At 40.9% G+C, this 126,140-nt stretch overlaps 2 protein-coding genes across 23 annotated transcripts in view; one reads left to right on the top strand and one right to left on the bottom strand.

Annotated features, from left to right (window-relative positions):
* The first annotated feature begins 13,532 nt into the window (after positions 1-13,532).
* On the top strand, positions 13,533-81,571 carry LOC132377731 (uncharacterized). Of its 16 annotated transcripts, none has more exons than XR_009506738.1 (6): positions 13,533-13,775; positions 55,906-55,976; positions 69,929-70,065; positions 71,727-71,887; positions 72,442-77,291; positions 80,088-81,571. XR_009506738.1 is itself a non-coding variant. In XM_059944017.1 (5 exons), exons 2-5 carry the CDS (start codon positions 55,907-55,909, stop codon positions 80,113-80,115), a joined length of 291 nt encoding a protein of 96 aa, XP_059800000.1. In that variant the 5' UTR covers positions 13,533-13,775; position 55,906; the 3' UTR covers positions 80,116-81,571. The 16 variants fall into 16 exon arrangements, 2 of the variants coding, with proteins under 2 accessions (XP_059800000.1, XP_059799999.1); XR_009506735.1 differs by having other exon boundaries at positions 71,727-72,156; XR_009506743.1 differs by adding an exon at positions 43,727-43,929 and having other exon boundaries at positions 55,906-55,972; positions 71,727-77,291.
* Positions 81,572-119,731: 38,160 nt separating this feature from the next.
* Positions 119,732-126,140, bottom strand: part of LOC132377732 (protein rolling stone-like) — an 18,346-nt gene continuing 11,937 nt past the window's right edge. For 4 of the 7 annotated variants that reach the window (XM_059944021.1, XM_059944022.1, XM_059944023.1 and 1 more), the window contains one exon: positions 119,732-124,472. In XM_059944021.1, coding sequence (XP_059800004.1) covers positions 123,928-124,472 — 545 coding nt within the window. In that variant the 3' untranslated portion in view covers positions 119,732-123,927. The remainder of the gene's footprint in view (positions 124,473-126,140) is intronic. The other 3 variants (XM_059944024.1, XM_059944025.1, XM_059944026.1) reach the window with 1 other exon arrangement.

Here is a 126,140-nt window from a genome sequence, read left to right as displayed (position 1 = left end):
CCTTGATGGTAGCAATGAGATGAGGGTATGACCCGGGTGATGCGTGTCCTTTATGATGGACACCGCCTTTTTGAGGCATCACTCCTTGATAATGTCCTGGATACTACGGAGGCTAGTGCCCACAATGAAGCTGACTAATTTTACAACTCTCTGCAGCTTACTTTGATCCTGTGCAGTAGCCCCCTCCCCTCACCACACACGTTTCCAATGTTGAGGTTTTATGAAATTCCGACTGAATAATCAATCATTAACGTGTTGAACATTAGAACAACTAACATCATATCTACAGCTCTGTTTGAATGCATACTGGGTTACACACATAACCAATTAAAAACCCTAAAGCCTTTTTCTTTTCCTCTGGGTAAAATGACCTAACATACAAAATAATTTTCACTCTGCAGTAAACCAACACACACTTGAAAACTGAGCAAGTTTGAATCAACATCAGAATCAGATTTATTGCCACTGACATATGTTGCCAAAGCATTGTTTTGTGGCAGCAGTAGAGCGGAAAACTTTTAAAAAATTACTGTAAGTTACAACATATTGTAAATAGTTAGTTAAACAAATAGAGCAAGAGAGGAATAGCAATTATTCAAAAATATGATGACAGATGGGAAGAAGCTGTTCCTGAAACGTCGAATACTTCTGTGGGAGGAGCCACAGGAGCAGTCTGCAAGAGGCGTGTCCAGACAGGTATACGTAGTTCACCACATACTCCTTCACACATTTACTCGGCAGAAGAGAGAAGTGCACGTATAATTATCTGGGGCTTACTAGACTTTTTCCTGGTGAACTTCATGGACAAGTAATAAGTGAACATAACAAGTTCATGAAACTCAAGGGATGACAAAGCATCAGATGCCTTCTTTTATGTTCATGGAAGAGCAGCTAGAACTATTCAGTAGTGGTTTGAAGTTCATGGTAATATTTCACATACAAAAACTAAATGGAAGTACCTCGGGGCACCGTTTCCGATTTACAAATTCAGGCCTAGTGTTTCAAATCACTAATGAAATAAGTTTCCATGGCTATTAACCTCAAGAAAAACAGTCAACATTTTTTCATTTTTCATGATGAAACAAACGCCTTATCCTAAACAGAAATCAATAACCACATGGAAAAACATGCCACCAACTGTAAATCCCATCAGTTCTGCCATTTTGTTTACTACTTCTTTTGATTTTGCAAGCTATCTCAAAATAATTTTATATAATATTCATACAGAAATTGTGATCATTTAAAATAAAAATTAACTTGTCTCCACTTTTCTGAGGATCTGATTTATTTCAGAGCTACTGCATCCTGATGAATAGCCTGAATTTCTTTCAGAGGATACTGGAAAAAAATAACTAAAACTTTTTTCAATTTGTCACATATGCCAAATCACTTTGAAAAGTGCAGCCAGTGAAGAAAACAAAGAGAAAACAGCAAATATGAAATCAGACATAAATATATATGAAAGGCTTATTCAGAAAGTCAAAAGGCATGGGATCCAGGGAAGTTTGGCCAGGTGGATTCAGAATTGGCTTGCCTGCAGAAGGCAGAGGGTTGTGGTGGAGGGAGTACATTCAGATTGGAGGGTTGTGACTAGTGGTGTCCCACAAGGATCTGTTCTGGGACCTCTACTTTTCGTTATTTTTATTAATGACCAGGATGTGGGATAGAAGGGTGGGTTGCAAGTTTGCAGACGACACAAAGGTTGGTGGTGTTGTGCAGAGTGTTGAGGATTGTCGCAGATTGCAGAGAGACATTGATAGGATGCAGAAGTGGGCTGAGAAGTGGCAGATGGAGTTCAACCCGGAGAAGTGTGAGGTAGTACATTTTGGAAGGACAAACTCCAAGGCATAGTATAAAGTAAATGGCAGGATACTTGGTAGTGTTGAGGAGCAGAGGGATCTGGAGGTACATGTCCACAGATCCCTGAAAGTTGCCTCACAGGTAGATAGGGTAGTTAAAAAAGCTTATGGGGTGTTAGGTTTCATAAGTCGAGGGATAGAGTTTAAGAGTCGCGAAGTAATGATGCAGCTCTATAAAACTCTGGTTAGGCCACACTTGGAGTACTGTGTCCAGTTCTGGTTGCCTCACTTTGGGAAGGATGTGGAAGCATTGGAAAGGGTACAGAGGAGATTTACCAGGATGCTGCCTGGTTTAGAGAGTATGCATTATGATCAGAGATTAAGGGAGCTAGGGCTTTACTCTTTGGAGAGAAGGAGGATGAGAGGGGACATGATAGAGGTGTACAAGATATTAAGAGGAATAGATAGAGTGGATAGCCAGTGCCTCTTCCCAGGGCACCACTGCTCAGTACAAGAGGACATGGCTTTAAGGTAAGGGAAGGGAAGTTCAAGGGGGATATTAGAGGAAGGTTTTTTTTACTCAGAGAGTGGTTGGTGCGTGGAATGCACTGCCTGAGTCATTGGTGGAGGCAGATACACTAGTGAAATTTAAGAGACTACTAGACAGGTACATGGAGGAATTTAAGGTGGGGGATTATATGGGAGGCAGGGTTTGAGGGTCGGCACAACATTGTGGACCGAAGGGCCTGTAATGCGCTGTACTATTCTATGTTCTATGTCCTATAGCTAGGGTAGGTAGCTAGTGGATTTTTCTCATGGTAGAGGTGCCTAACATTACAGGGAATTTTATGGTTTTAAGGACACCTGATTGGTAAAGCCTTCCCTACAAACTGCTAAAGTGCTACACCTGCCCATTCACCACTTCCCTCACATTCATTCAGGGCCCCACACTGTCCTTCCAGGTGAGGCAACACCACTCCTGCCAATCTGCTGGGGTCACCCTATTGCATCGGGTGCTCTCGATGTGGCCTCCTCTACTCTGCTGAGATTCTTTGTCGAGCACCTCCACTCCATCCACCAGAAATAGAACTTCCTGGTGGATAAGCATTTTAATTCTGATTCCCATTCCCATTCCGACATGTCGCTCCATGTCAGGGTGGAGGAGCAACACTTTATATTTCGTGTGGATAGCCTCCAGCCTGATGGCACGTATATTGATTTTTCCTTCTGGTAAAAGAATGTTTCACTCACCCACCCCTATTCTTCTGATCCCCACTTTGGCCTCTTACCACTTCTTACCTGCCTATCACTTCTCCCTGGGTCCACTTCTCCTTCCCTTTCTCGGATGGTCCACTCTCCTCTCCTATCAGATTCCTTCTTCTTTCTCTTTCTCACCTACCTGGCTTCGCCTATCATCTTCTAGCTATCCACCTTCCCACACCACCCCCCACCATTTTATTCTGATATCTTCCCCCTTCCTTCTCAGTTTGAAGAAGGGTGTCGGCCTGAAACGTTGAATGTTTATTCCTCTCCATAGATGGTGCCTGACCTGCTGAGCTCCTCCAGTATTTTCTGTTCATTGCTTTGGATTTCCAGCATCTGCTGACTTGCTCGTGTTTAAAGTTCTCAAGCGTTGGTATCAAGAATGAGTTGCCAGAAGAGGTGATGGGAACAGAAAAGGTGACAGCACTTTAAGAGTTATCTGGACAGATAAGTGAATAAGCAAGGCACAGAGGGATATAAAATCAAAGCAAGTGGGCAGGATGAGTAAGAATAGGCACAGAGGTTGGAAAAGAAAAAGTGGGTCAAACTCATGACTGTTTAATGTTTAACAAAAAATAAAATGTTGAAATAAAGTTAAATTTTCCAGCATGTGCAGGCTAATTTGTGGACAGCCTAATTTACCACTCTTGAACTGCTGAATGACAAACTGGCAAATAACTGAGAAATAAAATTAACTTAACATGCAAACCTCAAATGGACTGAAAACTTTAACAGCAAACAAATTATGGTGACATCAAAAAGATAGTCCTTACTGATAATTCATACCAAGCAGAGGTTTTTGCAGACCTTGGTAACTTCTTCCAGTTCGTCCATGGAACTGCTTATTCTTCTTTTCTCATATGTCTTTTTTCTTTTCAAGGAGGCAGGGGTCCTGTTGGAGTCCATGATCTACAGCTGTAGCTCAAACCGTGGTTTTCCATCGGCGGTAGGTTCTCATTCTTGGACCTGCCGTGCAGCCGGGTGTTTTGATCTCTCCAGGTGCAGCCTGGAAGATGTATGCCTTTGGGGTGCAGTCCCTGGATGACCTGGTTCCTCACTGATGTTGCCGGCTGAAGCGTTGCAGGAGATTGAAACACCAAGACAGCAGGCAGTGTGCGCTGCTGTTAGATGGCCCCTGCGCTCGAGTGATCTCTTCCTCTCTCTCTCTCTCTCTCGATGGAGAGTGAGACTCTGTCGGTCCTCAAGTCGGGGCACTCAGACAAGTGACGTGGCGGGTTGTAACATCAAAAGGCTCTCCCGCTTTCATTTGTTGCAGGAGGGATATCTCTCTCCCTCGCTGGTGAGAGAGAACCTGTCTGAGATGTCGAAGTGTTGGGTTGGATATTGGCTTTTTGATGGACTCTAGGTCACGGTCTCTTAGGGGGCTTTGTAATTGGTTGTATGGGGGGGGATGGGGCCAGTGCTTTTGGTGGAGCAAATGTGAGGAGGGGAAGGGTTGACACTTTTGCTGTTGCCTGTGAGTGGCAGGGAGAGGGGGCTTTGGGGTTCTAACATTTCTCTCATTCGGTTTTTCTCCCTGTTTCATGGATGTCTGCGAAGAATAAGAATTTCAGGCTGCATACTGAAACCATTGAAAATTAAACTAGAATTAAAGATTTTCATTTTTGTAAACATTCCAAGAAATTGATATGAAGAAGTAAATATATGTTGTATCAGCTCACATCATTTATGTTGCAGCACAGTGGGCCGAAGGGCCTGTATTGTGCTGTAGGTTTTCTATGTTCTATGTTCTACCATTCAGTCCATTAGATGCATGTCAGCTGCCAGTAATGCATCACATCTATCTGTTTCTCTTTCCTTTTCTACTGTAGTTCCACAGCATGTGCTGTCTCACATACCCATCCATTTATCGTTGTCACTTTCCTACACTAAGTAGTAGTCTATTGTAGTAGTTGACCAATTAATCTACCGGTACAGCTTTGGAATGTGGGAGGAAACCAGAGCGCCAGGTGGAAACCATATCGTCAGAAGGAGAATGCACAACCTGTCCAATTCCTGTCAAGGTCCCTGGAATCGTCTCCTAAGATCATCAAGCACAATAAAAGGAAATAGGTTATATTTCAAGCCAAGATTAAAAAATGGTGCCTCTTTTTAGAAGTATAAACTCGAGAGATTCTATAGATGCTGGGAATCCAGACTAGCACACACAAAATTCAGGAGGAAAGCAGCAGGTCAGGCAGCTTTTATGGAGTAGAGAGAACAGTCGACATTTTGGGCTGAGACACTTCATCAGGACTGGAAAGGAGGAGGAAGAAGCCAGAATAAGAAGGTGGGGAGTGGGGGAAGCTTAGCTGTGAGATCAGCAGTAACAAAACTTAACAGGAAGGGTCTTTCTCTCTCATATCACCCTTACAAGTTGAATAACTGACTACATTTGGGAAACTGCAGATTCAATGTTTATTGATAATGGAATCCCCGTAGTAAAAATAACAAATATGAACTCAATCAAAGACAATGAATATCAAGAAAAGGTTCTGGGCTTTGACAGAGTCAAATTCTGGACAAGATGAGAAGTTGTAGATCAGAAGTTATGTGGTATTTATCCCAAATCATTCAAAAACCAAGGGAATGATTTCTGAGAAAGCACAAAGAATGGTTTGAGTTGCTGCTGAAACATTCAAATTCTCAGAATCACATATGTATATCATTACTTGACACTCTTTTATATTTCCTGAGAAATGTATGGTTTGTTTCTTTTTTATTGCCTGTGGTACTTTTAGTGATTTGTGCATCTGTACCCTCAATCCCTTGTCTCTTCTATCACATTTAGACTTTTTACTACCCAATGAGAATGAGAAACAAGAAAATGGTTACCAAACAAACAGATATTGATCACAATCCCAAAGGATAATGCCAACTGCTTATTCCTAGTGCCTCTCAAGTTAAATATCAATGTATTTCATGAACATGATAGTCATTTTGAAACACTGCCACTTTCAATATGATTAGTGGAATGGACTGTAAATGCTCAAGAGATTCAATATATTGAAAATACAATAAATAAGAGCTCTACAAATCTTGCATTTTTAACAAACCATCATCCAAAGTGATCATCTATTAAATATATAAAAAGATACAACTATATTTCAGTTGGATGTTGAAGGCTTTACAGAAAATATGCTGGTTTATTAACCATAAACATATCGTAGCCAAGCTTAATTGAGGACAGCCAATGACATTTAGGTGCTATTTTATTGCAAACCATACCAGCATCCACAAAAATAGACAAGCTCATAATAACATCAATTTTCTTTAAATTTCTCTGGCTTCATTAGCACCTTTAGTATCAGGATCAGCATCAGGTTTAATATCACTGCAATAAGTTGTGGAATTTATCATTCGGTAGCAATACACTGCAATACATAATAATAAAAACTGTAAATCACAGTAAGTGTGTGTACGCATGTGTGTGTGTGTGTGTGTGTGTGTGTATATATATATATATATATATATATATATACAGAGAGAGAGAGAGAGAGAGAGAGAGAGAGAGAGAGAGCACAAAGAGAGAAAAACCGTGGTGAGGTCATCTTCATGGATTCAATATCCATTCAGAAATCCAATGGCAGAGGAGAAGAAGCTGTTCCTGAATTGTTGAGTGTGAGCCCTCAGGGTCCTGTATCTCTTTCCTGATAGCAGCAATGAGTAGAGGGCATGCCCTGGATAGTGCTCGTGGAGCTGACTGAGTTTACAACTTTCTGCAGCTTATTTCCATTCAGTGCAATCATCCTCCCATATCTGACGATGATGTAGTCAATTAGAACACTCCTCACAGTACATTTGTGGAAATTTTTGAATATCTTGGGTGACATACCAAATCTCCTCAAACTTCTAAAGAAATAGAGCCACTGTCATGCCTTCTTTGTTGGACCCAGGATAGATAGATACATGGATATGAATATAAATAGATAGTTAGACAGATAGATAGATAGAAAGAGAGAGGGGAGAGAGAAAGCGAGAGAGGGAGGGGAAGAGCAGGAGAAGGGGAGAGGGGGAGAGAGAGACCCATCATGTCCAGGACAATGATACCCATCTGTGTGAATCCCATTTACCAGTACTGGGTCCTTAGCCTTCTGTGCCTTGGCAATTCAATTGCTTGGCTTGATACTTTTAAAATCTAATCAAGAAATAAAATTCATCACACCCAGCTCATTACCTTCTGGGACAATAGTGTATCCAAAGAGCTCACTTTCATAATACTTGAACATTCCTTAGATGTGTTGGAAACTACTGTTTATTTTAATATGCAAACATGAGAAAATCTGCAGATGCTGGAAATTCAAGCAACACACACAAAATGCTGGTGGAACATTTATTTTAATACTTTTTATAAGACATTAGATGAATTAATGTAAGACTAAAGTCACAGTTTAATCTTAATTTGTATTTTTTTAACAAACTCATGTCTCTTTCACATTATGTGGTGGTTCATCCCCACTTACTGGCAGAAGGCAGTATAGCATCTATTTTTCACTTCTCATTGCCCGCGTATTAGCACATTACCCACATGATGTAATTGTGCAACCATTGATTGGTTTGTTCTTATCTAAAGAGTTTGTTATCTGGGTTTTAAAGGTGATGAATTTTTCAGAGATGCCATCTTTTTCTTCTTTTCTTTAACTTCTCCTTGCCTTCTCCAACTTTGTTTTTCATTGAATCTCTGCTTTGCTTCTCAGCTCTTCACTTAGTTCGTTTAGTATTTGTAAGTTCGCTTAAATTTTAAAATGAACAAGAACTAAGAATTAAAACTCCTTATACCATTCTGGAACCCCAGAAGAATCCAAAGAGTCAGAAAGATAACAGAGATCCAACAGATGTCTGGAATGAGTCATCAAAATATTGCCATTTTTGTAAATTTCAAAGCTGTCCAATCATTAAAAAAATGCTCTCTTTGTAACGGAATAAAAAGATTAAGTAAGTCTTCATGGATTGTTCAGAAATCTGATGCTAGTTCTACTGGCGAAGGCTCAATAGTGGTCTAGGCACCATCCCGAGCTCTCCATTCCTCTTTGAAGAAGTGCCATGTGCTGGTTTATCAGATAGAAATTTATTTTAAAGACAGCACCTCCTGTGCACTGCAAGAGATTGAAAACCTCTTCTTCGAACGTACTTTGAACTTGTTGAGTCTACAACTTTAAATTCCAGCATTGTCCAGAGAGAAGAGTGGACTACAATTAAAGCACTTCCAAACTTCAAGTACACTGGGAACCTTTTACCTCGTTTGATGATTGTAATCTATAGAGTGTACAGCAATAGAGCACAGGAAGATCATTCAACCCACCATGACTGTGTCAACCATGACACTAATGCAAACTAATCCCATCTGCCTGCACATGGTCTAAATCCTCCCATCCTCGCTGTTTATATGCCTGTCTAAATTCCTCTGAATGTTGCTATCTTATCTGCTTCCACCACCTCGTCTGTCAATGGGTTCCAAGTGTAGGATAATGCAATGTACAACTCACAACCACTGACAATGAGCTGGGATTCACTTTAAAAGCTGGTCTGATGTAATGAGATGCAATTATGTGAATTTTTCTACTGTGCATTACGTTCTGTATTTGGTTAAGTGAGTTGTTATGGTTTCCCTTAAACAAAAAATGCCTCTGCCATTTCATTTACAAAATCCTACACAAACATCTACCATAATGTGTCAAATAAAATCTTGCCTTCAAACCTCCTTAAAACCTCCCTGCTCACTTAAATGTAAACCCTCTATTAATTGACATTTCTACAGAACCTTTCCTTCCACTCCCAAAATATTGAGGTAGCTTAGTGAAGTAGCTAAAGTTGTATTTGATCACTGGCCTTGCAACTTAAAACTAGGACATCATAACATTAACACAATAACAACATCTGAGGTAAAGAAGATGGTTGAAGAAAGCTGATACAAAGTCTAAGGGAACAAGAGAGAATGGGTAAACAATACGCAGTTGAAGCATAATGTGAAGCTTCCATTATTGGCTCTAGGATCACAAAGTTCAAAGTAAGCGTATTATCAAAGTGCATCTATGTCACCATATACAACCCTGAGATTTATTTTCCTGCAGGCATACTCAGCAAATCTATAGACTAGTAACTATAAACAGGATCAATGGAAGATCAACCAGAGAGCAGAAGACAACAAACTGTGCAAATACAAATAAAAATAAATAGAAATAAATCTCAAGAACATGAGATAATGAGATAAAGATTCCTTAAAATGAGATCATTGGTTGTGGGAACATATCAATGAAGGGGCAAATGTGAGTAGTTATCCCCTTTTTATCCAAGAGCCTAATTATTGAGGGGTACTAACTGTTCATGAACCTGGCAGTGCGAGCTCTGAAGTTCTTGTACTAACTAATGACTGCAGAGAGAAGAGAGCATGACTTGGGTGGCGGAGATCTTTGCTGATGGATGCCACTTTTCTTTGATAGCCTTTCATGTAAAAGTGCTCGAAGGTTGGGAGGGTTTTACCCTTGACGTACTGGTCTGAACCCATTACCTTTTGTAGGATTTCTTGTTCAAAGGCATTGATGGTTCCATACCAGGCCATGATGCAGCAAATCAATATACTTTCCGCGACACATCTTAGAAGTTGGTCAGAGTTCCGAATCTCTGCAAACTCCTAAGGAAGTAGAGACACTGCCGTGCTTTCTTTGCAATTGCACTTTTGGCCTGAGACCAGTACCAGTCCTGGAAATAGTTAACACTCAGGAATTCAAAGTTGCTAACCCTCTCCACCTCTGATCCTCCAATGAGGACTGGCTTAAAACTAAATGTTTTAGCAACAAGGTTCCTATGATCAAGAAGGAACACAGTCTTTCTGCATAAGATATCACCAATGAAAAGAAGTGCTGCAGTCAGTGAAGTCAATTCCTCATCTACAGGAAATTGTCTATCATTGGAATCATTAATTGTGCATCTCCCAAAAGATTCTGGGGTGTATGGGATGTACAGGGAGGGGCAGCACCTGTCCATTCTGGGGCAGCTCACACACCTTTGGTCTCCACAGGACATTCAGCTCTCAAATGTGGCTCCGAGTAGCTGTTTGCATGTGACAGTGGTCACTCCTCAGTACACCACTTCAACAGGAAGGCTGAACTAGCTGAGGAGAGCCGGCAGACCTCGTGCCCCGGTGAGATAGGGACATGCCCATCCTAGCATGCAAAGTCAGCTCCGGTGGACTAGGTGGATGAGATCTACAGTGAGATCCAATAGCCAGGAAGGCGGCACTGCAATGCTGCATGGAGAGTGATGGGTGTGACAAAGCACAGCAGGAGTCATGGTCACCCAATGCAATGAAGTAAGATCCCAGTTTGTGATGCTCGTTCACACCACAGATCGAGAGAGTGGAACTGCCCCAGTGCAACAGCTTTTCCACTTTACAAGCTCTCCTGCTCAGGTTTCGTGTTGTGGTCAGGTATGATTTTCAAATATCCATTGGCTTCTGGGAACTGGCTCTTTCTGTAAAGCAAGCATGATGGCTTCACTTGGCTAGTTGCAGTTTAAACCTGCTTGTCAAGGTATTCATTCTGATAGTTGCATTTTGAGCTGCCATGCTTGAGGGAAGCCCAGCAACAATAATATAAAGCATTCTTTGAGTTCTCTTTTACAGCCCCAAGAACCATTGCTGTGATGCTGAGAGTCTTTTAGCCACTGGGTTTTGTCACCAGGCATTGAAAGTTGAGTGAAAAGTTTGTGTGCTTCAGTGTGAGTGATTCCCTCAGGAAGATCTGTTACCTCTGGAATTTGCACAACTCGAACAGAACAAGAAATACATAACACTCAGCAAAGATGGGTCAAAAGCTGTATTTCCAAATACCCATCTGTAAAACAACAGTTTCTTTGGACATTCAAGGTATAGTTCATTGTTCATGTTAATATCTGAAATCTCGGACTAAAGGGAGATTTCACAAAAGCAAATGTGCTAAATTCAATGGGGCTTTGGAAATAGAACAAATGACCTAATTAACACTACAGTGAATAAACCCCTCAGATCACACCTGAAAAATCTCATTCTTTTCAGAGCAGCCAGAATTTATGGAAAGATTATGAGCACATATTTTCCCTCATTCAAGGGAATTGAAATGCAACCTAATTGAAGTAACTCCTGAGTTTTCATGGTGTCACTTAATTCTCCTCATTTCCACATAATAATTTACTTAAAATACTAAAATAAACTAACACACAGAAAATGCTGGAGGAACTCAGCAGATCAGGCAGCATCTATGGAAAAATAAACTGTCACTGATCTTGGTACATGAAGACCGAGAAGGACGCTGCTGAGGTTCTGACACAGACAGACACGAAGAAGGCACGAGAATTTTTTGAAGCGTGTTTCTCTTCTGATAGCTCTCTAAACAGCATATAAAATTGGACTCCTAGGGGGCCAAAGAAACTCCTATGAAACATCTACGAACTCCTAGGGGGCCAAAGAAACATGAGCCAATAGAACTCAAAGGTCATCTGAAGGGGTAGCCAATCAGGACTGAGGCAAGCAAATTGGGGCCCAAATAAATGCAAGCACTCCCAGATAGCAACACCAACAACTGCGAACTGAGGATGTCTCCTCAACTGGTGATGAAATATCTGCAAGCTGATTGCCAAGCTTGTCAAACACTACAACATCAAAGAATAAACAGTCGGCATTTTGGGCTGAAGAAGGGTCTCAACCGGAAACATCAAGTGTTCATTCTTTTCCGTAGACGCTGGCTGTCCTGCTGAGTTCCTCCAGCACTTTTGATATGTTGTGTTGGATTTCCAGCATCTAGACTTCCTCGTGTTCAAAATAATTAAACTCAGGAAAGAAAAATGAGAATCTTTAACTTAACAAATGAACCAAGAAGTGTCACAGAGGAGATTAAGTAGTCAAGTTATAGCTGAACAGAAGAAGGTCAATGGCACTAACATTTTACAGAAAATTAATCATTATAGTTCATCCGGTTACAAGACTCCTCTTAAAGTTATTTGACCTGATTATTATTTCGCAATCGAAAAAGTCATTTTCAATGTACGAAGAGCAGAAAATAAAATGCAGCAATTATTGTAGGATGTTTCCCCACGGAGGAAATCAAGTTAAACTGAGCAGCTTTTACTGGTTTTTGGATTTCAGATTACAATTTAAAAATTTAACAAAGAGTTTGCAGTTCTGTGCAACTCTTAGGCACACATAGATAGCTAGGGTACCTATGACTTTTGCTCAGTACTGTACTTGTTGACATGGAACAGAGAACAAGTTTGTAAATCTGGTGGGAAGAAAGGCTGTTGTGAATAGAGAGGGTACATTGCCACAGGAGGAGTGTGGGACAGGTGGCAGAGAAGGTGTGCCAGGAGTAGGGGGGTTTCATGGGTGCGGACACACCCAGCTCTGAGACACCAGGCAAGATCATTTCATTCCAAATAATTGATTTATTGATCATTACAGAATGCCTCTCTGGTGCTTCCTGCCCCCTCCCCTCTCCCTTCCCCTTTTCCCAACCACGATTCCCTTCTCCTGAGCCTGGCAATTAACCTGCATACATTTCATCACTGTTTGAGGTGACATCCTCAGTGCATAGTTGTTGGTGTTTCTCTCTGGAAGTGTTGGCACTTCCACAGATCACCACTTCCCCCCACCCCCAGCCCCGATCCGCTTGCCTCGGTCCTGATTGGATACCCCTTCACTTGACCTTTGAATTCTATTGGCTTGTGTTTCTTTGGCACTTAAGGGTTCGTAGATGGCATCTATTTAGATATGCTTGGTTATGGAGTTAACCGAAGAGAATCATACTTCTAAAAATTCTTGTGCCTGCACCAGAACCTGGCGTCGTGGTGTCCCAGTTAAAGTGGGTGTCCTTCTCGGCCCTCATGGACCGAGATCAGCAACAGTTTATTCTTTTCCAAAGATGCTGATGCACCATCAATAATTCGCGGAGATGGGAGACAAACGATAGGCTTTTATTAGCTGCAAGAGACCATGATTAGTAGCAAGAGACCACCACACAGCATCCTGGAGACTGAGGGAGGAGCAGTGCCTCCAATCACCTTTATACAGGGGTCTGTGGGAGGAGCCACAGGAGCAGTCAGCAGAGGGGCGTGTCCAGACAGGTATATGTAGTTCACCACAGTTGCTGCCTGATCTGACGAGTTCCTCAAGCATTTTGTGTGTGCTAATTTATTTTAGCCTCTTAAGTAAATGTATTCATGTGGAGATGAGATCAGCAGCGGTGGATCAAGACTTGGTACTGCCAGTAATGTAAACTTGGCTCTGTTACTGCTGAATCTCCCATTCACACCCAGGTCTAAGTAACTTATTGTTGGCAACAAAAACTAAATTGCAATATCATGCTCTATTTTTAATGGTAATGAAGTAAGTTCACTGAATGAACACTGCGATTGAAAGGGTGTACTTATGAGATCCCAAATCAAAGTCCGTGATGGCAAATAAAAGCACATGATGTGAGAGGTAACACTTTGGCAGCTGGTTAAAAGGATGATGCACCATCAATAACTCACTCTGAGACATAAAGGCGAGATATCGGCTTTTATTGACTGGAAGAAGGAACCAGCAGTGAGTGACCACCATACTACAACCTGGAGACTGAGGCCGAGCATCAGGCCTCGATCGACTTTATACCGGGGTCTGTGGGAGGAGCCACAGGAGCAGTCAGCAGGGGGCGTGTCCAGACAGGCACACGTAGTTCACCACACAGGATAAAGAGAGTTGATGTAAGTAGGCCTTTTCCAGGTTGTCAAGATGTAGCAAGTGCAACAAAATGTGAAGAAGGCAGATGAGGGAGTTACAAGGGGTTAACTGAATGGATGATGAAGTAATAACTGGAGTGTAATGTAGGAAAATGTGAGTATTTTCAAAACAGTGAGAGATTGCAGTACTCCTGAGACACTGTATGTTCTGGATGTCCCAGTACGTAATCTGCAGAGGTAAAATGAAGGTAAGGAAATTAATTGGGAATGGTAATAGAATTGCATTTCATGAGAGTGTTTGATATGTGAGTTATGACCAAAGGAATAAGCGACTGGAGTCGCTCAGCACTTTAGCGCAAGGATGTGTGTCAAAAATCAAACTTACAGCAAGCAGTTAGCGAAAATAGTGAAAGCTGACAATACTTACAAAAAGCTACCTACCAGAAAACACAATAATAGCTCTGTACTTTGTCCAGCAGAACTCCCAGCTGCCCCTATCTCTCTCTCACTGAGGGTGATGAGCTTTTTATTCGGCACTAGGACCTACTACATTTAACTACCAACATAGTTAACTTAAGACTACACATCAATTAGAATATGATGCACCCTACAATGTAATTACAATCATATTATGAAATAGACAGAAGTGTCTGCCTTAAATACAGGATACAAACAACATATACACAAGTACACATCCCCATTACTGAAGAAATGGAACGTCCCACTGTGCATGGCGGGAAAAACACCATTAAGCCAACCCAAGTGCATCCGTTTGGTTCACGACCCATTATAAGAATATGCCGGGGAAGACATTGAAACACAACAGCAGAGTGAGAAGGCAATGTTTGCACACATGTGTAAGGAGTGAGTTTACTGAGTGCTCTCCGTCAGAGGGGGATCGAACATGGAAGCAGGGTGGCCGTGCCCTAGTGATATAGGGTAACGGTGAGACCACAACTGGAGTACAGTGTATCATCTGGAGGATGGTGTCTTGTTTTTTTTAGAAAACAAGAAATGCCCTAGCAGCTCAGAAGAAGTTCACTTGATTAACTATGAAAACAGAAAGCTTGTCTCACAAGGAAGGGTTGGACAGGTCACATTTATATTCACTCATTCCGAAAAGTAAGATAGGATATTTTGAAATGTACGAGATCCTGATGTGCAGAAGACCTTCCCTTTTGCAGGTGAAACTGGAAATAAGAGTCACTGTTTACAAATACAGCATCATTTCTCAAATGAAATTTCTCTCAGAAGGTCCTGAGGTTTTGGAACTCTACCTCAAGTGGCATTAGAAACAATCCTCAATTTTTTTTAAGGCCAAAAGACACTCGACAAACAATGGGATGGAAAGTTAGTGCAGTTAGACAGGACTGCAGAGTTGTGGGTATAGTGGCAGAGCAGGCTGAGGGGCTAAGTGTCTACTGCTGGGCCTAACTCATATGTTAATATATAAATATTTAAGACAGACTGAATTCTACTATCAAAATTTACCTATGTTTAGCCTTTTATGATTAATTCTCACATACCAATTGATTAACATGCCATAAACTTGACTAGTCTGGACACCAGAGTGTACAGCCTGTATGCTTTAAATTTTAAGAGAATTATATTTAAAAAAACAAAATAGTTGTACACTTTAAATACAAACACATTTAAAATACACTCAGGATGAATAAACAGCTCAGGTTTACTCCCAAAGCTTTCCCTATGAGTGGGTATAACTGCAAAGCAGCAGAGGTTTGTAATCAGACCTTTTCTTCTCCTAGATGAGCTGCCAGCCACGCCTCATGAGCCCCATCTGCATGAAGTGATTGGTTTGAAAGTGCCAGTGAAATTGCCTTTGCCCCTTCTCCTGTCAGTGGAAATGGTTCCACTGGGTTTTGTAACTAAGCCACATGTGAAGGCTGGGCTTGTTTGTCAGAGGTTATTTGAGGTGCACGCCATCGGGAGCATTTAGTAGCTAGTGGGAGCTTTTTTCCGCTACCACCCCTGGCCTTGACAACCTTAAGGAATCTTGCAATATGTTACCAAAAGAAAAATACTGCAGACACTGGAAATCTGAAATCAAAATTTGGATGAAAGGTTAACCACCTGAATACATTAACTCTGTGTCTCTCAAGACTGTTGTTTTCTGACCTATTGAGAATTTGCAATATTTTAATTCAGATTTCCAGCAATCTGCATTTCTGATTGTAGTTTTTACCATTCAAATCATACCAAAATTAGATAAAGAAAAAGTTGTTAAATAATTAAGGTAAATAAAATCCAATAGATAAAATTTATAACTCTTTACAATAAGGCTAAAATTGTGAACCACTCAATAGTATCCACCATTTTCAAACAACAGAACTCAATCATAAAAGTAAATATTAATTTAGCCACATGATGCCATGTTATATTAATATTTCAGTCACAAATTCTCAGCTTAATCACTGTTAACAGAGTTCCCCTTCTCCTGAGTCAATTCAACCTTTAACTTGGTGTGACAGAATATATAGAAACATAGAAAACCTATAGGCCCTTCGGCCCACAAAGTTGTGCCGAACATGTCCCTACCTTGGAAATCACTAGGCTTACCTATAGCCCTCTATTTTTCTAAGCTCCAAGTACCTATTCAAGAGTCTCTTAAAAGACCCTATCGTATCCACCTTCACCACCGTTGCCGGCAGCCCATTCCACGCACCCACCACTCTCTGTGTAAAAAACTTACCCATGACATCTCCTCTGTACCTACTCCCCAGCACCTTAAACCTGTGTCCTCGTGTGGCAACCATTTCAGCCCTGGGAAAAAGCCTCTGACTATCCACACAATCAATCCCTCTCATCATCTGATGCACCTCTATCAAGTCACCTCTCATCCTCCGTCGCTCGAAAGAGAAGAGGCCGAGTTCACTCAACCTATTCTCATAAGGCGTGCTCCCCAAGCCAGGCAACATCTTTTTTTAAATCTCCTCTGCACCCTTTCTATGGCTTCCACACCCTTCCCATTAAAATATAAATATAAATTTATATAAATAAATAAATACATAGCTATATATAAAAATCTATTACAACTAATACAAAATAAATTAAAAGGTTAATGTCTTAAAGTAGAAACAAGTCAACTTATAGGTTTGTACTTACTAGTTAGCATTAAGATCTAGAAATGTTGAAATTACCATTTAGTGAGCAAATGATTAGGTTCTGCAAATCTTTTGTCATATTTTGATGATAATTTTCATAAATTATCTCACTTTTTGTCCCACTGAGTGTCAAAAGGTTTTATGAATATTTGGATATTATGATGCACCACATCAGACTGTTTGCTCAGATGACAGAAAGAATCGGCACAGTAGCGTAATGATTAGCCCAATGCTTTACAGTACTACCACCCTGGGTTCATTTCCCACCAATGCCTGTAAGGAGTTTTTACGTTCTCCCCGTGACCACATGGGTTTTCTCCAGGTGCTCCAGTTTCCTCCCGCAGTCCAAAGACATACTGGTTGGTAGGTTAATTGGTCAGTGTAAATTGTCTCATGGATAGTCTAGTGCTAAATTGGGGAATTGCTGGGCAGTGTGACTCAAAGGGCCTATTCCACACTGTATCCCAATAAAATAAATAATAAATGAGTCAATGTGAAGTGTCTATATCGACTAAGAGCAAGATTTTAAGTGAAATCGGCTGTAACTGAGCAAAGCAAACAAAAGTTTTTTTTTTGCTTCCTGTTCATCTTCATAACTTCGACTGCATTAATAGGAACCGCAACACAAAAGACTGGGATAATAATTGGCAACCAAATCAGGAGGTTTTCTATATGCATATAACTTTTCCATCAGAAAAGTAACATTTTTAAAAAGAAACTTCCATTTTAAAAAAAACTGCTGGTTAAAAAACACTAAAGAAATGTTGACATATTGCAAATAATGGACAAGGAAAAATGGCAGTGGTGGTAGAAACATCATGAAGTTATGAGAAGATTAGCCACACAGGTCAATTCGTGAGTTGGAGCACCCCCATTTTTAACATATACAGTATCATTTGATGAAAGATACGCAAAAAAATTGGGGTAGATGGAAGGATGTGACAATCACTGACAAACATGCAACTCTCATTTGCTGCTGGTGAATGAGACTTTCCAGAAAGATACTTATAAATCGAGAGTGATGTACACGTAATGTTATTGCATCTTACTTCACTGCATTTGTGCCATTACTGTTAACAATATGCATTGGACCTGGATAATTCTTAAGTTTTCTCATTTTCTGACTGTTACTAATGACAAGAGCACAAATAAAATTCATTGATAATATCATAAAATTATTTGCAGTATTGAAAGTAAGCAGCAACAGAATCAGGGTTAATATAATTGGCATATGTCATGAAATTTGTTAACTTTGCAGCAGCAATACAATGAAACACATAAGAATAGAGAGGGGGAAAAACTGTGAATTACAGTAAGTATATATGTATTAAATGGTTAAATTCAAGAGGTAGTGCAATTTCTTTAGCCAGAAAGTGGTGAATCTGTGGAATTCTTTGCCACAGGCAACTTTGGAGTCCAAGTCTTTATGAATATTTAAGGCAGAGATTGTTAGATTATTGATTGGTCAGGGCATGAAGGGATATGCGGAGAAGGCAGGAGATTGAGGATGAGAGGAAAATTGGATCAGCCGTTACGAAATGGTGGAGCAGACTCAATGGGCCAAAAGGCCTAATCCGGTTCCAAATCTTATGGTTTTATAATCTTCAAAAAAAATGTCAGTGTCCATTCAGAAATTGGATGGCAGAGGGAAGAAGATGTTTCTGAAACACTGAGAGTGTGCCTCAGGCTTCTGTACCTCTTCCCTGATGGTAATAATAAGAAAAGGGCATGTCCTGGGTGATGGGGTCCTTAATGATAGGTGTTGCCTTTTTGAGGCACCGCTCCTCAAAGACGTCCTGGATACTACTAAGTGCTCTAATTAAGCAAATAATTTTATTTTAGCTCTCATAAAGCAAGTGAATCTTTCTACTTTCACTCCTGACAATATAATTTCAATGTTGAAGTTAACTTCATCACCTCTGACTCAATTAAAATCTAATATTCAATCTATTGTCATTCCCTTGGGATTCAAGAATTATACTGACACATTCAAGACCTGTAACCTCAGGAAGAAAAACCAAGAAGTTGCTTTAGAAATCAGCCCACAAAAACCAGACTTTAAAGCTAGTTTTATCTCATTTAAAAGGGGAGTGTGCAGTCATACATATCATTAAAAAACAGTGAACTAGTTCCTACTCCTTGCCTTCACCTCCTGAGAAATTGAGTCCTCCTCACAAAATGACCCAATTTACTTCACAAAGAAAATAATTGGCCAGAATTTGTTGATACCTTTGATATGGGACTCACTGAATTTTTCGTCTCACTTCTAAGTGCTCTAAACCAAGGAAGTCATAATGGGTTTGAGAATCCCATGAAGACTAAACAAAACTTACAGCTTTCTTATCCTGAATAGCATCAGTGAAGAAGTTAGGTTCCTTCAGCTCTGCACAGGATCAAACCTTTCCTCAAATTGAACACTCATAGAACCAAATCATATCTTACGCCAGTCATTCAGGGAGTGATCATCAAATTTAGTCAATCTCATCGCTCTTCCAAATATTCTTCACTGCAACTAGGCAACCACCCAGGTGTGTACAGGCTGACTTTTACAATACCATTTCACAGCTGTCACTTTGTACAGCTCATGACTTTGCTTACTAGGGCTCATCATTTTACTGGGCACCGTACAGATTTGAACAGATAATTACTGAACAACATTTGCAACTGGGCAGGCACAAAGATATTTCAAACTTTTGTTCCTTCTCTTGAACTACCCTCTCCCTTCCCACCCCATCAACTCAAGTCATTCAACCATTCACATGAATACAGATGCTCCTCTTGGGGCCAAGGTGCAAATCACAGTACATGCAGTCACATAAGTGGGAACTCTGTTTAAAATGTCACTGGTGAAGCAAGGCGACTTTTTGTCAGTAGTAAATAAAACTACTACCTAATTTATTAATCATACTTTTTTTTGGAAAATGATCACTGCAATTAATAGTCTGTAACTTCCTTTTTGGAGATGAGCTTTTGAACCACCTGTACGACTTGGCATTTTTGCAGTGTCAACTGAAGTCTCAAAGGTATGGAATGGTTGTGGCATGGCATGTACAGGCCTAATCAAGATGGCGGGGCCTGAGCCCGAGAGCAGTGCATGTGCCAATGTTTAGCCATTGCTGGATCAGACTTGGAGGCAATTTGATGCAGCAGAACACAGGAAAGTCAAGTGGAGGCAAGACAGAGATGAGGTGTCAGGGCCTGAGCCCAAGAGCAAGAAAAGACTTAAAGTCTGTTTGATTTAAGCACTGGGCCAGATTGAAAAGGTCAGGGCATTGGGGCCGGAAGTGAGGGATGGGCCAGTTCAACTTGCTGCTCCATGCGGTTTAATTGTCTCTGCGCTGAACTGAGGCTGTAGCCTGAAACTAACAGCCTACGGGATCGGCTGTAGTGGTGTCTGGCTTTGCAGCTGTGGACTCACTTCAGTTGTTTACTTGTTTATGTTGTTTGCATAATTTGCTTTATTTTCTCTACATTGGGTGTTTGATGGTCTTTTTTAATGGATTCTATTGGGTTTCTCTAAAAAGCCATCTCATTGGCACTTTGGAATCCAGCACTAACTTGATTTTCTCAATATACCCACATATTGAAGTCCCCCATGACTAATGTAACATTGCCCTTTAGCCACGCATTTTCTGTGTGGGACAGGTGGCAGAGAAGGAGTGTAAGGGCCAGGGCTGGCACAGGTGTAGACACACCCAGCCCTGAGACACCTGGCTAGGCCATTCGATTCCAAACAATTGGTTTGCTGATCATTACAGAATGACTCTTTGGTGCGTCCCACACCCCCCCCCCCCTCTTCCCCTTTTCCCAACCGTGATTTACCTCTCCCTGCCCCCTTCCCACTCTCAGTCCGCAATAGAGACCCTTATCAGAATCAGAGGTAACATCACTCGCATGTGTCATGAAATTTGTTTCTTTTTGCGGCAGCAATACAGTGCAATACATAAAATTACTACATTACTATGCAAAAGTCTGAGGCACCCCAGCTGTATCCTGTATCTGTGCCTAAGACTTTTGCACAGTACTGTAGTCTCCAAACAGAAACTACGATAAGTACGAACAAAACAGGCTACATCGGAAAACAGAATGCTTTTCCGCAGATTTTATTTTGTCTATGAGTGAAGAGTAAAGAATTTGGACAATTCAAATCACCAGCTTCTAACTCTCCTGCTGCAAAAATATTAGTTCACCACCTTCAGTGTGAAAATGTCACTGCAACAAACTACAATTGTATCAGCCGCTTTGATTGTGAAAGTGCACACTAGCGTAAATGGAAAGCTAGGGTCAGCTAAGCTTTATGAATTACATATGCATGCCCATTCTCTCCCTTTAAAACCTGCTTCACTTTAATTCTGCATTTGATACGCAAATATATATAGATGCCCAACAAAAGTTCATAACTGTACTTTAAAACAGTTGTCTCTTTAAACATTTTAAGACACACTGATAATGAATGTTGAAAATTTAGTTCATGTTGTCAGTAATTTTAAATGATATCGGTGCTAACATCCTAAAATGGAGGCATAAGACACAGATTTCTGCTTTTCAAATAATTGTGTTAAGAAATGGAAATTTATTCAATTTGACATTATTTTTCCCACTAATATAACTTTGCATTCTGCAATATATTCACAGGCAGAAACAGTTTCATTGGTGAAAAAATGTGAATTTGTAAATTGGTGAACCTAATCTGATAGAAGCTACAAAAAAAATTCTAATTTATATTTTTTTTCAATTTTCTTCCTGAATTACAGCAAATTGAACTCAAAATACAGCTTTTTACACCAAAAATACTGAAAATCTGAATAAAAATAGAAAACACTATAAACACTCAGCAAGGTCAAAAGAAATTCTATTTTTCCCTCCATAGATGTGCATGTTTCCAATATTTTGTGCTCTTACTGCAAAATACAGTATCTTTTATTGATTTTCATGTTCAAGATCAGCCTTCAATTGCAAGACTGAACAACTTCTGCTAAATCCACTACTTAATCTCAAGTTATTTCCCACTGGGTAGAAGCTCAGAGCACTCAAACCAATTCCACATTGCTTATGGAATCCTAGAGGTTGTCTCAGTTGCCAAAATGGAAATGTAAATATTTTATAGGTAGAACAAGTCCAGTTCTGCTTCAGCAAATGAAGACAAGTTGTTGTCTTAGACATGGAATGGAGACACAAGACTGCAGAAGGTGGTATCTGCAGTACAAGACTATCTGCCGGAGAAAATCAAGTCAAGCCATATCTGTGAAGTGGAAAGAAAGAAACTTTGATAATCCCTTTTTTACCCCTACAGATATTGCTTGACCCACTGAGATCCTCCAGCATTTTGTTCTTTCCTCATTACCTAGGAAACCAGTTTGCAGAATCAAACCACAGATGAGAAATACTCTACTTCTAAATCTACGGTGCATATATTGTTTGAATGATTAATAAATTTCATGTCACATGTCGATGATAATAAACCTGACTGTCATACCGATTCTGATTCTGATTTTTCTGCACATTGGGTGTTCGATGGTCTTCTCTTTTAATGAGTTCTTTTGGGTTTCTCTGTTTCGGGGCTTCCTGTTAAGAGCTGAGTCTTATGATTAGTATAATAGATACACACTTTGATAGTAAATGTACTTTGAACTTTAATCAGGACATCATTTTCAATTTGGAATACCAGTTTTAGTAAGTTATTGGTCGCGATCATTAATTATCCCCGTGTTCCCTTTTTAAGCACCAAGGACATTGTGAATTAATGATGGCCTAAAAAATGGAATTGGTGCAATGGGAATTATGTCTTTCGCATCCTCTTCTTCGGTCAATTCCCTCAGCAATGGAGTCTGCTGGGAAGCTGTCCTCAAATTTGTTTTAGTTTTCAAAGGGATAATGAACTTGAACATAAGGCATGCTTCCACTTTCAAACTAACAATCGAAGACTTCTGACACTCATTGTCATACACCTTTTCCACAGTGTGATGGGATTGTGATGTGACCCAACTGGAAAAAATATGATTAGTGCACTTAACATGAAGTTGAAAAAGCTAAGCATTAAATTAGCTATTACTGTACTGAAGTATATGAGAAAGACATTGTCAACCTCAGCAGCACACATTTTTTACCGTGAAAGTACTCCATTGTCAACAAAGTATTTGGGGCTTACTCAAGGTCATGAAAGGCATTAGCTTCTTGAATAAATATTGTCTTCTGTTTTTGAAGACACTGAAAGATGTCAAAAGACAGTTTTACAGCATCTAGCAGCCCTTCATGGCCACTCTTTGCGCACCGATAGACAATGAGAGCTTATGGACATGATTAGCGTGCAGCACAACAAGAGATGATGCCATACTCACTTCGTGAATGATGGCTCAGTGAAAAGTGGCAGCTGTTGACAATCGACAGTTTAATCAGGCTGTACCTACTCACTACTCTTTACTCTGCTTGTGTTAGGGCAGCGATGAAGGTATTCCATCTTTGCCCATACTATCACACACAGAAACAGAAAGTTTCTTCATTGCTGCTGTTGTATCTTTTTTTTTTACCAGTCAGGGTTGTTAGCCCTGAGCTGAATCCCCAAATCAGGAGGACCAGTGGACCACTCTTATTCTAGCTCTGACCTTTGACCTGTTTGGCATTGTTGACCCTACCAAGAGCCAAAGCATAAAGCCCTCACTCCAGCCAACATAGTTCTATAGATCATTGAGGCACACAAATCTCCAAACCCTTTTGGAGTTTAGTGAGACTTAAAAGACAGAAATTTGGCATAATATCAGAATAAGGACGTTGGCCACAATTGCCTGAAATAGGAAGAAATTATTCAGAGAACTCTAAATCTTTGAAGCTCTCAACTGCAGGGCTACTGTGCATATTCAATGCCATGACAGACAGATTTTTCAGCTGTGGGATATCAAGGAATAGGAGATGGGGTGTGAACTATTATCTTATCAAGTAGCAAGTTCAAGGGAATTCAGGACATGCTGCTGGATGGAATTATTTTATTGTTGGTATACAAAAACACAAACACACCTCAAAAAATTTTAAATATTTGGCCGTTATGTAAAAAAAAGTAAGTTTCATTGGGTTGGCATGAGGTGTGGCACATCCATGTGAGGATCAACAGAAACCTCTCTTCATCAAAAGTTGGGGAAATATGATTTACTGTTAAAATTCTGACACTAAGCTGTGCAAATGCATCCTCAGTTCAAAGTTCAAAGTACTTTTATTATCAACGTATCTACAGTTCGTAAAACCTTCAGATTCATTTTCTTACAGGCAGCCACAAAACAAAGAAACCCAATGGAACTCACCGAAACCAAAGTAAGACCGTCAAACCCCAATGTGCAGAAAGAAAAAAAAATCGTGCAGACAATAAACATAAATAAATAGCATTCAGAACTGAAGTTCCTGAAATTGAGTTCACAAAATGTCAGCTTTAATTCTGACTTGACTGGTTTTTGTGATTCTATTTCCTGAAAAACATACTTATTTGTCAAAGTTAGTTGTATTGATTGTCAATTGGTGCTATATTCTTTGTCTTCAAAGGAAACAGCTATTAATTCCTGCTTTTTACATTAAGGATTCTTTACCAATGCAAGGCATTGTCAGTTGTCCCATCTATTGCATTTGCAAAGACATATGCAATTAATTAAGGAGCATTCATTTAAACAATATTTTCAACGTAGGCAATTTCAATGTTATTTTGAACCAAGTGCTAAGTGCAATTATTATTATGCAGGCAAATATATCAGCCACTGTGTGCAAACCAATGGCTCAGGGGCAACCATGACCTGATCATCTCTTTCTTTTAAAATAAAAATGCTGTGGGTAGAAGGATAAATATTGACCAGAAGAACACCCTGCTTTTCTTCAATTAATGACACACTTACCTCCATTCCACCTGAGAAGGAGATAAAATAATAACAGTCCGATGTTTCTTCTCAGCAAGCGCAGCATTTACTCAGCATGACTCTGAGGTTCAGCTTTGAGAACCAGTTCAGGGTGGTAGGATGACTCTACAGTCTTCTGCATCAAAGTTAAGTGGTTCAATGGTTCAGTTTAATACCAGAGAGTGTATACAGTATACAACCTGAAATTCTTCACAGACATCCACAAAACAGAATGAATGTTAGAAAAATGTTAGAATCCCAAAGCCCCCACTCCCTCCTCCCAACTGTGGTATCCAAGGCAACATTTGCCTCTTTCTTTTAAACAGTACATACAGATAACCTTATATTGTTATAATGCCAAATATTACCGTTGTAGTTTTATGCTCATAGATGTTTAGAATAATAATTTTTTTAAAATATGTAAATAAAATTTTAACAGAGCAAACCACAATGTTTATATTAATATAATTCACCTCTCTCTGAAGATTCTCAACTTTGATTCCACTCGGCTCTTCTAATTATCATACATACTACCTGTCAACAAAATAATGTCTTTAATGATAATAACATTCAGTTCACAGATTCAATCCACTTCCATGAAAATAATTACACAGGACAACTAAAGTTTTGCCTCCTGAATATTTTTGTGTGTACCTTATGGATTTTGGGCTGCTAATCATGAAAATCACCATGAAATTTCCCTATCGTGCACCATTATTTTGAAATCACCTATATTTGTTTTTCTTTTTTTGTGTAATTTATTTTTTTATTGAAGTTCATCAAACAAACATTTCCATAAGATGTATTTCAGCCATTGTACATATACATCATATAATCATATATATCACAAATCTCCATAAAGTATTTATCTGGGGTATACACTTATAGAAAAGAGTGGAAAGAAAAAACAAGCAAAATTAAAGAACTATGTATAAGTAGGGAGTAATTTTTTTACAACAGATTTATTGATTTGTGAGAATAAAATCAGGCCTATGAGGCATTATGTAGTTAAACCATTTTTCCCAGTATGAATCAAATTGTTCCAGCTTATGATTAACAGATGCTGTTATCTTCTCCATTTTGTAAATGTCCATTGTAATTTCCATCCATGTATTTAAAGTATTGGAGGGGATATACAATGCTCTACAAGACATCTTTAAATGTGAAATACCCTTGGAGATTAAGACCATATATTTTGGATATATACCTCAAGAATGGTTGAAAAGAGATAAATATTTAATGAATATACTGTTGGTGGCTGGTAAAAAGACTCTTACTAGGAAATGGTCATCACAGGAGAGCCCAACTTTATATTTATTTTTTCAATTCACAATTCAAATCAGAACAACTGATGCCAAGGTCATCAATGACAGGCAATTTGAAGAACTCCTCGTGGGACTGGAGAAAACTACATGGAAAGCATTCAAGAATGCTGTTGAAAATGTTCTTGACAACTACAGAGCACCAAACTGCATGCAGATGGATGACAACATGCTTCAAGCATACAAACCCATAAAGCGCAGCACTTCACTGAAGTTTCATTTTCTGCGTTCCCATTTAGGCTTCTTCTCTGCAGATCTTGCCACTGTCAGTGACAAGCATGGTGAAAGATTTCACCAGGACATTGCAGTCATGGAGAAACGGTATCAGGGCAAGTGGAGTCCATAAATACTGGCTGATTATTGTTGGACACTTTAAGTAAGAAGCCTCAGACACTGAATACAAAGGAAAATCATCAACAAAACACTTTTAGCTTAGTCGAACTATTGCAAAGCTTCAGCACTGTTATGCGATTAAAGACATTATATTCAATAAAAGTTAGTTTCTTGTTTCTCCAAATTCCTATGTGATACAAGTCATCAGAAACTATATTTGTGTTTAGACTCAAGCATTCTATCATAAACCAAAAAAAAAACAATTCTGAGAAAGCAACTCTTCAGAAAAATTTGGTGTCCAGTATAAGTGAATTAAATCTAATACAGTTTTTTGAGGAAAGCAACAAGCAGTAAAACTCACTGTGCTATCTCGATGTGAAATTCTGCCTTAAAGATGCAAAAGTAAAGTACAAAAAGTATACCAATAAAGCTTCACATTGGTTTCCACTTTAGGAAATTTTCCCCTTCAAAATCAATGCAGGGACGAGGTAAACCATGCACGACTGTAATATAAAGTCCACTTAATGCATATCAGAGGAAACAAATTTCTGCTATTGCTGGCTGATGTACAACAAAGGTGTACCAAAATATTAAGAAAGCCCATAAATGATTGCTGCAAGGTAAATATTCAAAATTGAGAACAGTGCTGAAATTGTAAAAGAATTTGGGAGTTCAGTGAGATCCTCTCTCACTGCTCCCCACTCTGTGATCTCTGCTGCCCTCCAACTTTCCGACAATGTCTCACTCAGCCCTGCTACCACAACAACGTATCCTTTCCAAGATCTTGTCTTTGCTGCCGTCTTGGCCACAAGGCCTCCAGCTCTGTTTTCAGGTTTCTCGGTTTGGAATTCTCCTTCCGGTAAACAAATCCTTTCCCTCTCCCTTCCTCTATTCCCCACTCTGAATTTTTACTTCTTCACACATGCCTATTACTTACCCCAGTTCCCTTCCTCCTTCCCTTTCTCCTATTGTCCAGTGTCCTCTCCTATCAAATTCTCTCTTCTTCAGTCCTTTACCTTTCCTGCCCACTTGGCTTCACCTATCACCTTCTAGCTAGCCTCTTTCTCCTCCACCTACCTTTTTATTCTGGCGTCTTCCCCCTTCTTTCTTAGTCCTAAAAAAGCATCGTAGCCCAAAGTGTTGACTGTTATTTTTTTTTCACCAACGATGTTGCCTCAAGTCAAACAAAGCTTACTACAGCAGGTAATAGCCCCGTTTGTAAAAGACAGGCTTTAAAGTGGTGATATATTGTCAGATTTTCAAAATAATTCAGAATTAAATATGAAGTCTTGTTTAAAATGTACTTCATTAGTAACGTTTCCAAAACAATTTTTAATTTATTTTGTTTACCTAAAGATAAAAGTTGGTAACAGACCCTTTCAGCCAAACAAGCCCACACCACCCAATCACATCCATGTGAAAAATTAACCCACTATCCTGTATGTCTTTGGAATGTAGGAGGATACTGGAGCATCTGGAGGAAACTCACAGTCAAGGGGAGAACACAGAAGCCCCTTACAGACAGTGACGGCTTAAAACCAGGTTGCTGGCACTGTACCAGGAGTCATACTAACCACTGCACTACTGTGCTCCACAACCAAGCTTCCAAACTTAATTTCTGACACAATTATGCCACAAACATGAATATGCATGAATGCTTTGGAATTCATTTATTTAGAAGAGCAGCTTTAAAGCAAGAGATCTATAGAATGTATGGTCATTGGGAAAATATTACACACATTGTGCCTGCAATAAAAGACAAGCCAGATGACCTTCAATGAGCAAATGATACCAACACCATCAGTAATCAGAAGGTGACGTAAGTTACATAATAAACTATTTACTTCCCTCCCTTATGGTACACCACTCTTTGAGTAGCGAGGGAGGCAAAAGAGCTGAACTTATATGCACGTTAACCTGACTTCAGTGATTGGTAAGATTTTAGAGTCCATTATGAAGGATCAGATTTCAGGGTATCTGGGAAGGTATGGTTTTGTAGTGGTTAGCGCAATGCTTTAGTAGTGTCAACCTGAATTCAATTCCTGCCACTCACTGTAAGGAATTTGTACGTTCTCTCTGTGACCACATGGGTTCCTCCCAGCTGCTCTGATTTCCTTCCACAGTCCAAAGGCATAGTGTCTGGTAGGTTAATTGTAAATCGTCCCGTGATTAGGCTGGGATTAAGTCAGGGGATTGCTGGGCAGCGTGGTTTGAAGGCATGATTCCACGCTGTATCTCAATAAATAAATTGACAAACTGCTGTAATTCTTTGAGGAGATAATAAGAAGGATAGACAAAGGAGTAGAGGGATGTTGTTTAATTGCATTTAAAGAAGGCATTTGATAATGTGCTGCACATGAGGCTGCGACACAAGGTAGGAGCTCATACTACTGTAAAGCAGGGTTTCCAACCTCTTTACATGCCATGGCCTAATACCGTTAAGCAAGGGGTCCATGGACCCAGAGTGAGAACCTTTGCTGTAGTGGTACTAGCATGGATAGATTGGCTGACTGGCAAAAGGCAAAGAGTGGAAATGAAGGTGGCCTTCTCTGGTTGGCTGTCAATGACTCATGATGTCCTGCAGTGATTGGTGTTGGGTCTGCTATTTTTTACATTATATGTCAATGATCTGGATAACATACTGATGACTTTGTGGCTGTGTTTGCAACTGATACAAAGACAGGTAGAACGGGAAGTTAGTGTTAAGGAAGAAAGGAGTCTACAGAAGGATATGAACAGGTTGAGAGAATGGGCGTAGAAGTGACAAATGGAACACAGCATTGAGAAGTGTCTGGTCATGGACTTTGGTGGAAGGAATAAAGGTGTAGAATATATTATAAGTGGGAAGGGAATTAAAAAATCAGATGTGCAAAGGGATTTGTGAGTCCTAGTTTCCTCACAGTTAACTTGCAGGTTAAGTTGTTCGTAAGGAAGGCAAATACAATGTTAGCATTCATTTCAAGAGGAATAGAATATAAAAGCAAGAATATAATGATGAGGATTTACATATACATTTGGAGCATTGTGAACAGTTTTGGGCTCCTTATCTAAGAAAGGATGTGATGGCATTGGGGAGAGTCCAGAGGAGGTTCATGAGATAGATTCCAGGAATGAAAGGATTATCGTATGAGGAGCATTCGATGGTTCAGAATCTGGAATTTAGAAAGATGGGGGAGGGGTGTGGGGTGGATGTGGAAAAATCTACAGAGGGCACAGCCTCAGAATAGAAGGACGTCCCTTTAGAACAGAGATGAGAAGGAATTTCTTAAACCAGAGGATGGTGAATCTATGGAATTCATTGCAACAGATGGCTGTAAAGGCAAATTTATTAAGTATATTTAAAGTGGAGGTTATTAATAGGTTCATGATTGGTAGGAGTATCAAAGGTTACGGGGAGATAGCAAGAGAATGGGGTTGAGCAGGAACAATAAATCTGCCATGATTGAATATTGGGCCAGGATTGATGGACTGAATGGTCTTTTCTGCTACTATGTATTATGGTCTTATGCAAAAGATATATACAGAATGCCAAGCAAGTAAGAGGAAAGAGAACATGAAATTCAAGCTAGTCTATTACTCCATTCTGTACAGTGCTTGAATCCTGCACGCTTTTCAAATACCATAAAAAAGTCATATTTCCATCTATATAACTGATATAAAGACATTGCTATTTGTATGCAAGCCATAAATATTACAACTGCAAATCATTCACTTGTATTTCTTTTACTTTGAATATATTATCCAAGAACCATTTTAAGATCTTGGAAAATCTGAATAGGTTATTTTTATTGTTCATGCATTTTATTATTCACTTCTTCAAAGTCTTGACTAACCCATAAAGGAATGGGTGTTCCACAACATTTGTTCCGAGAACCAGCCCAATTGTTTGCATCCTTCAACCAATTCCCAAACCTTTTCTCTCTGACAAATTCTGGCAGCATGTGCATGGGAATTGTGAATGCAATTGAATCAAAATAAATAATGCATTTTCTTTATGTCATTTCAATATATTTTACAGCCCTGCCTCTGGAGCTCATCAATCCAAGTAGTTCTCAGGAGATCTGAACATCTAATGGCCTTGAATTCATTGCAAAGGTTGATAAATGCTATGCATAGCAGGAAAATTGAACTCGAATGCCAGTCAAACCATGCTACAGAGATGAAAATTGGTTTGGTATTTTCAAAAGTCAAGTTGTTTGTTTGTTCAATAGGGATAGACATTCAGAGTTTTAGGGGAATACTATAGCACATATCTCTCCACATTTTGCAGTGCATCAGGTGACAAACTTGCCGCTTCTTTAGCATTTGTAAATAAGGCCAAGTTGCTCGCTCAACCAGCGCAGAAAGAAAGCGTGCAAGGAGCTAGCCAGGTTCGAAACCGGGACCAATTGCCTTGAAGCCCATTGCTGTTGTCACTACAGCTTTGCTCGGCCAGCACATAGAAGGGCTTAGACGTATACCCTTTCCATTAAACAGTCATTGGACAGTTTCAAGTAATTGACGAAATTCAATATCAAATCTTTTCTTCATCTTTTATTTAAATCTATATTTTGACTGCTCCTAATGTTAAACACAATACATGCTGGGGAGGGGTCATCTGTAATTAATTTTCACAGACAAAGCTCAATTTAATTTGAATTACAAAGTTAATTCCGAATTCTATGGACTTCGTATTTACAGTACTGTCACTTCTCATAAAATGAATCTAATTATATGTCATATTGAATTGAATTCAAAAATTAGCATGATGACCCTTTGAATGATTCAATTTCTGAAAACTCTGTGAAACTCCCTTTCAAAGATATTGTGTCAAACCACAAAGGATATGAAATGCATAGAATACTGATGAAAATTGTTGACTTCTATTTTCGTTACAGTACAAGAGATTATATCCACCTCTTACCTTCATGCTAACCGCCAAGCCTTCGCTACTATCTTTTAAATACATTTTGTCTCTCAGATTGTGTAGATCAAACTTCTCCTAGAGAAGTCTGAGAGAAGTCTTAGGAGAAGCTTAGATATGTACGTGGATGGTAGGACTATGGAGGGCTATGGTCACAGTGCAGGTTGATGGGAGTAGGCAGTTTAAATGGTTTTGGCATGGACTAGATGGGCCAAAGGGCCGGTTGCTGTGCTGTACTTTTCCAGATGATCATCTACCAAGGTTCCACTAGTGTCGTTCTAACTGGTGAAGAAAAGGTTCAGTACTTTTGAATGAGTGCAGTAAAATTGACTATTTTCTCTCTCCTACAACTTACATTCACTCAAGTAACACACACAAAATGCTGGAGGAACTCAGCAGGTCAGGCAGCATCTGTGGAAATGAATAAACTCTTGACATTCCCAGATCCTAAAGGAAGGTTGCAGCTTGAAATATCAACTGTCTATTTACTTCCAAAGATGCTGCCTGACCTGCTGAGTTCCTCCAGCATTTTGTGTGTGTTGCTTTGGGTCTCCAGCACCTGCAGAATTTCTCATGTTTATGATTCATTCAAGTGCTGCATTTGGCAACCAGGGTAAAATTGCCACGCTATTGTGTAGAATGTATACAGAAATTGTCAAGATGTTCATTGTTGGGTTTCAGACCAAACATCAGAATGGGGAAGAAGTGTGATCCAAGTGACTTTGACCCAACTTTGAAGAGTATCTCAGAAACTACAGAACCCCTGGGATATTTTGCACACAATAGTCTCTGGAGTTTACAGACACGGGTGAAAAACTACAAACATCCAGTGAGCAGCAGTTCTGTGGATGAAAATATTTCGTTAATGAGAGAGGTCAGAGGAGAATGCCCAGACAAGTTCAAGCCGTCAGGAAGGCAGCAGTAATTCAAATAACCACATGTTACAACAGTGGTGAACAGAAGAGCATCTCTGTACGTGTAACATGTTGAACTTTGATGTGGATGGGCTACAGCAGTAGGGGACCACGTTGGCTCCCACTCCTGTACCAATAAATTAGCCAGAGTGTAGATGTTTCTGCTTCTATTCCTCACAATCCTTCCTTAAAAATCATGACATTAAAACTAGCCCAAACAGACTGTATGTGATACTAGAGGAAGTGAAAAATCAGGGTAATTTAATCATATTTTAAGTACAGTTGCAAACTTTGCAAAAGTTTCAACATTGGGCATTTTTTTTCCAGAAAAGCATCACCTTATTCCTCAAACTTCAAATTCTTGTCAGATTTGATTTGGTTATCCTAAATTGTCCGAAATCCATTTCTATGACTAACAGTCTCCAAAACCAACATACTAAGAAGTCTACAATAACACAGCAAATGTAACTGTCAGGCTTGTGAAGGATTCATTTTGCACACTGAAGCCAAAAGATTTTTGGAATGAACTCTTGTTTAATATCATTGGCATATGTCATGAAATTTGTTGACTTGGCAGCAGCACTACAATGCAATACATAAAATTAGAAAAAAATGGTTTGTAACAGTAAGAGTAATATATATAAAATCATGAAACACAGCACCACAGAGAATTGGACATCTTGTTCAACCAGAAACGTTTGACTTCACAATATAACAGGAAGATTTTCAGTTTCATGATATTTGTTTTTTCTCAAATTCATTGCAGAATAAGATGGTCAATAGTGTTTGGAATTTCCTGATTTACCTTTCAGACTACCAGAAACACCTCAAAGTGGGACTGAACCACTATTAGACAGTCAGCACTTGTGGCAGGAGTCACAACACAATGATAATTTTTTTTTCTAAAACTGCTTACAGCTTAAAAGGCTGGCGTTTAAATGTTCATTCCAAAATGGAATGAAAACTCTTTGTTAACCCACTTTCTCAGGCGACTGCAGTCTTGTAATGAAGATACTCCCTCCGTATTTTTTGATAGGGAATAGTGGCTGATTGGTAGCAGTCAGAGGGTAGTAGTGAATGACTGTTTTTCTGGATTGGAGGCCTGTGACAAGCATTTTGCAGAGGGCATCGGTGCTGGATCCACGATTGCATGTCATCTAAACCAACAATTTGGAAGAAAATGTAGTTGGCTTTATTAGTAAGTTTCCAGATGACACAGAAATTATTAACAGTGACAGTGATTCAAAGATTCAAAGTGCATTTTTTATTGAAGTGTGTATGTAGTGTATAACCCTGAAATTTGTCTCGGGGTTATGTAAGAGGTTATGTGACAGGGTTATGTTAGCTGAGCTGGGAAAGTAGGCAAGGATTGGCAAATGGAATTTAACTCAGACAAGTGTGAAGTGTTTCATTTTGGCAAGGTAAACCAGGATAGGACAGTCACATTGAATGACAGGGCCGGGAGAATAATGTAGAATAGAGAGATCTAGGGCTATAAAGTGTGGAGTCTGAATTGATAGTAAGGATATCGTTAAGCCGCAAAACGTGCAGAAAATGGTGTTGCTAGGACTGGAGAACTTAATAATAAGGAGAGATTGGATAGACTGGTGCATTCCTCGAGCAAAAGAGTCTGATGGGTCACTTTATAGAGGTGTATAGAATCATCAGGAGCATAGGTAAGGTTGTTAGTTACAGTATTTCTCCTCAGTGTAGGGGAGTCTAAAGGTTCAAAGTGAGAGGGGAAAAAAGTTAACAAATTTCACGACATACGCTGGTGATATTAAACCTGATTCTGATTCTGTTTCTGCTATTGAGTGTCACTATTCACCTGCTGGCTCTATTGATGGTGGTTTCTTATACAAGAAGACAATTCTTGAGATTTATTATTTTGCAGGATCAGCTGTGCAATAGAAATATCAGGCTGATATTCAGATTGCAATCAACCGTTTTTCAGATCCCTTCCTTTCCTGGGCTCCTGATTTAAAAATGTAGCTTACACTTCCTGGTAAAAAATTGTTTTTTTCCCTCTTCAAAAACTCAATGATCTGCTCCACATTTTCATCATCGTCTGTTTTTTACTAATTAGCATCTTCTGTCATGCTACAATAAGGAGAGACTCAAGTTATGACACTGAAATCTGCAAAGTTCAGGTAAAACAGTTTTGATCAAAACTCTCTCAAAAGTTCTTGATGTCTTCTGCAAAAGCATTAAATGGTTCCACCTTGTGGTAAAAATTCACATGACAATGAGCTACAATCATACTGCTATCCTGCATAAAATACTAAGAGATCCAGTTGAAGTAGGATTAATTGTACTTCCAATTAAACTATCAGGTGACTTGATTTTATTCCACTGAATTTTGAAATCAGGGCATCTTTAATGCTGAATGTCTTTTAATCACAAGCTATCAGCAACCTCTTGATGTTCACACATTGAAATAAGATAACCTGATAGTTTAGAGAATGCCACGGACTCTTCCTATGTCCACACCTGACTGGATAAATCCTTAACCAAAGCTTTTTCTCTTTGTTTTGACCCTCCATCCACACTAAAACAGCAGTTTCCTCCCTTGAAAACAGAGCTATTCTAAAATGTGTAAATTTGAAAATGCCGCTTGGGCAAGAGTAGTGTGGACGGGGTAAACGGAGATTTCTAAAATTGCTGGAATGACGTGCCCCACAGATAGTGGCTGCAGCATGGCATTTCATTGTTTTCTTGAATGCAACCCCCGCACAACCTACCAATTTCAGAACAGACGGCAATGAGACTGAAGCCAGAAGAGTTAGAAATACTTTGACCCATAACGTACTGAATAAACAAGTATACTTACTTTGCCCTGTTTTCTGTCCTTGCATGGATGAAGGTGGTTTACCTATTTATGCAAGTACTTTTCTGACAATAGATGTGTAACAGCCTAATGTAACATTGTATGGAAATACAAGATAACACCGATGCAGACATGTTTTATACATTTAACAAGGAGCTTTATTAATGCAACAGAGTTAGTCAGTTTTTCAATGTTCATCATCAGCCGGGTCTTACTCTCCATGAACTCCCTGTCGGTTGCCTCCATACGCTGAATTATTTGTTTTTTTTAGTTTTAAGTCCTCTTGCGCAAGAGCCAACAGCTGTCTGTCATTTGGCAATTCCCTTTTAAGTTTTTCTAGTCTGTAACTGCACAAACACGCACTTTCACTGCGAGATTCGACACCAAACATGTCGCTTGTTTTCTGCAGATGTATCCTGCGCATGCCTAGTAGGAGGAGATTCGCCGAAATACCTGTTTTAATGTGGGCGGAGGTATTTTCAAAAACGCTTGGTGTGGACGCTCTCGTTTTTACGCGAAACCAGCGTTTTCAAGACTATTCAGACTAGTGTGGACGTAGCCTCTGTCGTTTCTGTCTTGTTACAGTTTGTTTCCTCACTGTTTGCAAAAATATTTTTCCTGTATAGGTAACAAGTGATTTGCAGAGTTTTGATTTAACCTATTGACTATTAAGATGACATGTCCTTGTTGACAAGGCATTTTTTTAATATAACCAAATGGAAACCACCTCGGTCAACAAAGCATTTCATATTTCCTCACTTGCCACTACATTGACATATCCAGGTCACAGTGTTCCACTTACTTACGATTACTTCAAAACACACGGCAATTGAAGTTTTCCCGTCCCTTGTGAATTCAGCACAGGATGTAAGTGGGGAGGTTCAGGACTGGCCACTTTTCGAAATCTCAAGGACGTGGATTGTAAGCCTTCGGGGCCCTGTGGACGGGCTGATTCTATGCTGGTGTCACTGACTAAAGTGTCGCGGGCTAAAACTGAATATCGGGAGCAGTGGATCGGCTGTCGGAGGGGGAGAGTTGGCTGACGATTCTTGGGTTGGAGAACTTGGGAAAAAACAGAGGCATGGCAGACTTTATCATCGTAAATCAGCAAGTTGTTTTGTTATGTCTCCTCTCTTGCTGCGAAAGGGGACTCCTCTTTTACCTTTTATTAGGGAAAGAGAGAGTCTGTGGTACGTTGAATTGTCAGGTGAATGATTAGTTGTTGTGCTGCAGATCGTGGTCTTTTGGAGGGGCTGTGCTATTGCTTGCTTGGTGGGCGGAGGGCCCTAATGATTTTATTTGTGGAGGTGGGGGAGGGTCATTGCTTTGCTGCTGCTTGTGCATGGGGGGAGTAGAAGGGGGGGGTTGAGGTTCTAAGTTTTTTACTGTCACTCATTCTTTAGGGCACTCTTCTGTTTTCATGGATGTCTGCAAAGAACAAGAACTTCAGGAGCAAACACGAGGAAATCTGCAGATGTAATCCCAACCTCCCTATAAAACCTGCTGAACGTCTCCCCTTCCCCTGCCACCACTCTGCAATCCCCTCTCCCTCAGATCCCATCGTCAGCTTCTGGGCCCTCAGAGGCTCCATCTTCCTCTCACCCCAACCATCCCCTCTCCACCCACACCACCAGCCTCCCTCCCCCCTCTGATCCCATCTCTCATCCGTGCCGGTTCTTTACCATTCCCTCCGACCTTCAACTCTCTGAGGCAGAGCGCTCTGTCCTCAGTAAGGGCCTCAACTTTGTCCCCCTTCTCCCACACCTCAGCGAGTTCCGTGTACGCCATGACGCTGAACTCTTCTTCCGCCGGCTCCATCTCCGAGCTTACTTCTTTGACAAGGACTCTCCTACCCCCACCGATGACCCCTTCTCCCATCTTCAACCTTCCTCCTCTTCATGGACACCCCGCTCTGGTCTTCTGTCTGCTCTGGATCTCTTTATTGCTAATTGCTGACAGGACATCAACCGTCTCGACTTCATTACACCCTGTTCCAATTCCAACCTCACTCCTTCCGAACGCTCTGCTCTCCGCTCCCTCCGCACCAATCCCAACCTCACTATAGAACCCATTGACTTCTCTAACTTCTGTTAATGCCCCTCCTCCCCTGCTTACCCCATCCCTGACATATTTAGTTGTTCATTTTTTTTTCTCTGTCTCTGCCTATCACCCTGCCTGTTCTCTGTTTCCCTCTGGTGCTCCCCCCTCCCCTTTTTTTCTCCCAAGGCCTCCCATCTCATGATTCTTTCCCTTCTCCAGCTCTGTATCACTTTTGCCAATCACCTTTCCAGCTCTTAGCTTCATCCCACCCCCTCCGGTCTTCTCCTATCATTTCACATTTCCCCCTCCCCCCACTACTTTCAAATCTCTTACTATCTTTCCTTTCGGTTAGTCACTGACGAAGGGTCTCGGCCCGAAACGTCGACAGTGCTTCTCCTATAGATGCTGCCTGGACTGCTGTGTTCCAACAGCATTTTGTGTTGTTTTAAGAATTTCAGGATGTGTATTGCATCCGTTTCTCTGATATTAAATGAAACAATTGAACTATTGAAAATAGACACAATTAATAATTGTGAAAAAGGCAAAAAATGTGTCATAGAAGTGCATCGCATGTTATAAAAGCACCAACATAGAACCACCACCGAAATAACACGTGGCGGTATGCCTTCTTCGACATTAAGAAAGTGAGAACCATATTCAAAGGCAACTATCTCACAATCTGCGTTAGCACAGGGGCACCCAAAGGCTGTGTGCTTAGCTCCCTGCTTTACTCATTTTATGCTTATGACTGAGGCTAAGCACAGCTCCAATGCCATATTTAAGTTTGCTGACAACACCACTGTCAGTAGGCCGAATCAAAGGTGATGACGCATCAGCATATAGGAGGGAGGTTGGAAATCTGGCCGAGTGGCGCCATAACAATAACCTCTAACTCAATGTCAGCAAGACCAAAGAGCTGATTATTGACTTCAGGAAGAGGAAACCAGAGGACTTTTTCTGGAGATCAGGGGTGGAGAGGATCAGCAACATTAAATTCCTCAGTGCTATCATTTCAGAGGACCTGTTCTGTGCCCAGCACAATTACAAACAAAGCATGGCAGTGCCTCTATTTCCTTAGGAGTTTGCGAAGATGCGATACGTCATCTAAAACTGACAAACTTCAATAAATGTCTGGTGGAGAGTATATTGACTGATTGGATCACGGCCTGGTACAGTATATTATTATGGTAATTATTTCTTTCTTTGTTTTTTGTATTTGTACAGTTTGTTGTTTTTTGCACATTAGTTGTTAGTCGTCCTTCAGAGGGCAAACTTCCATCGACTCTGTTGTGTTTCTTCTATTTACTGTGAATGCCCCCAGGAAAATGAATTTTAGGGTTGTACATGGTGACATATATGTACTTTGATAATAAATTTACAAAAGGTACCTGGCAGATATATTTTTCTTTATTGAGTTATGTGTAAGTGAGAAAAAAGAAAACTTGATGAAATCTGTGTCCCTTGACACCTAAGCCACTGGTAGCAGAATTTTGGGTACCTCTTTTTACATTGTGCCCGGGTAACTGAAATACTGGTAGAATTAAGGAATCTTGCTTCATATCCTTGATTTAGAGAAGGCAAACTCTGTTGGCTTTGGTGGCCTGGGATACAAGATATTATTTTTTGAAGATAGAATTGGGCTTTCTGTGATATTTCTCATAATATAATATTTATAGAATATTATATATTATAATCTGTATAATATTTCTAGATCCTATTTCTGTTTGGTATTTGCTGAATTTTTGTGAAATTATAGATCAATAACTAACTAATGCATCGAGTTTCAAGCCTTAATGTGCACCAACTCTGTTTTCTCCTTCAGTCCCTTCAGCAATTTCATGAATTATTGCCTTTTCATAGGTCAGGCACCCCGCTTGTTTACAAAGCTGTTCCAAGTTGTTTTGTACGAGTGGAGCTCATGGTGACAAATAGTGAAGAATAATGACAAATGCTACTGGCGATGATTGTCTCAATGAGCAATATTAAATTGTGACAGTGTATTAATCATCTTGACTGAAGTTGATATGCCCAGCATGAATTATGGTAAAAACTAATTCTGAGATTATGTTTTACTGCACAATAATACCTTAGGGTTCAAAACACAAAAATACAACTGCAGATGCTGTGGATCAAAGAATTCGTACACAACGCTGGAAGAACTCAGCAGGTCAGGCAGCATCCGTGAGAAAAGAGTAGCCAACGTTTCGGGCTGAGACCCTTCATCCTGATGAATGATCTCGCCCCGAAACATTGGCTACTCTTTTCTCATGGATGCTGCCTGACCTGCTGAGTTCTTCCAGCGTTGTGTACGAATTCTTTAGGGTTGTTGGTTTTTATGGCATTAGACAAATTATTTATCATTGTCATTGTGCTCCATACAAATATTCTTTAATTCTTGTGTTTCACTTACAAAACTTGACACTTTAAAATCTATTTGCATTTATGTATGTATTTTTGCATTTGGTTCAGTCCTGACTACTTCAGATTATGAAGAATACCAAGAAACTAAGAGCTATTAAGATGAGATTTCATGAACAATTGTATCCATTTCAAAGATTCAAATTCCAAAGTACAGTTATTATCAAAGAATGTATAAATTATACAACATTAAGATTTGTTTGGCAAGAAACCCAAATGACCCCAAAATTAAAACCACATTTATAAACCACAAATACAATGCAGTTAAAAAATGAGACAACATTCTCCGGAATGATATCACGAAAAAGCACAAAACAGACCACACAAGAAAAACCACATAACGTTTGGTAATCCCCAATCCAGAGTCCGGAGAGGCTGCTGCGTATCGATATCACGCTACCATCTTAGCAAGTTCCCCGGAAAGGAACTACAAACCCATCAGACAAAACTAAGCTACAAGACCTACACAAAACCATATAGTTCCATACAGTTATAGTTAACATATAGTTTCAACAGTGCAGACAATACCATAATTGATAAAAGACTAACTGACAAAGACCACATAATTATAACACATAGTTTCAACAGTGCAAAGCAATACTGCAATCTGATAAAGAGCAGTCCATGGCATGGTTTAAAAGAAAGTCTCAAAGTCCCGACAGCCCATCATCTCACACAGACAGTAGAAGGAAGAAAAACTCTTCCTGCCATGAACCTCCAGCGCTGCAGCTTGCCGATACAGCACTTTGGGAGATCCGAGCGCAGCCAACTCCGAGTCCGTCCGAAAACTTCGAGCCTCCGACCAGCCCTCTGACACCAAGCACCAAGCACCACCTCTGCGGAGCGCTTCGACCCCAGCACTGGCCGCCAGGCAACAGGCAAAGCCGAGGATTCGGGGCCTTCCTCCTGGAGATTTTTCCGATCGCACAGTAGCAGCGGCAGCGAAACAGGCATTTCAAAAGTTTCACCAGATGTTCCTCCATGCTTCACACGTCCATCTTCATCAAATCAGGATTGTACACTGCCCCTACTTACAGATAACAGATATTCATTCCTGGAGCGGCCACTGCGCGCTGCGTCGCGCCACCGTCTTGGCTCCAGAGCCTATGCATAGACAAAAGGAAAAATACACAAATCATGAAAGCAATAGAAGCGAGCTACAACATTCCAAACCAAAATGAGTCTTCAGACCCGAAACCAAGAGCAGCCTGGATTAGGCCCAAAGCCTCAGTATCAGTTCATCATATTAGCAAAGACATCCCACCTCTCCCGGAAGTTCCGAGAGTCTCCTACATATTGATAGCGGCTCCCTGACGCCTGCAAGTTATATACAATATCCCGGAAACAGATTTTTTGAGAGGGAAAGGGAGAGGAAGAGGGAGAGGGAGAGTGAGAGTAAGCATCCTGATTGGTCTCTCTTTGTGCTAAGTAGGCCTATCAGTTCTCTCTGTGGGCGGGCTTTACAGTCGACCTCTCTCTCTCTTTCATTGTCCATCAGTTCAGTTTAGTGTCCTGCAGCGCCATGGCAGAGTGTTCCAAACAAAGAACATATAAAACATACCTCACCCCAGACTGCGCTAAAGTGTACCCCTGCCCAATAGGGGTCAAAAATAATGACAGTGTTGCTCGCTGCAACAGTGACTTTTCTATTGCTCATGGTGGGTTAAAATGTAAAAGTCATATTGAGGTGCGTTTAACAGGTATCATTCGTTCATTAGCATAGCTAACGTTATTTAAACTAGCTGGCTAGCTGCGAAGGAGCTACTCTGTTAATGTCCTACTCCCTGTACTACAGTGAGGCCAAACTCCTTGTAGACTTGTTTAAAGTTGTAATAGAATTAAAAAATGACTCCATGATAATATATAATATAATATAATAAAGTCCATAATTTAATGTCACATTCTCTGCATATACCCAACTTGGTGTACAGATTAGACAAAGTCACTAAACAAAGTATAACATATGCCCTTGGAGGTCGACCGAGGGGTGGGGGGATACGGGATTTCAGGAGGTAGGGGTGCTACCTCCCTGAAGTCGTTTTTTGCAGGATTGGATGTCTGTATCAGCAGGTACGGAGCACAGCAGCTAGGGAAGTCCTCATAGCTTCAGCACCAAGGAGAGAGGAGCGAACTTTGCAGGAGAGCAAACAAAATCGGCTCTCTCCTTCGATCCCAAAGCCCTGTCTTCCAGTATATCCGGGCCAGCATTTAAATTATCCAAACAGCATATTGTACTTTGCAGTTGGACCCAGCCACCACTTCAGTGAAATGCCCCGGGCCCGGATCCAGCCGCTCTCAGTTTCTCCAATTGGCTCAGTGCCCAGAGCGATCTAATCTCACACTCAGCCACGTGGCTGGGCACCAATTCTCCCCTCCAAATAGCGCACACCATCTATGTCGATTCTGCAAAGTACCAGCACAGTTCATCCCTCAAATTCACTTCGCCTTCTCTCACCTCCGCATTGCTTGTGGTGACAATACAACTACCATGCTGTTATGTGAGGAGTACTGGAACCTTGAACCAGTGACAATGAAGTTGCAATGATTTAATATTCAAGTTGGTCTTGTGCATCATTTGGAGGTGATCTTCATTAAATGCACTTAGTCTTTTCCAAACGATACTCTTTAAACAAAAACCTGATAGATCTCCACAGGAGATTTTAGCTCCCTTTATTGATTTAATTCAGTTAATTAAACTTTTTTTGTTTGATGTTGGATCTTTGAACAGCAATTGAAAAACTGGTGATCTGAATTTTGCATCATTTCTAACTATCACCTTTTGTGCTTTTCCATTGATGAAATTGATAGGATGGCAGATATCGATAAGCTGTGAGCACATGCCCTGTGGAACTCAACTGTTCATCACGCAAAGAACAAAGTACCCTGGGTTGTTTGAGCTGAAATCAGTCCCAACCTTCTGAAAGTAGTGCTACCCATTTTCTTCAGTCAGTAAAGATGTCCTGACTGTTTGAAGAAAGCATCATGTTTTAAATTAAGCCGTGCAAATTTATCTGAATGAGGAGGTGCACAGCTCCAGCGATCCAGGTTTGATCGTGACCTCGAGTTCTGTGTGAATTTTGCACATTCTTCCTGTAACTATGCAGGTTTCCGCCTGGCACTTTGGTTTACTCCACATCTGAAAGATATGCTGGTTGGTCTGTTAGCTCACTCTTGTAAATTACCTTTAATCTAGTTAAGTGGCAGGAGGACTGGGCATTGGCACTGTTGTGGGTAGCTTCTACATGTGAGAGAGAATGGTTTACAGGGACGTGGGGGAATGGTACTCATACAAATGTTCAGAGTTGGCATAGATTCCAGCCCGAAATGTCTACTGTACACTTTTCCATAGATACTGCCTGGCCTGCTGAGTTCCTCCAGCACTTTGTCTGTGTTGCTTGGATTTCCAGCATCGGCAGATTTATGATAGATCTGATGTACCAGGTTGCTACTTAATTTGTCATAAGAACATATAAATATAAAAAGACTCTAGATCAGGGATCTTTATAGTAAGAAACTGGATCGGAAAGGAACAGAGGGATAAAGGCCCAATGCAGGTAAATGGGATTAGCAAAGGTAGATATCACACGTGGCACGGATGAGTCGGTTTAAGACATCCTTTCTTGGTTTGAGACATCCTTTCTTGGTTTGAGCAGCTTTGTGACTCCTTAGCCCACTGTTCATGCATGAAATAAAATACAAAATAAATCAAAATTTTAGGATCATGGGAAATGTTAGGTTGAGCAACAAAACCGAGCTATTTAAAATACAGTTGAACTGAAAATTAAGCAGTCATTGTAACGCTGAATACTAAGATTTTATTATTATCCTCTGAGTCTGCTTGTTTGCTTGCTTTGGGGCCTGCAGTCAATGAACCACATAGCACTAGACTGAACTGGACTGAGCTGAAACCGAGCGTTCCTGGACTATTTCAATTACTTTGTACTTGATGTTATATATTAGGTGATTTTTGCTCTTTTTTTTGTTGTTTATGCAATTAGTTCTTTTCTCTGTGCTTTGTGGGCTTGATGTTTTTCTTTGAACAGGTTCCGTGGTTTTCCTTGTTTTGTAGCTGCCTGTGGGAAGATGAATCTCAGGGTTGTGTACTGCATGCATACTTTGATAATAAACGTACTTTGAATCTTTGAATCAGGGGTCGTGCCTTTAGCTGACGAGAATCTTCAAATTCTTCCCGTAAGACTTCTTTCCTTTTATTTTCTACGTCAAGCTTTGAATTCCTCCACATTGAAGCTTTGATGCATTCTAAATGTGAGTTGTTGACCATGGTGATAAACCGTGGAACTCTGAAGAAGGAGGGGGAGATTGGAAGGACAACATTTCCGGTGTGTGACGAGACTGAGGTTCAGGTGACCATTGGAGTGACTCATGGTTGATTCGGGAGGCTGGTGGAAACACATCTCTTTCAAGCCGGTAAAGTGCCCTGTAAAGTCACTTGTCTGATTAGGCATATCGCTTCCTAAAAGAAAATGAAAGGCACACAGCCAAAGTGAGTTATTGAGTTATTGTGTTTGAGGAGTGGTCTGATCCCTCTTTGAATTGTACAGCACAGAAATAGGCCCTGTCAGCCAAACTCATCTTTTCCTTCCATGAGGCCTATCTACACTAATTCTATTTGCATACACTAGTCCCACTTCCCTCTGTGCCTTTCCTCTCCAAATATTAGCCCAAACGTCTCTCAATGCTGTAATTATATCTACCTCTACCTCCTCCTCTGGCAGCTTGTTCCATATAATTACCACCTTCTGTGTGGAAAACTTAACCCCTCAGGTATCAGTTAAAATTCCCCCTCTCCTCTTAAGCCTTTGTGCTGGATGAAGACCCCGATGTCATTCCTATCTATCATCTCCATACAGTACTGTGCAAGGGTCTTAGGTGCATATGTATGGCTAGGGTGCCTAAGAGTTTTGCACAATACTGTATTTGTCAATGTGGAGCGGTGAGTGAGTTTGTAAATCTGACGGAAGCAAAGGATGATGGGAATGGTGAGGGAGGATCGCCGAGGGAGGGGTATGCAGCAGGTGGCAGAGGAGTGCCAGGGGCAGGGGAGGAGGGGTGGCATAGGTGCAGATACACACAGCCTTGCAATGGTTGAGAAGTAATAATAGTTCCTGAACATGGTGGTGTGAGTCCTGAGGCTCCTAGACCGTCTTCCTATTGGCAGTAGCGAGAAGAGAGCATGACTAGGGTGGTGGGGGTACCTGATGATGGATGCTGCTTTACTGCAACAATGCCCCCGTAAAGTTGTGCTCAATGTTGGGGTGGTCGAAGAAAGACGAGCGCGACAAGTCTGCAAAGGGTTTATCATGAAATACAGACCCCCCACTTTTTGCCTTCTCTGAATCAGCAGTCTGGTCCACCCTGTATATTGAGAAGCCTTCAGGTCTTATCGACATATCTGGCATGTGCCATGTCTCTGTGAAACTGGGAAGGCAGCAATCCCTCACTTCCCTCCAAAACAGCAATCTTGCCCTTAGGTCCTCAATCTTTTTGTCCAGTGACTGTACATTTGCTAACAAGATGCTAGGTAGAGGAAGTTTTATACCCTGAAGTTTCAGCCTGGCTTGGAGTCCTTCCCCGTCCATCTATTTTGGCCATGGTGATGTACCTTTGACTGCTTGAAGGTAATATACCTGTATGCTTGAGAGTAACGTCAGCCAAGTCCTTCAGAAGATTGTAAAATTGCTAGTTCATCAATAGTGCGTTAGCTTAAAGGGAAATTACAGGCTGCAGTTTACAGTGAGAGTACTTCAGAAATAGACTTAGAAGTCTTGTAAGTTTCCTACAACATGTCACCATGGTTCACCAGCTTCATTTTGCCTCAAGTTTAGAAGGGAGATAAATAAAAGAATCGTCTAGAAACAGGAGATGCTTTGTAAATCATTGACCGAAGAGGTAGCAGAGCTTAGCACCTTGATGACATTTACCAAAGTACAGGATGTGAACTTCAAGAGCCATAAAGAGTATTGATCTGGTCCAGGAAGGTGGGATGAGGCCAAGCTGATCTTTTCAAAACATTGTAGACAAAATGCATCTGCATTATGATTTTTTAATGATTGCATTTTAAGTATCTTATTCCATTTTATTTCAAGTATATGACTACAGTGGAGCCTGTAAAGGCATATGTTCTGCAAGGGCTGAGGGTCCTCGGAGCAAGAAAAATGTACTTTTGCACATTGTGTTAACAATTATTGTTCTCTGCTGCAAGGCTGAAAAAGTAGAGAACCATTTTGTATCTGATAATTATCTGAGGAATTATTCCCCTGACATCTCTTCTCTAGCACAATGAAAAGACCGTAAGACATAAGAGCAATATTAGGCCAATTGGCCAATTAAGTCTGCTCCACCATTCCATCATGGCTCATTTATTATCCTTCTTAGCCCCATTCTCTGCCTTCTCCCCATAAACTTTGATGCCTGACTGAACCAGAACCCATCAACTTCTGCTTTAAATACACCCAATGGCCTGATCACTGCAGCAGGCTGTGCCAACGAATTCCATAAATTCAACAACTTCTGGCTAAAAAACTTCTCCTCATCTCTGTTCTAAATGCACATCCCTCTATTCTCTCTATTCTGCGTCTGTGCCCTCTGGTCCTAGACTCCTCCACTTCCTCTCTGTCTGGGACTTTCAATATCCAATAGGGTTCAATAAGATTCCGACCCCCCATACACCCCCACCCCTGCTCTTCTAAACTCCAGCGAGTACAAGCTCTGATCATTGCTGACTTCTAATACTCAAGGACACAGCGCAAAATATATTATCTCTGCCTCCTTTCAGCAGTTCCTACTCACAAAAGTCCAAGGTTTTATAGCAGAGTTCTGAATCGTCACGGTGAATAATTGGCAGATAATTTTACTTACATTAAGCAATCCAAATAAAATGAATAGAGCAAAATAAAAAAATATCTTTCTTTATGCAAAGAATTAATATATGTTTGAAGAGGGTGTGTGTAACTTGTCTGGCACAGTACTGAACGGTGTTTGAACTAATCAGAGCAAAGTAATATGCACCTACTTTAAAAAGCAATCAATTCTCCCTTCCACAATATAGCATCATTGTTTTTGTATTTAGGTTAATTCAACTCCAGTTTTTAAAATAATTTCCTGTAAAACACGAATTGACACAGTGTCCATTATTTCATAAATAAGTGAAGGGCAATTTTCTAGAGTTTTAAAGGAAATCCAAGCAGGTTGGCATAATTGTTATATCCATTACTGAAAAGGAAGGGTAGCCTTGCCAATCAAAAACACGGATTGGATTCAGGTAGTTAATACATTAAAAAAATGCTGGTGCATTTAAAATTGGATTAGTAACAATAAAAGCTTTCAATAATACTCTATGGTGCAAAAGCTAAAAATAACAACACAAATAAGACATTATTGGAAAATAGGCTAATGTTTGGTCACATAAAGAGGAAGGGCTTTTAACCCTGAATACGCTGGAAATATAAGAAGAATATCCTGCTCCAAAATACAACTGTTGCTCAACTAAACTGCAGTTTGAAGAGACAATCAAGTGTTTTACCATGTGAATTCTTAACTTTAGTATTTATTGCTAACATCATTTCCTTACCTCAGACTCTTATGCTAAGCATTGCCACTGCCCAATTTTGCAACTGACCGGACACAACTTTGAACTAAGCTACAACCAATACATCCAGCAACGTGATCATCTATATCCACCTCCATATTATCCTTGCTTTAGCTCATGTGCTGCCTAAACCATATCCCTTGTCTTTTCATAGATTCAGAGCTGCCTGTAATACAGGTGGAAGAAACAGGTTCTAAGGGACAGAGAAAATGGGGAGAAATGTAGGATATTAAATGACAAGAAGTATGTTAATGCAAGATAAATGGGAGCAGCAATAAGACAAATGACAGAACTATCAATTCTTTTGACATATAATCACCCTGCATTCTTCCCAACCTTTAAATCTATCTTCCCTTTTCCTCCCTTGGTATCTTAAAACTGATCTTATCTCCAACCTTGCCCAGTTCTAATGAAAGGATCACTGACGTGAATCATTTTCTATTTTTATTTCAAATTTCAATCAACAACAATATTCCGTTTTGTACTGTAATAATCTGGAGTCCTGCCTTGGATCTAGAAGAGCGTTTGATGGCTCTAGGCCTGTATTTGCTGGAATTCAGAAGAAAGAGGGGTGACCTCATTGAACCCTATTGAATGGTGAAAGGCCTTGATAGAGTGGATATGGAGAGGATATTTCCTATGGTGGGAGAGTCTATGGGCAGAGGACACAGCCTCAGAATAGAGGGGCGTCCTTTTAGAACTGAGATGGGGAGGAATTATTTTAGCCAGAGAGTGGCGTATCTGCAAAATTCTTCATCACAAGCAGCTGTGGAGGCCAAGTCCTTATTTATACTTAAGGCAGAGGTTGATAGATTCTTGATTTGTCAGTGCATTAAGGGATACGGGGAGAAGATTTGTACTGAGAGGAAAACTGGATCTGCCATGATGAAATGGTGGAGAAGACTCGATGGGCCGGAAGGCCTAATTCTGCACTCCACAAACATGAGCTGAGCCAAGCCAAACTCCAAATCTCATTACAAACCACTCCACTGGTTGTATTAACATGAGCTGCCGATCTACATCAGCATAATTAAAAAATTCTCATCTTTGTTTTTAAATCTTTCCATGACTGTCTTTTCTCATCATTGCAAGCTCAAAATCTGCATCCTTCTAAGCACTTTGCATGGCTCTAGTGACTCATGTCTTTGCAAAACTACCAACAGCAGACTGGAGCTCTGTCAGAATGCCACACAATTTCTCTTCTCTTTCTAACTCCTCACTTTCAAAATGTCCCTCTCAACCATACTTCTCAATCACATCTCTGGTTAACTGGCCAATGACAGTGTTCTGTTGCTATGTATCAGATATTGTTTCATGAAATTGTGAACCATGTCTTGAGATACACGTGATGTGAGTGTTACATGTATAAGTGACATGTTTCTTTGCTGATGTAGTTGGTGCCCACAGATGAAGTACAAATTAACCATGATTAACAGAAATGATGGAACTGGCTGAAACAACAGAGCAGTCTAATCACACTATTTGCTTTCTTGGTCATCTTCAGTTAAAATAGTGTTCTTCAGTAATAAGTTCTGAGCCATTTCTTGACAAAAAAATAAAATGTAATTCTTAAGACAACAACATTTTTCCAAATACAGGTGGCCCCCGCTTTTCGAACATTCGCTTTACGACAGCTCACTGTTACGAAAGACCTACATTAGTACCTGTTTTCGCTAACCAAAGGGGATTTTCACTTCTATGACAAGAAGACGCCCGTTTTATACATGTGTTTACCCTGAGAAAGGCTACCATGTCCGTGAAGTCTTGTGTGGGCAGTTGTGTGCGCATGCGTGTACGTGTAGCCGCTCTTTCCCATTGGTTGGTTTGTGTGCCAAGGCCAGTGTCCGGTTTCAAGCACCTCAGCGGTATGAGAATAGAACGTGCAGGAGAGTTGGTCTTGGTCTCAATCCCCATGGTCTGCTTCAGACTCAGGTGGAGAACTATTGGAGACTTAAAAGGCCCTGCTTCTTGCACTCTTAGCTCAGTGTCTGTTACTTGAATATTTAGTTTTGTAGTATGTGTAACTTGAGGGAACTTAGATATTTGGTCAAATCTTTTACTGAATTGAATTGAATTTACTGTTTGTAAATAAATTATTAATATGCTTATTCGTAGTCAGTGTTTTTTATCTCACTCACCAAACCCGTGAACCTGCTTCCAGGTAACATACACCAGGTGGGGAGCAAGAGCTGAGTGATATTTAATCAGAAAATTAAAAGACAGATGGAAGCAAAGAGGGGAGAAAAGATGAGAAGCAGATGGAGCGAGGTGGGAAAGTGAAATGTGAAGGTTGTAGACAGGTGCAGGGACCTAAAGGCTGATAGTTTTTGGAATCTGATAAGTGAAAGAGGTGATAATGGGAGCCATTCAAGGGTGAATGGCATATCAACTGGTTCACCTTCCAACCCTATTCAGTCTACCAATTCCTTTGGAATACAGCCTCGACTCCTCCTCTTCCGAGTGGCCATGCACAATTTTGTCCAAAAAAAAGCGATCCTGCCAAAGATGCTTCTTGACCCTCTGGTGAATTGCTTGTAGCTCCAGATTCTAGCACCTGCCGTCTCCAGTGTCAAGACTTTCTTTAAAATCAACACTAACATTTCAGAACTACACAGATGAGCATATTGTTGGGCTTTGTTCTTTGATTGACTTAACTGATAGTGGTAGAAAAGCTGAAACTGAATGCAACGGATTTACATTTCAGACGCAAATTCTTCTACTCATTCCACAAAATATGATAGGAAAATGGAAGACAGAAAAAAAACAACCCTTTAGATGACTAGACTATTTCAGTCAAGTGCACCACGACAGAGACTGTTTTAAATAAATTTCACAGTTCAAATACATTTTTTTTTGTCGCCGTATACAAACCTGAGATTCATTTTCTTGCATCCAATCACAATAAATACCAGAAACACTATAGGATCAATGAAAGACCACACCTAACAGAACAAGCAACAAGCAAAGTGCAAAAAATCTGTGCAGATACAAAAAGAAAGAGAAAATAATAACAATAATAATAATAATAAATTATCACAAGTTCGTAATAAATTACCAATAATTTCAAGATGATAGATGATGAAAATACCAAGAGAAGTCAGAAACAATCAACACATTACAGGATCCTGCAGCAGTTTAACTTATACAGGCACAATCAGTTGGAACATACCATTCACCAAATTCTTGCTTTAAAATACAAACTCATAAAAGACACTATACCTTACTATAAATACAAACTTGATCTAATTTTAGAGTCAGAAAACTACAAATTATATAATGACATTTATTATTACAGAAAAGATCATCCATAATGTGTAGTAGCGTGTAGGTCTCCATTAGTCTCGATAGAGCATGGATTTGCACCTTGGAAAATTTCCAGGGCGCAAGCCTGGGCAAGGTTTTTTTTTATGGAAGACCGGCAGTTGCCCAAGCTGTAAGTCTCCCCGCTCCACACCACCAATGTTGTCCAAGGGAAGGGCATTAGGACCCATACAGCTTGGCACCGGTGTCGTCGCAGAGCAATGTGTGGTTAAGTGCCTTGCTCAGGACACACAGGCGGCCTCAGCCAAGGCTCGAACTAGCAACCTTCAGATAACTGGACAAACACCTTAACCACTTGGCCATGCACCAAAACAGTCCATAATAACCATCTTGGTACAATATTACAGGATAAATAAACATCTTACTTAATAGATATAGCCATTCCAAACATACATAACTTATGGAAATCAATAAGTAAAAACACCAGAAATATGCTGAATTTAAAGAGGAAATTGAATGACTATGGAACTTGAATGGGGTTTACATTGTCCCAATAGTAATATCTACAACTGCCATCATCCCAAAGTCACAATCGCATTAAACAATTAGGCCTCCACAGCAAAATCTATGTAAATCTTCAGAAAGCCACAATACTAAACGCCACAAGTCTGAAGCTTTCTGCAATTGAGAAATGAGTGCCCTTGGTTATGCTCATACCTCTGGTCTTACCAGCTTGAGTTGAGAATAAATAAATAAGTATTGAGAGTCATTGATCATGTAGATAGTCAGGGGCTCACCATTTGCTATGTGAGCAAATATCATAGCAAATTTGCTATGTCATCTTTCCTACAATAATGACTGTGAAACAACTACCAACTTTTACATACTGTCTGTCAGCCCTTCACTTCAGGTGGGAAACAACCCAACCGAGGCATCCACAGGGCATGAAGGCAATGAATCTTTCTGGATTGTGGATTGTGGATTTCTGGATTGTGCCATAGTCCATATAGACACAAAAATCCTCCTGCAGATGAAATACTGAAATGAGCTTGTCCAGGCAGTGAAGTTCAGAGACAGCTTGCGAAAGATATTGACAGAAATATCTGACATGGTAAATTATTAAGTTTCAATTTTCCTATTATTTCCAAAACTAAGTCAAAAAAAGATCACTTCACTAATACAAGGATAACGGCTCTAAACCAATAAATCTGTAATTCATGTAAAAATATAAAAATTCATGCGATTGATCTCCTCTTCTGGACTGACTAGGAAATCTGCTTTGACAGAAAAATCTACTCCTTCAGCCAATATCCAGTCTTAAGATCTGTAACTCAAGAGGCAATGATGTTTTCAGACTCATTTCTTAGCTCTTTTCCCTAAAGTTACCTTTCCTTTATGCCAGAAATGCCAGGTATACAAGCAATGATCCTGTTCCTTTCAAAGGGATAACTGAGCATGGTTAAGGGTTATTTTTCTTTTATGTTTTTAACTCAATTTGAGTAAATGTGAGGGATGTAGGGGGTGTCCAGGGAAGGATAACACCTCTGGTGAAGGGGCTTGACATGTTCATTCTGGGGCAGCCCACTTCACTTTGGTTCCCACCAGACACTCAGCTCTCCCCTGTGGCTCCAAGCAGCTATTTTCACGCGACAGCGGCCACATCCTGGTGCATCCCTTCGATAGGCAGACTAGACCAGGTGAGAGCAGCCAGCGGTCTCATTCCCCACTGAGATAGGGGCATACCCATCCCAGCACGCAAAGTCAGCTCTGGCGGACCAGGTGGAATAGATCTACAGTGAGAGCCAACGCCCAAGAAGGTGGTACTGCAGCGCTCTGTGAAGAGCAAAGTGCATGACAAGGCACAGAAGACTTCATGGTCGTCCATTGCAACCAAGGAAGACTCTTAGTTTGTGACACTTGTTTGACATGGACTTCTGAGGTCAAAAGAGTGGAAATGCCACCTTGTAATGGCTTTTCCACTTTAAAAACTCTCCCACATCCTGTCATCACCAGACACAATGGACAACCAGCCACCACAATAAGAGTGTATTTACATGTAAAAACATACTTTTAATTTAAACTGTTTTAAAGGTGCCAAAAATAAGAACTTCAAAACAAATTTTTAAAAACCTTTGAAAGCAGGGAGCTGTAAAAGGCATCAATGTAGTTATATCAAACAAGCTGGTAGCTGTGGATACAATTATAACATTGAAAAGACATTAAGTACATAGTTTTAGAGTGATATGCGTCAAATGGAGAGAAATGGGATGAGCATGGGTTGAGTTGGGTTGAAGAGTCATACAACACGGAAACAAGCTATGAGACAACAAGGTGGTGTTCAGTGGTGGGGTCTAAAGTTTCGTAGGTCACAATAGCTATTTGTGGCTAAATGCCACACAGGAAGACAACAGAACAGAGGCCACCAGTTCAGACCATCCTGTGGGTACCACAGCAATTAACAGGCTGTGCAAAAATTACCAAGGAGGCCTAATTCAGGTATCAGTGTTAGGTTCTGCTTGACTGCTCCCAGTGGTAAAGACTACAATTAGGACCTTAACAAAACAGCTATAAATGGTGTTGATTATATTTGTTAGAACTGACATTTTAAAGGCACATTACAGAAAGCAGAATTTGGCTGCAACACCAATGAAAAGACAACATTATACTTCCACAATGGTTTTCCAGTTTATGTCAAATTCTGGATTCCAATTGTTTTGAATCTTTTAAGATCAATGATACTTCCAGAAGGCATTCGATAGGGTGCCACTCAAGAGACTTATAAATAAGATATGGATGCATGAAGTCAGAGGAAGTGGATTGGCATGGATAATGGATTGGTAAACCAATAGAAGGCAGAGAGTTGGTGTAAATGGGTGTTTCTCTGGTTGGCAGTCAGTGGTGAGTGGGGTGCTGCAAGAGCTGGTGTTGGGCCCGCAGCTGTTTACCATTTACTTTGATGATTTGGAAGAGGGAACTGAGTGTAGCGTAGAAAAATTTGCTGATGACACTAAACTGTGTGGAAAAGTTAGATGTGGCCCTTGTGGCTAAAGGGATCAGGGGATATGGAGAGAAAGCAGGTACAGGGTTCTGAGTTGGATGATCAGCCATGATCATACTGAATGGCGGTGCAGGCCCGAAGGGCCGAATGGCCTACTCCTGCACCTATTTTTAATGTTTCTATGTTTCTAAAAGCAAATCGTACAGAGGACGTGGAGAGTCTGCAGAGGGATATAGATAGGTGAAGTAGAGAGTCTGGCAGATGGAATACAACGTCGGTAAAAGTGAGATCATGCACTTCTGAGCAGAATGGGAGCCATTTAAAAACAGCAAGTCTCATTGGATGTGAATTTTATTAGAGCCAATAAAGAGAAGTGAGGTTCAAGTGGAGTGACCATTGTTGGAGACGGACAAGGTTAGACTGGTCAGGCATCGGCTTTAGAGGCTGTGGCATGAAAAGACAGATGCTCTGAGTAAGTTTTTTTTTCTTTGTCTACTAGTGCATAGTGCGGTGAGAATGGATCCAGGGTTAGTGGTATGCTCTTCGCATCATATGTGAGAACCCTGGGAAAATGCCAGTTTCCCTGATAAATACATCTGCAAACAATGCATTCAGATGCAGCTCCTTAGAGACTGTGTTAAAGAACTGGTGATGCAGCTCGATAACCTTCAGCTCATACTGGTGAATGAGGAGATGATAGATAGAAATTACAGGGAGGTAGTCACTTTTAAACTGCGGAAGGCAGGTACCCAGACTACTATCAGGAGAGGAAAAGGGGATAGGCAGCCAATGTATAGAACCCTGTGGCTGTTTCCATCAATAATAAGCATACAGCTTTGGATACTGTTGGGCGGAGGTGGGGGGGGTGAGCAGTTAGTCTGACCTCAATGGTTGGGAAGATGCTGGAGTCCATTATTAACACCGAGGTTTTAGGGTATTTGGAGCCATATGATAAAATAGGCCAAAGTCAGCATGGTTTCTTGTCTGACAAACATGTTGGAATTATTTAAGAAATAACAAGCAGGGAAGACAAAGGAGAATTGGTTGATGTCACCTACTTGGATTTTCAGAAGGCCTTTGACAAGTTGCCACACATAATGGGGCTTAATAAGATGAGAACTCGTGATATTACATGAAAGATACTATCATGGATAGAACATTGGCTAATTGGCAGGAGGCAGAAAGTGGGAATAAAGGGGGTCTATTCTGGTTGGCTGCCAGTTACTAGTGTTTTCTGTTGGAACTGCTCCTTTTTTACATTAAATGGCAATATTATGAATGTCAGAATTGATGGCTTGTGTGGCCAAGCTTGCAGGTGATATGTAGATAGGTGGAGGGACACATATTGTTGAGGAAGCAGGGAGACTGCAGAAGGACTTAGACTGGGAAAATTGGCAAAGAAGTGGCTGATGGAGTACACTGTAGGGAAATGTATGGTCGTGCATTTTGGTAGAGGGAAAAAAAGGTGTAGGCTTTTTCCTAAATGGGGAGAAAATTCAAAAAAAGCGTTGTAAAGGGACTTGTGGAGAATTCTCTAAAGGTTAACTTACAGGTTGAAGTCTGTGGTAAGGAAGGCAAATGCAATGTTAGCATTCATTTCAAGAAGACGAGGCTATAAAAGCAAGGAAGCATTGCTAAGGATTTATAAGGCAATGATCAGACCGCACTTGGGAGTATTGTGAGCATTTTCGGGACCCTTATCTAAGAAAAAATGTGCTGACATTGGAAGATTATGAGAACAATTCTGGGAATGAACTGGTTAAATATGAGAACCATTTGATAGCTCTGGACCTATACTCACTAGAGTTTGAAAGAATGGTGGGCAGGACCTCATTGAAACCTATTGAATATTGAAAGGCCAAGATAGAGTGGATGTGGAGAGAATGTACCCTACAGTAGGACCGGAAGCCACAGCCTCAGAATAGAGGGGTATCCATCCATAACAAAAATGAGTAGAAATTTCTTTAGCTTTCTTTAGCCAAAAGTTGGTTAATCTGTGGAGTTCAGTGCCACAGACAGCTGTGGAGGCCAAGTTATTGGGTACATTTAAAGAGAAGATTGGTAGGTTTTTGATTTGATTAGTCAGGTTGTCAAAGTTTATGGTGAGAAGGCAGGAGAATATGGTTGAGAGGGATAATAAATCAGCCATGATGGAATGGCGTAGCAGTCTCGATGGGCCAAACAGACTAATTCTGCTCCTATGTCTCATGATTTATTAATTCCATTGAAAAATTCACACAAAGGAAGATGGATTAGAATTGAAAATCACTTCTTCTATCCACAAACAAAAAGAATGTTTAAATTTAGGGACATTTAAATGAAACTAGTATTAATTGTAGACGTCAAAAATATATCACCATGGAAATTTTAGTGTGGTATACACTGATGGAGAAGAAGAGCAATTTCAAAAATGACCACTAGTATGTTAAAAAAAAGTTACCTAATATTAACCATGAACAAAGTAATTACTTACGGCACCCAAATACGGAACTTGTTGTACAACACCTGTAACCTGTGCCCTCTTCCTCTTTAACAGAATGTCTACAAACAATGAGAAAGCTCCAGTTTCTTTACACTTCAAGAGAAATATGTTAGCTTCAGAAGTACGTAAGTATCCAATGAAATCCTAGGTAATCAGATATATACACAACAATCTTGTAATAAATAGAGAATATTGAAACAGGTCTCATACTTGTTTAAGTTTTGCAATGTGTAAATGACAAAATTAAAACAATTAACCATAATAAATTACCAACAAATGAATGATCCCTATAAGGAATATCCCACTTTCCATCTTCTGCTTCAACTTAATTTATCTGCTCCAAATCAAAGATGTAGCTTTGAGAATTTTTATGCAGAAAGTTTGGAGCTTAATTCAGAGAAAAATTCTCTCAATATTTTATTATAAATTGATCTATTTTATATAATTCTTTACTAAAGGATTCTATGTTGCATAAACATTGAGTAATGCAAATACATTTACAAAGGTGATCCACTACAAGAGTTCAACTAAAACAGTAGTGGACATAAAACGTATACCAGTCCACGAATGGATTTGTTAGAGGGAGTGCCAGTACTGTTCTGTTTTATTTTTCAACTGATAAGGTTGCATTTTAATTAACAACTACACATTTCCTCATTGATCAAACGATTAAACTGCAGTAACCTCCTTTAAACAAAGAAATCAGAGACATCTCGTATGACTAATCCAACAGTAACTCGTACAGTTTTGCAGAATCAGAGTCAAGTTTAATTTCACTGGCATAATCCCTGAAATGTGTTCGCTTTGTGACAGCTGTACAATGCAATACGTGATAATGTAGGGGAAAAACTGTGAATTACAGTAAGTTAAATTAAATAAGTGGTGCAAAAATAGAAATAAAAGGTAGTGAGGTAGTGTTCATGAGTTCAACGTCCATTCAGAATTGGTTGACAGAGGGGAAGAAGTTGTCCTGAATCACTGAGTGTGTGCCTTCAGGCTTCTGATGGCAACCATGAGAAGTGGCACATCTTGGGTGGTGGGGCTCCTTAGTGATAGACGCTGCCTTTCTGAGGCACCGCTCCCAGAAGGTGATTAGCAGTGCAATTGGATGTACCACTGTACTGTAGGTGAAGGGAGAACAGTTTTTATAGGAACTTGAGAAGAAACTTATTTTTAAACACAGAGGTTGATAGGAATGTGGAACGAGTTGGCAAAGAAAATGGTAGAGACAGCTATAACAGCAACATTTAAGAGGCACTTGAATTGGAAAGGTTTAGAAAATTATGGGACAAATGCTGGCTAGCTTGGACGGGCATCTTGGTTGACAGGCCTTTTTATGTGCTGTATGACTCTACAACTCTACTTCTCATTAAAGATCACGAACTTGAAAACTTCTTTCTCTTTTTCGGATATTGTCTAACCTACTGAGTACTTCAACTACCTCTGACTCCATTTTAAAATGACTTTCAAAATTAACTGGCCATGAAATACTACGTCTCTTTCTTTATATTCATACCATATTTCCTCCCAAAGAAGTACCGCCCCCGAATAAACACTACGGTATAATATTAAATAAAACTTTCCAGTCAAAGCTTAAAAAAAAGATTAAATATTTTTATATTGTAAATAGAAACATAGAAGAGTACAGCACAGGAAAAGGCCATTCAGCCCACAATGTTGTGCTAAAAAGCAAACCAAAACCACCCAAACACTAATCCATCCTACCGACACAATGTCCATATTCCTCCATCTTCCTTACAGCAATGTACCTATCAAAAGTTTTTTTAAAGCTTCTAATATTTTTGCCTCTACCACCATACCAGGCAGCACATTCCAGGCACCCATAACTCTGAGTAAAAAACATACCCTTTGAACATACCCCCCTCTCACCTGTAATGCATGCCCTCTGGTATTAGATATTTTAGCCCTGAGAAACAGCTATTACCTGTCCACTCTACCTATGCCTCTCATAATCTTGTAAACCTCTGTCAGATCTCTCCTCAGCCTCCACCACTCCAGGGAAAACATCCCAAGTTTGTCCAGCGTCTCATGATAGCACCAGGCAGCATCTTGGTAAACGTCTTCTGCACCTCCTCTAAAGCCTCAATGTCCTTCCCATAGTGGGGCAACTAGAAATGTATGCAATACTGCAGTTGTGGCTTGACTAGAGTTTTATAAAGTTGTAACATAATATGCTGACTTTTGAACTTCAATCCTACATATTAAAATGCCCAGAGCCCCTTAACTGGCTTCAGCATGCTTGAAAGTTAAACTATCTCCTGATATTTTAATGTCAATGTGCGCCAAAATAACTTCCACAATTCATATTAATAGAAATGTAATTGCAGGATAATTTTTTGATTGTAAGTCAGTCCAAAAAAAAAACAAATCACATTGATGAAATAAAATAATGAATTACTGATTCAGACCGATTTGGAAATCACAGTTTTTCACAAAAATATTTAAAGCATTTCATTATAGACCTCTGAGTTTTGTAAGCAATCCAAGTATGAAGCTGTATATTCATGTGATTTTTATAATAAAATTTGTTGAGTTATTTATAGCCCATAATAAAATACAACCGCTCTTTAATTGCTTTCCAGACGGCTAATTATTAAATATATTTAGTGCAAGCCACAATGGCAGGAGTTTAGATTATCACAGCATCTAACCATTTCAACTCACTATTTTTAAAAAAAGAAAGAAGCACTGTTGATGACCCAGTGAGTAGGAGGAATTAATCTCTATTCAAATACTGAATAAATTATGCAAATTATATGTTTCCATATTTTTGTCGTCTCACCTCTTTGCATTGAAAGGATCAAGAAATAGCTTTAGGGATTGATTGAAAGAGGATTAAAAAACATATGATATGGTGTAATTAAGTCCAAATGCCCTCACAAAACAGTCATTCAAGATTGGCTTTAAAGAGATCAAGAGGCATTCACTGAATGCATCTTGTTGCAATCGCCTTGAATGTTGCGGAATGCACATTGCTGTAATGCAACGTTATTCGCTGAACTTTACATTATGCTGAACTTCCCACTCAAAACACAACAAACGCTGCCTACAGTGCACAGAAGTAACTATCACTTATCTTTCTTTTAAGTCTTTAGAATGGAAGCGTTTTCCATTGATTCAAAAACCATTTAGAAGGGACTACCTTGCTCATTTCATTCATGGTTTTTAAGCAAGGACCTGAGGTTAACTTCTCCCCCTGGATCTTGGTCCTTTGACTTGCAGGTGTTATGTCTGGTTTTTCATATATGCAATTTTTTAACTTAATTTAATTTTTTAGCTCAGGGAGTAGCAGATGGTTATCTAATTTACCTGATAAAGAATGAGAGAATATGAACACCAGCTCACTACTTTTATTTTTGCACTACCTACCATTTGTATTTAGTTTAACTGTTTAATATATTTACTTACTGTAATTCACTTTTTTTTCAATAATTATGTATTGCATTGTGCTGCTACCACCAGTCAATAAATTTCATGACAACAAACACAAAATGCTGGAGCAAGCCAGGCAGTGTCTATGGAAAAGAGTAAACAGTTGACATTATGAGGCGAGACCCTTCCTCAGGACTTCATGATCCTTCACGAGTCCTTAGTTTCTCTAGCACCTTGTGTACGTTGCTTTGGCTTTCCAGCATTTACAGATTTTCTCATGTTTGAAATTTCATGACATATGCTGGTGATATTAAACCTGATTCTAAAGAGATTGGTTAAAAATCTAGATCTTGTTTATTGTTTCTGCCAAGGCGATCTGCTAATTAAAGGAAATTTACTTTTCTTGGATCAAAATTTACTCAGAGATACCATGACCCTGCTTATCCTTGTCCATACTGCGCCAACCGCCACCACTGGGCTATAAACGTGCAGGAGCAGTGTGTGGTTAAGTGCCTTGCTCAAGGACACACACGCTGCCTCGACTGAAGCTTGAACTAACAACCTTCAGATCACCAGCCCAAAGCCTTAACCACTTGGCCACGTGCCAACACTTGATCACAATTGATCATAATTAATTTACAAACACAAGAGATTCTACAGATGCTGGAAAATGAGTCAATGCATACAAATTGATGGAGGAATTCAGCAGGTTGGGTAACATCGATGGAGAGGAATAAGCGGTCAAGGTTTTGGCCTGAGATTGTTCATCAGGTCTCAACAGTATGGAATTAGTCCAAAGGCTTAATCTTTGCTGTGTTCTGATTTTTATTTTACTTCTCTTTCTTGGTCACTCCTTGAACTTAAAGACTAGTTTGTGCATTTTGTCCATGCTAAATGGTACAAAATCCCTTCTAAACCCAGTGGCATCAGCATCTACCACCTTTTCAGGCAATGGTCAAAATCCCAAATATCAAGAAACATATTTTACATCTGTCCTTGGAATATTTTACCTTCCTTTAATCAGTGAACTCTAGTTACAGACCAACTTATCAGCCGGAATAATTTTCTGTATCAAAACCTCGATCAACTCGAAACTCTCTATAATGCATCAACTCACTGTCTCCTTCAATTTAAGAACCATGGTATCAACCCTTCCCACTCTACCCTAGTAAATTCCTCTTCAAGGACTTTGCATTGAAACCAAAAATAGGATTTTTAACCACACTCATATCTGCTCTCCTAACGTTTATGATCATGACCCACCCATAAGTCTCCAAAGCAGATTTAGGCCACTTGCCCCATTGTTGTTTGATCATGGCTGGTTTATTTTCTCTCTCGACCCCATGCTTTCCATAATCTCTGATGCCCTGACTAATCAAGAAGCCTCGACTTTTACTTCAGAACTTCAATTGGTCCAAAGTAATTTTGCACTCTTTAGTGCATTGAAAATCATAAAGGGGCCTCTTAGGTGCACAGTACAGAGGTTTATTTCCTTAAACTCATTTTTCAAAGTGTTTTTCATTCCACCTGGCATTCTGCAGTAGAAAAAAACATCTTATTAAACAAGCTAAATGACTTCTTAACTCAGTTCACTGTCAAAAGACCATTAAAAACCGAGTCCAGGGATCTGGTTAGTATCACACTGGGCCACTACATCACCAGCACATACAGTATTGTAAATATCACTTACAAAAATGAGTGACATGACTGAACTCAAAAATTATCAAATAGGAATATTTAAAAAACCCAGCATGTGCAATGGCTTGACAGTTCCTTGTCCTCTGTTTCTCCAGGGATAACAACACAGGTCTGCAGAATCAGGATTTACAGGCCCAGGAGCTTTGAACGTTTAAAGAATCAGCATTGCAACACAGGCATTCTGACACTAGCTTGTAGAGAATCACAAGATGAACACGTTAGCTTAGGTATAACCTAACAAGCTTCTAAGGATGAAAGCTATTAAGTACCAGCAGTTATGGAGTACTTGGGAACTGGAAGATCTTCCCCAAAATTTTCTGCCACTCAGTCGAGAACTGCCATGTTAAATATACAGCATGTCCTCTGTTAGATACTTGAGTTATGACCAAAGAAAAATTGGCTGGAGTTGCTTAGCACTTTAGTGGAAGGGTGTTCATTAGGTGCGTCAAAAACCAAACTTAGAAAAATTAGTGAAAAGAAAAATGCCAATATTTACAAATGATACCTACCAGAAAACACAATAATAGCTCAGTACTTATTCTCGTCCAGCGCAAACTCCCGGTGGTTCCTATCTCTCTCTCTCACTGCGGGCGATGTGCTTCTTCTTATTCGGCAGTAGACCTACTGCCTTTAATTACCAACATGATGACACATGAATTAGAATATGATGCACACAACAATGTAGTTACAATCATGTTACAATATAAACAGAAGCATCTACCTTAACCATATAACTATATAACAATTACAGCACAAAAACAGGCCATCTGGCAGGGAGTTCTGGGAGTCAAGAGGTGGGTCACTTACCTCAGAGTGCGTGGCCCTTTCCTGAGGCAGAAATATTTAAAAAGCGCTTTGACAGGTACTTGGACAGGAAGGAAGTCGGGACTAAAGGGCTAAATTCAAGCCTTATGGGCAGCATGGATGAAGTGGACAGAACTCTTTCAGTTTTGTGTTTTATATTCTGTGTTTTCACCAGATCTTTCTTGTTGCCGTTTGAGCGATTGTTTTTTTTTGTGGGCGTGTAGTTCGTGGTTTGATGTTCCTTGTTGCTTTTTGCATGAGGGGAGCTTGGGGGTTGACATTATTGTTGCTGTTTACACTATTTGTCCGTTTACATTGCGTGGGGTGGGGTTTGGGGTTTGCTGTTCCTTTTGCCGTCTCCATGATTTGCTTTATTTTGCGCATGGGGGTAGTTGATGTTCTTGTTTTTGTTTGTGCTATTTTTCTTATTCTGACATGCATGGCGGGGGGGAGGTTGATGTTTATCTTTGAACAGCCTCCATAGTTTTCTTTGCTTCATGACTGTCTGGAGAAAACTTGATCTTCGAGTTATATGCTGCATACGTACTTTGCTAATAAATGTACCTTGAACCTTGAACCTTGGGAAAGGGCCATTTCTGGGCTGTATACTTCTCTAGTTCTACAAAGGATCCAAACTTATCTTATACTTGATCATCCCTTGGTGTCACCACTAAAACTATATAGTTGCTTTGATGTAGTATCGGCTTATCCAGAGCTGAAATCCTTGAACATCTTGATGTTACGCAGAGACTTAATTATACCAATAACTTATTGGTCACTTCCTACTTCTTAAATGTATCCAAAACTCTTCTTTGTGTTCCAATTCTTACCAAGTGCCATTGCACAAATATTCCATATATGTGCTGCTTCTTCACCCCATTGAGATAAAACTTATCTCTTCAGCTAAGCTGCTGGTCTTTTGATCCAATATCTACTCACAATAGGTCTGGACTTCCCAACTTTTGTATGCCATGGATCCCTACCCTTAACAGAAGAGTCCATGGACCCCAGGTTGGGAACCCCTGCAACAGGCTGTCAAATTTCATTTGAAAATGTTCCTCTAAAGCCACTTCAATGCTTTACAACATTAAGGATATACAGATTCTTGCCGGTAACTTTTGAATAGCTACTCTAGTTTTCTCCAAAGTAGGCCACTTACTTTGCACCCCTGATTCATTCAAACAACAGAGCTAATACCCCAACTCACTCTATTCCAACCACTGATCTACACTGGCTTCCTGCCCAGCAATGCAGAGGAGTCATGTTCACTCTGATGGTCATCATTTACAGCTGCCTTCATCAATCTATCGTCTGTTTGTTCATATGAGCTGTGTCATATAACGTGGGAGATCATGGTCTTTCCCTGACCATGATCGTTCTTGGATCATTTTTCTACAGAAGTGCTTTGCCATTGCCTTCCTTGCAAGACAGATGACTCTAGCCATTATCGATACTCTTCGGAGTTTCACTGCCGGGTGTCAGCAGTCGCATAACCAGGGCTTGGGAATGCACATTCTGCTTGCATGACCATCCACCGCCTGCTCCCATGGCTTCGCATGACCCTGTCTGGATGGCTAAGCAGGTGTCACAGCTTGCCCAAGGGTAACCTGAAGTCTAGTGGAGGGAAGGAGTGTCTTACGCCTCCTTTGGAAAAGACGTATCTCCACCCCGACACCCAACAATCTATACACACCAAAATTCCCTCCCTAAATCACTCAACATGGCAACATGGTGGTGCACCAAGAAGAGCTGTCAAAGATCTTCATTCAATCCTAAGGAGATACAGGGTCATCAGATGACTGACAGCTCATAATGGCTCGTGGGATTTATATAGGATTAGTATCTAGCATCACTTTATGTACATACAATCAATGTATATATCTAATCTTATGTATTTACATTTATTGTGTTTTTATGCTTACTGTGTTCTTTTTTAATGCTGCATCAGATCTGGAGTAACAATCATTTCATTCTGCTTTACACTTATATACTGAAGAATAATATCAAACAATCTTAAATCTTAAATGGGTAATTGCAGGTCCCTGGGCCAAAATTAATGACATTACCTCTGTTTCTCCATTCTCAGAAATGTTCAGGTTTTTTTTTAACCACCTAATGTCTTATGTGGTTTAGTGTCAAATTCTGCTTAATAATCATGCATAAATTCCTTTCTGATACTGTTTACTGTTGAATGACCAAGATGAGAAAAATTACTGTTTTTTCAGGGTTCAAGACATCTAAAATTGTAATTGGTGTGTAGATGAAAACCAATAATAGTTCTACGATTAAATAGCTGAGCTAGTAAGTCATTACCCCGTGTGGCATAGAGGGTTTGCCCTCTGAATGAAAGTTCCAGCAAAACTGGCTAAACGTAGACCATGGTTACCATGGTAATGCAGGTGTTGAAGGACAGTGAAGGACAAAACAAATATCAATACAGGTTGCACAGACATTTAAAATAGAGATTGTCTAGTGAGCATGAGCACTATTTTTTGATAATTGTCTTCCCCTAAAGTAAGGGTGTCCAGCCAAGGGTCCACTGACTCCCCAGTGAATGGCATAAAAAAGTTTGGGAAACCTTAATCTAAAAGCATTAGATTCTTGTTTAAGTGTATTTCATCAGCAGCTGTTGGCCTCTGCACCTTGCCCCAGGGTCATCATTCACATGCGATTGTCAACAATAAAAGACAGAGACGCTATGAAATTACAGATGCTTTGCAGGTGAACCCAATCCCAAATACGTAGTCACACTCAGGTTATACCCTGATAACTCTTTTCCAGAGAAAGTAAAACCAAAAGGAAGTGCTGTAACACCAAACAGATCAGGCAGCATTTGTGGAAGGAGCAGGTTGTAATGGTTTCAGTACAAAGACCCTTCCTCAGAACCTGAAATATTAGCTCAGTTTCTTCTATCACAAATGCTGCCCAGGTCACACATGCGCACATTTCAGTCTCCCATTGTCTGCAATTATTTGATTATGAGTAACTCTTTGTCAAATTTATCTTTTCCTAAAGCAACTAACTCATTGCAAACAGAGTTCTTAACTATGTATCCCTGGACTGCTTTCAGGGAATTTGAGAACCCTATGTGCGAGCACTTTAGGTCACAACACCTGCAGAGTGGAAACCGTCAGGAATTCACTCTCACTGAAGAACAGAAAACAAAGGAAAATATTAAACCTGGAATTATATTTGCATATAATTTTTTATATTCTGTCATGTTCTGTCTAGAGCAGGTGTTTCCAACCTGGGGGTCTATGAACCTCTTGCTTAATTGTATTGGTCCATAGCATTAAAAAAAGTTGGGAATCCCTGACCTAGAGAAAAAAAAAGTATTGCCACAGCATGAATCCCAGCACGTACCTGGCCTGGAATGCTTCATACCCAGCTAGTAAATTATACATCTCACAATGCAGAAGCATTACAGTGGAAAGCGTACACAGTAACAATCCATTGCACAACACAAATTGCAGCAGAACATCAAAATAGTTTCTTTAAAAGTGACAATCTAGTACCTTCAAAAACTAACTTGAAAGTAAAATCTACCTAAAAGCAAGGAAGGCATCTTCCCTCTTCCTTTTCAGTCCTGAAGAGGGGTTCTGGCCCAAAACATCAAGTGTTTATTCACTTCCATGGATGCTACCAGATCTGCTGAGTTCCTCCAGCTTCTCGTTTGTGCTGCCCAGAATCAGAGCTATCATTTTCAAATGAAACTTACTTACTGCCTGTTACACCACTGGTGTTTAGGACAGCAATGAAGGTCCTTCATCTCTAGTGGTGTTCAGGGCTTCCTTAATCACTGTTAGCATGTGTTTGGGGTTAGGACATATAGCAAATAGCTATAGAAACTAACTTCAGCCACCAATCTTCAAATTTGAATACGGACTGTAGATGGAATTTAAATTGTACCTCTGGACAACGGGTTCTTAAGAGTTGTGAGCCATAGTTAATTGGAAGACTAGACATTGCTGATTTAAGATTCATTTGGATATCAGTAAGGTGGGTGCAAAGAGGGAGGTGTGAAAGTTTCGTGTAGTTCAAAGGAGGCATTGTGGATGCATTGTAAACGTAGAATTGTCCGTTGATCTTTAGCATATAAAATGCCATGTAGTGTTGGGTTGTGCAGGCCTTCTCCTTGAAAGGGACTCAATTTGTCTGCTGTGTTTCATTTTGTCGAATTAAAGACTACTTTCATATCTACCAGCTACGTTTCTCTAACGACTTTGTTCACATGTCAACAACTGTGTCAGTAGCTTCCACTCGGTTTTTACTACTGTCAGTCATGCAAATCCTGGGTGGAGACCCGGGAATACTGACGCACGGAGATGTGGAAGAATCCTTCATTGCTGGTTCCATAACAATTGTGCTTCAGCAGTCAGGGTTTTTAGCTCTGAGTTGAACCCCTGAACATAGAGGAGTGGTGAACCACTCCTAATCCATCCTCCACCCTTTGACTTGTATGGGATGGGTGATCCTACCAAAAGCTCTGAATCCAGCCAATATGGGTTTCCATGTCACTGAGGCACGCAAGTGGATCAAGTACCCGACCTGCACCTACACCTCCTCCCTCACTACCATTCAGGGACCCAAACAATCCTTCCAGGTGAGGTGACACTTCACCTTTGAGTTTGTTGGGGTCATGCATGGTATCCAGTTCCCCCGATGTGGCCTTTTGTATATTGGTGAGACCCTTTCACCACTCTGTCCACCAGAAAAACTCGGTTCTCCTGGTGGCCCACCCATTTCAATTCTACTTCCCATTCCCTTTCTGACATGCCAGTCTAGGGTCTTCTCTACTGCTGCAATGAGGACACCCTCAAGCTGGAGGAACAACACCTTATATTCTGTCTGGGTAGTCTCCAAACTGATGACATGAAAAATGATTTCTCAAGCTCCTAGTAATTGCCCCCCCTTCACCATTCCCCATTCCTGTTTCCCTCTCACACATCATCTCTTTACCAGCCCATCACATCTCTCTGGTGCTCCTCCCCCTTTCTTTACTTCCATCATCTTCTACCCTCTCCTATCAGATTCCACCTTCTCCAGCCCTTTATCTCTTTCACCTATCAGCTTCTCAGCCTTTACTTCATCCCTCTCCCTATCACCTACCACCTTACCCTTCTTCCTCCCCTCCTCCCATCTTCTTGCTCCAACTTCTCATCTTTTTTTTAATGTCCTGAAGAAGGGTCTCGGCCCGAAACATCAACTGTTCACAAGTTTTCTTAGAGGCTGCCTGGCCTGCTGAGCTCCTCCTGCAGTTTTTGTGTGTCACTTGGATTTCCAGTGACTGCAGATATTCTTACCTTTAAGCCTCCAAACCGGAGAAGATTGTGGTCTTCTTGGAGGCTTTCAAATGAAAATCGTCAGCGAAATGGACATTCCAAGTGGACACGCCAGAACAAGATCCTAGTTACTGGCCTGAACTCAAAGGGATCTGACTACATGTGTCTATATCAGGTCAGGTACAATTCTAAGTCCTCTGCCTCAATTAAGAGTCAGATTTTTCTTTAAATAAAATATTCTCTCTTTTTGGGATCTTAGCATCACTGGCAAAGGATGCATTTCTTATTCATTCTGTGTTGCCCTTGAAATGATTTGCTTGCTAAGCCGTGCAAAAATCAGCCACATTTTGTGGGTCCAAATCAGCCTTTGGCCAGATCAGAGGAGGTCGGCAGATTTCCTTTCCTCTCAAATAGCTGCAACAATCATGTAGTTTGTTTGGCTATTTGTTTATTTAGAAATACAGCACAATAACAGGCCCTTCTGCCCCAGTGAGCCTGTCCCACCCAAGTATACCCATGTGACCAATTAACCTGCTAACCAATAAGTGTGGAGGGAATCCCACAAAGCCACAGGGAGAATGTAAAAACTCCTTACAGACACAGGCAGCGTTACAACTGAATCTGGGTCACTGGCGCTGTAATAATGTTACGCTAACTGCTATGTTATATGCCTCTAACTGAAGTTAAATTTCAGAAATTTAGTGCCTGGATTACTAACTTACCACTTTCATCATTACATGCACCATAACCTTGACCATGGTTAGATAAGATTCTGGAAAGAGTCAATTCCAAACAAGTGGACTAATCATTTTGTGAAAAGTGTCTCCAATATCGATGAGAAAACCATGACTACAGAAATTTCTGAGACAACTTTGATTGTTTGAAGTTTCATATATTTGCTTTCTCTTCCAGATCTACTTTCCAATATTCAGCAATGCCTTTGATTTTGGCTACATTACTCATTTTTCACTTCATCTCTCCTGCCTCCCACTCAATGACAGACATATCTTTTGTGCTCTCCTTCCTACTTTCTCTACATATTAAAACTATGTTTGCCCTCAACTTTTCTTTGTTCTGTTGAAATGTCATCATCTCAAGAGTTAACTGTTTCTCTCCACCAATGCAGCTGACCCCCTTTTACCTGTTTCTGACGTCCAGGATTTTGCATTTGGATCATACAATCTCGTTGCTGACTTTCCACAGAAATTACCTGGAAAGGAGCTTAAATAGAAATATCTCCAAATTGCTCCTTCCTGGTATTTCCAAACCTGTTGAAGAGCTGCACCAGAAACTGTGAAGAGAAAGATATTCAGTGTTTTCATTGCGTGCAATGCCCAGCCTGCAATGGGGAAGAATGGAGAACTTCCAACATTACTGGGGGGTGGCACGGCGAATTGAGGATTGCAGGGAAAGGGAAGTAATGGCCAATATCCAATCACAATCCGCAGCACGTTACAGAATAAGAGGGAGAATTTCAATGAGCTCACCTAGTTCCAGAAATAACCTGCAGCCAAAGAGGGCATTGAATGTTTTGGAATACTCAACATGATCCCACCGAATTTTGCAAATTGTGGGTCATATCCATCTACATACATTTCTGGAACCTGTATATTAATTTTACTGCCCTCCTTACGAGATGCTTTTCACAGCACACAAACAAGAGTAAAAGAGCAGATGCTGGAAATCCAAGCAACGCACAGAAATTGCTGGAGGAACTCAGCAGGCTGGGCAGCACTTGTAAAAAAGATGGGGAGGTTTTGGGCCGAATCCTTTTGGCATTCCTCCAGCATTTTGCGTGTTGCTTAGGCAGTAAACATGTGACTTCATTTTGACTATATCTAGAAACATGTTTATTTATTTATTGCTTGTTGAGATACAGTGTGAAATCAGCTCTTCCAGCCCTTCGAGCTCAGCAATCCCCTGATTAAATCTGAGCCTAATCTCGGGCCGATTTAGAATGACCAATTAACCTACAAACCGGTATGGCTTTGGACTGTGGGTGGAAATCGGAGCAACTGGAGGAAACCACATGGTCATGGGGAGAACGAATAAACTCCTATAGGCAGCAGCAGGAATTGAACCCGGGTGGCCTGTACTATAAAGTATTGAGCTAAGCAATATGCTACCGTGCAGTCCATGTCCATGCCTACTCTTTATAACTAACTGAGAAGCATCATGAAAGATTTTATGAGATTAGCCAGTAGAATGCAAAGCTGGTTTTATATTTGAGGCTTCAGAAACACATTGTTTTGAAACATGTTTTAACTTTGATTTTCACATATTGAAATTTAAGGTTACTCAGCAAGGTCCATGGTGTTGTTGTCCAAGCAACCAATGAGACATTTGCATCATCCTTTCATGGAAAGGTCACAAAGACAGAAGGATATCCTGCAAAAAAACACTATAAAATATACACCTTTCCAACATCAAATATTAGATATCTCAGTATAATGTATTTGTACATTTGGAAACACAAGTGATCATATCATAAATTCAAATTTTCTGTTTCATTTTTACATTTGCCATGACCTATGAATAATTATTAAAAACGTATGTTTGCTCCAAATGGCTATTACAGTTCAAAATAATTCTGAATAAAAATGTTCACCCAACAGGTCAAAAATTAAGCTACTTAGTATTAAACCACATTACAATGCTCAGAAATAAAATCTGTAACATGCTGCATGACTTTGGAAATGTGGCACCGGAACTGAATGAATTAAAATCTCTTTCATAGTTCCATGGCTGCTTACAAAACTTGTCAACCAGTCCCAACTGATTCTGTCGCTATCAGGATTTGTTAATTTGCACTGAAAAATGTCAATCACTCATCTTCAAGATACCAACTAAAAAGATCTATCACTTCTATTCATTAAAAAAAATCACTCCGATAAATACAGGGAACTTCAGCTACCTCACTACCATCTGCTGTGACGTGGAAACAAGTGGCATCTCCTTCCATGCAGTACCTCTGAAAGGAGACAGAAACAGAAAATGGAACGTTTTCTTCAGAGAAATCGTTCTCCTAGATTCTGAGGTAAGTTTACTAAAGAAGCCCATTCACTAGAGATGATAATGTATAGATTGAAGGACTATACTGATGGATGACTAAATATCTGCTGTTTATTGCAGCAAGTACATGAGGAACTTGGCACAAATTTCATCAGATCAATTTCACCACTTGGCTGCGCTTGTCTATGACGAACCAAAATAACCGGCTTATCATCTATCGTATCTGTACAGATGGATGTAATATTAACCAACAACAAAGTTATTTACAGTGTCTGAGTTAAAGTTTGCAATTTGCGATTAGTATTGAGGGAATGAACCCTACTTCTGAGGCAGAAATAAATATTATGAATGGAGATTAGATGTAAATCAACAAACATTTCACCAAATTATTGCACTAAGAACCATTTCCTGCTGATTTATAATCCTTTAAGTATCTGACCTGAGAGTGCAAAAATTTGAAGGATTTTAAGGTACAGAAGTGCCGCTGTTAGAACATTCATAAACTAAAGTAAATATTTAAAATTATTTGTTACCTTATAATTCTGATGTGCTTCTAAGTTAGAAAGTGGTGTATTGCATACAGTAGAAAATTGCATCACATTCACACTTCTGTAGAAAAATCCTTAATCATAAAGCTGATTAAGCGCCAACCTGAAAGGAAAAAAAGATGTAAAGATACACAAAATGGTGTCATTTGCATTTCCAAGTCAGTTTAGTGTCCTGTTAAAGCTAATTGTGGACCCCTGTCACAACTTTTGAAATCAACTCATTATGCCTCTCAATGGCAGAAGGGAAAACGTGTCAGCTGGTTCTGTTTTTTGTTGTTTCGTCCCACCTGAGTAACAAGTTTGTGCTGGTGCAATCTGCAATTCAGTGCACCCAATCCCACATGGTAGGCTGCTCCAAAAGGTGAAGTCACTGACACCTAGGGTGAGCTAGCCAACTGGGTACGAAGTTGGCTTGGTGGAAGGAGTCAGATTGTAGCAGTGGAGGATTGATGGTCAGATTGCAGGCCTGTGGCACAGGAATCAGTGCTGCTGTTTGTCAGATAATATTCACAATTTGGCTGAGTATGTAGGCAGCACGATTGGTAACTTTGTGGATGACATTAAAGTGTTACCTTTAAGTTTTACTGTGGCTCCATAATGATGTGCTCAGTCAAATGTTGACTGACTGTCCAGGATGGTTACTATTATCTAATCGACGGTAGAATGAAGCGGTGTTATTGGCTGGACCCGATAAGATTCAGATGAATGAATCGAGGGACTGGCCAGTTCAACTAGCTGAACTAAGGGTCTGGAGATGGACTCTGTGGGCTTCAGTTAGAACGCTATTGTTTGCATGAGTTGTTTTTTTTCTCGTCTTCTTCTCTTATGGGTTCTTTTGTGTTTCTTTGTTTCATGGCTGCTTGTTAGGAGACAAATCTCATGTGTCTATAACCTATACGTACTCGGATACAAGTCAACTGAAGTTTATTGTCATTTAACTACATAGATGTATATAATGTATATAACCATATAATGTATATAGAAACAAGACATCGTTTCTGCAAACCAGGCCAAGGTGGAAAGTACAATAGTACACAGAATACATACAATACATGGTAACTTATGAAGGTATGGTTAACATCTACAGATGAATCACAAATAAATAACAAACTAATGTGCATAAATTAAATATTGTAAGGTACAGAACAGATTAACAAGTGACACTTCGAATACGATAAAGCCAGCAGTTCAGAAGCCTAATGGACTGGGGGAAGAAACCATTTCTCATCCTGACCGTTCCTGTTTTTATGCATCGGAGTCTCCTGCCTGAAAGTCAAAGAGGTGCTGGATGGATGGGTGGTGTGTTGCCTTTATGGCATTTGTTTAGTTTATAATATTTTCGCTTTAGTAATTCATTCATTAGCATTTTCTAGTTAAAGTTAAGATTGTTTAAAGTAAATTCGTTGTCTGTGATATATCGCGGCATGCAATGACATCACACCTGGTTTTGCCGCGTCTTGTGGGAAAATACCAGTTTGGAGAAACGGGAAGGAGGGGGCTCACATGTGCAGGATCAGCGCAAGAAAAGTTTTCTTTCTACGCACTAGAAACATCAGTGAAGCAACGCCGTAAGTTCATGAGATAATCGATATGTTGAATTAAAAATGTTAATGCTGATTCTGTTAAAAGTAATGACGGTTGATAGGGTTTATGTTTTCGTTAGTTAAAGAGTTGCGGATAGTTTGTGTTGAAGTGTATTTAAAGCAGTCAATGGCGTAGGCAGATTCTGACTGTATGCTGCACATTAATGTAATGTAGTTGTTGTAGTTTTACTTTTGCAAGTATTTATGATGTAAATGTGATATCAAGAAGGAAACAAATACTGTATACAGTTTGTATTGTTTTATCAACAGTTTTCACCATACGTTAATGTGGAAGAGTGAACAGTAAACGGTTAATCTTACTGCGATCCTGTTTTCATTGACTATGGTTTACCTCGGTGTTTAGTTCAGAATTCTCTTACACCTGAGCGAGAACACTACAGTGAAAAGGCGGCATTATCAGGTGTTTCAACTGCTGCAATGACAACTCGATCCAGCATCAAGTCGTTGCCATCCAGCGACAGGGGCAGTAGGGCATCATCAAGTAAGGCTGCCCATGCAAGAGCTAAGGCAGAAGCCGCCAAGGTGCAAGCGTTCTACGCCGAACAAGAAGCAAAATTGAAAATGGAAGCGGCTGCCAGAGAAGCCGAAAACCAGGTGGAAAGGGTAAGGATAGCGTCAGAGTTAGAAGTGCTGACGCTACACCGAGAAGCCAAAGTTGCCAGGGTGGAAGCAGAGATAATAGAAAGTGCTGAAGAAATGCACAATCTGGTTGATGTAAAATCTACTTCAGAAAAGATCAGATTGGAATGCACAAGCGACTACGTCCGATCTCAAATAGACTTGAAGATTCGTTCTTCCTCTCCATACTTATACGATTACACCCCATTTCATGAGGAGTCTCAGAGAGGCCCAATTGCATCACATCCATCCAAGGAAGACAATTTACCCTCGCAACTCCTCGATGAATTCAAGAATGAAAGGGCTGATGACAAATACTTCTCGGCACCAAACTTACCAGATTTGGCAAGAAGAGAGGCAAAGGCTGAATTCAGAACAGCAAATTCCATAACAGATGTACTCCCTCAGTCATATACCCGCCGACATATCCCCCCAGGCCGCATGCCACTTGCAGTTGAACCCATGGCACAGTATTTAACACAACGAGATCTCGTCACTTCAAGACTATACCAGTTTGTCGATAAACCTGAAAATTACCGTGCATGGTACTCCACATTCACCAACGCTATTGACGGAGTCCAGCTCAGAGCAACCCAAGAGTTGGATCTTATGGCGAAATGGCTGGGAAAAGAATCATGCGAACAGGTGAGACACATACGTTCAGTGTACATCAACAACCCCAAGCTAGCCTTACGCGAAGCATGGGAGAGACTTTGGGAGGGCTATGCGGCCCCAGAAATTATTGAATTGGCACTATACCGATGTCTGGAAAATTTTCCTAAGGTGTCAGCCAAGGACCACACTAAGTTAAGAGAACTCGGAGATTTACTCATGAAGATTCAAGGCACCAAAGAAGATGGCTACTCAACTGGTCTAGTATACCTAGATACTCCATACGTGATTAGACAAATCGTAGTCAAACTTCCATTTGGGGTGCAGGAAAGGTGGGTGTCCATTGGCGCAGAATACAAGGAAGAGAACAATGGTCGATTTCCTCCCTTTGAATATTTCACTAGGTTTGTGTGCAAGGAGGCGAAGAAGTGAAATGACCCTAGCCTCATGGGTCCAGGAAGCAGTACAATTTACACCAAGTCAGATAAATCCACTTTGAATAATTTCAACATTAATAAACCTGTCTCAGTGCTTAAGACTGAAGCCTTTACAACTAACAATGACCCTAGCAAGCCTTGTCCATTGCATAACAAACCCCACCCCCTCAAAAAATGCAGAACGTTTAGGGAAAAACCCCTTGAAGACAGGTTGGCTCTCCTCAAGGAGAAAAGAATGTTTTAAATGCTGCTCCTCTACCTCTCACCTTGCTAGAGAGTGTACGATCGCTGTGAAGTGCCCGGAATGTAGTAGCACTAATCAGGATCGGGCCATGCATCCCGGCCAATTACCGCAAACCAATAAGGCTCCTTCACCCCCACAAAAGGACGGTGGGGAGAGAGAGGCTCACTCCAGGACAACTGTTGTCAGCTCGAGCTGCACAGAAGTTTGCAGTCAAGCTCAGTCAAGCTGTTCTTGTTCAGAGATCTGCCTCACTTAGGTGTACCCTAAGGGAGCCAAAGACAAGGCCATCAAAGCCTATGTAATTCTGGACGATCAGAGCAATCGCTCACTAGTCAGTCCAGAGTTCTTTGACTTGTTCAACATTGAGAGTAATCAGTTCCCATACTACCTTAGAACTTGCTCAGGCAGCGTGGAAACCTATAGAAGGAAGGCAGAAGGCTTCCAGCTCGAGTCCCTGGATGGTCTTAGAGTGCAATGAAATTTTGAAGAACTGCACTGAGATCCTGACACCAAGTGCAGTGCTACACCAGCCACATCTCCACCACATTGCCAAGCACATCCCAGAACTGGATCCAAAAGCAGAAATACTCCTGCTATTAGGAAGAGATGTTCTCCGGGTGCACAAGGTTAGGCAGCAGGTCAATGGACCACACAACGCCCCCTTTGCCTAACGCCTGGATCTGGGCTGGGTGGTGATAGGAGAGGTGTGTCTTGGCGATGTACACAAACCGACAGTTAACACACTCAAGAACAATGTGCTAGAGAGTGACCGCTATTCAATTTTTCAACCCCGCACAAGTTTCATGTGTATCAAGGAAGCACGACAAGGCTTTAACAAATGTAAAGTAACCGACAAGAGGCTGGGTCAGTCAGTCTTCGCGCAAACTGAGCATGCTTATAAACTTGCTCCATCAGCTCAAGAGATCATTTTCTTAAAAATAATGGACACCAAGGTCTTCAGAGATGAAGCAAATAATTGGGTCACCCCACTACCTTTCAGAGAACCACGCCAGTGCTTGCCAAACAACAAAGAGCAGGCAGTCAAGCTGTTCATGTCCTTGCAAAAAAGCCTGAAAAGGAAACCCGAGATGCAGCAACACACCTGATTGACCCACGAGGTACTGTGCACACTAATGGCAGAGGTCACAGCCATTATAAATGCACGAGCACTCCTACCTGTGTCTTCTGACCCGGAAAACCCCTTCATACTCTCACCATCAATGCTCCTTACGCAGAATGCAGGAGCTCCCCCTCCACCAGGGGGCTTCTCTGATAAGGATTTGTACACAAAGCAATGGAGACAGGTCCAGGCTCTGGCAAATCAGTTCTGGTCTCGTTGGAGACAGGAATATCTACCTTTGTTACAACACAGACAAAAGTGGACAGAACCCTGCAGGAATCTTCAAGTTGGAGATTTAGTCCTGCTCAGGGACAAGCAAATCGCCCACAACAGCTGGCCAATGGCCAGAATCACTGCCACATTCCCTAGTAGGGATGGACATGTCAGGAAGGTTGAGTTGAAAACTACCAACCAAGGTGATGTGAAAATTTACCAAAGGCCAGTTACAGAAGTCATTCTACTTCTACCTAAGGACTGATTTAGAGACTGAAGTTTTGTATTATGTTCATTGTGACCTTACGAAGGTCAAGCGGGGAGTGTGTTGCCTTTATGGCATTTGTTTAGTTTATAATATTTTTGCTTTAGTAACTTGTTTGTTAGCATTTTCTAGTTAAAGTTAAGATTGTTTAAAGTAAATTCGTTGTCTGTGATATATCACGGCATGCGATGACGTCACTCGCGGTTTCGCTGCATCTTGTGGGAAAATACCGGTTTGGAGAAACGGGAAGGAGGGGGCTCACACGTGTAGGATCAGCACAAGAAAAGTTGTCTTTCTACGCACTGGAAACATAGTGAAGCAACACCGTAAGTTCATGTGATAATCGATATGTTGAATTTAAAATGTTAACGCTGATTCTGTTAAAAGTAATGATGGTTGATAAGGTTTATGTTTTGGTTAGTTAAAGAGTTGCGGATAGTTTACGTTGAAGTGTATTTAAAGCAGTCAATGGCGTAGGTAGATTCTGACTGTATGCTGCACTTTAATGTAATGTAGTTGTTGTAGTTTTACTTTTGCAAGTATTTATGATGTAAATGTGATATCAAGAAGGAAACAAATACTGTATACATTTTGTATTGTTTTATCAACAGTTTTCACCATACACTAATGTGGAAGAGTGAACAGTAAATGGTTAATCTTACTGCGATCCTGTTTTCATTGACTATGGTTTACCTCGGTGTTTAGTTCAGAATTCTCTTACACCTGAGCGAGAACACTACAGGTGGAATCCTTAGTAACGAGGGCCCTGCGTAAACAGTGCTCCTGATAAATGTTCCTGATGGATGGTAGAGAGACCCCTATGATTCCCTCAGCTGTTCTCACGGTCCTTTGTACAAGCTTCAAGTCTGATGCTCGATTGCTTCCATACCAGACAGATGCAACTTGTCAAGATGCTCTCAATGGTGCTCCTGAAAAATGCAATTAAGATTGGGGGTGGAAACCTTGTTTGCCTCAATCTTCTTAGGAAATGGAGGTGATATTAGGGACCAGGTGAGCTCACCCGTGATATGAATTCCCAGGAATTTGGTACCCTTAACTCTCTCTACGGAGGGACCATGTACATGCTGAGGGGGATGGTTTGTCTGCAACTCCCCGAAGTCCACAACGATTTCCTTTGTCTCCTCCACTTTCAGGCTTTATTGTCGTATTGAAAACTTAAATTTTTACATAGCTTGACAGAATGGATGGACCCATGCTGTTCGTCCTCGTAGACAACGTCAACATAAAAAGTCGGCCATTCTGCACTGCAATGTATTTTTAAAATACTTTATCAAAGGGGGTAGTGTAATCTTGGATTTTTTAACTCAAGAGGACTGTGGATATTTAAGCAGAGATTGCAAGACTTTTGGGTATTAAGTTAATTGTGAACTACAGGATCAGTGAAGTAGAAGGTATGGAATTACCTGGTGAATGGCAGAGCAGGAACAAGGAGCTGAAGAACCTACTTCTGCTTCCACTTCTTGTATTCTTGAGCTCAGTCAAATTGTGTACTCAGCTGCTTTTGGAATCACAGGTTGAATCGAACGGGCTGATGACGAGCTTGTGCGAAGGCCGGGGTCTCAGAGCATGGTAAGTAAAAGAAATGTAAGTATAACAGAACTAGATTGCAGTCCCCTCAAATCCACAACACAAGCTCATAACACATAGTATCAACTGAACAGCAGCGAGGTCATCATGTAAACAGTTATAGTAATCCAGAGACCTCAAATAACAATCCAAGGCAGATGGGAAATTTAAATTCAATTATTTAAACAATCCGATAATCTCACATCAGTGCAATAAGCATCAGACTACCAGACTGGCCTAAGAATCTTTGGTTCACTGATGTCCTTTAAGGTTAGGAAATCCTCCTTCTCAAACAAGTCCAGTCCTTCAGCCACATGGTTGATATAAAAATCTTGAAATCAGGAGCTATTAGTGTGATCAAAAAAATTATAGATTACAGGGAATTTCTGCAATCCGCAATTAACAGTAACTCCTGTCAGAAACACTTGGAAATGTGGAATCGTAGCTTTCAGCTTTACAGGATCAAGAGCGTCACCTCCTGGTAATCATATGAAATTACAATGTTCATAAGCTTATCTGAGCCACGCAAAGGGATAATTTATCTGATGCATTCACTTTGAAACATGTTATTTTATTTACAAACTAATCAATCAACCACCATAACTTTTAAGTGGGTGTCACAATTACTGTACATATTAAGAACATGTCAGATTTTAGCCTTATAGTCGTGAACCTCTGGCACTCATTGCTATAGATGGCTGTGTCATTGGGAATATTTAAAGAATTTCTCCATTAGTAACTGTGTCAAAGAGTATGGGGACATTGTGTAAATTATCCTATAGATTAGAAGAATATGGGAAAATATCAGGTTATAAAATAAATTGGGATAAAGGTGAAATTTTACCTCTTACTAAAGGAGATTATAGTCAATGTCGATTAATAACTCAATTTAGATGGCCGACAAATGGTATAAAATATTTAGGTATAAGAGTTGATAATGATATAAAGAACTTGTATAAATTAAATTACTTACCATTACTGAAAGAAATTCAAGAAGATCTTGATAAATGGATGGTATTACCAATAACATTAGTAGGTAGGAGTAAATACCATAAAAATGAATATATTCCCTAGACTACAATACTTATTTCAATCATTACCAATACAACTACCTCAGAAGTTTTTTCAAGAGTTAAACAAATATGTGAGGAAGTTTCTTTGGAAAGGTAAGATGTCAAAAATATCATTGGAAAAATTGACATGGAAATTTGATCTAGCAGGGTTACAATTTCCAAATTTTAAGAATTATTATAAAGCAAACCAACTTAGATTTATTGCATATTTTTTGAGAAAGATAAACTGGCATAGATTAGAATAGAACTAGATAAAATAGGAGAAAATACACCAGAAGATTTTATATATAAATGGGAATCTAAATGGATACGGGAAAAGAAAGAATCTCCTATATTAAAACATTTGATTGACTTATGGAAAAGGTAAATGTTGATGATGAGTCAAAGAAATCTTTATTAGCAAAGAGATCTTTAATTCAAAATAGACTTATTCCTTTGGAACAATTGATAATCAACTTTTATATAATTGGTTTCAAAAAGGGATTAGATATATAGGAGATTGTTTTGAAGGAGGTATGTTAAGGTCATTTGATCAATTAAAGAATAAATATAAAGTATCAAACAACACTCTTTTTTGTTACTTCCAACTAAGAGCTTATTTAAGAGAAAAATTAGGTCAAACAATGTTATTGCCGAAATCTAATAGAATAGAAACTTTAATTCAAAAAGGAAAGATTAAAAAATTTATTTCTCATAGGTATAACTTGATTCAAAAACAGGCAATTAAACCAGGAGTCCATAAGTCAAGACAAAAATGGGAAAGTGACTTGAATATTAAAATTGAAGAAACAAATTGGTCAAGACTATGTCTTGATAGTATGACAAATACAATAAATGTCCGGTTAAGATTAGTGCAATATAATTTTTTACATCAATTATATATTACACCACAAAAAATAAATAAATTAAACCCAAATTTATCCGATCAGTGTTTCCGATGTAAACAAGACATCGGTACTTTTTTACATTCTACTTGGTTGTGTTCTAAAATGCAACCTTTTTGAACACATTTAAGAGTTTTATTGGAACAAATTATTGGAACACAACTTCCACATAATCCAATATTATTTTTACTAGGCGATATTGAAGGGATAAAACCAAAACCCAAATTGAATAAATATCAGAAAGAATTTATAAAAATTGCATTGGCAGTAGCCAAAAAGGCTATTGCAGTTACTTGGAAATTGGATACATACTTAAGTATAGATCGTTGGAAGAAAGAAATTTATGGCTCTATTCCACTTGAAAAAATTACTTACAATTTAAGAGATAAATATGAAACATTTTTGAAAATCTGGCACCCTTATTTACAAAAGACAGGATTAAATATATAGGTGCTCCGAAGATGAAATAATTGGTTATTTGGGGAAAGAAATAAATATATATACCAAAGTTATTATGAACTCCATGTAACATGTGGGGATCTTCCGATATCCAGATACTCTTTCTTTCTTTCTTTTTTTTCCTTTCTTTCTTTCTCTTTTATATAGGGATGTTAGGGGGGAGGGGTTAAGGGGAGGGGGGTAGGGTATATATATATTTTTTTCTCATATATTTTCTTTTATTTCTGTAATTATTTGAAAACAATAAAAAAAGTTTAATTTAAAAAAGGGTATGGGGAGAAGGTGGGAGAATGGAGCTGAGGGATAATAAATCATTCATGATAGAGTAGTGGAAAATACTTGATGGCTGAAAGACCTAACTCTGTTCTTATGTCTTAACCTAGGCCAACCATCACACGTACCCATTTTTAGCAACATCTGGTGGACGGGAACATAAACATTATCTGATATCTTTACAATCTCAAGCGCTTGGTGACGAAGTTCTAAATCTACAGAAACCCATCCAAGTTTGGCATTGCTGAGAAAGCCAGCATTTATTGTGCATCCCTTTTTACCCTTGAGAAAGGGGTGGCAAGTGACCTTCTCAAACTACTGTAGTCTGGATGACAACACATCCTCAATGCTGCTCAGGAATGAGTTTCAGAAACAAGGACAATGGATAAATGGAGATAGGATTCTGGGCTGAGGTGTGCACATATACTATACCAGCTAGTGATAGCAGATTTCTTACCCCAATGGATACAGTGAACTAGATGGATTTTGGCAACAATTCAGGAGTAGTTTTGTGCTATCAAGGTTCAAAGTACATTTATTATCAAAGTATGTATGCAGTTTTTCCACAGACAGCCATGAATCAATGAAAGAAAACCACGGACCCATTCTAAGAAAAGAAATGTCAACCCCCTCCCAATGCACAAATGGCAAAAAACAGCAAAAAAAAACACAGACTATAAAACACCAAACCACAAATCATCAGTACTCATTCAAGTTTTTGTTTCCAAATTCACATGATTAAACAAATTTAAATTCTACAGCTGCTGCAGTAAATTTGAGATTATCTCAAGATTGTTAGTCCAAGTCTTTGGATAGTTAATCTTGGATCTTAATTTCTACACTATCACCATATCCTGGGAACAACCAATCAGATCAGGGCTGGGCATTAAACCTGAGCTGAATGCCCAGTAATTTGTGATTCATTATTGTGAAAACAAAAGTTATACTTGTTTACTTTGGACAAAATAACATACTCATCAATTAAGGGTCGGCACAACTTTGTGGGCCGAGGAGCCTGTGCAGTGCTATAATATTCCATTTTCTATGTTCTATAACATAATTGACCCAAGCAAATTATTCATAATGCCCAAAATACAAAGAAAATAAAAAATAGACAATTCTAAATATAACATTATAGTCAACAGCAAATTCTTCAATCTATTATCACTGTCATAGATGCAGTCATGTAATGTCTCTTTTAGATAAGAAATGTATTTTATATTCTGTAAAAAATTAGGGCATGTTTTCAAGATTTTAAACATATTATTGACATGTATTAATAGGTACAGATGCAGGCAAGTAATTTTTATACCAATAATTATGAATATTATCACTGCTGGTATTTTTCCTGTCGTGGGTATTTTTATAACTGGTTTTGGCATTCCATTGTAACTTCAAAAGTCTGCATGTCTTCAATTGTGCGAGTGCATTCTTTTACTAGCTTGCTTCCAGATTGTGCGTCATCATGCTTGACCAGATATTAGACCAAAAGTTCCTTATCTCTGTGTTTGTTGGTAATTCTGTGCTGTGGTTTCTGACATTTTGTTGCATTGAATTTAGTTTCAAAATCCTTGTATAAACATTTTTCACTCTTCCTAAACTGACAATTCTATTTTCTTTATCTGGCGCATTTCATGTATCTATTTAGTCTGGCTTTGTGTGCACTAGTATAGCATATCTATCAATTCGAGCAATGTTTTTGTTAGATTAATCATATCTTGTATAGACCTTATGTTATTGTTGGATCCAACAATCCCCCCTTGATTCTAAATCACACACTTAGAATCATTGCATCTGAAAATTCAGAGGAGGTGAAACTTGTGGTATCTATAGAACATTAAGTAGAAAATAATCAAAAGTATTTAGGTTATGAAATATCAAAGGACATATATTCTTCAAAGTATTCATAAAATTATGTCATGGTTAGGAGGACTAGTAGGCACACTTACATGAGTTTGAACTACAGTATTTTATTAATGATCACCTTTAAACAAGTAAACAAGAAGTAAATTATGCAAAGACATATTAGTATGAATAATATGATTTGCGAGGTACGTAAGTACAACATTCCTTACCTGTAACTGCTCATGTTCCCCCTTTAAGTGCTAAGAGAAGATCTGATGACATATGATTTTGAAGGACCTTCTAACGCATGGAGACCATTTCTGTTGTTACCTTTTGCAAGGCTTCAAAGCAGGGACATTGCTTACTCTTACTAAGGCTGCAGCAACATTTTTAATCTCTCTCATGCCTTGCAACACTGTAAAATGGGAACAAAACTGACTCAAAAATATCTTCTGAAATGTCTCATTTTGTCTAGACTCGGGAGGGAAAGGTAAGGTGTGTCTATGTCTCATGGCAGGAAAAAACGTATCAGATATGTGGAAGAGAGGTGAAAGCTCCATCTCCACACATTATGTAGATATTATTCCATGAACTTAGGCCTTTTCTTATTACCTGACAGGAGCTTTGTTGATTTGTAATATTTCTGATTGTCAATAATACAAGTACAATATACGTTATGAGTCATCTCAACTGGCATATTATGAATAGGGAAAATTGGCAAAAATGTAGCAACTAATAGTACAAGTTACAGACAGACATATTTTATTGATCCCGAGGGAAATTGGGTTTTGTTACAGACGAACCAACCAAGAATGGTGTAGAAATATAGCAATATAAACCCATAAATAATTAAATAATAATAAGTAAATTATGCCAAGTGCAACTAAGTCCAGGACCAGCCTATTGGCTCAGAGTGTCTGACACTCTGAGGGAGGAGTTGTAAAGTTTGATGGCCACAGGCAGGAATGACTTCCTACGACGTTCAATGTCGCATCTCGGTGGAATGAGTCTCTGGCTGAACGTACTCCTGTGCCTAACCAGTACATTATGGTGTGGCTGAGAGACGTTGCCCCAAGATGGCATGCGACTTGGGCAGCACCCTCTTTTCAGACACCACCGTCACAGTTGAGCACCCTATCTGAAAATCCCAGATCTGAAACCCCAGTGTTTTTGAGCACTGATACGATGTCACAAATGGGGAATCGCACAAAGCGCTGTGAAGGTTCCCAGATGAGGCACAGGTCTCTGCGCACCCCAGACCAATTCAGAGTGACCACACATATGTAATGAACAGAAGTTAATGAAAAATAGAAAAAACACTACAAAAAGTGAAAAATGAGTATCTCAATTGTATATTGATAGAGTGGATTTGCCAGCGTCAGAGTGAACATATGCCACTTAATGGTACACTGATCATGAACCAAATACGGACCTAGCATAATGAACTGAAGATTGTGAACATTCAGCAGGGCGGTTGTGGAATTTTAAGAAAAGGTACGGCATTATATTTTAAAAGATTTAAAAGTTATTACAGATAAAACGTCTGGTGATAACAAAACTGAAAATAAATTCATTGAAGCAGTTGCCAAGATTGTGGCTGATGAAAATTTAACAACATAACAAATCTGCAATGCTGATTGTTTCTATACCCTCCGTAATAAATAAGAAAAAGTAAAATACAAATACAATGTACAGTAACCTTTTAATCAAAACATAGCATCGTAGGTGGAGACTGAAAGCCTGCCGTTGTTTGTTGTCGTTCAGGTTTTCTCCCAACACTGCTGTGCTGCTTCTGTCACCCTGAACACACTGTGTTTTCATTATATTAATGGTATGTAATAATTATTGCTGTTAAGTACATGATTGTGGTGGCCAGAATTTCTTTGCTGCCATATCACGCATCCTTTAAATGCTTGTCGAGTTTGTGCCCTGAACTTTGGATTCCACCACACATTAGGATTAGGGTTAGGGTTAGAGAATCTGTCAATCATCTTTTGCACTCCGATGTGTCCTAGGGAGTGTATCCGCTGTGCCAGATAAGAAAGCAATTTAGTTAGAACTACTAGTCTTTTATCTCCATACTTCATCACTGTTTAACTTCCCACCATTCTCCAACCAGAACCACTTTCCCCAGTTAGAACACTGAGCCTGCATCTCTTGAATATCTTGTATGTATATCTGTGACGCAGAATTCAAGTTTGTTTCCGTAATTGAAGTCGCCAGGTTCACTGCATATGTTCTTGGCACTCCTTTTATTTCTTTTACTCCTTCCCAAGCTGCTCTTCTTGCACCTTCATCCATCAATGTATTCCCATGGTTTTCCCATCATTTTCACGTGGCTTTCACATTTAATTGCAGCAACTTCTGACCGGTTGGCCAGTTTTGATTGGGGTTCCCACAGCCGTATGAAATCCTCTTTGTCTCCGTATGTTTCCAAAATCATGAACAAATCCAAAAGCATATTGAGAATCAGTGTAGATATCAGCTGATCTTCCTTCTGTCAACTCTCAGTCTTCAATCTAAGCTTTTAGTTCTGCCTGTTGTGCAGAGGCAGCAGGGCCCATGTTTCCTGATGCCAGCACCAGAGACAACCATTTGAATTCCTCTTTTAATAACTGAGGAGCCAGAAGTATAAGACAGAGGGTTATATCGGAGGCAGGGTTTAAGGGTTGGCAAAGCATTGTGGGCCGAAGGGCCTGTACCGTGCTGTATTGTTCTACGTTCTATATAGAATCAGACCTTTGGCAGATTAATAATCAACAGGATGCTATCGGTCTCCATGTTCTTGAGTTAAGACTGGCATCATATGTTTCTCATTGACAGACAAGGTATATGGTCTACCTATATCAGGATTCTTAATGCCGGTGCAGTATACCATGTCACGGTTAAAGTTTGAAGCACTTTCAGTTATTCTTCCTTAAGAGTCACAGGGTTGTCTGAGTGCTTACTGTCCTTCAGCAGACTGTTGAGTGGTTTCAACTTTAGTCCTGTGTGTCTTCACTCACTTGGACTTTATTGTTGTGCCATAGCTATCAATCATCTTTCATACTGTCATCCTCATTTGAGTCACCAGAGGCCGCTGTAGAATCCATATCATGCCCATGTTGTAATACTTCAGATTTCAGATGTGGTCAGTTTCGCAGAGGACTGTCCAGTGTAGGCAGTAAGTAACCAGAGTTCAGACGGAGGAGGCTGTTTTATGTGGGCTGCAATTCCTCAGGACGGGCTTCAGGTCTTTCCTAGAGCAGATCTTCAGCAGTACCATCACTAACAGCGTCACTTGAAGTGTCAGTAGCAGAACTATACACTTGAAGTTGCAGCTTTGCTTTCTTAGATTGTTTCTAAGCCCCAAATAATGCACTTTGATTGAATTACCATGTTGTTCATACACTCATTCGGTTAATGCAAAGATCTGCTCGATGAGTCCACTCTCAGGTTAGGAGAGCAACACCTTATATTTTGTCTGAGCAACTTCCAACCTGATGGCATGAACATCGATTTCTCGAACTTCCGGTAATGACCACACCTTCCCCCCTTCACTATTCCCCATCCCTTTTCCCTCTCTCACCTCATCTCCTTCCCTGCCCATCGCCTCCTTCTGGTGCTCCTCCTCCTTATCTTTCTTCCATGGCCTTCTGTCCTCTCCTGTCAGATTTCCCCTTCTTCAGCCCTGTATCTCTTTCAACAATCAACTTCCCATCTCTTTCCTTCACCCCTCCCCCTTCTGGTTTAACCTTTCACCTTGTCTTTCTTCCTCCCTTTCCCTAACTTCTGACTCTGACTTCTCATCTTTTTTTCTCCAGTCCTGCTGAAGGGTCTCGGCCCAAAACGTCAACTGTAGTCTTTTCCATAGATGCTGCCTGGCCTGTTGAGTTCCTCCAGCATTTTGTGTGTGTTGCTTGGATTCCAGCATCTGCAGATTTTTGTCGTGTTGTGATTCACTCTTTGGTCTGCTTTTGCAGTTTATTGCGAGTTTCACATTTCTCCTGATTAGTAAAAGACTTCACTCATCCCACTAACTCCTTCAATCGCTCACACGTTCGCTCAAACTGACCCGCAATCTTATCTTGAAATCAGTAGCAGCCATTTTCTGGTATTCAGTGCATGCCTTCTTATTCTTACTCAACTTAACAATGTTTTTTTTTTGTCAGGAATTTTTCATTAATTTTTTCAAAATGAGAAGTTTCATTCAGGTAGGAGTTCTCAGTAGGTTTCAAGAATTTGGTCATTGTTTTAATTCATGCATCCTTTATATTACATTGACCACAATCTCAAAATTTTAACTGGCTTCCTGCTACACAATTTTAATTCATTTCTCCCTTGCTCCACGAGTTTGCACATATTTAAGTTCTGTCATGCACTTAGCTGACTTGCACGTATTTAATTTTTTTAATTCGTGCCTTGCTGCTTGTGCAAATTTAATTTTTGACACACTACCAACCTGCATATTCAATCCACATTGTACCAGTCTGCATGTGACTCTACCAATTTGCGTTTCATTTTTTTACAAATCTGCTTTTTAAAAAATATTAACATAGCAGTTCCTCACTCCTTGTTCCCATCCAAAATCTGAAGCCACGTCTCTGTTCCAGGACCGCGGAGGAACAGGGAAAGTCCCTTTTGTTCAGGTGTTCCTAAAATCCCTGAAAATCTTCACTGACTGTGTCACCTGTTGGACTCTGGTGTTTAAATCCAAGGCTCTTTCAGAAGTCTGGAAAGAGGCACAAAACTTTATTGCTTCATGACTCTTTATTCCTCTGCATAGAAGCTGCCTAACCTGCTGAGCTCCTCCACCACTTTGTGTTTATTACGGCAGCTTTCCCTTGTGGTTTGATTTTTTTTTCAATCCTGTTCTCCTGCCTTCTCCCTTTATCATTCAAGAACCTATCAATCCTTATCTTAAACGCACTCATTGACTTGACCTCAACAGCTCTCTAGGGCAACAAATTGCATCGATTCACCATCGACTTGCTGAATCCTCCTTATCTCATGGGCGCATGGTAGCATAGCAGTTAGTGGAACACTATTACGGGTTGGGCCTCGGAGTTCAAAGTTCAATCCCAGCATTCTCTGGAAGGAGTCTCTGTATGCCTTCGCTGTGGAATGCATGGGTCATGCAGTTTCCTCCCAAAGTCCAAAGATGGGTTAATTAGTCATTGTAAATTGTCTCATGGTTATTTTAATGAGATTGTCAGGGGTTACTGGACAGTGTGTTTCGAAGGGCCAGACGGATCTACTCTGTACTGTATCCCTAAGTACAAAATAAATACAAATCTCACTTCTAAAGGAGCATCCCTTTATTCTGGAATACCTGGACAAACAAGATGTAGAGATCTGTTAACAGAGTATCTTTACACCTGGTTTTTCCCGGCCTTTCAGTATTTGGTACGTTTCAATGAGATTCCCCTTTATCCATCTGAAGTTAGACCCAAAGCCTTCCAATGCTCCTGATACATAAAGGTTTTCAACCCCAGTTGCATTCTTGTCAACCTCCTTTGGTAGCACACCTTTCCTTAGAAATGAGGGCACAAAAATGCTCACAGTAATGCAATTGATGTCTGACCCACACCTCAGCAGTACATCCTTGCTTTTATATCTTAGTCCTCTTGAAATGAATGCTAACAATGTGCTTGCCTTCCTTTTAATGGTGATGTGACCTTCCACACCTTTAGGTATTGCCAGAGGGATAAAATTAGACCAGGGAACTGGAGGCTAAGCCCGGGCATTTGCTTGAAGTTCTGTGAGATCTTCTGCATCCACTCAAGAGAGCAGACTGAGCAGGTCACCCAGTGAAAGGGAGAGAGGGCACTTGCAAATCATTCTCAATCACAAGCAGTGAGGAATGGAACTGTTCTGGAGGCTTGAAAATCTTGTAAAATAGTAGCACGTTGATTATCTTTTGCTACTGAAAGCTTCTCCATTGCACACTGTGGTACAGGAATACTTGAAATTATTAAAGTTGAAAGTTCAAAGTAAATCATATTATCAAAGTACATATATATCATCACATACCACCCTGAGATTCATTTTCCTGTAGGTATACTCAGCAAATCTATAGAATAATAATGATAATAGGTTCAATGAAAGATCAACCAGAGTGCAGAAGACAACAAACTGTGCAAATACAAATGTAAATAAATAGCAATAAATAACGAGAACATGAAATAATCAAGTCAAGTCAAGTCGCTTTTATTGTCATTTGAACATTAACTGCTGGTACAGTACACAGTAAAAACGAAACAACGTTCCTCCAGGACCATGGTGCTACATGAAACAACACAAAACTACACTAGACTACCTGAAGCAACACAAAACTACATTAGACTTCAGACCTACACGGGACTACATAAAGTGAACAAAAAAGTGCAAGACAGTACAATAATTAATAAACAAGACAATAATAGGCACTGTAAAGGGCAAATTACAATATAATAATAAATGATGTAAATGTAAATGTAAACAATGTAAGCAATGTTTTAGCAGGAATTGAGAAAGAAAAAAGCAAAATTTGCAAAGGGAGTGGAGGTGTGTGTGTGTGTGTATGTGTGTCTAGACTCTGAGTATTGAGGAGTCTGATGGCTTGGGGGAAGAAACTGTTACATAGTGTGGTCATGAGAGTCCGAATACTTTGGTACCTTTTCCCAGATGGTAGGAGGGAGAAGAGTTTGTATGAGGCATGCGTGGGGTCCTCCATAATGCTGTTAGCTTTGCGGATGAAGCGCGTGGTCTAAATGTTTGCAATAGTGGGAAGAGATACCGCAATGATCCCTTCAGCTGACCTCACTTTCCTCTGCAGGGTCTTACGATCCAAGACAGTGCAATTTCTGAACCAGGCAGTGAAGCAGCTGCTCAGGATATTCTCGATACATCCTTTGTAGAATGTGATGAGGATGGGGGGTGGGAGATGGACTTTCCTCCGCCTTTGCAGAAAGTAGTGATGCTTCTGGGCTTTCTTTGATTTGGAGCCAGTGTTGAGGGACCAAGTGAGATTCTCTGCCAGGTGATCACCAAGAAATTTGGTGCTCTTAACGATCTCAGTGGAGAAGCCTTCAATGTTCAGCAGAAAGTAGTCACTCTGTACCCTCCTGAAGTCAACAACCATCTCCTTTGTTTTGTTCACAGTAAGAGACAGGTTGTTGGCTCTACACCAGTCCGTTAGCCGCTGCACCTCCTCTCTGTAAGCTGACTCGTCATTCCTGCAGTTGAGACCCACCACGGTCATGTCATCGGTATGATAAATGAGATAAAGAGTCCTTAAAGTGAGATCATTAGTTGTGGGAACATTTTCAGTGATGGGGTAAGAGAGAGTAGTTACCCTCTTTTGTTCAAGAGCCTGAGGGTTGAGGGGTAGTAACAGTTCTTGAACCTGGTGGTGTGAGTCCTGAGGCTCCTGTACCTCAGAACTCAGTGAGAAATGAGCATGGCCTTGGTGGTGGGGATCTCTGATGATGGATGCTGCTTTTTCTGTGACAGTGTTTCATGTAGGTGTGCTCAATGGTTGGGAAGGCTTTACCCATGATGTACTGGGCCAAATCAACTACCTTTTGTCAGATTTTCTCTTCAGGTGTTTCTATTCCAGGCTGTGATGCAGCCAGTCAATACGCTCTCCACTGCACATCTACAGAAGTTTGTCAAAGCTTTCGATATCGTGCCAAATCTCCACAGACTCCTAAAGAAGTAGAGGCATAGCCATGCTTTCTCCACAATTGCACTGATGTGTGGACTCAGGACAGGTCCTGTCAAATAATAACACCCAGGAATCTAAGGTTGCTAACCCTCTCCATCTCTGATCCTGGATGAGGACTAAATAATGGACCAATCCTTAATATTACAGGGAATGCAGAATAATACTGCAAGTACCCTTCCTCGCCTTAAGTGGTACTCTGTTATTGGAAAGTATTGCTTTATGCCTCATGCAATTGCTTCACTTATAAACTTTGCTTCTCATTACCTTCCAGCTACAACTGAAGCTAGCTAATTAAACACAGCTTTGTAATATGGTTAGCACTGACTTGGGTTCTGTACCCATTCCTTAATTGAATAAGCAAAGCGGCAAACAGCCCAAAGCCCTGGGATTCATTAACGCGTGCTGTGCTGTACATAGCATTTAGCTGAGTTTCTGCTGCAATTTATGGTTGGGAAAATCTCCAGGGCACTTTGACTCACTGTGCTGAATTCACCTCCACCCACCCCCATCATTATGCCACCACGTTAGAAGTGAAAAACAGAACTAAGACATGCACCCTCTGGCTCTGTGATTTTCTTTCAATTAGTTCCATGTTTTGGAATTACAAAAACATAAGAAAATGCTGTTTCTTCTTTCTGAAACCCCATCTTCCTCTCGTTCCAAAAAAATTAGACTGTTTTGCTACTAGTCAACGTCATCTGCATGTGATCTTTTCAGATACTTTTACTGGGGCAAAATAATTCACACAGATGATCTCGAAGCATCTGGGGCCATAGATCCCAGACCCCTAAAACTAATGCCACGTGGGCTGACTCTCTGAGTACATGAATATGCCAACTATTGATTGATCAACTATGCGTGTGCCATGTTTGCTGTGCTAAGTTACAAGTCAGTCTGGTCTGCGAGTATCCTTGAACGCAGTCATGGACCTGCAACGCCTCACCGTCTACTCGTTTACAACAAGAAGCTGAGCAAGGAATGCTGGCTAGAAGTTTAACTTGATCAAAAAGCAGCTCCAACTCTGACCCCTTGGGAAGGTCATGTTGCTCTGCTAGAGCCTCTCAGGCCCTGGAAAGTGAATATCCATCACGTTATCAAAGATCCTCATGATCCAATCCATGCTACCTTCTTGCAGCTTCCACTGAGCAGGAGGTACAGAAAAGCCTGAAGCCTCAGGCCGCCACGATCAAGAACAGCTACTTCCCTTCATTCACTTTGATCTTGAAAAGCCTGTACAACCCAAATCACCACAGTTTAGCAGCATTATGCTCACTTTAGTTTTTTTTTGTTCTAAGTTTGTTTCCTTGTAAAAAATTGTGTATATTTTATTTATTTTTTCTTGTGAACGCCGTTTATATAATGCCATGTGCTTTTGAAGCTGCTGCAAGCAAACTTTTAATTGCGCCTGTGCGTATGAATTTGGTTTTGATCTTGACCCTGTCTGTGTCTGTTATGATTTTATATACTTCTCTAACATCAACCATCTATCTCCCACGCTCCAACAAATAAAATCCCAGCCCAGTCAACCTCTCCCTATAACTCAGGTCCTGGAATCAAAGTTCAAAGTTCAAAGTAAATTTATTATCGAAGTACATATATACCTGAGATTCACTTTCTTGTGGGCATTCACAGTAAATCCAAGTAACACCTTAGAATTTTAGGGGACAGGCCAAATTTCTTCAGCTTTCTCAGGAAGTAAAGGCGCTGGTGGGCCTTCTTGGCAGTGGACTCTGCTTGGTTAGACCAAGTCAGGTCATTTGTGATATTCACCCCGAGGAACTTAGAGCTTTTGACCTGTTCCATCTGTGCACCACCGATGTAGGTGGGGTCATGCGGTCCGCTACTTCTTCTGAAGTCAACAACCAATTCCTAAGTCTTGCTGATGTTGAGGGATAGGTTATTGTCTTCGCACCATGCCACCAGGTTCTTAACTTCCTCTCTGTACTCAGACTCATCATTACCCAAGATGCGGCCTACAATTGTGGTGTCATCAGCAAACTTATATATTGAGTTTGATGGAAACTTGGCTGCACAATCATGGGTGTACAGTGAGTACAGCAGAGGGCAGAGTACACAGCCTTGTGGGGTACTGGTGCTCAGACTGATTGTAGAGGAGAGCTTGTCCCCTATTTTAAATTAGAATCTTGATTGGAGAGAAAATTGAAACCTAGTATCTCTTATTTCTTTATATCTGAGGCAAAGTGTAATAGATGTTTAAAGCATATTTGATGTTATTTATTGTCCTTGATAGCTAGTCACTGCTGAACTGAGATAATGACTTTATAAGTACAATCTCCATCGTAGTCAGGACAGATTCTTTGAATATTTTCATTAGTCAAAACAAACTCAAAAGATTAATATCTTCATATATCTACACAGGACTGCTAGCTGCAGTTTCCAGACATCTCCACGAGATGGCTTCAGCCACGAAATAAATGACAGCATTCATGTATTTATGCATATTTTATTTCATATAGAACATTAATCTTTAACTTCATTTTTATATAATTTTTTTGTTCTTTTCAATTGTTGAATCTTGCTGTTTTTTGCTGCATATTGCATGTAAATGTATATGGTCAATAAAGTTGATCTTTGATCCTTAATCAAAGATTAATTTTATTGGTCTTTCCTAGATTCTGTTATGGTTATTATTCCATTATGTATTATTGAGTATGCCCACAAGAAAATTAATCTTAGTGTTGTATTTAGTGAAATATATGTACTTTGATAATACATTTCCTTTGAACTTGATCCTCAATGTGGATTGGTTTTATTTGTAAATGTTATCGGTAAACATAGCCTGCAAGAAAATATCAAATACGGTGGTGTAAACAGCCAGCTTGAAATGGTACATCATTCTGGGAGACAACAAATGGGAAAAATACTCAGTGGTTACTTTAGTAGGTGGCTCCTGTACATAACAAGGTGGTCAGAGGGTGTATGCTTTTGGTCTGCAACTGTAGCCCATCCAATTCAAGATTTGACGTGTGTGTGTGTTAGAGCTGCTCTTCTGCATTCCACTGTTGTAAAATGTGGTTATTTGAGTTACTCCTGCCTTCCTGTCAGCATGTACCAGACTGGCCATTATCCTCTGACCGTTCTCATTAACAAAGCATTTTCACCCACAGAAAGGTCACTCACCGTATTTTGTATGGTTTTCGCACCTTTCTCTGAAAACTCCAGAGACTGTTGTGCATCAATATCCTAAGGGTTAATCTTTATTTATTGATTTAATAATACCTCGCAGCGAAGGTCCTTCTGCAGTGCTACCCCAGCAACTCCTGACAACCCCGATTTAACATAACCACGGGACAATTTACAATGACAATGAACCTGCTCGATATGTCTTTGGACTGCAGGAGGAAACTGAAGCTCTGGCGGAAATCCCACGTGTTCCATGGGGAGGATGTACAGATTCCTCACAAATGATGCTGAGATTGGTTTCCACTGTGATACTGTCACGCTAACTGCTATGCAACCGTGGAGCCCAAATCAGCAGCTTCTGAGATACTCAAACCACCCCATCTGGCCCCAACAGTCATTCCACAGTCAAAGTAACTTAGATCACATTTCTTCTCCATTCTGATGTTTGGTCTGAACAACAACTGAACCTTTTGACCATGCCTGCATGCTTTTATGCATTGAGATACTGTCACCTGATTGATTGATTGATTAGATATTTGCATTAACATACAGATGTACAAGTGTATCTGATAAAGTGGACACTGAGTGTATGTCCTTCATTATCAATTCTTACATCTTGCACCTTCTAACTCAAAGAGCGGTGTTTCTGCCTGCTCATTCTGGTGGGAATGATTAAAAGAAACCTCTGTGTTTCTACAACTGACTGATGGCAGTGGAAAAGGTTCATTCTGCCAGGGTCTTGATGGAAAATGACTCCCCAAAGTGTACAGGATATTTGTGTGGGAAAATATCACAAAAGCCTTTCCATTCTGCTTTCTACTGGAAAGAACTGAGCCATTTTGCCTATTACCTGTTTCTTAAGTTTCCTGTCGTCAGACAGTTGGCTGTGATTTGGTGCAAGGGTTCACACTGCTGATGAGAACTTGTTTCTTTTCAAAGCTGTCATCCACATGGGATTAGTATAGATTAGTGCCATTGGAATGAAAGAAATCCATGAGTCATTTTTGAAAGGGCTTATTTATTAAAATTGCTTCAAGTGTAATACTTCCAACAAGACCACAGGTCTGAATGCATATCCACACTGATTCAGGCAGACTCACACAGTGAAATGATGTATTTGTTTATCAGACCATGAGACATAGGAACAGAATTAAGCCATTCAACCCATCAAGTCTGCTCCGCCATTCCATCATGGCTGATCCTGGATCCCACTCAACTCCATACACCTGCCTTCTTGCCACATCCATTGATGCCCTTGAACATTGAACTTGTAGAAAGTGCACTGCAGGAAGACAATTGAAGTTCAAGGACTGAGATGAAGTAGATTGGGAGATCAATGATTCATTTGTAGTATATAAAAGGCCCCTTCAAGAATCTGATGCCAGTGGAAAAGAAGCTGTCCTTGAACTTGAACTCTCAAGCTTTTGAAGATTCAAAGTTTAAGATTGTTTAATATCATTTGCTGTGCACAAGAATAGGGAAAATGAAATAATTGTAACCAAAAAATCACAAAAACTTAAGTAACATAATTATAATAACAAAAACCACTCAAAGTAAATATAAATACCTAAGATAGCTTTTTTTAAAAAATATATATATATACAGATTGATTGTATGCCTATAAGGTGATGCCAGGCTGCACATGAGGTGACGGATGTGATATAATAAAGTAGTGGTGGAGTTGGTAGGTGGAGGTGTTGATCAGCCTTACTGCTTGGGGAAAGTAACTCTTTTTCATTCTGGTAGTCCTGTTGTGGATGCACACAGATGGGAGTGGGACAAGTAGTCTATGAGCAGGGTGTGTAGAATTCTCTGCTTAAATTACTGGTCTTTTTCTGACACCTTTCTGTATATATGTCATTGATCGCAGATAGGCTGGTGCCAGCGATGTATTGGGCAGTTTTGATTACCAGTTGTAGAGTTTCCCATTCACCGCCATGCAGTTTCCGTATCAAGCAGTAATGCAACTTGTTAGGATGTTCTCTATTGTAGAACGACACAACGGTATATGTGCAAAGACCAGCTTTCATCAGCCTCCTCAGAAAGTACTGTTAAGTCTTTACTGATTGTGCAGGATGTATTCTGGGACCATGAGAGACTGTGTGAGATGTGTACTGCTTGTAGGTTCCACTGCTGTTTCGCCAGCATAAAGAAGGGTGTGAGTGTTACTTGCTCTCCTGAAATCGATAACCACCTTCTCCGTCTTGTTGACATTAAGGAAGATGTCATTTGCCTGGCTCCAGTCCTCGAGCTCTTCCACCTCCTCTCTGTAGGCTGCCTCATCACTGTTGATGATGAGCCCCACCACTGTTGTGTCATCGGCGAACTTGACAATGTGACTGCTCGGGCATTTGGCCGTTCAGTCATGTGTGAGCAGAGTGTGCAGCCCTGGGGGGATATGTATGTACGTTCTTCCTGACAGGGGTTTAGGGTAGAAGAATGTCTAGGGTGGGAGGGGTCTTTGTTATGCTGGCTATTTTCCAGTGGCAGGCGGAAGTGCAGCAGGGGTAAATTGAAGAGCCCAGCAGGCCTGCGCCGCCCAATTATACCCATGTAACCAATTAATTAACCTGTACATCTTTGGACTGTCGGAGAAAGCTGGAGCACATGGAAGAAATCCACCTGGTCATGGGGAGAATGCACAAACTACTAACGGACAGTAGCAGAATTGAACCTGGATCTCTGGTGCTCTGATAGTGTTATGCTAACTGCTACGCTAGCCTAGAAATGGCCTTCAAAACGTTATTGCTTTGGGTGGGGGGGTAAGCGGGATCCTGAAATCATGAAGTTGTGCAGGTGTAGAACTTCCTTTCTTATTTAAACTATTTCAGTTTTGCTTGCTTAATGCAGAGATTGCTAAATTTAGTATGAAGGTGAAAGGTTAAAGTATTGTATGACTGACAAGTCTACATTAATGAATCACTTGTAGAGTTTTCATGTAATATACATAAAATGCTGGAGGAACTCAGCTTCGGGCCAAAATGTCAGGGTTTGCTCGTAATCTGTGTAATACTGCTGTGTTGGCATAATTTTTCTTTGATGGAATTTGATTGTTCTCAGATCTCAAAACACTTCATCTAGTAATACCTTCATCACTGCTCTCTGGGAAACATTCACAAATGCCAAACAACAGAGGTTGGGCAACACACACACACAAAATGCTGGTGGAACACAGCAGGCCAGGCAGCATCCATAGGGAGAAGCACTGTCGACGTTTCGGGCCAAGACCCTTTGTCAGGACTCAAGAGAGGTTGGGTATTGTTTGAACTCCAAAGAGGCCAAACAAATTCTGAAGCTGGGTAGGGAACTCTGTTGAGAGATACACTGATAACATTGTTGTCTCTTTTCCTCTCCACAGCTTGTTCTCCCTTTTTTAAGAGGAACCTTATAACTCACCTGTAATATAGAACATAGAACAATACAGCACAGCACAGGCCCTTCGGCCCACAATGTTGTGCTGACCCTTAAACCCTGCCTCCCATATAACACCCCCCCACCTTCAAAGTCAAAGTGAATTTATTATCAAAGTGCATATATGAGATTCATTTTATTTCAGGCAACTCTGCAGATGCTGGGGTCAAAGCAACACACATAACACACTGGAGGAACTCAGCAGGTCAGGCAGCATCCATAGAAATGAACGGTCAACATTTTGGGCCGAGACCCTTTGTCAGAACTGAAGAGGGAGGGGGCAGGGGCCCCATAAAGAAGATGGGGGGAGGGTGGGAAGGAGAAGGCTGGTAGGTGCCAGGTGAAAAACTAGTAAAGGGAAAGATCATGGGGTGGGAGAGGGGAAGCTGAGAGGGGAGGTGAAGAAGGAATGTAAGGGGAAAGCACTATGTGTAGTAGAAGGAGGCAGAACCATGAGGAAGGTGCTAGGCAGCTGGAGGAGGAGGTAGAGTGAAACTTGGATGGGGGAAGGGAGGGGGAGGGAATTACCGGAAGTTGGAGAATTCAATGTTCAAGCCAAGGGGCTGGAGACTACCCAGACAGTATATGAGGTGTTGCTCCTCCAACCTGAGTTTGGCCTCATCATGGCAGTAGAGGAGGCTATGTGTGGGCATATCCGAATGGGAACGTGAAGCAGAGTTGAAGTGGGTGGTAACCGGGAGATCCTGTCTGTTCTGGCAGACGGAGCGGAGGTGCTCGACGAAGTGCAATGTAGAAGAGGCTACAACATCAGCCTTCGCCGGATGCAATAGATGAGAATATTGGTTACCTCACAGACATTGTGTCCTGACGAAGGGTCTCGGCCCGAAACGTTGACTGCTCGTTTCTACGGATGCTGCCTGACCTGCTGAGTTCCTCCAGCGTGTTCCTCCAGAGCGTGTAACCAATGAATATTGGTTACCTGTTGCTCTGTCACCTTTATCCTGCTGTTAACATTTGTCTGGCTATGTACATGAAGGGCCTTGGGATTTTAATATGAAGACGTTACACACGCATACTGTTGTTATAGTCTCATTCACGTGTAGGAAAGTCCGTGATTGTGTTACTGGTAAGTCAATCCAGAGGTCTGGATTAGCAATATGAGTTCAAAGCCTTCAATACCAGCTGTGAAATGTAATAACTATTGAAATAAAAATGAGTTTTAGTAACGAGGAAATTAGAAGATTTCAGGTCTAGGTTTTTAATGGCAATTTAAGGAGGAAACCTGCCAGGTTTATTTAATCTGACTTATATGACTCCAGATCAAAAGCAATTTTTTGGCTTTCAAGTGGCTAAGTAAAGCAAACCATTCAACTTTATTTGCCACATATACATCAAAACATTGAAACATTTTTTGAATATTGCATCAACAACCAGCACAGCCCGAGCACACGCTGGGGGCAGTCTGTAGATGTTGCCATGCTTCCAATGCCAACGTAGCATGCCCACAAGTTACTAACCCTAACCCATATGACTTTTGGAATGTTGAGGAAACTGGATGAAACCCACATGGTCACACGGAGGAGGTACAAACTCCAGATAGACAGTGGTGCAGTAATAGCGTAACACTACTGCCAAGCTATCGAGCTGCCCTAAACCATTCACATGCATTGAGTGACGGTCGATTCGCCACAGCCTTGACTGATTAAATTCAAGTCATTCGATAGTAAATTTATGAAGGAGGGGGCTTTTAGTTTTACTGAAAATGACTTAAGTGTTGAAATATTATTTATTTAGAAATCTAGCATAGAACAGACCTTTCTGGCCCAGTGAGCCACATCACCCAGCAACCCACCTACGTAACTTAGCAAATGACAAATGTGTGTGCCTGGCTAAGTCTGTACTCAGGATTACCAGCCTCAGCTGAGAGCAAATAAAAATGCAACAATAGTAATACTAAAAAAGCAACAAATTTTGAGATTGTTCGATGGCAGATCCTTGAAAATGAGTCCATAGTTCGTGGGAACAGTTCAGCGATGGGCTAAGTGCAGTTATCTCCATTGGTTCAAGAACCTGATGGTGTGGATCCTGAGGCTCCTGTACCTTCTTCCTGATGGCAGCAGAGAGAAGAGAGCATGGCCTGGGTGGTGGTGGTCCCTGATGGTGGATGTAGATTTCCTGCGACAGTGTAAATGTACTTAGTGGTGGCGAGGCCTTTACCTGTGATTTAATTATAAAGACAAATTGATTTTGACTTTAATCTCTGTTTCTTTTGTAGCTTTATGTTCAGGTGAAGAGCTGCTGTTCTTCATAGAACTTCTGAAGACTTGCTGGAAATAAAGCTTAATAGCTGGCATTTGTTTAGTGATAAGAGTATATTCTGTTTTGAAGTTCTGTTGATTTTGATGGGCTTTATTTTATTAACACATGAGATTCTGTGGATTCTGGAAATACAGAACAATGCCCACAAAGTGCTGAAGGAACTCAGCAGGCCAGGTAGCATCCAGAGAAGGGAATAAACAGTTGATGTTTTGGGTTGAGGCGCCTCATCAGGACTCATTATTATTTTATTAAACTGAGCTCTGAAAGACCAGTGCAGAATTTAGAATTTGCTATTGTGAAGTTATGTAGGAGCAGGAACAAAGACCAATTCAGGAAGGCTACGTTATAAATTAATTATGGCTTAAAGCAAGTTGTTTGGAAAGTTCTACTCATCTACTACATTACTATTTTCCAGTTCGTACGCTGCCTTACATAAAGTATCAATATTCTAAATTATTACCGCATTGTAGGACAATGCTAACTCACCAGTCCATAGTTTATCTATTATTAATTTCTGCCTTGAATTTTTGTCCAACCCTCTATGTGGAGGTAGTATTTTAAACACCTCTAAGCCAGCGCAGTTCATTAGGCACAAACTGAGGACTGGAAAATCCAAGTACTGGACATATGAGCTTGTGGTTCAGGAGCAATTGAATGATGCTTCTAAATATTTCCATTCAACAGGGAGGAGGCCACTTCGCTCACTGAATCCAAGTTACTCATGGAGCAAAGGAACTCTTCCACTAATTTTTCCAAAACAGGGAAAAACTTCCCTGCTATTGAGCACGTTTACAAGGAGTGCTGTCACAAGGAAGTAGCATCCAGTTTGAAGGACCCCACGCTCTCAGCGCACTGTTGCCATCAGGAAGAAGGTACAGTATGTGAGCCTTAGATCCTACAGGTCCAGGAAGAAATACTACCCTTCAACCATTAATTGGAATTTGCATTGCCTTCTTTTGCAGACCAGTCTTTGTGAGCAATTTTTCATTAAATGGTAGGGCATTGAAGAATGCAGTAGAACAGAATGATCTAGGAATAATGGTGCTTAGTTCCCTGAAGGTGGAATCTCATGTGGATCGGGTGGTGAAGAAAGATTTTGGTATGTTGGCCTTTATAAATCAGAGCATTGAGTACAAGAGTTGGGATGTAATGTTAAAATTGTACAAGGCACTGGTAAGGCCGAATTTGGAGTATTGTGTACAGTACTGGTCACCGAATTATAGGAAAGATGTCAACAAAATAGAGAGAGTACAGAGAAGATTTACTAGAATATTACCCAGGTTTCAGCACCTAAGTTGCAGAGAAAGGTTGAACAAGTTAGGTCTTTATTCTTTAGAGCATAGAAGGTTGAGGGGGGGACTTGATAGAGGTATTTAAAATTATGAGGGGGATAGATAGAGTTGACGTTGATAGGCTTTTTCCATTGAGTGTAGGGGAGATTCAAACAAGAGGACATGAGTTGAGAGTTAGGGGGCAAAAGTTTAGGGGTAACACGAGGGGGAATTTCTTTACTCAGAGAGTGGTAGCTGTGTGGAACGAGCTTCCAGTAGAAGTGGTAGAGGCAGGTTTGGTATTGACATTTAAAGTAAAATTGGATAGGTATATGGACAGGAAAGGAATGGAGGGTTATGGGCTGAGCACACGTCAGTGGGACTAGGTGAGAGTAAGCGTTTGTCACAGACTAGAAGGGCCGAGATGGCCTGTTCCCATGCTGTAACTGTTATATGGTTATATCAGGCCCCTGAACCTCCATTGATAACTGCACTCACCTCAACACTGTACTGATCACTGAACACAACCTATGGATTCACTTTCAAGGACACTACATCTCCTGTTCTCACTATTATTTATTTATTTATGTGATATCTGTTTTTCTTCACATTAGCATTGTTTTTTTTTGCAGATTGGTTGCATGTCAGTCTTTGTGCACAATTTTTCATCGATTCTATTGTACGCCTACCGACGGTGAATGCCTGCAAGAAAACAAATCTCTGGGTTGTATGTGGTGACATATGTGTGCTTTGTAAATAGATTTACTTTGAATTTAATCTATTCCTGTCAACAGCCACTTATACTAGGGGCAGTTTAATGTTGCTAATCACAACACAGATGGAGCATGGAGACTCCACACAGACAGCGCTGGAGATAGCGATTTCAATGTTCAAAGTAAATTTACCACGCTATAAGGTTTCACTGTTAATGTAATGGTCTCTCTGTAATGTTTCACTGCTAAGGTAATAGTTCCTCTGTAGCAGCAATGTTTGGGTTATGATGAGAGATAACAGTGGCTTTGGAATGTATGCTAGCCAATGAGAGGCATGTTATTCTTTCTTGCGGGTCTGGGAGCAGGGGTTTCACGGTCTTCTGTTGGCAAAAGATGAAGAGAGAAGGTGCAGATGGAAAGGAATGGTAGATCGCCGGACGGAATGGACTTGGAGCGAGAGACTGATGGTCAATCAATGGAGGTCAGAGAGATCGATGCTCAGAGGAGGTTGATAGGGGTGAATGGACAAATCTGTGACTTTAGACAGTTTCATTAAAATGGGCCCTTTTTCTTTTCATTTTCTTTACTAACCCCATAGTCAGATCAAGATTTATGAAGTTCAATCATTTAATTGCATACAGTGTACTTTCTGATATTTTGTGGTTAAGATTTGTAATCGGACAACACATCACACAGCACCCACACAAACAAGATTTATCAGTCTGGCTGGGCCAGAGGCTGTCTTCCCCTAGACAAAAGCATGCTGGCCGAGCCTTGGGGTTACATAAATTTATCATCACCATATTTTGCATTCCATTGAACATTCAGAAGCTAAACATACACAGACTGGATCATATCCCTGGGGCATTTTATAAAACATAGAATATAAACATCTAGAGCACTTTACAGGCCCTTCGGCCCACAATGTTGTGTCAACCATGTAGCCTACTTTAGAAACTGCCCTGCCGCATAACCCTGTATGTTTCTAAGCTCCATGTACTATCTAAGAGTCTCTTAAAAGACCCTATTGTATCCAGCTACACCACCATTGCTGACAGGGCATTCTGTGTAATGAAAGTTTAGACAGAACGCCAGAAGCAAGGGTGGAACTTATTTACACAAGAAAGACTCACTTATAAATTTGTTTAACAGAACGTCTTACTTTGCATGATTTGCAGATTTAGTTCCTGATTCCTGAGTTACGAGGCTGAGTGGATGGATATTAGCTTTATCAAGTACACGACTGATTGTTCCTCGCACAATGTGAGGGCAAGCCGAGTGCTTTCACACCATGCCATTGGCTTTTGCCCCTCATAAATATCCAGGAGCGTGATGGTGGCTCTCTCCCATTGCACTGACCAATTAATCATTTTAAACCGAGAACTATCAGACCGTTAGGGAATTGGAGCAGGAGCTGGATGAACTACGGATCATTCGGGAGGCAGAGGCAGAGATAGATAAGAGTTATTGGGAGGTAGTCACACTGAAAAGACAGGAGGTAGGCAAATGGGTGACAGTCAAGAGAGGCAGGGGGCGCAGACAGAGAGAGAAGAGCACTCCTGTGGCCGTTCCCATCAAAAATAAGTATACCGTTTTGGATACTGTTGGTGGGGATGACCTACCTCTGGCACTAAGGTTGGACCCTCGACTAGGAAGGGGAGGAGGGAAGAGAAGAGAGCGGTATTGATAGGGGATTCTATAGTCAGGAGGGCGGATAGGAGATTTTGTGGGGAAGATCGGGAGTCTTGGATGGTATGTTGCTTCCCTGGTGCTGGGGTCTGAGACATCTCGGATCGGGTGCAGGTTATTCTCAAGAGGGAGGGCAAGAATCCAGATGTTGTGGTCCACGTAGGGACCAACGACGTGGGTAGGATGAGTGAGCGGGTCCTGCATAGTGAGTTCAGGGAGTTAGGTGCGAAGCTGAAGAGCAGGACCTCCAGGATAACAATCTCAGGATTGCTACTTGTGCCACGTGCGAGTGAGGCAAGGAACAGGAAGATTATACAGATTAATACGTGGCTGAGAGGATGGTGCAGGAGGGAGGGCTTCAGGTTTGTAGATAATTGGGCTTTGTTCCAGGGAAGGTGGGATCTGTTCCGAAGGGACGGTTTACACCTGAACTGGAGCAGTACTAACATTCTTGCAGGGAAGTTTGCTAGTGCTTCTTGGGGGGGTTTAAACTAAATTTGCAGGGGGCGGGGATCCAGAATGTGAGAGAGGATAGCGAGAGGAAGAATAAAAGACAGGTGGGGACTACACGGTTCTGGAATATTAAGTGTGTAGTAGAGAAAGGTAAGGCGGAACAAGTGATAAGGAGGACACATGTACAGAGGGATGGTCTGACGGAACATGGATTTAAATGTGTTGAAAGAATAAGTAAATTTAGGAAGGACAACAAAATTCTAGGGGCGTATAGCCCGATGGGAGTTCAGGGAGCTGGGTTAAGCACAATAGGCAGCAATTCAAACAGAGAGAGGAGAAATGGGCGAAAAATTCTATATCTGAATGCACGAAGTGTCAGAAATAAAGCAGATGAGCTTGAAGCCCAGGTGCGAATGAGTAACTATGATGTTGTTGGGATAACAGAGACATGGCTGCAGGGAGATCAGACCTGGGAAATGAATGTACAAGGGTATACGTGCTATCATAGGGACAGAAATGTGGGCAGAGGGGGTGGGGTGGCCCTGTTGGTGAGGAATGAGATTCAGTCCTTTGCAAGGGGGGACATAAGGTCAGGAGAAGTAGAATTTGTGTGGATAGAACTGAGGAACAGTAAGGGCAAAAGGACCCAAATGGGTGTTGTCTACAGGCCACCAAACAGTAGCATGGATATTGGGTGTAAGTTGAATAGGGAGTTAACATTGGCATGTGGCAAAGGTAATGTCGCAGTAGTTATGGGGGATTTCAACATGCAGGTGAACTGGGAGAATCAGGTTGGTGCTGGACCACGGGATAGGGAGTTTGTAGAGTGCCTACGGGATGCATTCTTGGAACAGCTTGTACGAGAGCCGACCAGGGACAAGACTATTCTGGATTTAGTGTTATGCAATAAACAGGATTTGATAAGCAATCTTGTGGTAAAGGAGCCATTAGGAGGTAGTGATCATAATATGATAAGTTTTTATCTGCAATTTGAGAAGGATAAGGACAGATTGGAGGTGTGAGTGTTGCAGTTGAACAAAGGAGACTATGGAGCCATGACGGAGTAGTTGGCCAAAGTTGACTGGACAGATAGCCTAGCAGAAAAGCCAGTGGAACAGCAATGGCAGGTATTCTTGGGAATAATGCACAAGGTACAAAATCAGTTCTTCCCCCAGATAAGGAAGGATTCAAAGGGCGAAAGGGGCCACAGTGGTTGACAAAGGAAGTCAGAGATTGCATAGCATTAAAAAAAAGGAAGTATGACAGAGCTAAGGTGAGTGGGAGGACAGATGATTGGGAAGTTTTTAAGGAACAACAGAACTTAACTAAAAAGACAATACAGGGAGAAAAAAATGAGGCACGATCGCAAGCTAGCCAGGAATATAAAGGAGGATAGCAAAAGCTTTTTTAGGTATGTGAAGAGAAAGGAGATAGTTAAGAACAATGTTGGGCCCTTGAAGAATGAATTGGGTGAAATTGTTATGGGAAACAGAGAAATGGCAGAAGAATTTAATGAGTACTTTAGATCTGTTTTCACTAAGGAAGACACAAGCAATCTCCCAGATGTATGGATGGGCTAAGGACATAGGTTAACAGAGGAAATGAAACAGATTGACAATAGGAAGGAAACGGTGATGAGAAGACTGATGGGACTGAAGGCTGACAAATCCCCAGGTCCAGAAGGTCTGCATCCTAGGGTACTAAAGGAGGTAGCCGTGGAAATTGCGGATGCATTGGTAATCATTTTCCAATGTTCCTTAGATTCAGGATCACTTCCTGAGGATTGGAGAATGGCTAATATTATCCCACTTTTCAAGAAAGGAGGGAGGGAGAAAACAGAGAACTATCGACCTGTCAGCCTGACATTGGTGGTGGGGAAGATGCTAGAGTCCATTATTAAGGATGAAATAGTGGCATATCTAGATAGCAGAGATAGGATTGGGCCAAGCCAGCATGGATTTACCAAGGGTAAATCATGCTTGACTAATCTGTTGGAGTTTTTCAAGGATGTAACCAGGAAGTTAGACGGGGGAGATCCAGTGGATATCGTGTACCTCGATTTTCAGAAGGCATTTGATAAGGTCCCACATAGGAGATTGGTGGGTAAAATCAAAGCTCAGGGCATCGGGGGAAAGACATTGACATGGATAGAAAACTGGTTGGCAGATAGAAAGCAAAGGGTAGCGGTGAATGGGTGTTTCTCGGAATGGCAGGTGGTGACTAGTGGGGGGCCACAGGGCTCGGTATTGGGACCACAGCTGTTTACAATTTACGTCAATGATTTGGATGGAGGCATTGAAAATAACATCAGTAAATTTGCTGATGATACTAAGCTGGGTGGCAGTGTGACATGTGATGAGAATGTTAGGAGAATTCAGGGTGACTTGGATAGGCTGGGTGAGTGGGCAGATACTTGGCAGATGATGCTTAATGTGAATAAGTGTCAGGTTATCCACTTTGGGAGTAAGAACAGGAAGGCAGATTATAGTCTGAACGGTGTAGAGTTAGGTAAGGGAGAAATACAAAGAGATCTCGGAGTCCTTGTTCATCAGTCACTGAAGGTGAATGAGCAAGTGCAGCAGGCAGTGAAGGAGGCTAATGGAATGTTGGCCTTTATTACAAAGGGAATTGAGTACAAGAGCAAGGAAATCCTCTTGCATTTGTACAGAGCCCTGGTGAGACCACACCTGGAGTATTGTGTACAATTTTGGTCTCTAGGGTTAAGGAAGGACATCCTGGCTGTAGAGGAAGTGCAGCGTAGATTCACGATGTCTGGACTGTCTTACGCAGAGAGGTTAGGGAGACTGGGCTTGTACATGCTGGAATTAAGGAGATTGAGAGGGGATCTGATTGAAGCATATAAGATTATTAAGGGATTGGACAAGATAGAGGCAGGAAATATGTTCCAGATGCTGGGAGAGTCCAGTATCAGAGAGCATGGTTTGAGGATAAGGGGTAGGTAATTTAGGACAGAGTTAAGGAAAAACTTCTTCTCCCAGAGAGTTGTGGGGGTCTGGATTGCACTGCCTCGGAAGATAGTGGAGGCCAATTCTCTGGATGCTTTCAAGAAGAAGTTAGATAGGTATCTTATGGATAAGGGAATCAGGGGATATGGGGACAAGGCAGGAACCGGGTATTGATAGTAGTTGATCAGCCATGATCTCAACAGGCTCGAAGGGCCGAATGGTCTACTTCTGCACCTATTGTCTATTATCTATAACTGCAGGAAGAGTGTCTAATTGGTTTTTGGATTTGGAATGAGAGATAGCGTAGACACTTTGGCTATACTTAATTAAGAGTTTGAACAGATTTGGTAAGCCACCAAAGATTCTAACAATTTTTTTAAAAATGTACTGTGGAGAGCATTCTGACTGACTTGGTGTGAAGGCTCCAATCCACAGGATTGAAGGAGGCTGTAAACTCAGCCATCTTCATCACTGGGACAAGACTCCCTTCTACAACAGGCAATGCCTCATGAAAGTGGCATCTATCATTAATGGCTTCTGGAAGAAGACAGCATCAGCGAAAACGCTACCAAAGGCGATGTCCTCAAGACAGGTCATGAAGTAGTTCCTTTCACTTCTTTTATGGCTTCTTTTTATTTCAGATGTGTTTCTGCTACTGTTAGAGCCTGTATTCTATATTCTTGAGGTGTGATTTGGGGCCGATCAGGCGACCTGTCTCCGAGAGGGTTCCATTAGGCTTTGATCAACATGTGCGCAATGGAGACCAGGAAGCCAGGAGACAGGTGTGGGCCCTTGATCGACTCCATCTTTCGCTAATCTTGCCGATTAAAGCGTTTAAGGAAGAGTGAAATAATCGAAGCGAATGCAGAAGGTGAGTTAGTGTTCAGAGCTGTCTACCAGCCTCTGACTTACTGCTGCCAAAAATTGTGTCTGCACGTAGGTGTACCTGCAGCAAGGTGTCCACACTCACTGCTACCGAGTGAAGGTTCGTCCATTCGAGTGATCTCTCTTTCCCTCGATGACATCGGTCGATGGAGCTGGAGCAAGGTATACTGAAATATGCCTTTTGTGTTTTATATTCTGTGCTTTTAATTTTTCTTTTGTTGAGGTTTGTGCAATTTTTTTGCACATTGTGGGAGGGGCTTTGAGGTTTGCCATTTATCTTTAGGTAGGTTGGTTCCATGGTTCTTTGTTTTGTGACTGTCTGTGGGGAAGACCACTTTCTGGGTTGCAAACTGCACACATGCTTCAAAATTTTAAAATCTGACCCTTATCATCCTGGACATGCCGTCTTCTCATTAATACTCTCAGGAAGGAGCACAAGACCCTTGTAGGTCTTCACTATTTTAGGGCAGCTTCTTCATCATCAGATTTCTGAACAGATCTTGAACCCACCTCAACACTACCTCTTTGTCCCTCTTCTGCACTATTCATTTTTTGTTTGTTGTAACTATTGGTAATTTTTACATCTTGCACTGCCATAAAACAACAGATGTCATGATATACAGTACTGTGTAAAATTCTTAGGCACCTGTTTATAGCTAAGGTGCCTAAGACGTTTGCGCAGTTTTGTATTTGTCAATGTCGAGCAGAGAGCAAGTTTGGAAATCTGACAGGAGCAAAGGATGTTGGGAATAGTGAGGGTGGAGCGCTGCGTGAGGAGTGTGGGAGTGCCACGGACAGGGGCTTGCAACTGTGGAAACACTCCCAGTCCTAAGACACCAGGCAAGGTCCTTTGATTCCAAACGATTGTTTTAGTAATCATTACAGAATGTCTCTTTGTTGCTTCCCACTCCCTTCCCTCTCCCTTCCCCTTTTTCCCAACCATGATTCCCCTCTCCCTGCCCCCTTCCCACAATAGAGACCCATACAGAATCTGGTTTATCATCACTCACATATGTCGTGAAATTTGGGTTTTTTTGTGTCAGTAGTACCATGCAATACATAAAATTATTGCAGTACAGTGCAAAAGTTTTAGGCACCCTAGCTATATAAGTGTGCCTAAGACTCTTTCTCAGTACTGTATGTCAGTGATAATAAACCTGATTCTGATTCCATAAATTGTGAAAATGTTCTAGGTAAAGCTTTAGTAATTACAGAGACTGAAAAAATCACAAAGAGAACATTGGCTTTGAATTGGCTTTGACTGGAATGGCCATTGGAAATATGCAAGTAGCATTGATCAGATAGTCTCACAATTAATTTTCATTCAAGGCTATGAGAGGACGATGGCTAATAGTGTCTTTTTCCTGTGATCCCATTGCATCACTGTGAACATAGAACATAGAGGTCTACAGCACATTACAGGCCTTTTGACCACGATGTTGTGCCGACCGTGTAACCTACTCTAGAGACTGTGAACTTGGGTTCTTGTTTAAGCTGCTCTCTGGAATCAGCTAAAATTTTGTTTACAGTGTTACATCGTTCCAGGGTTTTGATGTGGAAACTCTTCTATGAAAAAGGTTCTCGTCTCATAGCTTCAGTCATCATCATCATCGTCATCTTTATGCGCCATGTTGTATGACACAGGTGATCCTGGTCTCATATCCATGATTGATCTTGGCAATTTTTTTTCTACAGAAGTGGCTTGCTATTACCTTCTCTCGACAGTGTTTTTACAATGTGGGTAACCCCAGCCGTTATCAATACTCTTTAGAGATTGTCTGGCTGACATCAGTACTCATATAACCAGCACCTGTGATATGCACTGGCTACTCAAAAGACCATTCACCAGCTACTCCCATGGCATCACATCATCCTGATCGGGGTGGGTGGGGGGTAGTTCTAAGTGGGTGCTACACATTGCCCAAGGGTGGGTAGGAGCACCTTATGCCTTCTTTGGTAGACAGATATCATCATCCCGCTACCCAAGTAGCATCAGTGGGAGGGAAATTAACCAGTTTATGTGATTGAAGCATTGATCGTGTGGATAGTCAGAGGCTTTTTCTCAGGGCTGAAATAGCTGCCACAGGAAGACACAGGTTTAAAGTGCTGGGGAGTAGGTACGGAGGAGATGTCAGGGGTATGTTTTTTACACAGAGAGTGGTGAATACGTGGAATGGGCTGCCGACAACAGTGGTGGAGGCGGATACGATAGGGTCTTTTAAGAGGCTTTTAGATAGGTACACAGAGCTTAGTAAAATAGAGGGCTATAGGTAAGCCTAGTAATTTCTGAGATAGGGACATGTTCGGCACAACTTTATGGGCCAAAGGGCCTGTATTGTGCTGTAGGTTTTATATGTTTTCTATGTGTAAGAGCATTTCATTCTGATATATGGTTACTAAAATCTTAGTCAGAGGCTTGATAGGGCTGATCATTTGTATGTGAGTTTCTTGAGGCCTGATAGAAATGGGTGTGGATTAATGAGGCCCAATCTGAACTAGTATGGGCTGAAACAGCCAATTTTGGTTGAAATGGAGTAATGTGGCCAATGTAGAAATCCGGACTGTTCTGGCCAACTTTGGTTGATGTGTACAACACAGACTAGTCTGAGCAGAAACAACCAAACCTGGACTAATCCACAGTATTGCAAAATGAAAAAGAGCACATTGGGTACAGGAGTTGGGATGTTATGCTGAAGTTGTATAAGATGTTGGTAAGGCTGAACTCAGAGCATTGTGCACATTAATGCTCACCTTCCTGCAGGAAGGATATCAATAAATTTGAAATACTGCAGCAAAATTTGCAAAGATGGTGCCTGGACTTGAGGAGCTCAGTTATATGAAAAGGCTGAATCGGATAGGACTTTATTCCTTGGAGCACAGCAGATGATAGAGACATCCAAAATCACAAGGGATATAGATAGGATGAATGCTTGAACCTTTTCTCCCCCAGTCTGGGTGAGACTAGAACTAGAGGTCATAGGTTTATGGTGAAGGCTAAAATATTTAAGTGATATCTGAGGGAGACGTTCTTCACTCAGAGGGCAGTGCGAGTGTGGAAGTAGCTACCAGCAGAAGTGATAGATGTGGGTACAATTGTAACACTTAAGAGAAGTTTGGATAGCTACATGGATGGAAAGGATATGGAGGGATAGGGTCCAGATGGGACCAGGCAAAAAGCAGGTCAGCATGGATGAGATGGGCAGTTTCTGAGCTGTTGTACTCTACAACTCTAACACAAAAAGTAATTACAGTGACGGCCATTTGGTAAAATGCTTCTCGTCTCCTTCCACTATGTCAGCTAAACCCATCAATGTGATGGAGACACAGGAGACTCTAGATTCAGGAGTGTGGAGCTACTGTCTGTGGGAGGAACTCAGGAGGTCAATCAAAGTTCAAAGTACATTATCGAAGTATGCATGTAGTGTGTAACCCTGAGATTCATCTTGCCATGGGCAGCCATGAAACAAAAAAACACCATAAAACCTAATCAAAGAAAACATCAAGCACCCAATGCTCAAAAAAAACCCAACAAATCGTGCAAACAGCAAAATACGAGTGAAAAATGCAGAATATAAAATATCTAACTACAGTCATTGAAACAGGAATGTTCAGTTTGCTTCAGTTCAGTTCAATCTAGTGTTGTGTTGTTCATTGATTGCAGGCCGTAGAACTAGTCCACCCTGTGTTGTTCATCTTCTTCATTAAGCCAGAATTGACACAGGGCTTCAACCCAAAACATCCACAATTCCCTTCCACCCACAGGTAGTGCTCAACCTGTTGAATTCCTTCAGCAGATTGTTGGACAGTCAATATAACCTTTTATCATCTCCGTCATGTTTATCCAGCTCCTCTGTCAATGCATCTTTGTTGTTTGCCTCAAACTTATCATGAAGTTGCAAGTTCACTATTCTCACCATTCCTTCCTGCCAAATTCATGATTAGACTGATGTACTTCTGACGCCAGATCCTTGATCCCATCTGCAAGTTTGCAAGTTGAAATACGTCTGCATTTACTCTATCAAACCCTTTCACCAATGTCTTCTCAAAGTTCAAAGTAAATCTATTTTCAAAGTACGTACAGTATATGTCACAGTAGACTACTCACAGTAGATCAAAAGAAACACAACAGAATCAATGAAAAACTACACCAAAACAAAGATGGACAAATAACTCACGTGCATCAGGAGACAAACTGTGCAATGCCAAAAAAAAATTTTTTAGGCATCCATTAGACTCGTGAGACCATAGATTTGCGCCTTGGAAGGTTTCCAGGGTGCAGGCCTGGGCAGGGTTGTAAGGGAGACCGGCAGCTGCCCAAGCTGCAAGCCTTCCCCTCTCCACACCATTGATGTTGTCCAAAGAAAGGGCACTAGGACCCAAGCAGCTTGGCACCAGTGTCGTTGCAGAGCAATGTGTTGTTAAGTGCCTTGCTCAAGGACACAACACGTTGCCTCAGCTGAGGCTCGAACCAGTGACCTTCGGATCACTAGACCGATGCCTTATCCACTAGGCCATGAGCCAACACAATGCCAAAAATAAATAAATAATATTGAAAGTATGAGTGTAGAGTCCTTGAAAGTGAGTCCATAGATTGTGGAAGAGTCATGGAGCACAAAGGCACAGAAATAGGCCTTCTAGCTCATCTAGTCTATGCTGCCTGGTCCCGTCAACGTGAAGCAAATGATTTTGACAAGCTAAAACTCACCTGTAACATAGAAGCAGCCCCACCCCGATCCAAATTAATTTTAATACTTACTTTTTAGGACCTGGTGCTGAAATGGTTCCTTAGACAAGAGGATGTGAGAAGCCATTTTAGTTCCGGAGGTAATGAGTGACAAATGACATTCAAGGTTGTTTCCTGTCATTCTTCAGTACACGAGGGGCAAGGGAGAGCAAACTGATTGTTGCTCCATATCTAATGCTGTATTAAAGGATGCAATAAGAATAAAAAACACAATAAATATAAAAATAAAGGCAATCGTATAAAATACAATGTACAGCTAACAGTTTTGAGTGTGGCCGTATATACAGCATGTAAGATTAGCTTACATGCACAGTCTTAGTGGCCACTTTACTAGGTATACACCTATGCATTTGCTTGTTAATGCAAATATCCAATCAGCAATCATGTGGCAGCAATTCAGTGCATAAAAGCATGTGGGCATGCTCAGGAGATTCAGTTGTTCTTCAGGCCAAATATCAGATTGGGAAAGAGATGTGATCTAAGTGACTTTGACTATGAAATGATAGTTGGTGCCAAAAGGTTGTTTGGGTATCTCAGAAACTGTTGATCTCCTGGGATTTTCACACATAAAACAGTCTCTAGAGTTTACAGAGAAAAGAACAAAAAAAAACACAAAAGAAATCCAGTCAGCAGCAGTTCTGTGAGTGAATGAGGGAGGTCAGAGGCGTATGGCCAGATTGGTTCAGGCTGACAGGAACGTAACAGTAAGTCAAATGATCACTTGTTACAGCAGTGGTGTGCAGAAGAGCGTCTCTGAACACGCAACACATCGAACTTTGAAGAGGATGGGCTCCAGCAGCAAAAGACCATGCTGGATTTCACCTAATAAAGTGGCCACCGAGTTTATATATCTGAGGTGATGCTAGGCGCAGGAATATCTGACTCTGACAGGAAATGACAAAGAGACCATGGACGAGAGGAACTCTACAGAGTAGCAGGGGGACATACAAAGCCACAGCAGAGCAGTGACTGTGTCAGTGTAGGCATGAGAAGTGAAATGTAAGCATGAAATGGCAGGACGTGAATTCGTTAGAACAGGAAGCAGGAAGGGCTGAAGATAACCTCTCTCACTAACTGTTCCAGGAAACAAACATCTACAGTTCCTTTCCTGCCTCACCACATCTAATTCTTCCTTAAGTGTTTCCAGAGTTTCCCCAGCCTGATTTCAGAGGGCAGCTGGCTGATAGTCGTTCATTTATATCATTTCTTTATTAGGTCTTTTTTTTTAAAAAAAGAGCATTGTTATCCTCTTTTATAACGCCCAGTTGCTGTCCTAGTGCAGATTCTATGTTTAGGAATGCAACCTAAACATCTGCTTTGGAGATCCCACCGGACTACGAAGAAATGTGTGCTGTTGTATAATCATTCAGAAACTTGCATACACGCCCACAAAATATAATTTATTTGGTCTTGAACTCGAAGAATCACGGAAAGTGAAAAGGAATGTATTAATCACATCGTGCATCAGTATTTAAACCACAGATCGTGTAACCCTGCTGTATATCCAATCCACATGGGCCACCCCCTTCCCTCCTTTGTCAAAACTATCAACGCATTCCTATGCTCAGCTGTCCCTTGTACGAGAAAAGCGTGCTTTCTTCTAACTGTATCCATATTATTCAAATTACCAACTCACAAAGATCAGCCCTTTCTCAAGTTTAATCTAACGTTCTTTTTGTATACAATGACACTTGTGTTAGCTAATAGAAAACATCTTCAGAATTGGTATAAGTACAGGTTGTCCTCATCTTCTGAAGCAGATAATTTCTTCTACATGCAAACACATATTGCTAACTCTGCTTGAAAGAATTCCTGGAGTTTTAATCACATGACCTCATTTCTCCAAATACATCACTGCTGTCTTCCTGTCCTCCACACCCCCCCAACACTTACAACAGATTAGAGAGTAGACAGGCTCTTCAATACTGGATTGGATGCTTCTTGGCTGATTATCTTCCCCTCTCTCCGCTGATCATTATTTACGACTAAATACCGAATAAATAGAAACAAAGGCCGCATTATTTTAATCCTCGGTGAATGGTTGCTGCAGAGGTTTCAAAACAAATTTTATAATTCTTGGAGTCTGGGACATCTCCACAGCCTGGTATGAATTTATGTAGATTCTTGTTTCTCTTTGAAATTCTTCAAGTTGCATCATGTACACTGTAATGGATTTTGTAAACCTTGTTCACCCTGCCCAGTATGGCAATGAATAGCCAGCTTCTCCTCTGATTACTTACTGCCAGTTACACAGCTGGTATTTAGGGCAGCAAGGAAGACCCTTCGTCCCTGGCAGTGTTCAGGGCTCCCCTCATCATGCCAGTAACTTCCTCTCGGTTTTCAGTACTGCTGGATATGCAAGTCCCAGGTAGAGACTCAGGAATACCATTGCACAGCTTTAGAAATATCCTTCATTGTTGTTTCCGTAACATTTTTTTTTTGACCAGTCAGGCTTGTTAGTCCTGAGCTGAACCCCTAAAACTGGGGAACCGGTGCCCCTCTACCCTTTGACCTGTTTGGCATGGGTGACTGTACCAAGAGCCAAAGCATAAAGCCCTGACTCCAGCCAACATGGCTCTCTGGGTCATTGAGACATGCAAGTGGACAAGGTTGTAGTCCTCTTGGAGGTTCTCTATTGATTAATATAGGTTTTATAGAGGTCATTCACATCCAGTAATATGGACAATATGGGAACCCCTTTCGAATAATTCATCAGAAGAACTGCACTTCCAACAAAGTAGCACCCTCTCAGTTCTGCATAATTGAACCCAAGGGGTTTGCACAAAGTGATGTACAGAGAATGAAGGCTTCAAAGACTGCCGATGCTGAAATCTGCAGCAACACTTGAGATTCTGGAGGAACTGAAAGTGTCAAACACCATCTATCAAGTGAAAAGGATAGCTGACATTCAGGGCTGAGAAACTTCAGTTGTACCAGATCAGTCCACGTGAGAGGTCTTGACATCTTGGCTCCATTACGACCGTAGCCCCCTCCTTTGTGAGAATCGCAAGATCACTGTTGGGTTGGGTCAAGGGGCCCAGGAAATGAGAGAGAGACGTGCAAAATGCCTCGTTTCCCCGGCGATGTAAAGCTACGGGACATGGCCACTGTCTCTTGGAGACCAATTAGTGGATTGAGCTACTATACTACGTGAACGCCCTCAGGCAAAGTGGGCTGGTTGAGGGAGAGAGTGCACACCCCCAACCTGATTGACATCTACGACCCTGCGAGTCAGGATAAAAGAGGGTCTGTAGGAACAGTCCCTCAGACGCGCAAGAAGAAACGTTAAGTGACCACGTAACAGCAGGAAGTCATCTGAAGGAGGCCACATGTGCTCAATTCCATGGCTGGAATTGATGGCTGGAACCACGGAAAACAGCTTTTAGCTAACAACGAGTGAATCCGCTCTCCTGACTCAACAGATTGGCATCATAAAAGACTTGGGCAAGTTTAAACCGCCACGCTCTTAAACCCAACAACGCTGCAGCTTGAACGAACTGATAGTGACTGTTATCTTTCCATCGGACAATATATTATCCCCTAGACAATGATAGAGCTATTTCTTATTGGTTATTATTATACCCACGCTTTAGATTTAGTATTGATGACGTATATTATCTGTATGTTTGCATTAATCTTATTTTTGTGCCCTTTATCAATAAATACTTTTAAAAATAGTACCATCAGACTTCAACTGACCTCTCTATCTTTGCTGGTAAGTGATCCAGTTACGGGATTTCGTAACAGCTTGATGCCTGGCCTACTGAGATCCTCCAGCATCTCAGAAGGTTCTGAGTAGGTTTCCTCATATAGCAATATAGCAATTTCCTCAATTTAGCAATAGAGTTCACTATTTTAAAGTGAGTGATCACCCTTCTATAACAGATATGAGGTGAATCCCAGAAAGTCTTCTCTGACGCATCGGAAACAGACACTCTGAATCATTTCAAAGGAAAGGTATGTGGAGCTGAGGTTACAGAGAGGTGGCCATCATCTTGAAAAGCAGCTGAGCAGGCTTGAAGGTTCAAATTATGCCCGTCCATATATTCATCTCATGACCTTCACAGAGCACATCGATTCTCCAATTAATTCTCCATTATCGCTGTTCCTTACATTCCCATCAACTCCTCCCAATCAACAATGCACGTGTCACAGTGACTAATTGTAGGGCTCCGTTACTCTCGATAGATCACGGATTTGCGCCTTGGAAAGTTTCCAGGGCGCAAGCCTGGGCAGGGTTTTTTTTAATGGAAAACTGTCAGTTGCCCAAGCTGCAAGTCTCCCCTCTCCATGCCACCGATGTTGCCCAAGGGAAGGGCATTAGGACCCATACTGCTTGGCACTGGTGTTGTCGCAGAGCAATGTGTGGTTAAGTGCCTTGCTCAAGGATACACATGTAGCTTAGCCAAGGCTCGAACTAGCAACCTTCAGATCACTAGACAAACGCCTTAACCACTTGGTCACGTGCCAACACAGTGACTAATTAACCTACCAGTCTATACGTGTTCCAAAGGAAACTTGAATGCCTGCATTCAAAGTTCAAAGTAAATTTATTACATACTTGTAGTATGTAAGTACATACGAAGTACATACTTGTCACCATATACAACCTTGTCTTAATTGTTATCAGAATAACTGCAGAAATTTGTAAATTTAGTCAGTTCCATCATGACCATTTGCCTCCAGAGTATCCAGGACATCACAACAAGGGGCAGTACCTCAAAAAAGCAGTGTCCATCATTAAGGAACCCATCACCCTTGTCATGCCTTGTTCTCATTGCTACTATCAGGAAGAAGGTACAGAGCCTGAAAGCACACACTCAGTGATTCAGGAACAGCTTCTTCCCTTCTGCCATCCTATTTCTGTATGGATGTAAAACCCACAAACTCAAGCTCATGGCATTTTTATTTCTATTTTTGCACTACTTAAATAATTAAACTATTTTTATGTAAATGCTTACTGTAACTCACGGTTTTTTCGATTATTGTGTATTGTTTTGTATTGTATTGTATTGCTCCCGCAAAGAGAACAAACTTCACAACCTATGCCGATAATATTAAACCTAATTCTGATTCCAAATCAGAATGACAACTGATGCTGTTTAATGTGGAGTGAAAGGGATATTTGACTATAATTTTATGTATGCCTGAGATACATTGAGTGAGCTGTCCATGTGTGAAGTGTATGTGTGAGATACATTGTATGAGATGTATGTGTGAGCTACATTGTGCGAGATACATTGTTAGAGATGTATGTGAGAGATACATTGATGAGATGTATGTGTGAGATGTACATGTGAGATTCATCATGTGAGATGTACAGTACTGTATATATATATATATGTTTCCAGTTACCAAATAACACTTAATGCTAATGAGCTAATACAAACCTAAGTACTTATTTCTGTTTCTCAAACATGTTCCTATTTTAACAAATATATAGTATTGTGCAAAAATCTTAAATATGTGTGTAGGACTTTTGCACAATACTGTATTTGTCAATGTGGAACAGAGAGTGAGTTTGTAAATCTTACAGGAGCAAGGGATGTTGGGAATAGTGAGGATGGAGCGTAGCGGGAGAGTGTGAGACGGGTGGCAGAGAAGAAGTGCCAAGGACAGGTGCAGACGCACTCAGCCCTGAGACACCAGGCAAGGTCATTTGGTTCCAAACAATTAATTTATTGATCATTACAGAATGCCAATTTGAAGCTTCCCACTCCCTTCCCCCCTTTCCCAGCCATGAATCTCCTCTCCCTGCCCCCTTCCCACTCTCAGTCCACAACAGAGACCTATATCAGAATCAGGTTTATCATCACTCACATTTGCCATGAAAGATGTTTTTATTCTGTGGCACCAGTACGATGCAATGCATAACATTACAACAATACTGTGCATAAGTCTTAGGCACCCTAGCTGCAAGTATGTGCCTGAGTCTTTTGCACGTATTGTCTGTTCAACCCTTTCACTCTTCTATCTATCACCTCCCAGTTCCTCACACCCACCCAGAACCCCCTCACCTGGCCTTACCTATCGTTTGCCAACTTGTACTCCCCCCGCCCCCGACCTTATAATTCTGACTTCTGCTCTCTTCCCTCCAGTCTCAGCTTGAAACCTCGACTGTCTATTCCCCTGCATAGATGCTGTCTGACTTGCTGAGTTCTTCTAGCATTTTGCACGTGTTGCTCAAGATTTTCAGTATCTGCTGAAGCTCATATACCTAATTCCTAGCATCTCTTCTGAAGGTGATGGTGAGCCTGGATCACTGGAGCCACCGAAGGGACGGCTCTGGTGAATGACCCCTGGTTTTCACTCTTTTGGTTAGAGGGTAGGTGGAATTGGAGAGAAAGCTCCTAGAATTGTTTTCACTTTGTGGCCCTGTTTCTTCCTTTAGATTTTCTGCCCGTTGGGAAAGTTTCTTGCTGTGAGGTCCATGAAGGGCTGGCAGGACTCAGTATTGAGGGCTGAGTGGGATTGTCTGTTCAGTTTGGTGAACCATTCAGTTTCTCTGTCATTCGTTACAGTTTGGTTATAAACTTTGGAATCATTACCCGCATAATAATTACGTCATTTTCTGATGGCTTCGACAGTTACACCAGAGTGTAACAGCCTGGTTAAGATTTTTACTGCAGTGTGTAGGAATTTCCTTTTAGCAGTTCTGTAAGAACAGTTTGTTCTGCTTTCAGCCTGTTTGGGTTTGAGCTGAGATAAGAGACTTTGTCGTTTGACTTAGGAATGTGGTGTCAGCCACTCAGGATGGTGAAATTGGGAGAGGTTGAGGTTTTGTGAGGGGCACTGGTATGGGTCGAGGTCTGTTTTGGCTGGAGCTGGGAGAAGAGAGGACAGGAGGGAAGGTGGCTGAGGATGCTGTCCCTGTTGCACAAGGTGCTTTGTACAATTGAATAGCTTCAGGGAGGAAGGAGCAATACTCCTGTGGGAGAGCCCATTCGTTTGAAATGGATTTCGAGCGACATTCGAAAGGTGTTATGTGCTTTCACACAAACTAAGGGTTCAACGCATGAGTTACAGACAAGTTCAAGGTGAGCTCCAACTTATGCGCACATTTATAACTGTATAACCATATAACAATTACAGCACGGAAACAGGCCATCTCGGTCCTTCTAGTCCGTGCCGAACGCTTACTCTCACCTAGTCCCACCGACCTGCACTCAGCCCATAACCCTCCATTCCTTTCCTGTCCATATACCTATCCAATTTTACTTTAAATTACAAAATCGAACCTGCCTCTACCACTTCTGCTGGAAGCTCGCTCCGCACAGCTACCACTCTCTGAGTAAAGAAGTTCCCCCTCATGTTACTCCTAAACTTTTGCTCCCTAATTCTCAACTCATGTCCTCTTGTTTGAATCTCCTCTACTCTCAATGGAAAAAGCCTATCCACGTCAACTCTATCTATCCCCCTCATAATTTTAACTACCTCTATCAAGTCCCCCCTCAACCTTCTACACTCCAAAGAATAAAGACCTAACTTGTTCAACCTTTCTCTGTAGCTTAGGTGCTGAAACCCAGTTAACAGTCTAGTAAATCTTCTCTATACTCTCTAATTTGTTGACATCTTTCCTCTAATTCAGTGATCAGAACTGTATAATTTGACTGTATAATTATAAAGGGACTTTTTTCTTTTTTTCTTTTCTTTCTTAACTCTTTTGTTAAGTTAGCGTTCATAAATATACCTTTAAAATTGTATACAGTGTACGATCTGTTATTTCTTGCCGATGGGGTTTGGATGAGCAAGACATCCCAATCTCACGGGTTTGGTGGGACCAAAGTGTATACACTCTAGACTCATGGAGCCTAACAATGGAGGGTTTCTCGCCGTGGAGTCCGGTGGCTGATAGTGAGTGGTTAACAAGCCCCATTTCCAGAGATGCCTGGTAAAAAGGGGTTTCAGGAGTTTATGGGACCTTCTGCAAAAATCTCATGCAATACTCTGCTGTCTGTAAGGAGTTTCTACGTTCTCCTTGTGGCTATGTGGGTTTCCTCCAGGTGCTCCAGTTTCCTCCCACAGTCCAAGGATGTACAAGTTGGTCATCGTAAATTGTCCCATGATTAGGGTAGGCTTAAATCAGGGACTGCTAGGCGGTACAGCGCAAAGGGCTGGAAGAGCGTAGTCCATACCTCCATAAAAATAATCTTTTTAATGCTAAAAACCTTTATGTTTATACACTAAATGTCAAACACATTCATGATCCAGACAGGAGTATCGATGCAATATTGAGTTCACCAGTATGATATCATTTGTGATCTGGGGATTGAAGATTAGCCTTATTTAAAGTTTAGCTCTATTTGCCACACATGCTCATCAAAACATACATTGAAACACGTTGTTTGATAGACCTCTTCCAGTGGCAACATAGCATGCCCACAATTTACTAGTCCGAACTAGTCTTTGGAACATGGAAGAAAATTGGAGCACCCAGATGAAATCCCCATTATCATGGGGAGGAAGTGCAAACTCCTCACAGACAGCAGCAGGAGACAAGCTCCAATCAGTGATCACTGGCATTGTAAAGCCACTGCACTACTGTGCTGAGATTATACGATCATAAATAAAAATAATAAGTTTATAACTAGAAGGATTACTTTACAAATCGCTTTATTCGCTTTGCAAGTCATTCATACTGCTCAATTTCTGATTCAGATTCAGATTCAATGTAGTAGATACTAGTCAGAACACAGTAGGTAATTGAGGAACAAACAGTCTGCTGGAGAAACTCAGCAGGATGCACAGCAACACACAAAGTGCATGTCAGGCAGCATCTATGAAGGGGAATAAACAGTTGACATTTCAGTCTGAGACCCTTCATCAGGACCCTTTCTCCACCACCTTACAAATGAATTGTTACCGTTGGGAACAGGGAGTTTGACATTTTGCTCTGAACAGGTTTCGGGTGGTTTTCACTTTCGTGTCTGTCTGTGGGAAGACAAACCTCAGAGCTGCTTATTGCATATATACTTTGATAATAAATGTACTTTGAATCTTTGCTGCTAAAAGGGAGGACAGGGTAATGTAACAACCATCCATCAATCCCATGCACTTGGTTCATAATGAATCTGACTGTACTTCAGGTGATGCATACATTATATTTATTAGAAAGTACATAACTTGGATTGGGAGAACAATAATACAATATACTTTACAGCTACATGGATTTTGTACAGATATTTAATGTCTTTAAGAATTGATATGTCTAAATATATGCTACGAATATGCTGACAATATTTATTATATACAAAAAGGAAGGCAAACGGATACATACATGAATATTGCCCCAGAAACTGGGTACAGGATAAAATGGTAACACATTATCTGAGAGGTGATTTGGCCTCCCTGCTCCTGCATATCTATATACACAGTGGCCACTTTATGAGGTACACCTGCTCGTTTATGCAAATACTCTAACCAGCCAATCATGCGACAACAACTCAATGCATAAAAGCATGCCGACGTGGTCAGGAGGGTCAGTTGTTGATCAGACCAAGCATCAGAATGGGAAGGAGATGTGATCTAAGTGACTTTGACTGAGGAAGGATTGTTGGTGCCAGATGGGGTGGTTTGAGTATCTCAGAAACTGCTGATCTCCTGCGGTTTTTCACACACAACAGACTTTAAAGAACGGTGTGAAAAAAACAAAGCATAAAATATCTAATGAGTAGCAGTTCTGTGGGCAAAAATGTCTTGTTACCAAGAGAGGTCAGAGAAAAATGGTCAGACTTGTTTAAGCTGATGGGAAGGTGAAAGTAACTCAAGTATATAAATGTTACAACAGTGGTAGGCAGAACACTCAGCATGTTGAACCTTGAAGTGGATAGACTACAGAAGCAGGAGGGTACCTAATAAAGTGGCCACTGAGTGTATATTGATGTTCTTCATTGTCTCTGAGTTTAAATGTTGGAATTTGCTATGCAATGCTACTGTAGAGGTAGCATCACAGCAATTACTATTGTGGTAGATGAAGTTGGCTCAGCAGTACCTTTTCAATAGTAAGGATGATAAAAGTCCTCGATAAAGTCAGAGCTTTTCTCAGGGCAGAAATGTCTAATACAAGAGGGCATAATCTTTAGATGGTTGGGAGAAAGTACAGGGGGATGTCAGAGGTACTTAAGCTTTTTTTGCACAAAGAGTGGTGACTGCGAGGAACGCACTGTCAGGGGTGGTGCTAAGAGCAGATATAGTCAGGCATTTAAGAGACTCTTAGGTTGGCACGTGGATGCAAGAAAAATGAAAGGCTATGTGGGAGGGAAGTGTTAGATTGATCTTGGACTGGCAACATCATCGTGGGCCGAAGATCCGGTACTGTACTCTCCTGTTCTATGTTCCACGTTTGATGTTCTACCTGCACTCAGACCTCATCCCTCCAAACCTTTCCCATTCAGATACCTGCCCAGACTTTTCTCAATGTTAAAATTGATTCAGCATTGACCACTTCTGCTGGCTGCTCATTCCACACTCACAGCACACTCTGAGTGAAGAAGATCCCCATCATAGTTCCTTTAAATATTTCACCTTTCTCCCTTAACCTATGACCTCTAGTTCTAGTCTCGCCCAACCTCAGGGGAAAAACCTGCATGCATTTGTCATATCTATACCCTTTATTGCTCTATAAGACCTCCCCTCATTCTCTTGCACTCCAGGGGATAAAGTCCCAGCTTATTCAATGTTTCCCTATAACTCAGGTCCTCAAGTCACGGGAAAATCCTTGCCAATATCTCCACATCGCTTTGACCTTTTTAATACCTTTCCTGTAGTTAGGTGACCAGAACGACACACGCTACTCCAAATTAGGCCCCACCAATGTCTTATTCAACTTCAACATGTACTCAATGCCCTGTTTTATGAAGCTCTCTTTATGACCCTATGATATTTGGATATGGGGTCAGGTGGGAAAATATATGAAGTCATTGACCACCAAGCAACCTATAGATTGACCAATCCGGATCAATGGCTATAGGTTATTTCTTCCTGTTTGTAGTAGGCAGCATGATCCTTGAAGCTATGTTAAGTTATTAAAAATCGTTCTCCTTCCCTTTGCATGTTTGCATGCCAGCCCACAATATTCATGAGTTAGCAGAGTCAAATATAATGCAGTTGTAATACATTCCTGGGAGTGAACAGTTTGCTTTGGCAGAGGTCCTCTTGAGACTTTTGCAACTTTTGGTTGTGGAGAAGTTTGCAATGGTGACGTTTCTCTCATTGACCACATTTCTTGGCAACAGTTCTTGTGGTGGGTTGCGGTTTGAGAGTGCTTCAGCTGCCTCTTCCAACATAGAAACGTTCCTTGCTCTCGAAGGGTGACTACAACTTGATTAAAAAACCAAACAAAATGCTGGAGGATCTCAATGGGTCAGGCACCACTTTTGAGGAAAATGAGCAGTTGACGGTTAAGGCTGAGAGACTTCATCTGGACCAGAACAGTCCAAGTGAGAGGTCTTGATTTGAAACCCAACAGCCCACTTTACTCCATGAGTTCCTCCAGCATCTCATGTTGTTCCGAGTATGTTTTTCCCTATAAAAGCATCTGGAAATAGGGCGTCACTGTTTTAAAAGACACGATCATCCTTCTAAGACAGATATGAAGTGATTTTTTTTTCACTTGCTGTTACTGAAATTCTTTTCCACAGGCATTGGAAACAGACATTCTGTATACTTTTAAAGCAAAGGTAGCTAGAATCTTGAAAAAACAGGGATATGAATGGTTGCCATGCTTTAGAGGGAAAGTGGAGCTGGGGTTACAGGGAGGTCAGCCACTTTCTTGATAAACATCTGAGCAGGCTTGAAGGCTCAAATTACACATTCCCATCAATTAAGGACAGTCAATAGGTTGACTCAAGCCCCTTCATTTGGACATTTCAGCAACATCTTGGGAGCAGCCAACTCTATGACAATTATTAAGTCCAACGCCAGTCTAAAATCAGATGGAGAGATTATAAATACAGTTTTGGGTTTAATCTCCAGGAAATTCAATCTTTTACTGTGCTTGACACAAAGAGTGGATGAGCCCCCTTCCCCCAGGCCAGTGAGTTGTCGGCTCGTTCCAGAGTAGGGGTTCTCTGCGGGCCAGGGGAATTTGAAGCAGAATGTTCAGGTTCCCATCATTGGCGAGTCCAGATTTGGAGGCCTGATGTGCGATGATCAGCATATCCTGGGATCAATGCCAAAGATTGAGGCCCGAGGATGAATCAGAAGTCCAGGAATTAAGGCCCGTTGGCCAGAGCCGAGTCTGCTAATCACTACAACTCCATTGGGAATGTCAAAGCCTGCTGAATGCAGGCCAGAGTCTATTTGCTGGAGGCTGGAGCCTAGAGGCCTGTCCAGGAGTAGGAAGACGGTGCATGTGCGTGGGTGGGTGGGAGGGAGGAAAGGGACTTGCTGTGTTGTTGCTGTTTTGTTGCCTGTTGCGTTCTGCTGGCCATTGTGGGCACGCCATGTTGGCGCTGGAATCCGTGGCAACACTTGCGGCCTGCTCCCAGCACACCCACGGATCTGTTGGTTGTTAACACAAATGAGATATTTCACTCTTATCTTTCGACGTACATGCGACAAATAATCCTGGATCTTCAATCTTGTTACAACTTGTGATAACAACTTGTGAAATCAGATATTGATTTGGATGTACATTGGCTGAGAAACTGAACGATCGTTACACATGATCAGTTAAATAGTAGCATGTTGGCAAACCTAATGATGTTGGAAAAACAAATTCACTTCGTGGGTGCTTCCAAAAGAATAAAATTGAAGCATTGTTCTGCATGTCGATGTTTGATGTGGTTATTGCTCTTTCATTTTTGGGTTTGGTCCCAACTTTGTGATCTAGTTTTGGAGAGAATAGTTTTGTACGGCTGGGTTAACGGTGTGATACATTGTTGTCCTTGCACATGAGCCTGAGGTATATGTGGTGCTTTAAGAGGTGGAGGTTCCACACCAAGAACTGAAGGAGCTGCAAGATGACGCAGAGGCTCCCAACAATACAGCCTGTGGCAGCACCCAGGGACTTGCTGTAATTGAGTATCCTGTAGACGTATGGCTTGCCCTTGAGGTTGGTGCCCCCCAGCGCCCAGTAAACAATGGTGAAAAGAATGTAGGACAGGCAGTAGAGCAGGACGTAGACGAAGTGGGCGAGGTGAATGGGAGCTGCTGTCATGCCTAACTCTAGCAGCACCAGCACTGAGTTCACCACGTGCACGTTGATGTTAATGGAGTCGGGGGCCACAAGCCCCGGGACATAATCAATGCTCCAGAAAGCGATGGTGACGTAGAGGCTGATTACACACATCATGTTGAGCAGATCCCACTGGATGCTAATGGGGTGCCGCAGCAGTGAAGGTGGCGATGGGAATTCTTTCCTCTTTACGCACAACGAGCTCCCGCCTTCGACTTCTATGGCTGATTCTAAAAAACAAGAAAGGAAAAGCAACAATGGAGTATCCAAACCCAGCAAAGTTTCAGTAGGAATCGTAGAAATCGTTTGAATTTCAACGATGTGCCTTATGCTCCTGCAAGTATCAAACTCCCTATTTCGTCTCTCTGTCTGTCTTATTGTAAATGGCTGCAAAAAATGCATCTCAAAATTCAAAGAGAATTAATTATCAAAGTATGCACCTGTATATGTGACACCATGAACTATCCTGAGCTTCATCTGCCTGCAGGCATACACAATAGAACAAAGAAATACAACAGAATGATTGGGAAACTACACCCAAAGACTGACAAACAATCAATGTGCAGAAGAACAAACACGAGGAAATCTGCAGATGCTGGAAATTCAAACAACAGCACACACAAAATGCTGGTGGAACACAGCAGGCCAGGCAGCATCTATAGGGAGAAGCACTGTCAACGATTCGGGCCGAGACCCTTCGTCAGGACTAACTGATATCGGCTGCCCCAGCAACCCAGGGCATATTGAAAACCCGGACTCCAGCGCCATCACCGCGGGTTCCAACGACCATGGACAGCTTCAAAGCGATGGCGCAACCACCGACTGAGACTCCAGCCATAAACTCTGGGCCGGGTCTTCACATGCTGCGATTGTGTCTCCCGTCTCCCCTTCCCCCACCACCCTCTGCCATCCCCTCAGTCTGACTCATCCAAACTGACCGAGATGCCTGTCTATACTTGGAGATGGAAGTGGTTTTTCATCATCATATATTGAGGTCCAATAAAAAGTTTGCCTTGCGTACTGTACATACAGATCAATTCATTACACTGTGCACTGACATTAACAATAACAAAATGCAGAATGAAGTGTTACAGCTACACTGAAAACACAGTGCTGGTAGACAATAAGGTGCAAGGTCATAAGGAAACCAAATTTCTTTAGCTTCCCAAGGAAGTGAAAACATTTGTGAGCAACTTTGGCCATAGTGTCTAAGTGACTAGAACATGGGAGATTATTGGTGAAGTTCACTCCAAGGAACCCAAAGCTCTCAACACACTCAACCTCAGTTAATCCCATTTTCCTGCATTTGACCAACATTCATAAGGCTTAGGAGCATAATGAGACCTTTCAGCCCAAGATCATCATGGCTGATTTATTAACCCTCTCAACACCATTTCTTCTGCCTTCTCCCTGTACCTTCGATATTTTTACTGATCAAGAACCTATCAACTTCTGCTTTAAATATACCCACTGACTTGGCCTCCACTACCATCTGTGGCATTGAATTCCACAGGCTCATCACACTCTGGCTAAAACATTCCTCTATCCCTTTGCAATCTGTACCAATGTTGAAAAGTTCTTTTTAAACTGTGATGGTCCTGCCTTCAATACTACCCTCTGCTTTCTGCACCAGACAACTTGGATCCCATGTATCCTAACTTTCTGGACTATCCTATCATGTGAGACCTTGTCAAAGACTTATTGAAGCCTGTGTATACCATATCCACTACCTTGCCTTCATCAAATTCCTTTCAAACTCTTCAAAACTACTCAGTAAGATTTGTGTTGCATAACTTCCCATGCACAATATTATATTGACTCACCTTAATCAGACCCTGAAGTTCCAAGCGATCATAAATTATAACCCTAAAACTTCTTCCCAATATTTTCACTAATAT

The sequence above is a fragment of the Hypanus sabinus genome, chromosome 19, assembly GCF_030144855.1.
Source record: "Hypanus sabinus isolate sHypSab1 chromosome 19, sHypSab1.hap1, whole genome shotgun sequence".
NCBI classification, from domain to species: Eukaryota; Metazoa; Chordata; class Chondrichthyes; order Myliobatiformes; family Dasyatidae; genus Hypanus; species Hypanus sabinus.
The sequence above is the reverse complement of the archived record's forward strand: the minus strand, read 5'-3'. Positions and strand labels throughout refer to the sequence as shown.

Excerpts from the sequence above, each read along its gene's own strand:
- LOC132377731 (XM_059944016.1), top strand. The coding sequence starts at position 55,907 with ATGTCTACAAACAATGAGAAAGCTCCAGTTTCTTTACACTTCAAGAGA. Across the intron at positions 70,066-77,217 it reads TCGTTCTCCTAGATTCTGAG|CTGCTTTTGGAATCACAGGT; the intron begins GTAAGTTTACTA and ends TTGTGTACTCAG. Across the intron at positions 77,292-80,087 it reads GGCCGGGGTCTCAGAGCATG|GCCAACCATCACACGTACCC; the intron begins GTAAGTAAAAGA and ends GTCTTAACCTAG.